This window comes from Chroicocephalus ridibundus, chromosome 2, assembly GCF_963924245.1.
Source record: "Chroicocephalus ridibundus chromosome 2, bChrRid1.1, whole genome shotgun sequence".
In the NCBI taxonomy this organism is placed as follows: Eukaryota; Metazoa; Chordata; class Aves; order Charadriiformes; family Laridae; genus Chroicocephalus; species Chroicocephalus ridibundus.
The window spans coordinates 142,715,978-142,860,156 of record NC_086285.1 but is presented as its reverse complement, the minus strand read 5'-3'; the positions used below and the strand labels follow the sequence as shown (position 1 = coordinate 142,860,156).

The following is a 144,179-nucleotide window of genomic DNA, read 5'->3' as shown; positions in this document are numbered from 1 at the left end:
CTGCTCAGAGCCGCTGCTGTTCATCACTGCAGCTCTCATTCTTTGAGGCTGTGAGTTTAATTGACAACGCACAGAAATTTTACAGCGATTTTGTCTTAATATTGAGTAGTGTTTTAATTGAAAAACGAGCCCTGTGAGAGAGCAATTGCAAAGGTCTCAGAGGTCTTGAGAAGTTACATATAGAGAAGTCGTGATGTTACGGGTCATTTTGAGTCATCCTGTGCTGCTCAGAGCATTCATAAATAATCTGGGAGGGAATACAAAATGAATGCAAGCATATATAAAATTGCATCTAATCTGTAGGTATGTTTATTTGAAGTTCAGTGCTCATTTTATACTCATGAAGTGACTGCTGGCAACCTTTCCAGATAAGGGAAGAATAGACAGAAAAATAAACACTAACAAGGGCAGGAAAGTCAGACAGAGTGATACATGCAGCTTGGCAACCTGGTCAAGCCAAAGAAAATGCATTTCAATACAGACAAATGCAGAGAGATGAACAGGGAATAAGAACGGTGGCAGACTTTCACAGCGGCGGATCTGGCAAGTGATGGCTCCAAAAGTAATAGCGGTCTTAGGAATAAACAGTTCGAAGTGAGCTCCAAATCCCAAGCTGTTGCAAAATAGCTAATGTAATCACCAAATCACAAAGTAGGAAGCAGCTACAGTGCTGCCTTTATGATGGGCATGTGTCTATGTTTCACAAGAGATGTTGAAAGATTCAAACGGGAATTAAATACATTTGTATGTGTGTGTGTGTACATACACACACACACACACATATTTCTCAAGCTGGAGAGAAAATGCTTTGCATTTGCAAGCTCCCACAGATCTAATTTTTCTGGGGAGAAAGAGACTGAAAGGTTACATGGGCGCTCTAGATTCATCTTCAGGCTGAGAAAAAAATGGGTGCTGATAGACTCTTCAGGAAGGGATCTGGGCTCTCTAAGCTGTGAGAAGAAAAAAAGTAAGGTAAAAATTATCACTGGAATTAAAGGAAAATTGTGAATTTTCTGTGGCTTGACATATTTTCAGCTATTACCACTGTTCAGTAAAACATCTGAGCAAAGTGATTCTGCTGTAATCCCAGGTAAATTACTGAAGTCAGAGGAGGAGTAACTGGAGGTGGGGCAGGGGAAGCACAGGGAGGTGAGCCAGGGTGACTGACTGTCTTTGATCAGAGTCTGTAGCAGATGAGACAAGTTCAATGGGGGTTACTTCTTCCTTTGGGGTAAGGTGTGGGCCTACAGAGGAAGGACAAAAAGAGGGAACAAGCAGGCTGTTACCACCATTAACACAGATAAATGCAGCGTGTGCAGTTTGACGTGGTGTAGTTGGGACTGCAGGGCCTCCACCTGCGTGCCACCAGATCCGGCCCCACGAACCCATCTGAGAAAGGAACAAGAGTTCATAAAAAGGCGGACAGGAGGGTGCTCCTGTCATAGATACAGAAACAGCTGGACTAAAATGGGGAGGCATGGCCCCTTAGCCCCTGTGTACACGTGGGGGAAAAGAAGTTCCTTTCTACTTTGACTCTCCCCAGTTGCGAGAAGGGAGTTACAACCGAACAGAAAACCCTGGCTGTGGAAAACAGTGCTGCCTTTAAAGGCAGGGAGTCTCTCACGCAGGCAAAGAGGAGGCAAGAGGAGACTCATAGAGGGCTAGTGCTAAAATCAAATTTCAGACAGCGGGCATGAGTTATGTTCAGAGCAGGGTCTGTAATGCCCTCCCACAGGACCTGCCCAGAGGTGTTGAGGTGGGGGCACCACACCATCCAAAGAGGAGTACAACCAGCATTCAGCAAACACCATGTCACGTTTCCTTCATTTCATGTTGAAATTCGTTTGGTTCACTTCTTTTCATGTGTGAGTGTGACTGTCAAAGAAATACCACGGGTAAAGCTCACATTGTGCTTCCACACCCTGTGCATCTCTGAAACCATCGCAAAGCTGAGCTCAGGAGAGAGACCAGAAGTGTCCTCTGCTTGAACTGAAGCAGGAGCGCTGCGTTAAAACTCTTGTGAGTTGGATTCTGTAAAGTTTGCCACTCACCTTAGGCAGGTGTTTTCAATGTAAAATTGTTGGGTTAGAAGTAGCTGTGTCCTAAGAGGACTAGAGTGGTCTCTTGTTATTTTTGTTCCTAGAATATCTAAATATAATTAATAGGGAAAGTGAATGGTGTTGTATAAATAACTTTTACAGTTGGGAGAAAAATACCTTCTAAGGTTTTCTTTTAACGTAGTGTAAAACCGTGTCATGAGCTTTTCCATCAGTTCTTGTTACAGAGGAACAGGACCAAGTTATGGGGTCTGAGACAGAGAATACAAATTGGTACATATACCAGCAGTTTCCCTGTCTTTCTTTTAAACCATTTCTGGGTGTTAAATTATCTAAAAACTGCTTCACAAATGAAAGACTATGCGATGCCAAGAGCAGGGCACCTTGACTTCTGTTTAAACTTGCACTGGGAATGCACTTCAAGAAATATTATTTAGCATTTTTAAATTCATCTTCTGTTCATTTAAGTGGAAGAACACTCACTAAATTTCTAGCATAACACTGTCTCGTGTGTTAGTTCATAAGCTTTAAAACAGTAAAGTCTTCAAAATGAAAGAATTTAAAACTGTCAGATATTTTCTCTCACCTGTGGAATGAATTAATTTTTGTATTCTCTTATTTATTCTGTGAAGTTCAAACAGCCAGTTTCACTTTGATTTGGAATTATTTTCACGTTTTGATTTTAGCAAAGTTAGTAATATCTGTTTTCCTTACTGAGCGTTTCTTAAGCTGTTAAACCCCAAGCTCACAACAGCTAGAAGGTCGTCCTCGCATTAACATCACTTACTTAATATTGTCTCTGATATCTCTTTTTAGACCTGGAACCCTTAAACACATTTACTTGATTATGTGTAGCTTTCTCTTGAATAAGAAAGAATCACAGGAGATGTTTTGACAGATTTGGGTACCTGGTTCCTTAAATTATAATTTAGCTCTTCAATCTGTCAGTAGAGAAAAAAAGGGCATCTTCTGCTGCTCCAGAGGTTGTGTCACACAGATAATAACCCATTACAGCTACGCAGATAGCTCAGAGAAAAGAAATCTGCGTTATGGAGCTAACCTCATCTGATGGAGCACGCAGGGATCCAGCCGCTGGCGTTTCGGTGGAGATTGATGGGGAAAGGGGGTTGTTGCTTTTCTCCTTTTTAAAGGAAATAAGAAATTTCAGCCAAAGCAACCTACACAAATTCTCACTGCCAACAAAGACAAATAAACTCACCTTTTGGCTGGCTCTGTAGGTCTGTTATTGTGGTGGAACCTTGTAGTTACCGTACGTATTATGCCACTTTCCCTAAACTGTGGTTATGTTTTGGCTTGGGGTCCATGCAGCTTCAGACTCTAATATAAGGTTGCTGTGGGCTTTTTGTGCGTGCGTGTGTGTTTTTGTTTTTCCTCAAGTGAGAGATTTCATTTCTTTTAACGGATACTGTTGTGCTCTTATCAAAAGGTCTGCATGGAAGTGCTGTGATCTGGCCGCCACTGCGTGCCCCAGCCATGAATCAGGGCATAGAGATTTAGGATCACAAAGGCAAGTGGGAGGTAGACTGCTACACAGTAGATGGCACAGAAACTGGTGTAGGGCATTAAAACTGAAGGGAAAAAGTGTTGGCTTAAACCTTCCTAAGGGGAGCTTTTTGACCCTGCTAATTGATAATGATAAAGTGTGAGAGAAAGCAGACGTCGGTTGTTGTGAAACATGCCTCTGGAAAGAAAGCTGGAAAAAAAAGGTTAAGTTTCAAAGCAACTGTTTAAATCTATATTTGCAATGGGTTCAGTCTGCAGCGAAACCAACTACTGCATCATAGCATTTGTGATTTATCGCAGCATCATGAGGCAAGCATGAGCTGACAAAAGACAAATGCTGCAGACTGCATCAATCAGAGGGTTCTTCGGGGTGAAGCAGAGGGGGTTTTTTTCAGAGAAGCTCATTAAGTGACTGAGAGATATTGGCCACTCATGAGTGGTGCAACAAATTTCACAGCGGACCTACAGCAGGAGCTGTTTTTGCAGATGTCTACTGACACCGCTCTGCTCAGAGCCGAGGCAGTGCAGGAAATTTATCGCAAGGTATTCTGAGTCAACAGCGCTGCAGAGACAGGAATGAACATCTCCTGCTTAGGAAGTGCTTTCTGCCTCTGAGAGCAACCAGTCTAAGAAGCGGACTGTGTTTTGAAACACTGGTAGATCAATATATACATATGATATTCAGCCATTAATGACCTGTGTTGGTGCAAGAGAGCAGTGCATTCAGAAGTTTGAGTGTGTGTCCGACATCTGTTCAGGAGATCCTAATGGACTTTATGTTTATCAGCCTAAGAGCTTTTTCAGGAGGTCATACATGTGGTGTGTGACCTGAGTTTTACTGTTATGAGGCAGATTAATATTCTGATTTGCTTTAGGGTCACTTTGGAGCATCTACAATTGCTGAACAAGGCTTTGGGATGCACGTCTGACAGAGGGCAGCTTGCCATGAACATGTTAAACGTGGCCAGAGTCTTCCTGTGTATTTTTAAATTCCAAATGGAAAGGTTTGATACCTGACACTGTGCAAGGGTGTAAAGTGTGTGCTAAGAAATAACTCAAGTAAATGCTGGAGCTTTGTTTGTAAATGAAAATTGTCTCAAGCTTGTTACTGCTCCGAGATACAGGAAGAGCATCCTGCTTCACTTTAACTTGGAGATAGACAAGGCAGCAACAAGAAGTCAGGAAAATTCACTCCGTTCTGAATTACTGATAAATTAGCCCACTGGCAGTATATCTTTAAGTTAATGCTCTTAAGTATTCACTTTGAACCCTCCTGCTATGACTCAGTCTGGGGAGGCTTGCAGAGAAGTGTGAGCTGACATCATCAGATATGATATGTTATACTTTTAATGTTTCAGGCTGGTTCCAGTTGGTCTGAGAAAAGGTCATAATAAACTTCTTTCTTGAAGGCAGACCAAATGTGACTAAAAAGATTGAAATGCTGGGCAGAATAGATGCAGCTACAGAAAGCCAAGATGCCTTTTGTGGGTGCCTGCCTGTTACTCTGACATCTATGAGGTTCTCATCTAGCCAGGCACCATCATGGGTACCACCATCTAGCCAGATGATACCATCATGGGGATGGAGACACTGGAAAAGCACAGAGAAAGTCTGTGCTTGCCTAGCAGATCTTTTGCAGTCAGAAGTTTTCATGGGTTCAACATGCTGCCTTGCCAGATGAAAAAGCCCTTGTTTGCCAATGGAGTGATGTAAGGTGCTTTCGCAGCTTAATTTCTCACCCTCCCCGTGGAAGGTGGAGACCAATTCTCCTGTGGTTAATCGGGAGGCCATGATTTGCCAAGCCTGCCTTTGCTGTGAGTCCAGGCATGGGGCTGAGGGTGCCCTCTCCTTCACCTTGCAAGCTGCAGGGAGCAGCGCATGGTGGAAACCTCTCCCAGGAGCCTCCGCAGCCACTCTGCTCCTCTTTGCTGCTTTGTGACACAAGTTGCTTTTAACAAGGTAAACACTGTTACGTTTCCAGCAACAGATCTGCTCAGGGAGCTAGAAAGCATCAGGGGTCCCTCAGCAACATAACAGTAAAATCCAAGTCTGAATATGGTCTATCTCAAGTCTTCAGCCGCAGTCAATTTCTTTCTGAAGAGTCCCTTCAAATGCTTCAATCGAGGTTTCTACCTCTTTGCTCTAGCAAGCTGGAACAGCAACAGTGATTTGCTGTGCAGAGATGAAGAGGAACACAGGCAGGATGCAGTGAGCTGATCCCCAGCACCACCGGGAGACACCTCTGGTCAAGCTGCTCTTTCATAGCACTTGTCCTTCCCTTCTGTAACTGGACCTCACCGGCAGTCAGTCCCCTCCCCTGATTCCTGGTCCCGCAGTCCCAGAACGCATTTGCAATGCCTTATTTTTCTGGAAAGTGGGTCATTTGTCTTGGCAAGGATGTGATGAGTAATAGAAACCTTGGCCTTGGGGAAGGGAGTCAGCCTTGGGCACTGGGGATGCAGCAAGGTGGAGATTCTTTGGCAGTGGTGTCTGTTGATTTGGGACACACAGCTACACTAAAAATGTAGTGGAATAGATGACTTTGAGCAGCAGAAAGAGCTTGAGAAGGAAGGAGAAGCAGGATGTCTTTTCGGCTGCTCATCTGCGAAGTTTTTTTTAATAATGGCCATTTCCTACTCTTGGGTGGTAATACAATCAAAATCGAGACAAGAGGGATGGATAGTGTAGAGGATAAGTGTTGCAGGAAACTCAGTTAGGAATCCAGCTTTAGGACAACATCATCAGTTTGCACAAGTGACAGGAGACGTGTGAAATCCTGCTTCTTTTTTTTTAATTAAAAAAAAGATAAATCCTGAAAAAAATTAAAAGCCCAAAGGTCTTTAGACTTTAAAACCTTAGACTTATTTGGCTACCTGTGAAGCTCTTTGAGGTTTTGCATTGGTGTTTAGATGCAGTTATTTCCATAAGAGATGGATACTTCTGGGGTCCCTCCTGATCCCAGCACTATGGAGCCCTTCCACGTGCTGGTCCTCCTCGCTGTGACAGGGGGATCTTCTCCAATCCACACCATCTATTCTTGCCTTCCTCAAGAGCAAACACAGTCTCCTTACAGGTTCAAGTGGAGACAGAGTGGTCTTCAAGGGCTGAAAGGAGGTGAATCTGGCGGGAAGGATGCATAGTGTCCTTGGAGGATCTTAGGTGCAAACCATAATACAGCCCAAGGCTGTGTTATGTTTCTCATGTAGCCTCCCACTTTGGGGATTATGCTGGCTGCCATAGCTGGGGGGTGCCCCCAGAGTGTGTTTTGGCGGAGCGGAGCTGCCAAGGAGAAGCATGCGGGCAGTCCTAAAGGCTGGCTGCCGGGCTTGGAGCCAGGCCAGAGACCCGGCTCCCTGTAGATCCTCTCAGAGTGAAAAAAGGCAAGACTTTTAAACAAATTAAGTGCTTTTCTGAGCAAAATAAAATAGTTCCTTCTTCCAAATTTTGTTTTATAATGGCATGTTTCTGATTTTAGGCCAGCATCTCTCATGATCCAAAGGATTGTATTCTTCACTCGTGAGTCCCCTATTCAGACAGGTTTATTTTGCTAGCAATTAAAATTGGAAAATTATTTTGAACAAAGGCAAGGAGAGAGAGAAAATGAATCCATTTCAAACCTTTAGAGATGGAAACTACTTTCTTTTTTTTTTTTTTTTTGCTGCCAGGAGCTCTGCTTGGACTGCACCAGATGTGGGGGCTGGTCCCGGGTGGAGAGCAAACCTCGCCCTTTGATGGGATCCACTGAGGCCTCGAGGAGGGACTGCGGGATTTTCTGCCTCCGAGCTCCAGCTGTCACTTCTTCTGCTGCGAGGACGAGCTGGGCCGACGGCAGCTTTGCTTTCGCTGTGGATTTCGTGTAGGGAGTGTTCCAAAAATCTGCTGATGGTAGCAGTTTTAAAATCCCTGGATCGATGGATGGAAATGACTGCTGGAACAAACCAAGCGCATTACCCATCTCTTCCTTTCTTTCATAGGAGGAAGCCCCTCGCAGTACAATAGTTCTCATTGTTGCCCTGATTATTTACTCAAGACACCATTTTGTTCTATTTTGTGCCTTGTTTATGTTTCATAGTTCAGTTTCCTTTCCTTCCTAAAATTCAAATCTTAGCATTCACATGCTTATTCTGTGACATGGAAAGCTGTATTTCCTTTTTGCAAAAAAAGGTACGCCTTTGAAAGTCCTGCTTGAAATCCCCTCTATGGATTCAATGGCTCTTTATTAATAGCAGAGAAGCAAATCTTTAGCGCTTCTCCCGTGTGGGAAAGGTATCAGCCCTTTGCATTACAGTCCCTCTCCTCTAATTCTTAACACATGTGGAATGTCCTCTGCGAAGTGAGTGAGAAGAAGACTTTTTTTTTTTTTTTTTTAACTTTACTGAGATAAGCAATTTGCAGTGGCACAGACAATCTGCTCTGTTAAGAATCTGGCACCATTTACAGTGGCTGGAGCAAGAGACGCAGCAGTAGATTAGTGCTAATTTCTCTTCACACAAATAATGGCACCGATGACTCTTGACCATGTGACAGGTTTGTGAGTGATGAGCCTTGAGACTCCAGTAGTGACACTTTTCTTTCTCTACACTGGTAAATTATTCATTATTGGTGCAGCCCTGGGAAAACATAAAAAGAGAGAGCGGGAGAGAGGAGGGATTATGTTGCTAATGATAGAAACTGCTGACAAGTCCATTGGGGTTGGGGCTGGGGGCGGAAAAAAAAGAGCTTGCAGTGTATGGGCAGGTTGAGGCATTGTGTTATACCCATTTCAGAATGTAACATCCAAGGTTCATTTCAATAATCTTCCTCAGAAGTGCAAGCAAGGATAAGTGTAAAACTGGCAACTTGGGGGGCCACAGCAAAAATGCAGGTGCTACTGGTTTGCACCTCGGTCTGATGTTGTTCATTCTAAGTTTTTTCACTCTATTTATGTGAAAATCCCACTGTACTTTCATTAGACTCCTTATTTGTCCTGCTTCTGAATGAACACTGTTAAACATTTTCTTCATTCCGGCCCAGGACTGGATATAGCTGAAGCTGGACAAAGAATTTTTCTGATAAAGAGTTTGCGAGACACTCTGAGTTGGGGTTTGCTGAAACCTGTCTGAATGAAAGAGCATCCTACATGTGAGATCCCATGGCTGCTCCTGCCGGTATGTGCTGTGCTGCTTGTGAGTCACCACAGGTTTGAAGTGTGTGTCGCTCCTTCACAGCGTAGCTGCTGAAGCACTGATTAAGCAATACCAGACTTGTCCAAGTAAGACAATGGGGGATTTTCCCTGTCTTTCATTCCTGGCTGCTAATTTTCCATGTTCTTCCTTTTTTTTTTTTTTTTTTCTTTTGAAAAGTACACCACCGGGTGCCATTTTTCTCACCAGCCTGCATGCCGTAATGATTATTTTTAACAAGCCCCTATCTGAAGCATCTCTTCTCCACCTAAGATTACTCTGCTTCCTCTTTGCTCCCAGGGGAGCACAAAACAAACCAGGAGCACAAAAGCAGTGGCAGCCGAAATACGTGGAGCTGCAAAGCTTTGTATGCAGGAAAAGAAAAACCCACACTGCAAATAGACTGGGATGATCTAATGGGAAGAGGATTCATGATCCACTTGTACAGAGCACCACGCTGGTACTCAAGCCCGCAATACTTTAATAAAGTCAACCCTGAACATCCACTTTGATAACTGATTTGGGTGTATTTTAGGGGAAGATGTGTGATGTGCTCCTGCATTCCAAGGAGCAGTGAAGTGGTTCCTCCAAGGCTGGTAGGTAGCAGTACCTGGGGTGCCCTGACAGTACCAATGAAGGACACCCAAATTTGGATGTGGGAAAAGGGTACCAAATTTCCAACTGCCTCAGCTTCTCCATGGCAGCCAAGGAGTTTGGCTAAGCAGCTTTGGGGGCTTCCAGCCTAGAGAAGACACCTCTTTCAGGAGATGCTATGATCTTTTCTCAAGGAAACAGAGTTTCTTCCACGATCCCCACCCCCTCGTGTTGAGCCACGGTGGTTTTTACCCCCATCTCTGTGAAGTGTCCATCTCCAGTGCAGCTCTCTGAATGTCAGGAGCTATTTCGGTCCTCTCTAGGAAGAATTCCTACATCTCCCATCTGTGTCTGCACCTGATGGCTGTCTGTCATGTTGAAGTCTAACCAAGCGAGCGCTTGGAGCCCGGAGAGCAGCCTCGCCAACCCTCCACACTGCATATAAATGCACAGCTTCACTTGCCTGCCTATAGGACTGTTGTCTGGGCACAAGAGCTCCTTTCAGATGAATTTATTCTGTTCCTGTTCTGCATCCCATCCCCACAAGCTGATTCGATGCCAGATCCCACACTGAAGGTGAAACAGTCCCCCCTCCTCTGCGCTTCAGCACGGCAAGATCAGAAGGGAAAGGGTGGTCTCCTTCGCTACCTCCAGAGCATAATCTCTATCAAAGCACCCCGGGGAATATTGCAGTCTCTCAGTATCCCATAGGGTCATCGCTGGCTCTGCCCAGGGATGCAGCGACATTCAAGGCTAGCACAGCTGCTCTCAGACTTGGAAGGGCTCGAAAGCAGAGGCAAAGCAGGCAATGGGCTGATGAAGGGAAAACCTCTATGAAAACAAATTAGAACAGGAAGCCAGACAGTAACAAACAAAACCATCGGCGGGATGCCTTCCCTCCCTGTATTCCCATCCTTTGTCTCCTCAGCACTTCCAATAGTCTTACTGTGCTTGCGAGGGAAAGGAGGAAATAAAACCTCAAAATTAACTCCTTGTTAACTAAAGAACAGAAAATACCTCAACAGTTAAACATGTTCTCATGCTAAATACAGCCCTGGTGGGTTTTTTGCATTCCATCCTCTTTTTTTCTTCTTCTTTTTTTTTTTTTCTTGCAATGAATTTTTGCAAAGAATTATAAAAATCAGGCTGGTGTGCTTGTTTAAATCCTTGTTTCAAGATAGTCACTTCAGAAAAATAAACAACCTCCAATTCCAAACATTGCTTTTTTAATACAATAGATGGTAATGACTCAAAATTAAACCTTTGCCATTACGGTATCTGTAGTAAAAGAGAGATGGAAAGACAAGAGAACAAGGGTTGGCTCCATGTTCAAGGGAGTGGAACTTGGACACGGGAGCCCCCTTTCTGCTGCAGGCTGCCTTTATTGGCAAGAGCAGCACTATATAAACCTGCCAAACAGCCCACAACATGATGGGGGCAGCTAGGAAGGAATCTTGTCTGTCTACTCCAACTGAGTTATCCGTTTCTACCTGGGAAAAGAGTACATGGTACTGCCATAACCCACATTCCCATCCAATTCCAGGAGGCGTGTGAAGAAATGGTCCTTGAATCTTTTCTCAGGGTCCTAGCTAGCAGGTCGCACAGCTCAAAGCAGTATTTTGTAATATACTCTAATGATAAGCACTTGAAAACAGAAGCAGATAAAACAAGCGCTTAGAGCTTGCTACTGTGTCATCATAACTATGCAAATCTGCAAAAGAATTGATTGCTAAGCGGAGTAAAGGACAAGTTATAAGCATGTTATTCTGCTTAATCATGCAGGTGTTTGCGTATACAAATATTTGTCAGCCAAACCCTGGGAAATGCTTATTCCTTAAGTCTATAAACTAGAAGAAGAAGAAGAAAACGATGACACAGTTCTCAGGCAGTGGAAGTCAGAAGGCACTCCATTTTTCATTTTTAGTACAAGAGTAAAGGTTTTTTTTTTCTTTTTTTTTTTAAAGTTCTTCAAGGTGATTCATAGTGTTGGTACTTAAGGAGATATATGAGCTCAAGGCTACCCATTTAAAAAGCCTGAGAAACTAACTTCAAGGAGAGATCTCTGAACAATCCATTTAAGCAGATATGCTGCTGCATCTGTGCGGGTTTGCTTATTTATTTATTTTATGGTCAAAGTGATATGATAATGCTGCGGGATTGGCTGAGTGCTGCTTAAAGTTTGAGCTGATGTCAGAAAGTGCCAGGCAAAATGACAGGGGAAAGTGCATCCCTTATTCATCTCATGCAATGATGGCTGTTTTGTTTGGAGCCACTGAAATGATGCAAATAGAGCTATTTTTTTTTAATGTTTCACAGCAGTCTCTTCCCACGCTCTGATGCTTGAAAGGGCACCCCACAGACAAAATTTGATTTATGCTATTTTTGATTTATATACGTGTTTTTGTTTACTTAGCTTATGAAGTATTTTTTAAAAAATCTTTACGATTCCCTTACCCGTGCAGTATCTTTGTGCTATTAGTATGTATAACAAACAAATATTTGTCTACTACGTGAACATTCTGTTTAATTTCTGAAATGTTTTAAATATATCGAAGTGGTTCAACACAAAGAGCATTTTAAAAAACAACATCAACAAAACATCTTGCTGGTTTGGCCAGGAATACAACAATAGCTGTTTGTTTGCTTTGGATTTGCTTTTTTTTTTTTTGTTTTGGGGTGTGTGTAAGTAGAAAGAGGTGTTGCAGTCACAAAATAGCGGGGAGAAGGCAGGGCTGGGGGTCTTCTTTGTCCCCTTCTACCCGTGACCCAACGTTTACAGCACATGCTTGAGACACTGGAGGGCAATTGCTGCATGAAGCACCAGACTCCAGACCGCCCTTCTCCCAGGACCAGGCGAAGGGCTACCGCAAGCTGTGGGGATTGCTTGATCTGCCCTGCTGGCACTGTGCTACTGTGGATAAGGGACAAAGTATTCACTAGACTGCGCTCTGAAACCCAGGTATCTCATCTCCCCATTGTTTCTCAAACGCCAGGCTTGAATGTCCTTCTTTTTGCGTGGGGCAGGGCGGGGAAGTGGGTTGGTATCTATAGCAGCTGGAACAGCATCAACAGGAAGCGTTAAGCAAAATTCTGCCTAGGAGAATTCAGTAGCCTGTTGACGCTGGTGGTTCCCTGGAACAATGGGTTCAGGTACCCCCCAGGAGAGCAGGGGACTGATCCTGAGCCTGCCAACTCTTGCATGCTGAGATGTCAGGGCTGGAGCAAAAGGAGAAGAGCGGAAGAGGTTGCATTTCTGTGATTCTTTGGTTTCTTTCCTTTCCTCAGAGGCTGGAAAATGAAATGTGCATTTTCTATGGACTTAGAGGAGACTAGAAAAGAAGTAAATCTTACACTCAAGTCAATCTGAAGGGATTCGGTGATAGTTGTATTGAGGATATACGAACTGAATGATCAGACAGTTACCCACCCCGTCATATATCATTGGGGCATCAGAGAGAAAGCAAAGTGAGGAAAAAGACAAATCCAAAAAGTGTTCAAATTGCTGAGCAGACCAGCAGTGCTGTGTCTGAAATTTGCCTTCTAGGGGTAAGAGGTGTTCAAGGATGCACTTACAGCAAGGGGGCAAAGTTGGACCAGACTGACTTCAGGCAAACCCCAGGAAATGAGAAAGCAGAACATGCCCTTGAAAACCTCTTTAAAATGCTTTAAAATGACATTTCCACCGAGTGTGAAGCAAAAGATATAATTTGTTCCTTCTCAACACTCTTCATGCCATTGTCTGTAGCAGATTAATTATTCTATGGCCACAAGATTACAGGAAACTTGGGGTGGTCGATAAAGAAAGTGTTTCAGTTATTGCTCCTTATAGGGTCCTGTTATTTTTCTTTCTTGCCAGCTCGAGGTAATATCTTGATTGCCGCCAGTTTGTTTGATGTCAGGGCTAGCACAGTGCTGGTTTGACATGTGCACTAAACACGCTGACAGCAGCTAGGAAGTTCATTGACGCTGGTATGGCAAGAAATGAATGGACTCCAGAAGCAGTAAAATGCACTCTTAGTACATCACGGCGGAGGCTTCACTTTCCCGTGAGATACTGGGCTATTACTTGTCTGTGAGACACACTTCAACACATCGTGTCAAACAGCAGAATCATGAGAAAACTTGCGAAGTATTCCCATTAAGGCTAATTGATTTTTAAATACTCTATTATCCGAAGTTGGCATCTAATTATTTCTTTCAAGATCCTGACACGTTCCTGGTAGTCGCAAGAAGCAATGATTGTTCAGGACGTAGCACTGCGGTGGGCAGCAGAGCATCCGTCTGAAAGGGAAAGATGAGGCTTTTTATATTTTTTCTTTCTGACATGTCTGAGGCTGCTGCAAGAGGAATTGTGGTGCAGTAAAAGACGTGTGAGATGAACTGATGGGAAGCTTGGGGATGTAGTCAGGCTCCAGCTGGAGTAAGACTTCTATACAGAGATCAAACTGTTCTGGCAGATAATTTATTACCTTTCTCAAACAAATCAGGTTGGCCTTAGGGTCATAAATGTTTATAGTGAAGCCCTAATTAAGCAAATATAAACCTTATGCTCAGCAGAGATCACATTAAAAAAGAAAATAATCACAGACTCTTTCTTGCATTTGCCTCTCCTTCTGATTTCGTGATGACAATATTAATTGACTAACGGCAACAGAAATTAGACCAAATGTTGGAGATATATCAGGGCCAACCAGGGTGGTTGACTACAGCAAGCACAGCTCAAGTACAGCGAGCCGCCTGGCCCGTCTCTCCCCTGACTTGTGTTTTGAGCAGTTGTTTCTGTCTGTACAAGAACGGTGTGAAATGACATTAAATCGAGAGGCTGCATTTCACCTGTTCCACAAATGACTTCCCAAGGTGTCTGCGCTGTGAGACCGGCGACCGGGAGCTCGTGCGCAAACCAGCGCTCGCGTCTCCAGCGGTTTGCCACTGAGACCTCCTTTTGGTGTCAAGAAAGTGATAAAGGAAGGACAAAAGTAAGTAGTCTGTGGGATGATCTGTCTCCCGTTTGACCATATATGTGAACACTGCTCTAAAAAATGACAGCGCACGTGTCATCTGTAGGAAGAAGGGACAGAAAATGGTAGCTTTGTGGCACAGGGAAGACTTCTTACCATTAAAACACACAAAAAAAATCAAAATAAGCCAGCTACTTAGACCACTGCTGTAAAATATGGTCATGTAGCTCATATTTAATTACAGAAAAAAGACAAACAAACCAAAATTGCTCAGATTTTAACAATTTGCTCTTTAAGACACAACAATTTCTTCTCAATATCCTGACTTGCCGTACTTGTTGCTTCATACTTAACGTTCACTCATGCAGGCCAGCCAAAAATAAAGTATTTCTGCAGATTAAAACTGCCTGGAACACATATGGGTTTGGTTTAAAAGAAATAGATGGAGTTTGAAACTATAACTATTTCAGGAAATGAAATACAGTTTTGCGTTTTTGTAGGGTCTTTAAATATTTTATGAAGTACCAATGTTTGCTTGTATTTTTTTAAAAAAACACCCTCTTATGTATTTTATTATGTACTTTAGTTGGAAAGACACCAAAAGGAGGGGGAGGAAGAATCTTACACCTATGTACAGTACTGGATTACCAACCTGTATTACTGTAACAGGAATATAAGGACATAACAGGGCAAATACTGTTAATTTCTTGTGTTTATTTGTTACACACATTTCTTTGATTAAAAATACACAAATATTTGGTAAGGGAACATTGCCCTGGGTAATATGAAGTAACCATGTAGTCTAGGTATGAAATAAATGTTCTGTAAAAGTGTCCTTTAATCTAATTGCCTAATTACCTTTGCTCTTTATCTGGAAAGACTCACAAGACGGCGTTCAGGACAAGCGATTATGCTGGGCTGGTAGGAATCTTTCGGATCACCAGAAGGTAGGTAAATGGGTAAGACCAGACCAGTTTTGGCATCCACATGCAGAGGCACACACTGTAACTACAAAACAGCATGTTCTGAGTCTGTGTTTTCTCTGGGTAGTAGTAGCAGGAACACTGTGTTCATTTAAATTAAACCAGTTCCTTGGATAATAACAAAGTAATTAAAGAAGCCACCGAGGAAAAAGAGCCAATTTATTTGAATCATGTTCATAAAAACTACAACAAGTGCCTGAAGGTAGAAAATAATGTAGTTAAGATGGCAGATTGATGATTTTTAAAAACGCATCTTGATATTAATTTAAATTATTGTCCCTAGTCCGAGAATAATAATGGATGTGAATATTTAATTCTAGGATAGGGATGGTTCCTTCAGTTAAGTCAAACTGAGAGAAAAGGTGGCATATATGTTGTAAGACAACTTGCTCTCCAAAACAATATATTAAAATCTGGTCATTTTAATGTATTCCTATTTCCATAACTCTCACTGTAATTGCAAGAGATGTAGACGCTTCACTACATGACTCCAAATTAATATTGTTTGATGCTGCGACATCTCAAATAACACGAAAAATTGCACTTGAAATTATGGGGAACATTCTATTCTGTATAAGGTCCCCTACATTGAATTTAAGGTTCTCATATCAATCACAACTACAGGCCTAAACAAGGGAAAAAGGAAAGGTTTGACATCTTGCACTTCTCCACAGTCTCATTTACACTCCTCTGGTTTAGTTTTGTAGTTTTGTTGTCCACTCATTGAACCATCGATGATAAGATGATTTTTTTTAGCCAATTGTTATCAGTTTGCCTGAAGAACGGGCCATCTATAATAGCCTAACATCAAAACACAAACCAGGCTGACTTATTTATATTGTCCGTCACCAGGATGAGGTGGTCTTATACGTCTGTTCCTTCTACATATGCTATCTTAACATGGAGGTGAGGTATTTTTATTCAGGGAAAGCTCTTACCTCAGGTATAGCGGGCTCCGTCCCCACCAGAGTTTTATAGACTTCAGTAAAACGTTTCTTTCGTACCCTGTGTTAATGGTGACAAAACACAATCGATGTTTGAGAGAACACTGTGGTGCAAAAGAACAACAGTGTCAACCATTACAAGTGGTAACCTGCGAGTGACCTTGTAACTCTCTCCTACACACCTCTTTGGGGGCTCAGTCTGAATGCCGACACATAACCAGTTTCCATAGATTTTTAAAATTTTCCTAACACACGTTACAGAGGTCTCCTGTGCTCACCTGCCTGTGCAGTAGCCCTCTGTGGAGATTTTCTTGGCTATCCCCATGCTTGGTGGTCCCAGTACAACTGCAGGGATTCCCAGGCTCTAGCAAGTTAGACAGCTTGCTAATTTATACTAACATTACACCCACAGGACAAGGAGTCAAAGACCTGGGGACTCATGTAATCATTATATCTCTGCTTTATCATCTAGGCAGAAATAGGTAATGCTTAATTCAGGGAGGGAATCTCAGTATTTCTAGCGGTACCCATCCTCGTTTTTTTTCTCCTCAGTAATCTGTCCTGAATACATCATTTCAGTTCATCTGCCACCTACCATCAAACCTGGTATTCTAAAGCAAGCTCACAGAGAATCCACTTACAAGTTTATTCATGTTAATCTAGGGTCACGGGCGGTACAGACACAGGCCGGGGCAGGGAGCTGAATCTGTCTCACTGGCACTGATGGATGACTGGCACAGAAGGTCTGTTGCTGTCAATGGATACAAGGGAGAAATCCATTCTTATTCTCCTTAATATCTTCGCAGTATTTGGCACTGTTGACCTTATGTCAAGTCTGACAGGTGGCATGAATCCAAAGTAAGTCTTCAACTAGACAAAGACCCATTCTTTCTCTAGTCCCTTTCAACGTCTACATGCATCCAGCTACTAAGTGAACTGGATTTAAAAGCCAGGGATATACAGATGGCACAGAACGTACTTCTCCTTCCCCACATACAAGTTCTTTGTTATCGCTGAGGTTTCTGAGCACTTGGATATGGTCCAGTGCCTTGCTTTTCTAGAATAATGACAACCTCTGCAGTAAGAATAACTTATTGCCACGCAGGAGACAAAGCTTATCTGCGCAGCAGAAAGTCAGGCACAAATAGTCTTTTAGCTGTGGAAAATTCTTTTAGGGTTCTGGTTATGAAACCGAAAAGGAAAAAAAATAGTTTTGTGTAAAATAGTACAAAGCAGTTATTGGAAGGATACTTTCAGTAATTGTTGAGGATAAAGGAGGACATAGCTCTACTGTCTTGGATATTTAGGGCAGAAATTGATGCTTCACTATCAGTAGGCAAAAATATCACACACGCTCAAACAGAGAATCTAAATACTTTCACCCTATTGCAAATCATACTCTGATGAACTGCTTTATTACACTCCACCGCTAAGCATTGCATACTGATTGATGACAGACAAAAGCTGGCCCCAAAAACTCATCTGGCTGGCCACAAAAAAGGCAGTGAACATTTCATGACAAGGTGCTGCTTTGCATCACACAGGTTTTAAAACAAAATAGCAAGCAAGGGGGAATATGAAACTGAAGAAGTGCTCCGGGTCACTGCTATGCCGTCTTTACCTTCCTGCATTTTAAATCATAGGTGTCCCCCACAGAGCAAAACCCAGTGTCGGACCTGGCTCTGTTCAATCCCAGGATTTGTTTTACGGTTGAACTAGTGTCAAACAGGTGAAGTTCTTTGTCCTTAACCCCAGCACTCGCCAGGTTTCAACCAGCGTCTACAGAGCTTCCAGCACAGGGCATAATGTGTACTTCTGCAAAGTTCTGCTCCTTGGCACATAATTAATTCTGGGTTAATTTTGACCTATAAGGCCCACCCTGCTTTGAATCCTGTACATATTAATAAGCTCATTGCATTTCAACTTGGCAGATACAGAATGTAAAGAGACAAGACTTGATGTGTACATCTGGCTGGGGGTGAATGCACATGGGATGAGCTTGCAACTGTGCAACTGCCAGCTAACCATCTGGTGTGATCTGTAAGGGAGGGTGATGTCAAAGTGCACCCTCCTTGCCGGGTCCTCTGGCAATTCACACCTGCGTCTCGGTACAGGACAACTTCAAGAAAAATAGTTCCATTATCTAGAACTGGTTTCTCACCCTTTGCTTAAGAGAGCCCAGGTCTGCTTTTTCTCAAGACCAGTTTTAAGACTCATTTTCTTTACCTCGGGTGTTATTTTTCCTTTTTTTTTCAGTGGAGGTTCTTGTGAGGGACAAATGCTCTCTGGCGTTGATGAAGCAGGTTGGGCTACACTGGCTAACACGGGATTAGCGTCTGTCTAGCAACAGGGATGCACTGTGACATGTCTCAAGGGCAGCTGTAGAAAGAGGACTTTGTACAGAGATTTTATACATCTCTGTTAAAGAGTGTAACCCTCTGTATGTGCAGTCCATATACACGCAGGGTGAATAGTGTCCCTTTGTAAAGTGTTTCTGTAACTCTCTTTCTCTCACCTCTGCTACCTAACGGTTCTGCTGTTTTTCAGGCTCTCTATATCCATCCAAGTGAGACAGGATTTCCTGTAAAACTAACACCTCTGGAGCTGTCTTTTATATATACATATATATATATATATATATATTTCAGTGGGGCAATTTATTTACTTATTTTAAAATATTCCCTTTGCGAAGCCCTTACACAGGGACTATCATTAAAGTTCCTGCTACCTTTGGCAGGAGGTGGGTTTTACAAGTATGAAGAACCCCATGAAAAGACAGTCTCTTTTCCAAAAATTGCATCTAACTGAGGATTCCAAGTTTTCTGAAAGCCTTGCTGTTCCCTCATGCTCTGTGAGCCTTTTCTTCATTGCCAGTATCATTCATTCACTTTTAAGAGAATGATAAGGGTGATGTGCTAGCCGAGGCATCTGTGCCCTAGGGGCACCCACAGCCCTTCCTGGCCCTGCCCAGCCTCCCCTGGGGTCTTCCCCCATGCCTGACCATGGCCCAGGACCCTGTTGCAGCTCATCCAGGGCCACCAGCCCCTGCCCTGTGCCGTGTTGTAGCTGTGTCCTGCCCAGCCCTGCCTCCCGTTGTTTTGCCTTACAGTCCATTTTTGTAAGATACCCCTCAGAAATGAATTCAGTTTTAACCTTGCTGATGCAACGCCAAATGTTCTCATTATTCATAAATATTTCCACTTCTCTTCTAGATGGAAAAAAAATCATGCTACTATATACTTGGTTTTGTACTACTTCTGATTACATTATTTGTAGACTAACTCTGTCATAGGTAATATCAGGTAAAACACAATGAAGCCTTCAATTTCACGTGCATTTATTGGGATGTTCAAAACAGGATGGAGAATTATATGGATAATATACTGTAATACAAATCAATGTTTCTTTCAGAATGCTTCTTCCCTATATGAGCTTTCTTTTCTTATACGGGGTGCAACATCCCTAGCATGGCTATAGAAAACACAGACAATAGAGACACCACAGCTATCTCAATCTCCAGTGTTAACACCTTTCATGCTGTTCTGTTACACTGTACTTCTGAAACAATATAAAATCTCTGGCATTGGTTTTAAGTCATTCTCTCATTTTAGGGTGTTGGATAAGAGTTCTGCAGAACAGAGTTTTGCATTCACCTTTTGCAGAGGTTGTCTCACCTTCTTTGCCACATGTGGGATACTGAATACCGCAATTGCACACTTGATTCCTTGACACTCGCTGCAATCTCATCCCTGGAAATACACGTGTAGTGATTTCTTTGTTTCTTTGTTAACAGGAGTACACGGCTTTTCAGGACAGGAGAAATAAACAGCAACCATACCAGGTGATCACAAGGAAAATTACCTTAACCTTTGATTTGCAAGCCTGTACTAGTAACGTTATTTCCACTTAACTACTGTCCAGCTCTGGTCTTAAATTAAGAATGTTTAGATTATTTACTTATAATAATTTATCACTTAAACCTCATAGAAACCTTTTTGTTTCTATTACTGCATACGTTTTTGTCATTTTCCTTGCCACAATTCAGACTATTCAGATTACAAAGCAGCCATCAATAGCAGACAAAATAATGAATTGAACATATCATTGCATGCAGTAAATAAATCATAGTTGATAACAACTAATACAAATAACAATATAATAAATTATTAGCCCAGAGTTTATGTGGAGCAAACTCACATTTCAGGTCCAAAAGCTTTGAATTTCTCTTTGATAGTTCAGCAACTTTATTTGGCAGTGACCATAATTAAAAATCAGGAATTGTATTGGGGTGGGACGCAGTTGTGCCCATACTGTGATGCGCAGACAGCGTTGCGCGGTATTGAACAGGCTGTCAGTTTCTGGGACAAAGTAGTGGAGCGATGTAACAGGTAACCTCATCGATAGGAGAGTGCCATGGGGTTAAATGCTACCAAACCGCTTCAGACTCCCAGCTATTACCAATCCCACCTGGAAATACAGCAGATACAATGCTTCTCCCTCTGCAGAGGGTCTCAGAAGACTGATAATTGTATTTGATAAGTTCTGAAACACGGGTTAAGTGAGAATGCACGCCTTTCTGTGCCTTTCAGGAGCAAGTGCCTGGGACCTAGACCCGTTGCTAACATTACCAATATGCATGACTGAGAGACACACAGGTTATTTATAGATGCAAGAAAGCAGAATTTTCAGCTTGAAGGTAATTCATACACTTCAAAGCATGTTTCAGAACTAAATATTTAAATTCTCTTTTCCTTAGAGAAAAAGAAAAGAAACTCGATAAATTTTCCCTGTGGAAATTTTGATTTTGCAGAAACTGCTTTTCTGTCACAAAGCATTTTATTGAAAAAACTCTTGAACTGCTCTGGGTGCTCACATGAAAGTAAGGAAGAGAATATATATCTGTTTAAGTATTTCATACAAATGGACACAAAGCTTTTGATTCTTTTTCAAGAATAGAACAATTCGCTTTCAGGGGCACTTATATCTTTGCATATAAAGTTTTAAAACAATCCAATCCTCTCTATTTTTTTCACAGAATATGAATTTTTTTCAACTTTAAGTACGAAAGTTTCTTTTAAAAAGCAAACATACTGTGAGATCACCAATTGTTCAGCATTGTTCAGTGTAGTAATGTGGGAATGAGGAATTACCAGGGCATAGCCGACAGATTCTGTTGTTGAGTATTTTGCAATAGGGAAAACATATCAGGTTTCCCTTCACATAGGGTTAACACTGTATGAATGAATCCCTGGGATAAAGTGTAGCTGATTTCACTTTATTGCAACATGTTTTAACTTTTGTCATCTGTTGATTTTTCCATTGGCCATGTGCAGTAAGTTTTTTCAGCTGTTTCACCTCCTTCACCAGAACACAAGTTTTTTAAATGACTGAAAATAGTGGCTTTTCCCTGTGACAGTAAAAACCACATCTATTAACCTACAGCAACTAAATCACTCTTTCAAAGAATGTGGCCAGAATTTAGTAACATGAAGAAGCCCTGCCAAGGAAAATTCAATGGAAATATAATGAAAATATCTGATGTTAACAAATATGGACACTCTCACAGTACTACTATATCTGCTTGGAAAGACTATGTAAGGCAACTGTCTGCCTTGACTTTACCATTGACTTGATGAACAACCTTGAACCAGGTGCCTTGACCTCTCTCCACCGTTTCCTCTGCCAGTCTTTGTCTGTTTGGCTTGTTAAAATTATGCCCATTTTGTCTCACGTGCTTGTATAACATCTTTGACACAGTCAAGTTCTGCTGTGTTTAGACCTGGTAAAGCCAATCTATACTTAATAAGGGTAACAATTGCTCCACACAGATGCCAAAAATTTAGTTCCTCCTCTGAAGAGATGCAGCCTGAGCAATGAAGGTGACCCTTACAAATGGAGATTGCCATTATTAAAATGTTAATCTTCCCTTTGGGTGGGAAATCATTGAGAGGAGAAACAACCCTGTGGAAATTGCTCTGAAGTCTACAGGCATTATAGCTTGTTGGTACAGTCTGTGCTATGGACTGTGCCTCAGTTTGAGTCTAACTTTGCCCACTAATTCACCTTCCATGCACATAATCGATCTCCTAAGGCCAGGCTGCGCATCCTGAAGTTCAAAGTTTGCAGCCCTTTGTGGAAGGAGAGCCTGAGCAGATGTGGTTCACCACTGTGCTCTGATTTATTTGAATGGGATATTGAGTCATAGCTGACTGGATGCTTTTGCGGTTTATTGCAATGCCCTGTTGGCTGTTTTCACCTGTTCCTGGAGAGCAGCCTAGGAAAGAGGAATGGGTACCTCCCACCTGTCAGGAGGGAAGGCAAGGCAGAGCACACAGACAGTAGGCTTCAGTCTTCGGTGAGATGTGGGGCTGTTCATCGCCACCTCCCAGCTGAGACTGGCACTGGCTGTGGAGGGCATTTCTTCTGCTCCATCTGTATCTGTCTGCCCTGGAAGAATGGAGCCCACCTTGCCCAGCTCTGCCTGAACAGAGAGGCAATCACAGCCTCTCACCTTTACTGCATCCTGCCTGAGTGAGTCATTCTCGATTTAAGATGAACTGTTTGACTGATAGCAGCAGTTTTGATGGTGGTCTGGTGACTGCTAGGGCATGATGCCTCTCAGAGGATACCAGCGGAGCGTATTAGGGCTGTCCAAACACAGAGACCCTGGACTTGGTTGAGGGGTGGTTATTTTGAGTGGTTCCTGCTCTGGTGATACCCATGTTTGAAAATTTATAGAGTGTGAAACTTTTACAGACTGAAGAATCTGCAGCGCAGCATATGCAGAGGGCACAAACTGCTCTTGTTGTGGCCATAAACTTGCAGAGCATGGGTCCAGTTTTCCCTGTCTTGCCCTCACAGATTCAAATTAAAGATTGACTCCTCAAGCCTTCTGTCAATCCTGCTTCAATCCAGCACACAGAATAAACCACCTCCATGCTCTGTGGCTTGTTCATGATCTCAGCCTTTCTCCCATCTGAGATGGGTTCCTTGAGTCCCTTTCAACAGCACATCACGTTATAATGGAATGGACTTTTTTTTTCAAACTTTTTTTTTAATTGGACATACTATGAAATAGATTTGTATTTGCTTTTGAATTATGGCTTTCTCAAGCCTAAATATATGAAAATTAAAGCAGCGCTTATCAAAAAAAAGGTATCATTTCAATGAAATGTAAATACTCTGAGTTCATCTGCAACAGAATTGTGCAGCAAGAAAACTTGGATATTGTTTTTTCAGGCCTGTAACCCAGGCCACAGGCACAAGGTGACAGAAAATTTACTAATCAGCTGCACAGTAAGTCCTCTGCAGTGTTTCCATGTGGCTGCTAGCACATATAAAAATCAACTGGGCCAAATGAGACAGGTTAGAGCAAGACTTACTGGATGTTTAGTGAGTCAGTGTACCTCTTGGGAATGCTGTCCATGGGATACCCAGGGCTGAAAAGCCATTTGCACTTGTGCAGTTGCCCTGGAGTGATAGCAGGATAAACACGATAACTCAGTTTGCCAACTTGTTACTGGGTGAAGCTTCAAGCTGCTCTCAATTCTTGCCTTCCCTTCAGTTTTGGTTACTCTGATGTCTATGGGAAGTGTCACAGCTGACATCTGGAAGTGCTGAGTGAACAAACTAGGCAGAAAAAGCAGCAAAATGGGAGCAGTGGTAGGACTCTGTCCTGAACAAGCCCTCTAAGAGCTTCCTTTGAGCTCATCAGGTGTACAGCCTGAAGGGACATTAGATAATCTCACTGGATGTTCCATAGAACATAGTCTGTTAACACTTACCCAGTTACCCTTATACTGAAGGTTGACTAACATTTACGAAAGGATGGCTAATTGGGCACCTTCCAGGCATCCAGTGTTGACTAAGTTTCCAAGAGACAGAGGTTCTACCCCAGTAGTTTGATCATTCACAGTGTTAAATGTTAGTTAATTTATATTACCAACATATGTGACTTCAGATATTATTTTCTGTTAGATGAAATGGGGACTTAAAGGTTCTTTGGGGTTCACCATCCACTCATTTCTCTACTCACCATGCCATTTCTCAATCTTATGTCAGAACCTGAATCAGTCACATTTCCTTGTGACACATCTTCTCTAGCCTTCACATAAAGTTTAAGACTTTTTTCAAACTCTAAGTTTCCAATTTAAAACTGCATGCACAGAACCTGAACACATTGTCCTACTGTTAATCTTTTCAGTGTCCTGAGAGATATCACCTCTTTAGCCCATCTAGTTATAAAGCTGAAAGTAGCTTCCTCATGGCATTGCACTGGAAGCTCTTGTTCAATTTCTTGTCCTTTCTTACTCTTGAATCCTCTTCAGAGTCCCTAGTTTCCAAGGTATCACCTCTTACCCTGCAGACGCATCCTTCTTGCTTCTTAAGTGTAAAGAGGCTGTAAAACAGTGGATCCAAATAAGTAAGCAGACCAGATCAATTTGAGTGATTTATTCTCATCATCAAATGACCTACGTAAGAAATGCTTACTTTGGAGCATCAGAGAAGAGAAAAATCTTCATCACATAAGTCCACATGGGGTCGAAACACTGAAACACAATGTAGATAATGGTACAGGGATGACATCCCCAGCCGGCATCTTATCTCTGGATTTCCATGGAGGTGTGGAGGTGGTCCATAGGTATGTGGAACGTTGCAAAGGCTGAATAATTAGAAATTTGAAGGACTCTCTGCCTAAAGCATAACCTCTTTTGTATTTATTGCACAGCTTATGGATGAAAAATAGATAAGATTTTGTTGATTTTCAAACTGTAAATCTTCTTCCCACTTCTCCCCCCCATCAATTTGATCAAATTTACTGAAGTGACACATGAACATTTCCCCATTGTGACAGCCACAGTTGAAACATGCAAATCCAAGGAGTTGTTGCAGAGAAAGAGAAATGGAACATTACTTTAAAAAAAAACAACCCAGACATCCCAGAAAGCAGTCAAATATTTATGCAAAATAAGTGTAGCTTTATACACTGGCACTGAACAACACAATGCTCTGTCTCACACAATACTGTCATTCATGTGTGTACATACTGCCACAGGCAAGAAGTCCTACACAATGTATTTTTATACAATTGCTAGCATATTTCATTACAAGTTGTTTTTTTAATTCCCTTATGCAGGGGATTCTCTTGATAGAGACATTCTGTCTCCCCAGATTTTCCTAAAAGGAAGAAGAGTCACAATATAGAATCTAGAGAAAATTATGGAATAAAACATTAAATTTCAGTTGTGAATAGCGTTAGCAAAGAATATTGTTATAGCAATAACAAAGGAGACAGAAAGAAACTTTTTCTTCCCTTAAGAGAATTCAGAGCACACTGTTCTGATTTGTGTTCTCACAGCTATCATGTAAGCAATTAGAAATACAATGCAAAGTAGACAGAATGGCTGGTATTAAATTTATGATACACAGCACATTAGGACCCTGAAATCTGTTAGTGTAAGAACTGGAGCAGACCTGTGCAAGTGAAGCATGGGGCAGAATGACCATTGACCTCTCTACCTCAAGAAGCAAATACCTGATATCGTCCTATCTACCCATGTAGCGAGTGATAGGATGGGAAGAAACGGCCTCAAGTTGCACCAGGGGAGGTTTAGATTGGATATTAGGAAAAATTTCTTCACGGAAAGGGTTGTCAAGCATTGGAACAGGCTGCCCAGGGAAGTGTCTGAGTCACCATCCCTGGAGGTGTTTAAAAGACAGGTAGACATGGTGCTTAGGGACATGGTTTAGTGGTGAACTTGGCAGTGCTAGGTTAATGGTTGGACTCCATGATCTCAAGGGTTTTTTCCAACCTAAACGATTCTATGATTCTACCTCAAAAGAATGTCAAAAGGCAAATTTCCAAAGACTGAAAATTTGGGGAAGGATAAAGAAAAACATATGAGATACTTCACTTTATTTATCTTGCATGTAATTGTGATGCAGAAGCCATGGCTGAACACACAGCAACGATACACACAGGTTGAGTCCTGGAGCATGGACTTTCTGTTAAGCTGCAGCCCTGTGCACATCATGGGCAGCCTTTTGAGGGCAGTGGTTGTGCCTGATCTCACTGCTCCTCACTCCAGCACTTGGAAGGCCTGTGAGTGAGGAAGGACTCAGGTACGCCAGAAAATTATATGGCTCTTCCCGTTCTACTCTCCCGAACCGGACTGACCCGCTTCACTCAACATGGGTAAGAAATGGGAACTATGGAAGCATTGCCTGGTGCTTTCCTGCACAAATAGATCAGTATTTTCCTATGCAAAAAAAAAAAAGAAATAAAATAAAATAAATCCTCTATGGAAGCATCTAGCGAGGACCCAGCTGTTTGTTCTTCTTCGAGATACCAAAGACAATGAAATGATGAAATCTGCACACAAGACAGAGTCTGTATCATAAATGAATAAAACATTTTTTTAATTCCTCTGTGGGGCTTTTCTGTGAAATCCAGGTGTCCTTTCCATTGAAACTCTCAGAAGAGCAAAAAAATTATACTATTCATTATCCCAGGCACAGCATTTGCATAGAACGCTCTTCACACAGTGGCTCCTGTCAAAACACCCGTCACTCTGCAACGTCAGGTCTCTGGCCACCATGCACCACTTGTGACACCTTGATGACACGCGTTTCCTACGTCCACTACACTCCAGCATGCTAAACGTCCTATACCACGCTTCCCCTTCCCTTTTGCAGGATGGTTAAGATTTTCCTTCCTTCCTCTCCCTGGCGAGCAGCCCTCTCATCCTGCTTAAAACCCATAAATCTCTATGAAAACTTCAGGCCTTTATTAGAAGGGACACTCTGAATGATTTTAAAGTGGGTTCGCCTTATAGGTGTTTTTGTCAGATCGTTTTTCTGTGACATTTTCCCAGTGGTTCACAGACACCCCTTTTTGGGGGAGACGTTTTGTTAAATTACAGGGGCTTCACATAGATTTCGGTTTCATTATGAAGCATGGAGTATGTAGTGTTTAAACAAGCCTGCTCCTGTAACTTCATGCCATTTAAATGCACTCTTCCACTTTCATATCCTCTTAAATCATTTATGTATACATCACTATTGAACATACCATACTTTACATTCCACATGTAGCGGCACAGGACAATTACAACAATGCAAGCTAATTAAAGCTACAGGGTAAAACTCTGACCCCGTTGAAGTCAAAGGGAGTTCTGCATCTTACTTCAATAGAGTAAGCCTTTCACCCCGAGGCCTTTTCTGTCCCCCTGTTTCCCCGGCTGTTTGTGCAAAGAGTCCTGGAGAATATCAGGTCTCAGAGAGCCAATTAGCCAGAGACAGCAGTACAACAAACCTTCCCCCCGCCGATGCGGAGCGGGCAGCCCTTTGCCTTCAGGAAACAGGTCCAAGCTGGGGTGGAGCTGTGGCTCCAAGCGGCAGCCCCCCATCATGGGTGTGTGGAATAATTACTAAATTGGCCAAGAATACCAAAGTACAGCATTGTTCACACATTAAGGAAAGTCATAAAATCAAGAGGATTCTGAGATAGAATACCTCAGATGGAGGTAGAATAGGGTGTAAGGTAAAGGCGGAGGAGCTGCTCTGCGGACACAAGGACGCAACTGAGGGCAAAGCTACATGAAAGTAACTGAAGGTGAGGGGAAAGGGCCTGAAGCTGTGTTGCAAGGGCAAGTGATCTGAGCGCTTCAAAGCCGAATGTTTCCCTAATTGCTATTTAAAATGACTGCTCCTGAGGAGGGGTGCCCAACCTTCCCCACTGGGTGGGCCACACAGCTCCCTCCAGTTGCTGCCAAAGGGCGGTACGTGGTGGCGCGTCCCCTGGGAAGGACCAGATGTCCTGCACATGCAGAGCACACGTAGGCTTTCCATTTTATTTTCTACTTTCCCAGGGACTCCTCAGCACAGGACAGAGAGTATGTTGCTGACTGGAGGAATTACTCCAGCAGTGGCAACCCATTCCCAGTTGCTCTGTGTCCCGTGGGGTCCCTCGGCCTCTCCTGTGACATTTAAACAGATGTGCACATTCCACCTAACAGGAAACAGCATCTCAGGCAGGGCTGGAGTAATGGGCTGACTCATCTCCATCTCTGCCTGCCAGAAATGAAATGCCATGTGAGATCTCTAATCACCAACACCACTGGCCCGTAGTCTGTGAAGTTTTAAAATGTGACCTGATGAGACAGGTGCTCATATGTTCAAAATGTTCTCAGTGATTTCTTCTCAGAGGACTGTGGCGTGGTCTTAGTAACCCAGGGGCGTTAGTTATTCCAAGTATAAAATTAGTTTTCAAAGAATGGAAGTCCATTCTCGATGTGAAATATTGAGTGCAGACTAGACTTTTCCTTGACACATTATGTTTCAATGGAAAACAAATTTTGGCATGATCTGGCCTTAATATTAGACGGTGCATTACAAATCATGGAAATATGGAAAAAATGGAAGGATCATAAGATAATTACAAGCTGTTGAAAGGTGCTTTCTGGGTGTAGATACTCATACTCATAGAATCGTGCGCCGGGACTACTGTTTTGGACCAGGGTAACACTTACTGTGAAACTGAACCCAGACAAGAAAAAGGATCCTTGAATTTGGTATTAGATCAAGGCTTTTTGAAGATTTTTGAGGTTCTTAAGCCTTATGAAAACCTGAATCAGACATTGTTCACCTTCCAAATGACAATGCCATTGCCTGAAGGCCTCCTTGGTGTCTGAAGTTCCTTGCTATTATAATACTTCACTTTTCTCTGTGGGAATTGAATGTGAACAAACAGTGTTCATTTTGGGATTCTTGTGTTGCAAAAGGTCAGGTCCAATTCTATAACTCTATGTAGTCATCTTCACAAAGAAGGGTTTTGTTGAATCTGGACACAGAAAGATAATGAAAGCTCTTTAAACTGGTTAAAGGAATACATGGATTCATTTATCCAGTCAATTTTGTTGTTTTATGAAGAACAGTGAAGCACTGCCTTTGAAAAATCTTTGCTGAATTGCCTTGAGGAACCTTAGTGAAATCAAAATCAACGTACTGGTGAATACTTAAAAGAGCTGCCCATGCCATGATGGCACATATTTTTTTTTCTCTGTACTGCAATCATTGAAGAGGATGACACAGAAAAGGAGCTCCACTGTATTCTTATCAAACACACATTTGGCTTTTTTTTTTTTCTGAAAGGCTTTAGTGACATAGGGATATGTTAGTCAGAAAGAAGTTCATATTCAGAAAAATAAAATTATCAAAATTAATGACCATGAACTTCTCTGGCCCTGACAGTGTTATTGGTGAAATGCTCGATCATGCAGGAGTGTTGGATAAACTAGAAAGAAATGACTGCATTCTAATTCATATCAAGTATGGAACAGTTGTTTAATGATCACCTTACAAGTACAGACCAAATCATGAGATTACATAAGCATACCGTCTATTAATTTCCTTTCTAGTGACTTATTAGCTAGAAACAATAATGCCCCCCCCTTTTTTTTTTATGGTGATCTGTTTTGGGACACAATAAACATCTATAAAAAGTAAGAATTAGTTTTTCTTCTAGACAAGTACAACTGGGACATCACCAGGAGACCATGACAGATGGGCAGAGGTCTCTTCCAGGTACTTCAACCTGGTTTGTACATGGAATAAGGCTTTATAAAAGGGATTTCACTTGTATGCTGGTGAAGAGATTTTTACCCAACAGGGAAAAGTATGTCATCTTTTTTCCTGTCAAAGTTACTGATTAGCTCTTGATATTCTTGGGCATCTGAGGTGTAGGGCTCAGTGAACTTGCAATCATCATCAGCAGCAATGGGTTCAAGTGAGCCTAAGTGTAGGCGGAAACTGTTAGGCCAGACTCAGTGTCACAGAATCATAGAATGATAGAATCACCTAGGTTGAAAGGGACCTTTCAGATCATTGAGTCCAACCATCAACCTAACTCTGACAAAAACCATCACTAAACCATATTGCTAAGCACTATATCTACCCATCTTTTAAATACCTCCAGGGATGGTGATTCCACCACTTCCCTGGGCAGCCTGTTCCAATGCTTGATAACCCTTTCAGTGTAAAATTTTTCCTAATATCCAATCTAAACCTCCCCTGAAGCAACTTGAGGCTGTTTCCTCTTGTCCTATCACTTGTTACTTCGGCGAAGAGACTGACACCCACCTCTCTACAACCTCCTTTCAGATAGTTGTAGGGAGAGCGATAAGGTCTCCGCTCAGCTGCTCCTCACAAGACGTGTTCTCCAGACCCCTCATCAGCTTTGTTGCCCTTCTCTGGACATGCTCCAGCACCTCAATGTCTTCCTTGTAGTGAGGGTCCCAAAAGTGGACGCAGCACTCAAGGTGGAGCCTCACCAGTGCTGAGTACAGAGCGACGATCGCTTCCCATTCCTTCTCACCACACTATTCCTGATACAGGCCAGGCTGCTATTGGCCGCCTTGGCCACCTGGGCACACCACTGGCTCATATTCAGCTGTCAGTCAATCAACACCCCCAGGTCCTTTTCTGCCAGGCAGCTTTCCAGACACTCTTCCCCAAGCCTGTAGCATTGCATAGGGTTGCTGTGACCCAAGTGCAGGACATACCATTGGCCTTGGCCCATCGATCCAGCCTGTCCAGATCCCTCTGTAAAGCCTTTCTATCCTCAAGCAGGTCAACACTCACACCTGACTTGGTATCATCTGCAAACTTAGTGAGGGTGCACTCGATCCCCTTGTCCAGATCATTGATAAAGATATTAAAGAGAACCATCCCCAATACTGAGCCCTGGGGAACACCACTCTGGATTATGTCCTTCCACAAAATATCAGGGCCATGCAATATACCTCATGGAACGGTCTTTTATAAAAACAAAGTGCGACACATTGAACTGCATGATTTCTTGACAATCTTGTTTTCTGTCATGTGGGTGCTCTACTTTACAGGAGGGACCTGCTGGGCACAAGCCTGGTCAAACGGAGTATCTTCTGAATTGCTGAGACCACTGCAGTCAATAAGCCCATGACAACCAATGTAAATGTGGACCATATTTTACAGCAGCTCCAGTCAAGAGGAATTTGGAGGTGTTCATGGATTCAGCATGGCAGCAGCTAGAGGTATTCTGGAAGAAGAGGACCTTTGACTGAAACGCTCATGCTGGGAGTGCGACTTTCCTAAAGTCTCTCCCTCTGTGGTGTCTCTCAGGTTTTTATTCATGGCATTTTGGACTGATGTAAGAAAAAATGAGTTACTGCCCACGCTGTAAGCATTATCCCTTCTGCTGTCAGTGGCATGGCAGGCAACTTCAGTCTGGGACTGTTCTGCGACTGTCTATCTTCTGGCAAATAAGGGTAAGTAGTACAAGGAGGTGTCTCACATGCTAACCAGGAAGAGGGGAGCCTGAGGATGGGGGCACGGACTGTGCTAAACAGGTACCCATTAGTGTCTGCTGTACATTTTTAAGTGTCTAAGGTAGGAGGGATGTATGCGCTGGATTATAGGGACCAATAAAGAAAATCTGGTGGATTGGCCAAAACCCAAGTCCCTTTATAGAGTCTTTCAAAGTCAGTGGGTCGGTCTGCTGGAAGCATATGGCGAATGTACAGTGCAAACATTCACTGCTTATAGCCTGTGATTGCTCTTTCCCCGTGTAATCTCACTACTATCATCAGTTGTGTTCTGCCCTTGCTAAAGTTACCTTCAAATAAGAGTTAATATACCATATTGCATTAAAGAATTGTCTTGTTAAATGGTATATGTCGTATTTATCTCTTCGGTGGCTGTTGTGAAGTATTGACCTCTTAAGTTTAAATATGATCATACTCTGTTCTGATGTAAGCATGGAAACCACTGCTGTTGTAAGGCTGTAAAGCCTTCAAACATGTGACTACATTTTGTCCCCGTAAGATGACAGTTATACCAACATGTGTTTTTTGATGAAACAATGCTAGCAGCATCTCATTTTGCATACCTCGTTCGTGGCTTTTTTATTGAATGGCTTAAATATAATAGATAGAGGTATGTCCTTGGAGATGTAAAACTGTATTTCCTTTCTCTCATATTTTACACCTTTCTGATAAACACCATCCAAACCCTAGTTTCCTTGACTGCTGAAAGGGTTGATTTGCATCATCAGCTAAGGATGGTTCTGATGCTCAGACAGCCAGCTCCGAAAGGCTTGTTCTTTCCACTCTTTTTAAGTATTATAACAAAGTGCTCTGGAGTAATCTAAATTATGTAAATACTCTTTCCTATCAACTATGCTTCTCGTATATTCCCTTAGAGCAAGATTAAAACAGTGTAGGAAGTGTGCTTGATATTCCCTATAAAATGCTATGCACTTAAACTGTACTTTTTCATGGCTTTTCTACTGGAATGAATTAGGCAAAGCAGAATTAACCTTGTCAGTCACCAAGTCAGCTTCTATGACACTGAGTGCTGTAACTAAGAATACAGAAATAACAAGAGAGCCCCAATGCAGTCACCCTCCACTGATTCCTGCATAGAGTATGTAAAGTGATTTGGGGTGCGCTGAGAAGATAGACCCAATATAAATGTAAAGTAACAGTTAGCAAAGAAAAGCCTTCTTGCCTGGAAGTCAAGGGCAAGGAAAAGCGTTCTCAGGCAAACAAAAGACTTCATGCCCAAAACCATGGATGGTGGGGGAAGCCCAGCACAGACCTCAGACACAGAAGCAAAGCACTGAGCTGCTAACTGGGGCACGTGCCCCGAGCAGGAGTTTGGAGGAAGGACCGAAGCTGTTTTCGTATGAGGGAGAAGAAAAGTGGGTGATCAAAAAAAAAAAAAAAAAAAGAATGAATTGGAAGGGAGAGACCATGTCCAGAACGATGCGAACATTGAGTCCATGTGGTGGTAAACTAGCATGAACCCCAGAGAATGGTTGCCAGATCTTCCTGTTCTGGCTAATTTAATCTGGTAAAGGCAGACGATAAATGGGAGCAAGGCAACTATGTGCTTCTGAAAGTATGACATCTGCATTTCTGCTGATGTAAGGCTGTAGGAACATCCTCTGGGCTAGAAAAGGAAGTAATTCTAATTTTACATGTACCTTACCTCTCTCTCTCGGATGTCTCAAAATCCTGAGTATTTACCTGCTCCCCAGGCCCCAATCCTTTATTCCAATGGACTGCTCCCAGGAAGCGGGCAGGACGGATGCAGGGCAAAGCACTTGGGCTCCTTCTGCCAGTGCTCTTGGAGCAGGGGAAGGTGGGGCAGGACTCACTTCTACTCAGACTGAGGAAATCAGAAAAAAGGGAAGCATCAAGAAAGAGGAAGCTGAACAACACTGTTAGGTATGAGTATGTCATGAGTGCGAGGGACACTGTGTTAGAGACACCCTAGCAGCCTGGTCCATGCTGCTACTGGATGGTCTGCACAGATACCAGCTGAGATAACAAATCAGAAATGCCATCTCATGGTTGGCTTGGGAACACTGCCATGGTCCCAGGTCTACCTGGTACTGGTATCAGGTAGACCTGGTACCAGTACTGGTACTACTGCATCTGGTACTAGTTCAGGAACCTCTGCATCACACCCTGTTGCACGGTGAAGACAGGACTATGGCACACTGGTGGGTCTACCAGTACAGTTCAGTGATACATTTGCTATAGAAACCCAGATGAGTTCCTCATTAGTCAGGCTGTTCCTGGAGTAACTTGCTGAAAACTACTCCTGCAGCATACTTAAGAGAGAAGACAGATTCTCCGAAGCAAGAGCTGAGGGCTTTGCATTTTTTAAAGGCAAACAATAATTTCCAAAACTGTGGGGGTTTTAACAATATCCAACTTTCTTCTCCATCCCAGACTTAGTGTTTCCAATTGACTGTGTTCCTGCTTGGTAACTCTAAAAAAAATGATGCCCCTAGTATAGAACTCTGTTGTGACAAAATGTCCCCCAAATTGGAGATAAAGTGCGACGCTATATCCATTAAGTTATCATTAGTAACTAGCCATTTCAGTTTTGTGGTGTTGTTTCCTTGCCACATCTGGTTAATGGAAAAAGGAAGTCCAGAACACTCTGAATGGGAGCTGTGGGGGCAATATCATTTTTTTTTCAGAGCTTTATCTTGCGAACACTTCAGCGCAACTCAAACGAACATCTAATTGTAAATGCACAGAGCTGACTGGCATAAACAAAAGTGCCTATAGTCAGATGGAGTATCCAACAAGGTTCCATGTATAATTGCTTCCAAAGAAATAACAGATGACCAGAAGATCTATGCTATAAAATTTACAAATTAAGTAGATATAACTTTTGTTTCAGAAACAAAGTACTCCCCGCTAACGCTGGAGCGCATGATGAATCCAAATTTTTCTGGCAAGCTCTTCTCAATTCTGTCTTTCTGATAATGACTAAAGCAATGAAAAACTCCTTTGTGTGGCAGGAAAGGAGATAAACTTGAGCAAAGTGGAAGCTTGAAGAAGAATATGTAATTTCAAAGGGCTTGCCTTCCTGGGCTTTAACAGAATAACCTAATTTTCATGATATAATGTTGCCAAATAAGAAGAAAAACATATCTCAAAATACTCTTTGTTCTGTGAACGCCCGTTTGTGTAACAGCATCAGCATTGTTATTCTGTGTCATGCCTGTTGACAAGCCTGTTTGAGTTCTAATAATGGAAAACTATCATGTTGATTTGCTTCAGATTAACCTCATCTTCTTGTCATACTACAGGTATTTTGCATTACAAGAAACAAATATATGGTGATAGGTAAATGATTTTGATAAAGTCTGACAAAGACTTTAAAACAGCTGCATAGCTGCTTATTTTATTTTAGAAAAAACAATAGCATCAGAAAGATGGCATCTGTCAGATGTCTTCGGTAATTTTATCATTAGGTGTTGTCATGACTTTCTACATCTGGCTATAAGCAGCAAATGTTTTTCTTCTGTGTTATAAATATTATTTTAAGTAACTTAGAACTTCTAAACCAATCCATGAGAAGCGCTGAAAATAGTGAAATCACCAGCCAAACTAACATTAACGACTGTAAATCATTGCTCTAACAAATTCTGATATGTTACCTTCAGACTACAATGATTTTGTATCCCAGGCACAGAGCTGCTGATTGCTTCTTTTATATTTTTCCCTTCAGACATAGGTCTTGGGAAAAGTGAATTTTTCTGATCCTGTAATGACAGTACTAGTGTCAGGATGCAGAAAGTATCAAAGCATACAGAGGTATACACTTGTTCTATGCTGAGAATGGTGTTTACTTTACTGTTAGCAATTGCCAGAAGCGACTCAAAGTCAGCGTGATTTCTGGCTATAACAAGACTTGCCACTTCAGTCCCTTCCAACACAACAATAACTTGTGCAATTGAAACTTTAGAATTCTGTTTCAGAAGGTAAGGTCTGTGCTTACTTAAAATGTATAGATGTTGCAAGTCTGGATTTAACAACATACAGGTACTGCGGTGTGCAGAGTAACAGCCTGTTAGGCAAATAAAATACAAGAACACTTCTGTTAAATGCTACCAACACAGGGCTACAACATGAAGGCAGTCTCTGCTCTTTTTCTAAAAATTTGGCCTTTTCTTTATCAAATGATGGAGAATGTTCAACTGGCAACAAACTCTTGTGCTTCCACCCCTCTGGAGTGCAGTGTGTAGCGGAGTGTTGTGTTGTGTTTGTCTACGTTGGAGTCAAGTCACTGGGGAAAGACCCTGAACAAAACCAGGACTATGTGTCAAGCCATGAGATGGCCTCTACACTTCATAATAATACTAACTTCAGAGATGATTTTGGAATTACCAGGAAAACTTGCCAGGGAACCTGAAGGTCCTAGTCTGGTATGTAAAAAAACACGTGCCCAAATGAAAAAACCACGTCTCCACTACAGACTTAGAAGGAGCTGGTGGTTCTGTCTGGTGGTTTAATGCACAGCCTATTAAACCTGAAACCCATTGCTACCTGATGCCTACTTGGTCCATATGAAATCATTTGCTGGTCTCTCTCCAGCTGTGATCAGAGAAATGATCCAGCTACAAACTCCAGCAACATGATTACCACTAATGGGCCAACCTCAGAAGCCGGAGAAGGGCTGAACAGCCAGCAAGACAAAACTGAGCCCTCTGCCGTGATACTTCTGCATTAGGATCTCCCTCCCTTGACAGCCCACAGGAGGAAAATTTACCTTGTCTCTATCTTCTCTGTAAGTATCATCATCTAGACCATGACTATCCAGCTCACGGGACACAAGACTCTGTCAGAGACCTATTACAGACCACAGTAGCTGAGAATGGGGCTCTTGTTCCTGCTGTATCTGCAAGCTCCAGGCAATGGACCAAGCTTACTCCTTCAGCTCATGAGTGTCCTCTCACACATCCACAGTCCCACTCTGCCATCCAGTTTCTTTGTCCTACCTGTGTGAGGGAAGCGCTTGGAACCAAATGAGGGCTTCTATCATCTCCTCCTAGGAAGATTTAGTGCATTTTTAGTGGCATTATCTGACAGTCCAGGCACGAAAGTAAGGTCAGATCTATTCCTAGGGCCCTGTTGGCATCTATAACTGCCTGAGTTGTACTCTAACTGCATGTGACACCCACCGAGTGAATTTATTGTAGCAATCACTTTGAGCATATCTCAAGGATTTCATCATGATATTCTGCTGCTTGCAACGCCAGAGAGAGAACAACGGCATGAAATAAAATGTGCAGAACTTCCCCTCTTATGAAAGAGAAATGGAAGAGCAGAAAACAGGCTGAATTTCTCCAGGGTAATTTTATGTAAAAGAAAGACCAGCAACATCCTTTAAGGCCTGAAATGTCAAGCTTGTAAAAATAGTATTCTTGGGAGTTGTATTTGATCATTTGTTAAATACTGTGATACAAAATGTAGAAATCCATGTGTAATGCTTCAAATCCCTAATCTGGTTTAAAAGGTCAGTTGAAGCCTAAAAGGACTTGACATTTTCCCTTTAAAAATCTGACTTTTTGACTCAGAGCTAACAACATTTGAGCCTGAATGACCTGAAGGATAAATACAAAAGCTGATTTCAATTGAACTATTTAGAAAGCAGGGGATCTTCTAATTTGTAAGATAGCATTCAGGGAGGTTTTTCCATTAAGAACTCAATCGACTGAAAAATGATTTCCTTGGGTATTCCACAATCTTTCAATGCTTGTGTAAATTTTACACAGGAGGGGGCAGCGAGTGAGGCTGAAGATGTATAACACAAAGCCAGGAGAGCAGAAAGCCGTTTATGAAACAGAGGTAACTGGTATTTGCCTCCAAAAAAAATGTACCCTTTCCACCTCCTCCTTCACTGCCTTGGAAGACTGGGTCTGCTCCAAAATCTTCACTGTCCAGTGCAGATGAGGCTTGCTGGCAAGTACTAATGTCTGGATAAGCATGATGATAATCCCTTCCGGCAACACGCCTTCCCATGCCTCAGACCTCATTCGGCTCGCCGTCAGTACTACATGGGGGTTTGATGGCTGCTTTCATGGGGGTGTGGACTAACCACCTGCCTGGTTGTACGGGTGTGCTCTGCGGGTGTGCTTCCTCACACAGCCTCAGCATCTTCTCCTGCCCAGCTCCAGCTCCACCAGAAGGTCACTGTGGCAACAAAAGCATGGCTCTTTTTTCCTCCACTGCTCCCTTACTGCCTCCTTCTCCTGGGACCTCCAGTGCCAGACCTCCTCCTAGTCACTTTGCACCCTCCCATGTGTTTTTCCCAAAGCAATGTTGGAGAAACTAGGACCGCCTCATGGCGGGTGAGCCTCACCCCTCAGGCCTCTCGTGACTCCTGGCCCTGCTACGCACACTCTTCCAAGAGGCTCATGAGGCTTGAGGCAAGCGTGGGCCCATGCCAGGGGTGAGGCTCCGATCTCCCTGTTCAGCACCATCTCTCGAGGGGCTGTGCTGAGCCCTCGGCCATGGGTGTCCCCAGGCCAGGGGTGGGAGGCAGACCGGGTAATCTGCGCTTGGTCCTCCCCGCTAGCGCCGGCAGCGGGACAAGCAACAGGGCTGGAAACCACCACCCGGAGGTTGGGAGTGAGGTGGGGAGTGACAGAGGGATGACATGGTGCAACACCTCACAAAGGCCCTGCAGAAGCTCTCCTCTGACTGGGCACCCCATGCGGGCGCCTGCTCCCCCTGGCCATTCACCACGCGGGGACCGTTGTGCCATACCGACACCCATCAGACTGAGTGGTTGCATCCCCATCGGTCACTCGCTGGAACAGAAAAACGGCTGATCGAACAGAGTGCTGCCCCAGGATCAATGTCTCCCAGCTTCCCCCGGTGTTTATTTTTGATAAATGCCTCAGTTTCGGCTCACATCCACCCAGCAGCTGGGGACTATTATACCGTGACAACCTTCTATTCCATTGTCACGGTGTCAGATGCCTGAAAAGGATAATAGGTAGATATTTCTGCTCTTCGCATGTTAAGTAATAAGTGGCATTCCTATTCCTTATTTAGTTACTTCTTAATTTTAATGAATAGCTTTAGTGATAATTACCAGATTCCTATATTGATAAAAACTGGCACATTCTGCATGTTAATAATAGCACAAATTTGATATTTATGAACTGCTGTTCTTTTGCAAATATAGACATTTGGTAATCATCATTATGATGATAAAATTCATTAAAATTTGAGAAACAACCTATTATCCCTTCTGCCCATCATCTTTTAATTAAGTAACACAGAGAGATTTTATAAGACTTTCCTAGTCACACTGCAGAGTATTGTTTCTGTAAGGGAGTCTCTATGTATCAAAATACCTCCATTTCAGTTTTGACAGATTTAATGTAAAAGAACAAAAAATGATTGACAGTAGATTTATTCCAAAATATATTTCAGACATTTCAAAAATTTTAGCCACATTTACTTCAGCACATACTTGAACCTTGTTTGGATGTAGACTGGAGTTTGGGGGTAGACTTGAGGCTACAACAATTTCAGTCTATATTAAGATTTAGTAGCTTGCAGTAGGAGAAAACTTTTCTGATAACTTATTCTTCAGAAATTTCTAGCAGCGTGAATGCTGGAAAATTTGTGAGGTCAGTTGCTTACATAAAAAGTTCAGTTGTATCTAAAATGATAAGTAAGTCCCTTTTTTAATCTGGATTTGGCCAAGAATCAAAAATGTATGGGGATGAGTTAGATTCAGACACGTTCAAACAGTTCAGGCATTTGAAGAGGTTCAGTCAGAGCTTTCAGTCCTTTTCTACTCCTGGTTTGCATTATAATTAAAAATTTTAAGCTATATTTTGAATGACAAAAATATAAGCAGTATTAAAATTAGTTTTTACTGTGGATCTCTTAGATATTGATATCTAAGTTTTCTTAAGTAATAGGAGTATTTTGTTATTACAACCATCACCTTTAGGACTACATCCGCAATAAGCACATTTTGTATTATTTGATAACATCCTAAATTGAAATCTCATCTTGTTGACACACACCTGATCTTGTTTCATTTTTAAATGCATTTATTTACCTGACTTAACTAAACATTTATACTAATTTCCTTTGATGCTACCTTTGTATTCAGTAGAACTGTCAAAAATACTGCTGAGAACTTACTTTAAGAGTTCTTACATATTTCCTTTTTATTCCTGTTTAGTTTGGTGCTGGAGAATATTCATGTAGGCAGCACTTACAGCAGCAGCAAATGTTTCAGGGATAGATGCAGCCTGTGCATATCCTATCTTTGCCTTTCGGTCTTAACTAGGGCCTAATATACTAACAAATCCGGGCAGATTCTCATGCATACTGTGATATATCATCACTGTGTTCAACCAACAGTGAAGGAAGCAATTTTGTGAGGTCGCAGGATGGTCAATGCTCTTCTATTTGAGTTTTTCTTGGGTTCATCCAGGCAATTTTCATCTCAAAAGGTTGTTCCCCTTCTTTACATCGTTAATTCCTTCCTCTACAAATCTGACATAACTCATTTGAGGAAAGCTACACAGGAGTTTCTTCTTCCAGACACAGCCTCGTGTCATGCAGAGGCTATGATGACACAATCACAGGGAAATTCATGAAAAAAGCCTGTATGACACAGAGGAAGAAAATATTTTCTCCTATTTAGCCCAAACTTTGCTCTCACGTTCAATTGGAAATTACTGGAGCTAGCTGGGGAAGTAAAACTCCCATCAAAACCAAACCAAACCAAACCAAACAAAACCAAAAAACAAACCCCACACACCGCTATTTTAATAAAAAAATAAGTAAAAACTCAAAAAATGAAATACTTTGTCCTAAGTGCAAAGATGTAGAGTTGAATATGATGCTGCACTGCTACCCACAATTTGCTTCCCCTCTGCTCCCACCATTTGAGGGTTGACTTTCTCCGGCAAACTGGAGTCTCCAGTGATGCATGAGAACCACTTCTATTCTTGAAGAGTGATGGTATTTCAAGCAAAATACCGCCCTGTCCACCCATGCACCAGAATGAGGAAGCTGGACCACACCATCCAAGATGTACTACAATTGTACTGCAGAATCAGGGGAAAAAACAAAGCAAAACAGTTTGATCCCCAAATTGAAATCTCTTCTGGAACATTTGCTTTATGAATAAACAAATCAAACCACAGTTTGAGATTTCTCAGCCTTTCTCTAAAAATCATGTAGAAACACAAATTTTAGATAAATTCTGTGATAATCTGCAAATCAATAAAAACCTGCTGGGGAGGGGAGAAGAAGTGAAAATATTCCCCTTTCTAAGGTTCAGAGTCTAAATTGAAGTTACCTGGAAAAATGCTGAATTTCTTTGCAAACTTTTTACACAATTCTTGGTAAAGATACCATTTTGTTGCTTTGAAATGACAGATAAAACAAGCTATTTCAGCACAGACAATCTGCCAGTCCTCTGCTCAAGTACTGTCTTTCACTAATAAGAATAAAAAAGGTGATGGAAATATGATTTGTGTCTCCAGAAATTTCCACGGGACTGCCAAATGTTGTCTTGAAGCACCCTGCTCTTAGGCAGCCACTATAGCGAAAATGTTCCCAACATCTTTCCAACGCAGCAAGCAGGAATAATGTAATATTCTTCCTCCAGATGCATTACATTGTTAAGCACTTAATCTCAAGGACCTTTTTGAAGTTCAGATAGTCCTACTTTATTCATCATCTAGTGTTTAGTTTAAAGTAACAAATGATTGAGCTGAAAGTCTTTCAGGAACAAAATTCCTTTTTTCCCCATACATAAACAGAGTTGCAGCCTTTGCATTTTTCGCCATCTGGCCCGCAGTGTGAAATGACATTAGTAGCATGTCAGGTTTATTCCCTTTTCAGAAAAAAAAGAAAAAAGTAAGAAAAAGAAAGAAAAAACATAATCCTAATCTACAGTATGAAGAGTATTAAAATGAAACATCTGCCTCACTGAAATGAGTGGATGAACTGAAGTCTACAAGCTGCTGGAGTTTGTCAAGTACATGTTTACATTGCTGACTGTTGTAAATTTGCAGGATGATGACAAGAAGTCTACAAACTAAAATATCTTATTCAAATGTTTTTAAACATCTGTTTCAAACAGAAAAGGCCAGAACAATGAAGTGGCACAGTGATCACAGGCAGACCGGGGACGCAATAACGTTATAACTTGGGTTACATAATAAAAGACGATGGCAACAGAGGTTTGTAATTGCCGTCACTGGCTTGGGGCTGAAGCCGATAGACTGGAGCGCTGAGAGGGTTGCGTCTGCCGTCTACCTACGTGACTCTATCCAGAGTAAGGACAAAATATGGTCAAATGCCCCTTAAAAAGTTTGATTTTACTACACGTACTGATTGCAAAGCCAAATAAATTCTGTGCTCCGGAGAACAGCTTTGAACACCTCTAGGAATGAAAGATGGCAGATTTCTCAAGAGCTTTGTAGAACCAAGAAGCGCTTGACCAATGAGACTGTATTGTTTCGCAAACAGAGTTTGTCCTCACTATCAAGGGTTTTTTGCTTTGCAGGACTTCAGATTCAAGTCCTAGGATATAGATCTTTTTTTAATCACCAATGTGAACTTGAGATGTTGCCACGTACTGAATAGAAACCTTTATTCTCACCCTAAAAAAAATAATCCAGAGATGATTAATAAAAAGGTGGTAGATTTTTTTGCCTGCACTTTTTTGAGAGGCGGCCAAGACTGAAACGTAAAAACCCAGTATCTTCCCGGTCAGTACTCTTTTAGAAAATATTTTAATTAAAAAAAAAATAATTTATTATTACTTCTAAATTGACTTTGTGATATGATATAACATTCTTCAGAAAATCACCAAACTCCTGTGGAGTCTTCTGGGACCCAAGCAGTTTTGCAATAAAGCAGGGAGAATTCTGGGATTTATTTAAGTCCTCAGCTCAAGCAAAACTAAAATATTCCATTGCCTTCAAAATGTCTTTGAGCTGATGAAGCACAGTGCCAGGAAGTTAAGCAGGGTGACCATGGCAAAAATAGGGCCATGGCATAATTATGGCCAGGGCTGTCCGTACTGTTTATTGGTAGCACACTCTCCAGTCCAGTTTCGGCAGACGCCAGTCAGCAGCTAATACACAGGCACAATGAGGAAGACTGAACAGGACTAGGATTGCTCCCAGTAAAGATTAAGTAGGACAAACCCACTTTTTTTTTTAATTATTATTTTTGGGGAATAGAAGGAGATACAAATTAAATTTAATGATATGGATATGAGATGTGCCACTTGCTTTGAAAGATGGAAAATAGTCCTTGGCCCATTTTATTTCTTTGTCTCAGTATGATAATTTATTTCAGCTAGCATTATCACAAGCAACAGAATTTTACTGTGTATTTGATTAATCTGAATGATGCAATAATATATTTGCACCGCTGCTTCACCACGTTATCTTGGGAGGATTAATTCCCAGTGACTTAACTTCATGTTTATGCACCCAGGGTAACAACACTTGCTTATGTTTGTAAATGAACGCCACTATTAATGACTGGAGCAGGAGGAACTGTCTACCTGTAAAGGATTTGCGTGTCCCAGGAGTACCGTCCGGGCTGCTCCACCAGGAATGTCCGGTCTAGGTGCTAATGCACGGACATACATGAAGTTTCTCAGGGCAGTCACACAGCAGCACAACCTAAATTAATGCTGGATTTTCAAGGAGAGGAAATAAGAGGAAAGCATGAAAGGGAAGAAGGGTGATTTATAAGCTAATGATAAAGGAATGAATAAGGCCCCCTCATCCATCGCCCACTTCAGGGCAGTTCGGGTCTTTGTTCTGGAGACATAACTCAAGATACAGTTTATACCAAAGAATGCAGTTAAGCTTCATAGTTGCATTCATATTCATCTTTAACATAGTTATCTGATGGGTTTGAGATAGCTTTTAGTATCCTCCTTTTAATATTAGTGCTGAATATCTGCATAGCATCTCAGCCTTGCTGAACTCATAGTCAGTATTACTGACTACAAGTCTTATTCTTTATTTTCATGGTGGTTGCCCTAGAATTCCTTCCAAGGGGAGGATCCCAGTGGTAAGTCTTCATCAGATATATCTATGTCAAAGATATGATTTTCTCAGAGACTGCATGACTGAAACACGAACCTGGCTGTCCCTTTAAAGTACATCTTCAGCTTCTTTGTGCATAGTTAGATCCAAGACTAAGGATCCGGCTTCTGTAGCATTTCAGTTAATCTTTTAGAGTCCCTACACAAACCTTGGCTATATCACATTAAGACAGCATATTAAAATAACAGCCCATAAAGGAAAGAACACAAGTCTTATGAGAGTGGTTTAGCTAAGGTATATTTAAAGTAACTTAAATGAAGAGATTACTTACCCAAATAATAATAATTGCTTCTGTAATGCACCTTTTTCTCTAGGAGGTTCTTAAAGTCTCCATAGACTTTATACTATTGTTTGTTCCTGTAAATATTTTTAGCTCTGAGGTTGAACAGAGAGGTGGTGGTCCTGCATTTTAACAAGGAATTTTGGTGGAAAGCGAGGTAGGATCTGACAGAGATGCTGCAGTGGGTTGTTTATAAAGGTGTCATGGTCCAGCAGTCAGTTAGGCAACTTGTCTCCAGCAGCACTAAGAACCACTGGTTAGTACTTACTGAAATAAAGGAGTGCCATTTTCAACACTTTTGGTTAGCTGCCCCAGGCTCCAGTCTGTTTCTGTTGTAACGTCTGATGAGATCATCGCTCTTGAGTACACAGTCCCAAGTTAATGTGTAAATAAATTTTCTCCATCAACGTGAAATTTTCTCCATCTCTTTTTTATTAATGTTTTTAATTTCACTTGAGCGTACTACCCTCTTTTATCTAATTGTTCATTTATTAGGAAAAAGATTGCTATCGCAACCTTACGTACTGGATTTTCCGACTCCTTGGTTGTCAGTGAGTAGTGTTCCTAATTTAGCCTGGGGTCCAGTTCAGCTAAAAGCACTGGAGTGAAATCTTTCAGTCTGAAAATTTAAGAGCTTAAGGGGTATATGGAGGCCTCATTCACTTAGTAAATCTATTCCTACCAAAACCACAAAGCTTACACAATTACCAAATGTGCAGGCATGTCTGATGATAGAAGTGCATCTCTTAAACTTAGAAACAAATAATCGCACCTTAGTTAATGCTTTAAATTCTATTTAGATGGGAAAGAGAAGCTAAATACCCACAAAGAATTTTCATTTTCTAACTGCTTCTCGCTGCTAATGCAGTCATATAAACACAAAGCAGCCTTTACACATGGAGCACAACTTTCTTTAACATGTCTTTTGGGTTCTCAGCTCATCAGATTGAAGTTCAAACAGAAGGCCAGCACAATTCAGGAAGTGTAGAAAACGCACAATCACAGAATCTTCTTCTGTGGCCATAATTCCAAGCAGCGGTAATGTACTGCCTCATTCTGTATAGGGATATAATACATATATGAAATACATCTTGTGGATATATGTGAATATGCCACGTGCAGAATAGGCTTAAGAAAAGGTCATTTATTGGACTGTATTTACCCTGAGGGGCAAATCCACAGGGAAAGAACGAACAACCCATCTCACTAAAAACATGCCGCCAGCACGCTGCCTAGGAGAGGGGTATGACAAGCCCCAACGATGCTGGTACACAAAACTGCATTTTGTGGAAGGGCTTTCCGCAGAGCTGCAGTGATGCTAACAAACGGAGGCAGATCTGTCATTCTGAGCACTCGGGAGCTGTGTCAGCTCCACACAAACACAAGCGCAGCACAAAGCCCGCTAGATCCTCTGTTGGAGGCAGTGGAGTTATACAAATATATAATTTATTAAAATCTTCATCTAGACACATGGTTTCTGTTGCAGTGAGGATGCCAGAAGCATTGTTACCTTCTCCACTTCACTCTCTGATGAAGTAACAGGATCAAATATATCACATGCTGTACTGCGTGGTTACAAAAGAAAGAAAGAAAAAACATTAATGAGAAGATAATGTTGTTGGAGAGTTTTTGCTTCCCCTGTGAACAGAAAATTGTTCCTCGCCTATGTTAAAATAATTAAACTGATATTTAACGTTAGAGCTGTATTTTGTGTATGTGTACAATAGTCTTCTATCACGATTTGAATCAATAGCAATAAGTATTAACACTAAGGTTTTTCACTGCAAATGAAACAGAGAAAACCTCCGTCCATGAAAAAAATAGTGGACGGAACTGTGATCATCAAGATGAATTAAGTGGAGAAATCTTTCTTTCCTATTCACTGTTTTGGTTGGGAACAGGGAAGGCTGAGGAAGGTGTGTATGAAACCCAAACTCCAGACTGCAATTTAAAATCCACAGACTTTTCATTTCTTCTACTGAATTTTTACTGAAAGCAAGCAAGCAAGCTGGTGATAGGGCAGCCTTTCAAAAGCATGAATACTTGCAAAGAACTGGAAAAGTATGGCGTTACTAAGGCTTTTGTAAATTACAGTTTTCTGAATGAACTAGAATTTCATACAATGGAAAAAATATATAAAAATATTTACAGTATAGTAAAAAAAATGATAACTGACTTAAGGCTAAATATTTTGGCAAAGACTTCATTCTATATAAAAATATGGCAAAAGTTGAATAATATAGCGTACCTCAGTAACTACAGTGCTGTTGTGAAGGAAAATATCCAATTTGCCAAGCACCTTTCACTGATCATGGGATCCTTCAGCTTGACCGTAACTTGATAAAACTCTCTGAGTTATCCTACAGAGCGCTTAATACTTCCCCGGTGGATTCCTGAGGTCCTCTCAAATGTAAAATATTTCATGAAGGGCCAGGCTTTTCTAATCAGGCTGCTTCTGCTTTCCCGTTTATCTAAAAGACATATTATTGAAAACCTTTTCCTTTCGCGGGAATTTTGTCTATTGTTTATGTAGGTATCACAGAGAGATATGTTTGATACAAATTGTTTCAGTTGGAAAGAGCTCTGCCAAAGAAAACAGACAGGCAGCTGTTTGCATTGCATATAAAAATTTTGTTAAATATGGCTGCACCTGTGTAAACACAAATTTATTTCCAAGAAGTACCCCTGCAGCTGCAAAAGCTTTCAGACGTTGCCAGACAAGTTCTTTTTATTAAACCATGTAACATACTAAATAGCTCTTTCGATGGTTGTCATGCCTTAAGAACATGTAACATAAAAAACCTTGTCCAGTTTTAGGGAAGGTATTTTATTTTTTTTTAATTTTTCAAAATCTAACAGAGCAATGGGCCCACTTTATGCTATATTAGCATAAAAATTTAAAGCAATGCATAGGTGTATATACCGTATGAACACTGTGTGTGTGTGCGCACATATGTAGCGTTTTAGGTTTCGTTAATGCCTCGCTATCTGCCTGATCCAGAGTCTATCAGAGGTGACAGAGAGGTTTTTACTGCCTGCAGCAGACTATGAATCAGAGTTAACTTGAAATGCCTGGATCTGGCGTGGTATTGTATTTTCCATGCTTCACCTCCAAAAAGCATAAACAAACAAGACTATTTAAAGACTGGGAGAAGCTGGGAAAAAATCCAGGGCAGTGCACTGCTTTTTCACAGATTAGGAGCTCTGTGTTTCCTGCCAGGGGATGCGGATGCAGAGCAGGCGCTGCACGGCCACCGCCGTCCTCTTCCCGAGGCAGGCAGAGATGGAAGCCGGGGAAGGCGCTGGGTCCCTCCTTCCCGGCATCTGACAACATGCTTACGCTCAGGCTTTGGCGAGAAGGGAGTAGAGGGGTAAAATGTCTCCTGGGCGTGCTGGAAATCTGCTCGGACTGTTGGGAATCTGTAACCAAATAAAATGGCTAAAGTAAGCAGCACGTCTAGGCAGGACGGACCCAAGTCTGGCTGTAAGGCAGAATTTTTTCCCCCGCTCTGGTCACCCTGGAAGGCACAAAACCACCTTGCCAAGGCGGGTGCAAACGGGTCTCCGGGGACTGCCTGTGTGACCAGGGGACACAGTCCACATTTACGAGTGTGCATTCTCCAACCTTTAGGAGCCTCTGGGGTGGGATTAATGGAGCCAGTGCGCCCGGGCTGCGGGTTTCCCTGTGCAGATGCACATTACGTAAGTCGCGGGGTGTATTTGCACTCGCTCTGAGGTCCGTTCCTGCCCCTCTGCCAGAGTTGGACTGAAAATACATGTATCATTATTTAAATCTATACGCATACACATTCAGTCTATGTGCAACACATCAAGAGGTCTGCCTCTTCTTAATAAGTTCACAGATCTCCCACTGACGTTTATTTTAGTTATTTATATTAAATCATTTTCCAGGAGAATAGAAGCTCTTTTATACACCGTAGGCTGTATGAATGGCTTCTCTAGAAAGCTGAAATCAATAGTGCTTAGTGATTCAATCAGCGTTAGGTGCAGCGCCGTTCCAAGGGTTAGGGAGCCTTGTTGGATGGGGTAATAGCGGTGCCAATGAGCCTATCTGAGCTTAGCACTCCTTCCCGTCTCTCCATGAGGATGCGGAGGGCAGGCTGCTAGGGGCACTGCTTGAATTACAAGGATAAACCGAAGTAATAGCCTGTGTTTTAATTTGGAAAGCGATCTAGTCATACATAATGCTTTTTTAAGGCGTATTTCTTGTGATTAATATGTAAACGCAAACACACACAGTCACACATATATAAATATACTTTTTAAAGACGTTTCTCAACCACGTCGCTGTGCTCCCAATTCAAGCAGAAGCGAATGGATCTTCAGAAAATGCCACAGTACCTGTTTTCAGCAGCCTCAATCCCACTTCCCTGTGATGCTCTCGAAGACAAAACTAATTGGTAGGTAGGATATCGTGGAGCTGCCACCGCAGCACTCAGTGAGAAATGTAAGCATCAGAGCAGGTTCTTACTCACTTTAACAAGAAGGCGACCTGAATCAGCAGCACTATTCTTCATCTTTGCAGGAAGAACAAGCCTGAAATACCGAGCGAAGCATTCTAGATATAGCTGGCATGTACCTGCTTGGCATAAAGCAGCCAGATTTCACATGCTGCTCCAATTCTGACCTGCAACTCTGAAATTGTGGGGATGATAGTAAGCCGAGTTAGGAGAAGGGAAAAAATGAAGCCTACAAATGCAGGAAAGAGAAAAAAAAAACAAAGCAAGTATGAGAAAAAGTGATCACCAATGTTTGCTTGAATTCCAAAGGGATGCTGTTTCTGTTCTTCACAAGCAAGTTGCCTTTGGCTCCCACAAACCTTTGGAGAATGATTTCTTTGAACGTGTGTGTGTTTCTGCAGTGACAAGCACTTGGATCTGCCATGCTAGACCAGGCAACCGCTGGCGCGTAGCTAGCACCAGATACACGAGAAAAATGTATATGGAGCCTACAGGAGGCAAAGTTAAAAATAATTTGACCTTTAAAATATCTCAGGCAAGTCAAAAAGCAGAGATTCTGACAAATTTTGTGAGATGAACTTTTGGGTGCATGCAAGAATGAAGTATTGAAGAATGGTGATCCTGGGGAACCTTGCTGTTAAAGTGAGTTTCATCATATGCATAAGAACAAGTGAAATTTGTTGTTCACTACTGAGGAAATTTTTATTGCTGTTTCTTAATTTCAACAGTTGGTCAAGGAGAAGAAACTGTATGGAAAAGGCAATAAAAACAATTTTCAAATAAATAAATGTTGAAACATGTTTATGAATTCAGCCACAATTGAGAAGTGAATATATAAAAATGGTGCATCACACACACACACACACACGCACAAATCAGAGCACAAAAAGAGCAGGGGAGCAGGGAAGGGCGAAAAAAGATCTTATCCAAAGAAACACCCTCCCACATTCACATTTCTGCTGGTGGGGTGAAAATATGAACCTCATTGTATGTGCAACTCACCTACCTTGTAACAAATCATTTTATGCAGTAAGTGTCCATCCCAGAGTCAGACTGTAAATACAGAAGCACAAAACTGGATTATATTGTGACCATGATGACTGAGAAGTAACTGCTTTCCCTGCCATTTTTGTATGAGTGAAACTTTGACCCGTGGTCTGGAAGTGGTTTACTCCATACCCATGCCGATGGCTATGATTTCTGATGTATGGACTTGGCTTTTGTGACCAGCATATTTTTATTAGTTTGTATGAGAGCTGGCTAGTTGTGGAAAAAAAAAAAAAAGAAACCACAACACAACAAAGAACAGAAAAATAAAAAGACAAGGTCAGTCTGTCTCCAGTATTCTCGGTAATTAAGACTTTCGTATTCAGAAGGAGGGAGGTTTGTCTCCACTCAATGGCAAAACATTCTCCTTCAGCAATAAGGATGCAGTCCCATGTGCGAAGGCAGCAGTAGGGTACTATGCGGGATGTACAGTTTCCGCGGTGGGAGACATGCTGGCATCTGCGATGGAAAAAACATGGCCATCAGTCTTCCTGCTGAACGGGTAAGGAAACTGATGACAGCGAACAATTAGTGCTTTTTCCATCCAGACAAGAAAGACCATTTTCGTAACTGTCTGCTGTGTCCAGGATGTACAAGCGTCATTTTGGGGTCCTTATTTCTGGGAGAAAGCGCAGTGGAATTGCATATCCAGCACTGTACTGAGCAATCATGAAAAGCATTGTCCATGTGGTAATTCATATTTTATTGAAGAAAGCCCTAAAATATAAAGTGTTGGTTGATTATGGGTAACCAAATCATGTTAGATGTCCATAAGCAATTACAATAAAATATTAAGAGTTTTATAGTCTAGCAAAAAAAGATAAAAATATAGAGCCACATACTTTTGATTTAGTTGCTTCAATTTCCTTTTTCGTACATTAAAAATGTATATAGGAGTTGCCATCTCAGTTGCATAGGATATCAAGCCACTTTATTTTTTGAGAAACACCAACCTAAGTACAGTTGATTTGCCAGGTCCCAAAGATTCACCCCAAGTAAGCTACACGTAACTGAGTTACGCTCGTGATCCCTCCTTAAATAATAAATTTAGAATCCTTATTAGAAAAAGCGTTGCTGTCTAGCACTTGGAGATAAACTATGTTGTAGAAGTCTCTCGAAAAAGATAGAAATAAGTCGCTTAATAAAGTCTAAATCATTCCTTAGGTTAGCTAATAGAAGCACCCGTGGTTATAAAATTAATCAGTCTCTGCTATTACAGCAAATTGGTGAAGATTGTATTGACACATCTTCATCTGCATGTCTCATCAGAGGTGTCCGTGCCATTTAGCTACAAAACCCTGGAGGCTTTACTCTGCACAGAATCTTATAATACTTCAATTAAGGGACACCAAGCTGCCAGCCAGACAGCAGAGCATTTATTTCTTGATGACTCCTTAAGTTGTGCCACAGGCCTATCATTAAGAGAATATTTTTCACAGCATGTTGCAAAGATCCTCATGCCATTAAAAGGAATTGAAAAAGCATCAATTTGTTGTTTCCACCTAACACAGATATTTTTCATTGCTGGAACAGCCATTAAAAACAATCTGTTTTATTGCGTTCTGAAAAGATCACAGGAAGTACACATTGTGATTTATTTTAAGTGTGACATTAGTATTAAAAGCACAGTGAATCTGAAGTATTTGAAATAAATACTTAAGAAAACAAAGTATTAAATATGCTTTCTTAAAAATTTTGCTGAAAAATCCTTTGCTACGTTTTCATATGAGACCTTCAAACAGAGATTTTTAAATGCCCTTGAGGTGATATTTGCTTTTTGCGAGAGACCAAGACCCGCTTTGGCCATGTGATATTCAGAACTAATGAACAAACCCATATAATGGATACAAAACCGAAAACTGATTTTTTGCCCTCATATTCCTCCTATGGCTGTGATATTTCCTCAAGGTGAGGATAATACAACCTCCAGGCCAGGGCATGGGAAGCTTTACATGGAATATAATATATATATTGAATAAATTACGCTTGCTTTAACAATTTAGGACTAATCTGCAAAGGGACTCAGGCATTGCTCAGTCCCCTGAAGTACTTAACTTCAATAGTAGGAAAAATTGAGGTCCTCAAAAGCAACTAAATCCCCAGGTGCCTGCAATTCCTTAGACGCCAAGGAATTGCCCATGTGACAGTCCAAGCTAACCTTACTGACCCCTTGTGTGCCCCACCCCGTGGTTAACCTGATACCAGCAAGTCCACATTGATAACTTCTTCAAACCCTCATCTAGGGCTCATTTCCTGACCTGCCTCCTCACTGGACGCGACTCAAGATGTTAGGGTCTAGCTGAGTGATATGCTCAATTTTACTGAACTGGAAGGTGAATGGGATTCTCCTCTTTTTTCTCATTATCGTTCTGCCTGCTCTAGAGCAAGAATATAAGCCCTGGTCTCATACCAGCCGTCGTGCTACCAATGACCATGCTGCATCTCTTTTTTCATCTCCCCGCTTTACCAGCCAGTCTCTTAAATTCTTTTTTTAGCCCTGACTGTCCCATATAGAGAGGGGTGGATAAAAGCTTCTCAAAAGCCCACACAACCCTTACATTGCCATTTTCTCCTGAATACCACCACTCCTACCTCTGTGGGCTAGAATATCTTTCCAAGGTACTTAACTCTATTCCTGCCTGAAGGAAAACCAACTTGAGTTGCCACTGAGTGTTAAGCCTTTCCAATGTTCAGGTCCCTGGTGACCTCAGCCCTTGCGCACTAACGCTATAGTTTCAAGGGCAATTTTGAAGGAAGTGGTTCCACCATTTTACAGTTTAGGAGGAGCATCACTCTCTCCCTGGTTCCGGTGCAGCTATTTGTGCAGTCATGGATTTCAGCTGGGCAAATAGTAAGGGTTAACGCTAAACTGGCCAAAAAATAGTTGGTTATTTTTCAGCCAAATCAGTCCTTGACCTGATCAATGTACGGTTGCACAACTACTTGGGTGGACATAGGCCAGGGTGGGCTGGGAATGCAGGAACAAGCAATGTGGAGCGGAGCAGAGCAAGAATCCTTTTACAAGGAATAGTGCCAAATTAAATTATCCTCTCATGGAATTTTACTGCTAGTATGATGTTGAGTTAGAGCTGGTCAAGTAAAAAATAACATATCCCGAATCTTGCAAAAAAATTGCCTCCTGAGCATCTCTAACACACAGAAATGAAAAGGAGCACTGAAAACCAAGTATTTGTCACCCAAATCTGATTCCTCAAGTGGCTGTTTCAGAGTAAAATGTTTATTTAATATAGACCAAAAGCAATCAATTATATTAGCCACTGGTTTATCTGGCCTTAATCTTGATCCTGGAATCATAACTCACATGACTAATCCCACTGAACGACATAAGATTCTTAACATGATTAAAATCTGCTTCCTTAAATAAAAATTTCTAGGGTTAAGCCCCTTATTTGTAGTAAGTTGTTTTGGGATGAGCCATTAACAAGAGAAATCTTAATTTTAAATCAGCACTAAACTACCATGTTAATATACGAGAGAGAGACACAGAGAGAGAGAGATATTAAATTATTTGGCCTCCTACCCTTATTCATAAATGTGAATTTCTGAAAATATATTGAAATGAGCAGCATTAGCAATTTCATCTCCTCTCCAATTAATTTATTTAAAACTAACATGTATGGCGAGTGTCAATTTTGTGGAGAAAAAAATACATTATAGAACGAGGGCCAGACTCTATAGCTCTAATTCATGTGAATAGTCTTGCTTGTGTGAATAGTCCCATTGGTTTCAATGGACTATTCACACCAGTTCAATGGGATTATTCACATACATAATACCCTACGCTATTTGGGATGAAAGGCGTTATATAAATGTAAACTATTATAAAAATATTAATAATATGCATTTTTACTTACAGAAAAATATGCATTTATCCTGGTAGTCATTATAGCCGATAGGGTAAATCATGCTTGAGCTAAGAAACTCCTACTACACATCCAAAACACTTATTTAACTGTGCTACTAATAAGTAGGTTTTTTGTAAAAATACAAATACACATTTACATGAACGGAAATACAACACGTATTTATGAAAAAGCTTTTGAGAGCTTTCAGGTAAATACTATGTATGTTTTCTTATTCCATAAAGGCAATTTTTTTTCTTTTTTCTTTTTGAGAATAAACAAAATACAAAGGTCCAAATTCATCTCTGCAGTAGTTCTATTGACTTCAGTAGGGTTTTACCAAAACCAGGAAGGCAATTTCACACAAAGGGTACTGCAAAAAACTCTACTGCCAATGATTCAAAGGGCCAATTTGCACTGTGTTGTGTGCAAGCAGTCCCTGCAAACCAGCATGCAGCCCTTTAGCAGCCTCGGAGGAGCTGAACTGCACATTAGGCAATATTCACATTTCTAATGCCAAAACCTAGAAATCCATAGTTTTCATAGATCCACAGAAATTCATAGATATCATTCATAGATTGCAGTAATAATAATAATTAGAGAAACATTGAGAGACAAGTTACATCTGAAGAACCTTTCCCCAGTAAAATAGTGTATTAAAAAAACTCTGTGGGGGCACATCCACAGCCACTGTGACTCTGTGGTCTTCAATTCAAAGTCAGCCAACTCCTAAAGAATAAAAAAGGGGAGAGAAAGCGTGCGAGTGGTGTACAGTTTTGTGCCTCCCAAACCAATAGCTGTGCAGTGAATTAACACCACACAATCTAGGAAATCAGTCACTGTCAGGGAAACAGTCTGCTAATGTATTAGTTTGTTATTACTCTACTTTCTTATTTATTTATTTCTTACCAGTTCTTCAGGACGCCCAGTAATGCAGTGAGTATAATGCAAGCCCCAGTGGTGTCCTGTTGGGTTGAGAGGCATCCCTTTTTACGCAACCTGCACGACAACCCAGTGTAATGGAACCCTAAGTCTGTGCTACATGCGGCAGCTTCACAGCCCTTCCGCCCCCTCTTCCCACTTCTTGTTCACTGCATGGGAGACAAAATTGGTCAGAGATGATGGGGATGGTGGCTGGATCTTCAAACCTGTTCTCCAGGCAGAGCGCTGTGCACTGTTATTTCCACTTGGGCTCAACACTTCTCCCAGTGTATTTCAATGATGTGTTTTTTCTGTTCCTCTATGTTGTGTTTTGGGTCATCTGGATTTACAAAGACAAGAAAGGAGGGGACACTATGGGCAGGTCTATATTACCAACTGGTACAACACAAAGAAGGAAGAACAGGGGTTTGATTTGCTGGGACCTTGTATGGGTCCAGTACTGCAAGTCCACATTATGACTTCACTGTTGAGGAGGTTTGGATGAGGTACCAGTCCCAGGCACACACCACCTATGCACAGAGGACAAACTGGTGGAGGATCCTGCAGCCACACTGTAGGTGGACCACCCAGAGGGGACCTCAGTGTGTGCCTTCAACTTTCTTTCCAGTAAGAGGGAAACAACTTGAAGTGCAATGGTGTGTCTGAGTGTATGCTGCATTACTCCACGTACAGGCATAAGGCAAATTTGGAACCAAAAAAAGCCCTCCTATTCACTAAATTGACACACTCAATGGAGACTTTAACCTTCTCCCTTTTCTTTTCCCCGCTCCCAATATTACGGTGATGGCACCAGATGAACTTCACATGTTGCACTGCTCTGCTTTTTTCCGAATCCTCCATCCCATATGTCAGACTTGAGAAGACAAAGAGAATGTACAAGGGTGAGTAGAGAAAAGGTGAAGCTTCTCCCTGACAGAAGCCCTGCCATGTAGCCCAGTCCCTGTCACATACCTCTCTCTACAGTTTTCTGTCACTAAATTTCCAAACTCATCCAAACTATGCTGGGCTTCCCAAACTGAATAATAAATTGATGTTGACCTGAATCAGAACCACACTGGAATGACTTCATTCGCAGCTGAATCTGAACCAGTAACATGCTGATTCACTTTGCTTGATTTGTCTCCTTTCCTTGGCTGGCCTTTGCTTTCTCCTTCGTCAGATGAAGCTCTTATCTGATCTCTACACATTTTCTTTCACCTTTCCATCCCATCTCTTCATCTCAGGAAAAAAAACACAAAGAAGTGGATTATTCTAGCAAGTATTCCGCAGCAAAATTTAGTGGTCCTTGGGACTCTTCTTTCTTCCCCTTCCCCATTTGATTGATCAACTGAAAAGAACAAAGTTAACGTGAGGACCAAAAATGAATGGAGATGACAAGCAAGAGCTGCCCAGCCTAGGGAAGAGAAAGGAGGTCTAATGTAGAGGTCTGGATCTCATGCAGTTTCACCCCTGGGCTTAGTGACTGGGGAAAGGCAGCTGGATCCCCAAGCCCCATTAGGCCATGGGAAGATATGAGAGGTTAAAAAGGAACTGTGCTTTGTACTCAAAGACTGGGCACGCTTCATTCTCTCAGAAAGATCAGGCAGACCCATTCCAATGGTTTCAAAAAGGCGCACGGAAGTCTGGTATTTCCATCAGCATCGTATAAAGACTGGTATGTTCATCATCTTTAGTGACTCTTTGTTCGGGACTTGGTGTCTTATATCTGAAAGCAAAGTAATAAGCAGGTGCTAAGGAAAAGAAACTAAAACTCACCATTGTTCAGTGACTTCTTAAGTCCAAGGTTCCTTTGGGTCAGATGTTTAATAGGTGCTAATGAACCTATCTTACACAAAAGTCTAATCTCTTTTGGAAAAAAAAATAATCAATTTTTATCTCCACAATATCTTGTTGCAATGAGTTCCACAGTTTAAATATGTATTTTGTTTTAAGTCTGCTGCCTGATGTCCCCTGAGCCCCCTCAAGACAGTGGCTTAAGAGTCACTCTCTTACTCTCTGTTTTTGGTTAATCTCATCTTGCTCCTTCCTCTCACTACAAAAACAATTATTTTCCCATCTTAAAAAAGACTGCCCTTCAACTGCCACCTAATTTCTTGTCTTGTCTCTTCCACTTCGAAAATCTAGTTCTTTCTGTTCCAAACTGACTCTGAATCCTCTTCAATCTGACTTCCACACCACTAAGGCTGGCAAATTGCACTTGAGTCTCCCACGAGGCTATTCTGACCACTGAGGCACTGCATGAAACAGAAGCAGTGGCAATAACCCCTCTTCCAGATGTGTTTTCTCTGGGAACAGCGAATTTTCACAAAGCTGCACCTTATTATTCTCTTCACAGCCAGCCTAGAGTTCTCCTTTTCTGTGAAACCTACAGCAAACAATGCTGAGACTGCTGCTTGTTTTAACATTCCCCTTAACTTCCTTACCTCCATCTGCTGTATCTTCTTTTATCCTCTGAAACTTACTGAAACATGTCTTTTTATCCTGTGCTTGTGCCTCTCCTTCTACACAGGACTCTGCTGTGCAGCCGAGATTCCCAGATGCCACCAAGCTGCAAGCAGTACTAATAACTCCACGTCCTGCGCCCATTTGTTTGAATGTGGAACATGTACACATTTTGTCGCAGGCAGAATGACACACTTCAAAAAAACCCCAGGTACTTATTGGTAGGAGGCCAGGTATAAATGTCAGCATTTTATCCCATTCAATCACTCCTTTTTACAATATTTTAGCACTCCATTCGTGAAAGGGATGAAGCTGAGATTTTTTCCCCCCTGTAATAATAGTTTTGCAACTATTTGGCAACTCTGCAAGTTAAGGACATGGTCATTATGACTGCTTGACTGGGGTTACCACCAAACAAGAGACTGAATTAGTGCACGTTGAGGTGCTCATTATTCAGCTACTTGTTACCTCTCCATCACAGAACTGCTGTCCCCTACCATGTGCTATTTCTGCTCCAGCGTGACTGAAGAAAAATAAGGGTGCTTAAGCCAACAGTGGGCCTCCAGTCCTTCAGCAACTCTTTTCCACTGTTCTGTGGGCAAATATCTTAGTCTCTAGAATATCTCAGTTTTGTTTTTTTGTCTGATGCCTAGTTTTGAGACAAAAGGATATCTGCCTATCTGTCCATGTCAGCTGTGATTGTGACAAACCTTTCTACTTGTAATGCCTTTTTTAGACTTCTGTGAATTTGGGAAAGATCCAAACACAACAGCAATGATCAGCCTTGCCCCCAAACATAGAAATAAATCTTATAAACTATTAAGCTTAAATTATTTACACACATAAAATGAAACACATATATTAATCTCTGAAACTCAAATTCTACCTAAGCACAGAACAAGAGTAATAAAATTATACAATTAATAAATTGAGGGAAAGAAAGACATAAATACAGGTGAGTGTGTGGGAATTTTTGATGCCAAAAGGACAAAAAACTATGAAGACTGACCCTGACCCTGCAGACATTGATTTGAATAACTTAGGTCCTCGGTGCAGAGATTTGTTTCAGCATCTGAGGTTCAGAAACCAGAAATGTGTGAATTTTCAGCTGATTCTTTCCCTTTAAGACGCCACTATGATTGAGTCATGAAAACTTTTTAATCTCTGCAAAAATGTGCTTCTAAGTAGAGTAATACCATAAACATAGATGAATGCTCATTCATGCTGGACCTTTAGTAATACACTTGCAAGTCACTGTCAGATGATTTGTTTCCATAAGATGCCTCATTTTTCTTACATAATTTAGGCAGCTCGAGACACGAGCATTATCTTGACCTAAAAGAAAAAAAAATCTCCATATACAGAGTTTTGTCTTATTCTGGCAAAACTCTCCCATGAAAGAACTGATGTGCTTCAAACACCCCACTAATGGTACAGTAAATTACATTTTCTCATTTGGAACATTGTAATAGATTTCTCTACAGAGTGATTTATCATGCAACAATTAGGAACCCTAGGGAATTAGATGACCATTTTAAATTTTATCAGCTTGTTTCAATAAACTGTTAATGTGACCCTAATGTTTGGGAAGCACTTTAATATAATCAGATTTCAGTTGTTCAATCTACTGACATTAATGGCTACCTCATTAATCATAGGATTCTCACTGAGACCTCAGAGGCTGTGCTAAGTTCAGTGGACCAGTTCTTACAATAATAAAAACAACAGGCAATTTTCAACAGGGAAAAATTCTCACTTTAACTGCAAAACATTGGTTTTTGTTATCCTCCAGGAGTTGACAAGGTCATTTAATAATCCCTCAAAGCCTGGAAAAACAACATTTTTGTGTAGTTCAGCTTTATTCATAAATCGGTCAATTAAAAATGATACAGTCAGAAGAACTGCAATCTTTTGCTGTAAACAAACAGTGGCAGCCTAAGATGTAAAATATGAGAGGAACAGTATGTGATATCCTGTGTACAAGTGATGTTTCCTTCCTGAAAACACTTGTATTCCATGGTGATGGCTCTCACCTTGCTGAATAATTACTAATAAAGCTTACTAATCTGTAAGGCATTGCAAGAATACTGCAGTGGCTTCCTTGCCATCACCACAAATATTCTATTCTTTCAAAATATCTTGTTTTCCTGAGTAGTTTAATGGAAGACGACATGAATAATACCAAAGGCTTTATCACCTTATCCTTTGAAAAATCAGCGGCAATTCTGTTATCACATGCCCTTTTAGAGAGTGAAGAGATATGGTGTTAGAATTTGTGTCTCAAGGTCTAGGGAAATTTTTATGGCTGTCCTTATAAAGGCCTTCACCTTAGGTGTCCTTATAGAATATGTTAAGGGAACATATGGTCATATCTCAGTGCAAATCTTGAAAAGGTGTAGGTATGGTTTGAAGAAAAGTTGAGTCCTTTGTGTGGGCGCAACCAATCACTTGAATATTTCTTTTCTTCATTCAGAAAGTTAGTAAGAAGAAAGGTGTGGGCACGGGATGTGAGGAGATATTAAAACAATTTCTGAGAAACTGAAACAGCAGCAAAAATTACTAGTATCTTAAAAAGCTGTAAATCGAATTCGGCAGAAGGAGCTTTTCCCTTCTAGTTGCACAAGTTGGTTCAGCAGCTGGAGACCTGCTTGCCGCCTTTAATGGACAGCAGAATGGTGGAAACTTCCATTGCCTCCAAAAGAAAGCACTTCTTGTAATAAAATATATTCTGTAAATGAAGGAGCCAATAATTGCTCATAGCTCTGATACACAGCCTGAGGATGCCAAACACCAGTAAGCACTGAAATAGTTAATTTTCAAAGTTGATTTTAATAGGTCTTGGTTCCTTTATTGATAATGCAATTCAACTCAGGGATATATAATTGATAAGTTATTCACCTGACAGTCAATACAGTTAATGTGTACTTAGTTTATTTGCTGAGTTAATCTGTCCTAAACAGGAAAATGGTAGCAAGCCAAAGAGGATATGTACGGTATTGACATAATTATCCAGTAGGTTGTTGGGGCTTCGATAAAATTAGGTTTACCGAGTTAGAGAGTCGGTTCTTTAAGACACTAGCAAGAATCATGCATTTTGATCGCTACTTTGTTTAGTAATGAAGATAACAAAGACCACTAAATTAAGTCTGGTTTTCTAACACATTTAAAATGCAAAAAGATGACTTTGATCTTATCAGATAGACGTGTTCAGAGGAGGAAATGTTGGCAGCATTTTCTATAGACTGGAAGGCAGCAATATGAAGCCACACAGCAGAGGTGACTGCTTATATAGCACCCGAGAAAGGGATATAGCATTCCCCGATATGTTTTCAAGGTCAGTGAAAAGAAGCAAGGAACAGTAAAGACGCCTGGTTCACTAAGTCTACATCCTGGCTATCCCAAGAACCCCACCAGGTACTCTCCTTAATGTCTGTCTTAAAAAGGGTTGGATTTCTTGCTACCAATACTTCAGTTGAAAGCTACTTCAGTCCTTCTACTCTCAAGTGGTTAGAAATCTTCTTAATAATTGAACCACCAAACTCCAAGTCTTCTAAACCACTGCTGTACAAAATATTTCTTATTTACCTGAGCATCCAAAGCTTTTCATTGTCTGTTGCAGATTCACTTAATTCTTCTGCAATATGGCTGATGAGCCTTGCACAAGTGGTCTTGTCAGAAAAGAACCTAATATTGGGGTGCAGAGAGCTATGATAAACACTTAATGGAATGGTGGAGTTATAATTAGTATAGAAAAGAGGATTCTGATATTAAAAGATGGAGAGCTGCTGTTCTAAACGAGCCAGATGCACATAATGTGGCTATAGCAGAAATAGTACGAGGATGGCAATTAGAGAAAGCAAACTCACAAAATAAGCTACCATATGACAAGTTCTCAAAAGCTTATCTTCTAGTCCTGTATAGATTTCTTATGCATAAAAAAAAAAAATCATACTGAAAAAAAATGCTGATATAATACAAAAGGGCCAATGTGAGGGAGTCAGCGAAAGGGCAGAAGTACTGCAGTGACAGCTATCGTTAGAAGCTAACTAAAAAAGCTTGAAAGGTTCTGTAATACAGGACCTCTCTATAATATGCAAGTGCAGGAACAAAAGGGAGGGAAAGAGCCTCATGGAGGTGACTGAGGTGGGAAAAAAGAACTAGCAGAGAACGTAGCACAACTGGGGGCACGGGAGATCAGAATGAAGGTATAGGAAAATGAACATCACTACAAAATTTGCAGAGACTGAGTCGTTTTGACTAAAATCCTTTAAAAAAATACTCAAGCCATAATCTGCTAGTGGTTATATATGTGGCCTTGGCAGACGGTCCAGTGCAGGAGTTATCTGAGGTATGGCTTTAGTGTGAAATGTGACATTTTTAGTGTGTGCTATCGGCAGCGATCCATCACGGTGTAATATGTAAGATTACCCACTGGAACCCAGTCTCTTTGCTTCAGGTGATTTTATTTGTAGTTCGTGCAGGTGCAGATGAGGCAGTGAATCTAGGCTAGCATATGAGGAGTCGAACAAACGAAGCACCTTCCTTCTGGACCGTGCTTTGAGACAGACGGGGAACTGTCTCAGTTGAGCATCTCACGTTGAAAGGCTACCACAGGCTTTAAAGGGACACTTAGCTCCAGGACACAGATCTGGCTCTTTGCTCTGGGTTTTGGGAGGGAGGGAGAACAGTAAGGGCTGGTGTTTCAAGGGAGGATGGGGTTGTTTGGACTTCATTTATTTTGCTCTTTCTGATCGCCGTTTGGCAAGGAATGGCTTTGAACTCTTAATTGTATATTTTGTTTTTATCAGACCACAGACCCGGCCTGTCCTTTCTCACTCCCTCCCCCCTTTTTCTACTGCAGTCCTCACTTTACTGCTTTCTTCCTTCTCTCTTTCCTTTCATCTTCCACCCTGACAATAAACAGTCTGGAGCTGAATCCAGAGAGCAGAAACGGCTCTGATTCCCTCCCCACCCAATAAGGATCCCAATAAAACTTTAAAATGGCATCAAGATCTTAGCCATGTGGTATCGGGTCTGTCTCTAGTGAAGAAGAAAGCAACACGGCACGATTAATCAAGGAGGAGGATTTTCCTCGAGCAACCTTCCACACTAAAGAAGGTGCTCCCACATTAGCTGGAATGTTTTTGTATGAGGAAATGAGCACTAGGAATGGAAGAAGCAGAAGCCTGGGAAGAGGTGGAGCCTCTGCGGAAAGGATGAAGATGCTAAGGATTAAGAGCCTGGTTGCCTCTTGATGCACCAGGTATTTATGTCAGTAATTCTCATTAGGTTTAATGTGAATAACAGTCACAAATCCCCTGGGGGCTGAGAGAAGAACAGATTCCTTAATGTTTCCATGAGGAATACTTTGAAACCTTCATAAAACATTCATATTTGATAGAAAGGAAAACCTACTTTAATAAAACATGTTTACCACTATTATACAATCAGCAGTTGGTATTTTATCTACTTGAGTATCATGAATAACATACTTGCATTGGCAGTATATATTACAAGACTAAGATCACTTTATTTCATATTATTGGTTTGTTTATCTAACATTAACAGTTCATTTTACTGTAACCTCAAAATGGAGTATTTCAACTAAGTAAGCCCGAATGAACCCAAATTTACAGAATGGTTTCTTTTTTCTCTCTCTTAAGACCCTATTTCTGAATGCGGCTTCAAAGGCAGACCTCTGTACCACAAAACTGCTGAGTTTGAAGTGATTGTTATTTAAAGTTTATTTTACTGCCTTAAAGAAGGCCAGAGTTAGGTTGGGGTCCCTTGTGCTGGGCACTGAATAAATGCAGCAGACTTTCAGATGGGTGGTTTGCTGACTAAAAAGGGGTGTCATGAGACACCTTACGTGCCCTAAGGTATCTCACCTGTCTCTTTCAGAAGGAAAAAATGTCCGGCAGGCTCTGTGCCTTATGTGCCAGTCCTCTTACTACACCACGGCATGCAAAATGGCATTAGATGCCCATGTTCAGGCAACTTAATCCCACCTTTAAAACATCTGCTGGTTCCAGAACATATCTAGGGGCATTTTGCTTGTGACCGCACACCCTTAATGTCCTTTTGACTACGGAACGGCACAAGACGTTCATGAAACAAGGCACACAGCTACTGAAAATACCCAGGGTTGCATATACGCTGGTACTGGAATAGATACAAACAATTCAGAGGAGAGCAAGAAAAGCAAGCTCTGCTCCATAAAAGCCATTCTCTGTCCTGGTGTAATTATCTTCATATAATAAGAATATTCCAAGTCGAACTAATGAGTATCTGTTGCTGATGAAATTTTACTTATCATAGGTTATTTTTAATTCATGTGCATACATTTTAGAAATCAAGGATAAAATTTGTCCATCTTCCAGTGCAGCTGGAAAGTAAGTACAGGTGTGTGATCTCCAGTGTTTTATATACCCTTTAATGGTTGCTGGCATTTCAACCATTGTGAAACTAAGAGTAGTACGCACTTAAAGCTCACATATCATGAGTAAAATCTGCCACACTTCTTGAGGAAATGTTAAAATGTTCAACATCCGTGTTCTCAACAAGTAAATAACACATTATAGGGCTACATTATGACCAGATTATATCTATTAGTTACTGCTGTGCACCATGTAAATCTCCAGATTCCCCTGGGAAATGAGAAAATCATTTCAGACTTCAATAACTAACAATCAGTTATTGCTCTGGGCAATAATAAAGCTGAATGCAATTACCTAAAGTGAAGTTAGCAGTGTAACAAATGAAATACAGATTTCTTTCTCTCCTAAAATAAATGTAGCATCTCCTCATCACACACTACTGCATGGTATAATAGGGTCTCCTGAACACTGTATTGTCTGAACAGCCTATTTGAGATTTGAAATATATGTGATTAAAACTTATAAAAGTTACTTTTTATGACATCACTTGCATGATTAGTGCTGGAAAAAGACTAACAGCTACGAAACTGCAAAAGTAAAGCACTCATTCTAGGAAAACAGATTTCAAAACAAGATTCTCTGCTCCCAGTAGTACTCCTCTTCGCACAGTAAAGACAATTTACCCCAAAAGGGAAATAGAAAATTTCTGTTCATAAAATGCCTTTGATCAGATTTTTCTCAAAACACATTAGAGCTGTAAATGTAGCATTTCTGTCTTCATACTTATCCTACCTCCTGCACGTTAATTTATTATTTATTCTGCTAACATGAAAATGTACAGCCTGTTAAGGAGGAAAAAATCTTTTTATTTTAAGCTGATTTTTAAATGAAGTGTTTGAGAACTGAAGTCCCTAGAAGCTAGAACTTTTCTTAACTTGGAACTGGATTGTATAATATAAAGCAAACACATAAATGTTTGCAGAATGAGGATTTTTGCATATAACTCTGGAAAGAATAATATTTTCAGTAAGAAAGAAGAGATTAGATACTGTATGAAAGAAAAATACATACAAAATATTAATAACTAAGAATAATGATGATTTTCAGCTATGCTACCTTTTGCCTTGTTATGTAGGGTAAGTATTAATTCGCCATGCTGAATTATTGCTAATTAATTATTTGCATGTACTTCCTCTTTGTCACTAGAGAATTCAATTACCCTGGAATAGATATCCCAGTAGAAAGTTAATCCTAATTCCTGATCTTCTGAGAAACCGACTTTTTATTTATAAATACAGGTTGGGCTTGAACCAAGAACACTACAGTTATTTCCAGCTACTCAAATGGTTTTTTACGCTTGACGTTGAAGAAATAGCTTCTTTTTATGTCATTGGGTATTTTATTGTACCTCATCCTAAACTAGTGTTGACATTTTTTAACAGTTCCTTGGAAGCTAATGACCCCCCCTTTCAAACTGTGTGCACTATTTTGTTGTTGCAGGGTAGCTCATTAGGGTTACATGAAGCTCATTTTCAGAAATTTTCAGGCAAAGAATATCTTTTTATTGTATATTTATATGGTCCATAGTTCAACATATCATTACCAGTATTAGTAATAATATATTTACAAAATGTATCGAAGCAATTCCAGTCAGATCTGTCTGCCCTTCATTTGGGTAAATGTTTTATTGGAATAAAGATACTGAGTCAGTGGATGCTCTAAGGAGATGAAAATGAAAAGATGTCTCCCTTTGGCTATACTAACCTTGAAAATATCCTTTTTAGGTAGTTTTAGCTTATATTTAGATCATTCTGATATAAATCTCACTTTAAAAAATAGAATAGAAATAAAGAAATAGAAAAAAAAAAAAGGAAAAAAAATAGAATCCATGCAGCCATGAAAGCAGGGCAGCTTCAAGAAGAGCCATGATATGCAGCAGCTAGGGTAAAACATTACAGCGCGAAGCTGCATCATTTTGGTTCGGTACTTTCTCAGTTAACTGGAGCAGTGCCTGGCAATTATTTGTAAGGCTTGAGGAGTTCCAGCTTGTTACTGCTCTACTCTTATTCCACCCCTGCAAAACAAGGAGGAGAACAGGGATGCTCTCCATGAAAGCTGTCCACCATTATGAGCTTCAGATTAAGCGTCCAAACTCTTGGTCTGATAACACTGAAATCGAGCTTTCATAGGGGAGAATGAATCTCACAAAGCCACACTGCAGTCAAGGGGAATTAAGGAACTAATTACCTTATGTCTTTGGACTTGTGGCCAGCCAGGAAATACAGGTTATGTCTGTACTTACTTAAGTGGTTTGAAGTGCTGACAGAGAAAGCATCCACATTATCCTTGAATTCAGGCTGTATAAAAATCCCATCTGCTTTTCCTAGCAGGTGATGCCAGGATCTTTCTAGGAAGGATCCTTCTGCCTTGTCTCAATCATTACCGAAGGGAAAAGGTGTTGGGGGGGGCAGCCCCACTAGGCAAAGCGTGCCAGCCCTGCGGTGAGAGAGCCGCCCTCGTCTTCCCTCCTGACAGCAAAAAAGGACCAGCAGCAAATGTGGTCCCGAGGACAGCCTTGAGGTTGCTCCCACACTTCAGTGGCCTGTAGCCACGACGCATCCCGTCAATTAGGCAAAAGCTGTCAAACTAAAAGACCCGTTTTCTAATTGTGAATTTGTTATTAAGCTAATTAGGAAATTTTGGCAGTCCACTTGTGTTTGTGGGAAGAAATGGTGAAGCGTGACTTTCCTAATAACAAAACAATAGAGCATGCATTAAAGGTATTAAGAAATAGTTGGTGAACTAAAAAAACAGCGCTTATTGAAGATAAACTTCTCATGAGGTTTTGCAGGGAATGACAGCAAGCCACACACGCGCTAAGATTTTTGCCAAAGCTCCAGCTAGAAATACAAATTCATTTTGATAAAAAATGAGAACAGAAAGGTTGGCAGATTGTACATCACATTGAAGATGGAATTACTATAGAGTGATAAGAATCTGTTGCTAATCTGAAACCATTAAACCATTTTTTAATGAAGACAAACAAAGAATTACAAATATTACCTACAAAGGTGGGAGGCTTTATCCTGAAGAACAATGATTTGAAACTATTTTGGTCACTCATTCCAAATGATTCAATGCAGTTTGCCAAAACAAAGCTTTGATAAAAGACATACTCAGTTGTTGGATAGTAAAGTAATAAATAATAAAGTAATGGTCAGGGTTAATGAGATGCTTTAATTCTGAATTTGTCACTGATGGGATAATTTTTTGAAAAACTCATGCACTTCTATCATCTGTATTTTTAAAAGCATTGTGAAAAATTAGATAGACTGCAGCAGACAGCTGTAAAAATTATGTGGGAGCTGAAGGAAATTCCTAACAGTAAGAAGTCTCAGTAAAACTTCCAAATCTCAGTAAGAACAGTTATTAAAAGGAGGGTTAGACTGTGGTCTGATCACAGTGTATAAGCACCTTCACAGTGAAAAGATGCTGAAGACTTCTCTGACAGATAAAGACAGCGAGAATCAACAGCTGAAAGAAGGGATCAAACAGATTCAAATGAGAAAATAGGAAGAACTTTCTTTGGCTGCTATTTGTTGTTTTTTGATCTTGACTATGAAGGTGATTAACTGTGGGAATAAATCACAGCAGAAAAATTACATTCTCCATCTCTGGATTTCTATAACTCCTTTGCAGAGTGCACAACACGTACAGCAAACTTCAGCACAACAGTAAGTGGGCAAGTTTTAATTGCATAGGATATACAGACAGTGAGAGCAGATGATCTAATCTTCTCTTCTGACTGTAAACTACGAATCTGGGGAATGTAGGCACCCATGATGAACTATACTTTCTCCGAAATACATGTAACCTGTCACGATGAGTGAGACAAAACTCTGCAGGAGCCATACTTACTTCGTTCTGAATCATGTACTCATTTAATTGAATAATCTTGTTGCCCATCCATAAAATATATGAAATATACAAAAGTCTAACACTGCCCACATAAAACAAACATTAACCGACAAGAAATATTTCTAAGCAGCCTTAGCCACTAACTATAATATAAATGCTACTCTGATGGTAGTAACCTTTGAAATATTTTTTAAAAAAGAGATGAATGTCATATTTATCCACTTGAGATGCAAATCTATACATATACAGAGTGTTAACATACAGTAAGGTATGGAATTTCTGGCTAAAATACAAATTTACTGGCAGGAAGGAGCAAAAGCAGGGCTCCTCCACAGGGCAGGTTGGTCCGGAGCCGCCGGTGGCCACAGGGCAGGCATTGCCCTCACTGGCAGGACCCAAACACAGAGCATCTATATGTGATGGGCAGAGCAGGGAGATAACTGGGTCCACTGATCATCCCGGACAAGGCAAAGCAAAGAAGCAGGTCCACGGTCCAGCAAGGACCTCTGTTTTAAACCCGCTCCCTGAATTTTTTATTTGGTGACCTCTTCCGTTTTATTTTTGGGAAGCAGCAAATAATCATTCCTTATTGACACTCTCTCTGCAAGCAATGCTTTGTATTCCTTTCTCATGTTCTCTCTTTTCCAGGATGAAGAGCTTTAATCAATTTCATCTTCTCTTGTTCAGTAGCCAAATCTGATCATCCTTGTTACCCACCTCCATAATGTTTTCCGCTTTTATGTGTCTTTCCTGAGACACGGTGACAAGGAGCAAACATGTTGTTGCATACTGTGATATAATAATGACTTCTGTTCTGTTCCCTGTTCGTTTCTAAACAACTCTGATTACTCTTCTTTGATTTTTGGACTTCTGCTAAACACTGAGTTGATATTTTCAGAGAACTCTCTACAGTGACTCTGGGATTTCCTTCTTCACCAGTAACAGCTCCCTAAGGCTGTGTCTATAGCAGTACATTGAACCCTGATCCTGAGCACTCGCATTTGATCACCTGTGCTACTAAATAGCTACAACAGTCCCCAACACAGTATTGGCCCATGCCCGCTAGCTCTCTCCCAAACTGCTCCCAACCATGGTTCAAGATTCCTGAAGCACAAGTCATCATCCACCAGGAATGACTGCTAGCAGATAGCCTGTTTGTAGTCACGCTGTTCTAGAAGGTTAGAAGGAATATAACATTATGGGTATGTGCCATGACCTCAGCGTCAAAGAACAGTTCTGAGTAAACCTAACATACAAGTATGTTTAGGAGACAAAAGGAAGACTAGGGAAAATGTGGGCCCATTGCTCAATGAGACAGGGGCCCTGGCTGCAAAGGACATGGTAAAGGCTGAGGTACTGATGGCCTTCTTTGCCTCAGTCTTTGTTAAAAAGGTCGGCCTTCATGAATCCCAGGTCCCAGAGACCTGGTACAAAGGCTGGAGCAAGGAATATGTACTCTTGGTGGAAAAGGATAAGGTCAGGGAATACTTAAGCAAACTGGATGTACATAAGTCCGTGGGCCCTGATGGGGTGCACCCATGAGTGCTGAGGGAGATGTCATTGTGAGGCCACTCTCAATAATCTTTGATTGACCATGGTGACTGGGAGAAGTGCCTGAAGATTTGAGGAAGGCAAATGTGTCTCCTATCTTCAAGAGGGACAAGAAGGAAGACCCAGGGGATTACAGGCCAATCTGCCTCACCTCAATGCCAAGGGAGGTGATGGAGCAGGTAATCCTGGAAAGCACTTCCAGGCACATTAATAACAAGAAAACCATCAGGAATAGTCAGCATGGCTTCACCAAGGGGAAGACACAGTTAAGAAACTGCTACGATGAAATGACTGGCCTGGTAGACAAGGGGAGAGAAGTGGATATTGTCAACTGGACTTCAGTAGGGTCTTTGACACAATCTCCCAGAAGATCCTCATAGACAAGCTGTTGATGTATGAGCTGGATGAGCAGTGAGGTGGGTTGAAAACTGGCTGAATGACTGGGCCCAGAGGGTGGTGATCAGAGGCACAAAGTCTAGTTGAGGCCAGTAACTAGCAGTGTACCCAAGGGGTCAATACTGGGTCCAGTCCTCTTTAGCATCTTTATTAACGATCTGGATGATGGGGCACAGCGTACCCTCAGCACGTCTACTGATGACAGTGTTATTGTCCATCATTTGTACACACAGTTCTTTTTCCCATGGTGTCTGTGTAGCTCCTATTGCTGGATTTCATCAGCCATTTTAAAATGCAATCCCTGAATTTCATGGTATGTTTCTGCTAATCCTTGAATTTTTACTTTTGATCCCTTTTAATGATTTTGTATAATCAGAAAATTTTGTTGCTTTACTATTGAGTCATTTAGGACTGTATTGAACAGCATGCATCTCAGACAGATCATTGTGAATATGCCATGGCTAAACCACGACATGCCTCCATCACACTGGTACAAAACCAGTTATTATTTCTATTTACATTTTTCCTAGGCTTTAAACAAGAGGAGTAACTTTCCTTTTATCCCATAGCAACTTAGCTGTTTTGGCTATCCAGTTATAATATTCTGACCAGTCATCTTTAGCCACATTTTTAGGTGACTCTTTCAAAGAACTCTAATAGATACAGGAGGCATGACCCTCACCTACAAAAATTATGGGGTATCTCCCTCCATATGTCACATCCACCCAGTTCTATTTGCTAGTGTAGTTTTAACCATTTTCCTTGGTAGAGAAGTCAGATGTGCTGGCCTGTAGTTTCCAAGCTGCTCTTTTTGCCTCACTTCCCCATCTGTAAAACCGTGATGCTGCTACTCCTTTATCTTATAGGCCTGCAACGAAGGTGAATTAATTTTTGCTTCTGAATCACTCAAATATCAGTGATATGAATGACTATAAGGCATTTAACTATTGAGAGAAATCTACTAAGTAGCAGATAAAAAAGGGAGACCACACAATAAACAGCAATAAAAAATAAAATACTGAACTACCTATTATTTGTGGTGTGCTGAGTAGAAGCATGGAGTGTAAAACTGAAAGGGATGATTACCACCCCTTAGTTTGCTTTACAGCTTCTCCAAAGCCACAACACATCCTCACAGAAAAAGGTCTCTTCTAGGAGGGAAAAAAAAAACTATTCAGTAAAACAATGGAGAATCCAGTATAAAGCTTAGAAAAAGCGTATGCCTTATTTCCAGTCTCACTTTGTCTAGCTTGAACTCTCAGCTATTAGCTCTTTACATACATATTCTTTCTATCTGTATATAAAGTTGTTCCCAGATTTTGATTGCTTAGATAGCTTTTCATAGATAGTGATCAAAGCATACAGTAAATTTCCACTGTTACATTAAGCAGATTGAGGTTCATGAGGCTGGGGTCTTAGAGTCCCTTTGGCTGGATATGCGAAGGGACTTAGGCATCTGCCGGCTACTTTAGGTTACATTCACATAAAGTCCAACATTTAGTCATCCCTTAGTCACTAGACTCTCAGAGTGTTGCTGCATCAGATCACATCATATAAAAAGTTTTCCAAGGACAGGACTCTTCATGGAGAAGAAATTCCTGTTTTACCTCGCATTCCAAAGGAAAGAGTATTCACCTGGTGGGAACTGTTTTCAATCCCTCTTTCTACTTGATTCAAAATAAAGAGTAGATTTCAGGTGCCACACTTGCTAGGAGAGGGCCCTAAGGATTCTGCTGTTGAGTAACTGGGTGTAGGAGGAAAAGCTCTGTTTCTGATGTGATGAGTTTCAGAGATGAACTGATGCATTCAACTCTGTATTAGCTAAGGCAGTAGTAGTACAGAAAGGGGGATAGTGCTAAGGCACACATCCGGGGTGGGAGAGGAGTAAGCTAAAGTCCAGATGTAATGGAATATTTTATTATTTGTACAAAATAGAGGAGATTTCTGAGGGAAACTGAGGAGAACTGTATCAACCTAGTAATTTGGGGCGCTACCCTGCCACATGGAGAACGTGGCTCCCTGAACTATATTACAAATAATTTATAAAATTTTAAATAGGTATTTGTTTCCTGGATGACCACACTAATATTAGGCGGCAGAGAATTTCTTTGGTCAATTTTGGCATGGCAAAACCCACATGCATTCTTGGAAGCTGCGCTTTTTTTTTTAATGCTGTAGTAGGTAACTGTTATGTTGATACTTAATGGGTTAGCTTTTTCACCGAAGTAGCACCACAGTAATTTTCAAAACGTGCTTTTTCACAATATGAAATTCATCATTGTAATTATCAAATTAAAACAGTAAATATGAAAATCCCCTCCCTCAACTCAGACGGCAGTTGTTCAGGTCTAAGAACTGTATGTATTACATAGAATCATATTTCCAAGGACTGTATTGGAAAAAACATCATATATTATGATGTTATTAATCTTCATTTGGAATTGGGACACACACATACATATATAAAATTATTATTGAGGTGTGTGTGGATGTTAGAGTGCCCAAATTCAGTTCATAAGAACAGACAATCTCTACCATACAAGAAATCTGTTAATATTGTATAATATAAATAAGTTTGGGGGTTTTATTCTGCAAGGTCCCCAAACAAATCACAGCTTACCTGTCTTGTAATAGGGCCTGTTCCAAAGACCTTTGAAGTTTTCAACAGATCTGGCCTTAAAGTAGCAAAACCTTTGTTGAATATTTATAGATAACCACTTATTCAGTGCTGGCTTAAGAAAAGAAAAAGGAAATAAATTAAATGCATCTTCCAGTGACATAAGCCTCATGAAGAATTAACTAGGATAAGCACTTATTCTAGTTGGTGCACTGTCGATCTGAACAATGCAGACAAAAATAATAATTAAAACATAGCTTCATGCTGAGATGAAACTTTCAAGAGTCTCTACTGTGTTAAGCTTATGATTTTTCTGGTTTTGTATTTGCAAGCATAATTATGTCCCAGAGGCAACAGGAGCTAGTGCTTGTCAGTCCCCATTTCCCCCTCCGATAGGAGATTAATTTCTTTATACAGAAATCCAAAAGTTGATGCCAGAGCAATAATAATAATGTAAACAAGTCTTTTATTCTTTTAATCTGGAATGCATAATTTAATGGCATAGTTGTATAAATAATGAAAATACCACATCTACTTTAGACAATTAAGGGTAAACTGAAGGTAACGTTTAATGTAGTATTGATTGACTGTATCAACTGAATGACGGCAGACATCTGTATGGATGATAGCAGTTAGGAAAATGCTACCAAGTCTATCAATACAGATTAAGTCGGGGTGGGATGGCGCAGACTTGATGGCTCAGAGTACTGGTAATGGAATAGGGAGCCCTTCACCTCCAGCACACTGACTAGAGCCAGCCTAGGTCAGTCTGTGACTGAAAGTCATTACCATCAGATGGCTCTTCAGTGAAATGAGTTTGTCCTAATGGCAGGCTGGCTGTGTCACAAAATGCACCATCTATCATGACTGACACCGTGTTGAGATTTTTGGCTGGAAGGAGAGAGGATGGGCTCCGCATCCCTTCTACCCCTGTGGGTAGCAGGGGTAAGGACAGCTGTGCGGGGTTGCTCTGCCCACGCTGCAGAGGTTTTCAGAATGTCTGATTTTAGGGACCATGTGCTGGGGACCATTTAGTGCTAGACACTAAAGTAGGAGCAAGACAAAAGTACCTGTGCTGAAGAGGTTGCAATTGAAATGTAAGACATGACATGAACTAAGGGGCAGAAATGGTAAATACGGGAGAAGCATGATTGGAGCAGGCTCAGCATACCAGTGGCCTCAAGTGACAGCATGTACTCTGCTCTGCTTCTGGTTTTGGTTGGATTTGAGAGTAACGTAGTTTCATGGGGGAAAGCACAACAGGGTTTGTTAGAAAAAAATCCCATGAATAAAAGCACAGTGGAAGACAGTATCCTAGGTTAGTCAGAGGCGAAAAGCATCATACTAAAGCTAAGTGAAAACAAGACAGGATAGGAGTAAGGGAGATGTGCATACAGAGCCGGTGCGGCGGTGGGAGACGCTGGAGAGATGGAAAGTGGGAAGTGACATGGACAAAGGCATGAGCTGAGGGGATTATTCCTTACAGCAGCAGTTCTGGTTGGATACGAGCAGAGAAAGACTGTATCTGTCAAAGCCACCAGAAATGACATTGTTAGGAAGTGACAGGAGCACAAAGAGAGTTTTAGTTTCCTGCTTGGATGGGGAATACTGTACCTTTCAGAAGTACTGGAGAAAGGTATTACCTGAAAGATTTAATGATAGCCTGAATAGCAGCACCAATTAAATAGCTGCTTTATTGGCAACATTCAGACTACAGTCCTGGATGAGGGAAGGGGGCAGAACTCTTACTTATAGTAATGGCAAAAGGAATGGAACAAAAATAAATAAGAACATTCTTTCACATCTTTGAGCTTAACCTGGCGGTTAGACATACACGAGAAGACATCAGGTTAGACAGCAGACAAGTTGTTGCATTTGGGGGAGTTAGTTTTCTGTATGTTAATTTAATGTGCCTTGTCAACTTGGAACAAAGACGTTGAGCATCATTTTCCAAACTTTCATCTACTGAACTCTAAAAGCTTAGGGACTGCTTCTAGGAGCTCTGCAAAAGACAAATACGAAAAGGAAGCCTTAACTTCTATTCAGAAATCTTTCACAAATCTTAAAGTTGAAAACCACTGCATAGAAGGAGAGCAAAAAGGGACAGATTCTTGTCAAATTGTCAAGAGTAAGCTGAAGATCTTGTGAAGAAATGAAAACTAGGAGGAAAACCAGGAAAAGACAGTCATTAAAAACAATGGCCCATACATTTGCTTCTAAATTTTTGTGAAATAAGACCATGCAAGTTTAAAAAACACTTTGGATTTTTCAATTCATCTTCTCAAGCGACATGGCACCAAATTGATGGGTGTGGCAAGATCAATAAAATATTCCTCTCTGATTCATTCAGATACACATTTCGGTTATAGTTACGTATTTAGTAATTATATCCCTTGTGTATTTAATACCTGCAAGAGACCGATTATAAATATCCTATGACACATATACTCCACCCAGGCTGCTTCTTATCCTAGAAGACACAGCAAGCCTGTCAGTAGTACTTTTTAGCATCTAAATGTCAACCGCCCTCCTGACCATTCCACCAATACACATGCCTTCTCTGCAGATGAAACCTCGCAATGGGAAACAAACATTTGTTCCGATAAAAGAATTCCTCTAAAGAATGAAGAAATTAAAGACAGTGAAACTAAAAATGGTGACAATTTCTCAGTGGCTGTAGAGCGCTTTTTCATTAAGTCATAATTCCTTATGACTTCTTCTTTATGGATTCAGTATCGAGGCTGCTGGGCATATACAGGTTTATTACTTAGAACAACCTGGTGGTGAAATGAGTATCACGATGAGATGAAATTAGGTGAAATTGAACTAGGACTAAATGTATTTTGCTACCAGGACTCACAAGGAGAAATTCCTCAGCGGTTGTTCAGATAATGCAAAATCATGTAGCTGGAAACACCGACTCTGATATTCCTTTTTTTGGTTGTGATTACACAGTCAAAAATCACATGTAACAGCTATTTGAATGTGATTGTTGTTTTGCACATAACACTATATTCAAATGTCCATGAGCATAATAATGAATTGGGTTTAACTGAGTCATACTAAAATAATCAAGGAATCAAAATAAATTATTAAAAACTACAGTCATAGAATGGTTTAGGTTGGAAGTGATCTTAAAAATCACCTAGTTCCAACCTCCCTGCCACGGTGAGAGACACCTCCCACTAGATCAGGTGGACGTATTTTACACATACATGGTTCTTGTCTTACCATTAACAGTATGAATGAAATACTGTTGAAAATTCTGAACATGCAGAAGTTACAAAAATCAAGAGGTGGTGCCTAAAGTGGGTGTGACACTCCCTGTTCCACAGGGGACAAGATACCCCGGGAAGAAAACATAAGGTTGCGTCAGAGAACTGCCATGTCCAAAGCAGTTAAATACCCCTATTATGAGATTTCTTGGCAGAAAAGGTACAAAAAAAGCTTTGGGTCTCATTACTCGAAATCAGGATTGGCTGTATTTCTAAGAAAGCTGTTTCATTTCAGCCATCCATTAAGCTTGCTACAGAAATGACTGGAGACAACCCTGCGGTTTGGTACACACGCCAGACAGAAACTCCGATTAATCAAGTTTTCTGTAGGCTCATTCTCCACTCCGTATGCGTGTCATCGACAGAGATGGGGAAGTTCAGCTGGGTACGGCTTTCACCTCCTAAGTTGCAGAGGTAAACAAATGCAAATATTTCTTTTTCGTGTATCTTTCCTTACCGGGGAGTGTTACACTTGGTTATCAACTGCCATTTTGCAGGAGGCAAAGCGTGCACTTGCAATACTAATCAGAAAGCTGTTCCCAGGGTCTGTGGCTTGCTTCTTGTGCCCAAGTGAATGACTCATCTGTTGCAAGGAGCCTAGAATCATCTCGAGGTGGTGAAAAACTACCTGGCATGGTTAATAACTTCTCATACGTATGATTTTAGGATCTTAAATGTAAGTTCCCTCACAAGCAGGCTTGTGATGATGTGAAGGTGGCTAATTGCTTTTCATTCTGTTTGGAGAAACAATTCAGACACGGGTAGGCAAAAACGGAGCAGAGGGTGTGAAGAGTGCAAGAGTGAACGTCCAGCCTCCCTCAAAGCATCTCCCCTGGAAAACCCTTAGAGACACCCACCGAGAGGCGCGGGCAGCCGGCAGCGGGGCCGAGGCCGCCTCTGCCCCAGGGTCTTCCCCGAGGCGCCTGCGGGCGCGGCGGGAGGGCGGAGGCCGGGTCAGCCCCCACCCCGGCGGGCCGGGCGCCGGGGCTCCGCTGCAGGCCGCGGCCCAGCGAGGCGGGCGGGAGCGGGAAGGCGGGGCGGGGGGGAGGCCGTTCGGGCAGGAGGCGGTGGCGACGGCCCCGCCAGCACAGGAAGTCGCCCCGCCGAGAGAGGAGGGAGGAGGCGGAGCTCCGCCGCTCGGCCCCAGGTACCGCGCCGCTTCCCCGGGGTGGGCGAGGGGCCGCGGGCGCCAGGGCCGGCCGGCACCGCCGGGCCTGTGGTTGTCACGGCAACCGCTCCCCCCCCGCGCGCTGCCCCGCCGCTCCTCCGGCGCCGCCATTGGCCTGGGGGCAGGCAGTGCCCGCACTGGCGGCGCGCTCGGCCGGCCCGCTGTCCGCCGCGGGGCCACGCTGCCATTGGCCGGGAGAAAGCGCTCCCCTCCGCGATTGGCCGGAGTGCGCTGCCAATCGGGGCGGTGCCGGCGGTGGCCGGGTGCCGCCCTCGGGAGGTGGGCTGAGGGGCCGGCGGGGGTCAGCGGCCGCCGCCGCGGCCATTTTGGGTGTGGGCGGGAAAAGCCCCGTCTCTTCCCGCCCGGCGGGAGAGCTCTGCCCGAGGCGGGAGCGGGCGGATCCCCTCAGGGCCGGGCCTGGCCGTGCCACCTCACGCAGCCCCCAGGGCTCCTCGGCTGCCTGGCCTGTTTGCTCCATGCCTGCAGGCGGCTGGTGCCAGGCAGGGTCCTCCGTCAGGCTGTCAGTAGCCGAGTTGTAGGGAAAGAAACCCCTTACCGGGAGCCTCCTCGGCGAGGGCAGTGTTTGGGGCCTGGCCCGGGGGCCGTCAGGCTGGCTGAACTGACTGGAGCCTGTGAGGGTGCCCGCGGCTTTCCCTCATGAGGTCAACTCATGCACTGCCCACCAGGCAGCATAGTGCGTGGCTGGGGGGCGTAAGTGTGTAACCCCATCTCTGGGGTTTCTGGGTGCCTGGGAGCTGGACAAACAGCTGCTCTGTGTGTGTAGGCTGACCCCCCACACGCAGTGAGACCAGGACGTGTTAGAGCCGCTGCACGTGCCGTATGTATGTGGTTAGCCGGCTCTGCATATGTAGTAAATCTGGTACAACCTGGACTTGTTGAGCTGGCTGTTGTTTACCTTGCAGGCGTGATGCGTTCCGGGTACATTGGACTCCTTTGTGTTTTCTTCTGCAGAGTGTGCTGGTCAGGCTTCTGCTCAGAAAATTCTGGGCAGAAATATGGGAGCGGCAATATTTCTAAATGTGAAGTGTTGGCAGGGATTTCTGCCAGCGTATTCGTGTGGCTCAAACTGCTCTGCCTTACGTCAGCCTACATAGTTACGAGGATAGAGCGTAGTACCAGCAGGCCCCTTTAAAAGAACTCGTGGTGTAACTGGACTGTATGTATGGCACACACATTCACTCAGGGTAATTCAGTTGCATGTTATACAGGGATCAAGTTCTTTGCTGTTGAGGACCAGGCTCATTCCTAAAGAGATGGATCAGAATGGAAGGGTACCTCTTGATAAAGACATGTTGACTTTCTTCCAGCCTTTGCTACTGGTGTGTGACTTACACAGTGGAAACCTTTAAAAGTAATGTTTAAGGGATACACAAAAATCTACAAGTATGGTGAAAATGGAACCATTTCTTAATCACTTCACCTCTTGGTACAAAACGGGCTTAGGGGCAAAGTTTGTTATTCAGAAAATAGCTTGTCAGCTCACGAAGGAAAAATTGGCAGATGCTGTTGTTGGCATAATTATCCTTGATCATGAATTAGTATCATTTACCCTTTTAGGACTTGTTTTCTGTCTTCATGGAAGCTGTGAAGATGTAAGCCTACTTCAGGTCAGTACTCTGCGTGAACATAGAGAAAACGAAGTGTTGACTTTGAAATAAATTAATCACACCAATACAAACAGTTGACACATTTGTTTTAGGAAAGGGCAGTTGCTCACTTTTTTCTCTTGTTCTCGCTTCAATCTGTAAATCCTTTTTGTAATTTATTTTATAATTTATAGTTCTATAACTTATGTATAGTCTGCCAGCTGAACCTGTTTGAGTAGATGAGCCCAAGTAGATGACCTCAAGAGGTCCCTTCCAGCATCAACAATCCTGTAATTGTGTGAATTTGATTTGTTAATTTAGCCAAGTAGAGATTACAACAGCATTCTACAATTAGCTTCTTAGTCTGTCCAAAATAGTTATTTCGTATCTGCAAAAGCGATATAGAAAAATACTTAGTTATTTCAACATAGAAGTGGGAGCTCTTCAAATATCAAGTTTATATGCACTGGAAGATTACACATGCACTTCTGCCAGCTCCCGAACTTCATAGCTCTTGCCATTACACTCTGCAGCCCCTTCAGAAAAGGAAGCCAGTTTTGTCTGTGAGTTTTATAGCAGGTACGGGAAAATCCTCTAATTCCCTATTGGTCATAAATCCAGAACAAAGGCTAGTCATGTAAGCTAATATATTAACCTGTGATACGGCCCAGTGTATATCTAGGATCTACCTTGTTCAAATATTTCAGCCAGATCCTACAGCCCAATCTTAAAGGATGACTTAAACTCTACTTTATGGTAGTAGCTCCAGGAACCATCCAATTTTAGATTCTACCTAGAAAACAAGATGAGGGGGGGTTCTTTGCAATGCAATGAAGACATATCCCTTGGATTTTTCTGTGAAATTCATTTCTTGATACCATAAATTAGTTTTTGTTTCTTACATAGTTTTAAAAATCTTTCAAAAGAAACCAAATACCATCAAGATTAGTTACAGTTAATCACAGTTGGAATTTTAGAGTTTCCATAAGATTTTTCTCATAACTAGGAAGGTCTTGGTTTTGTTTTCCTTTGGGATATTTCCATATTAATCTAAATTTTTCATTAGGCAAGACAAGCTGTGAATTACAGACAAGGATAGGATAGTTTGGAAAGTCTTTATATGTGTCTAAAGCAGGCTCATGTTACAAAATGGGGTCATGTTAAAAAACCCTAAAACAGTTTAATACCATCTTGGAGAGACAAGTCACTCTATTAAGTACTTATTCTTCATAAGTAAATTGTTATGTTTATGTGTTATGAGATACATAAAGAGAACGAAACATAGATGATTGTAAGGTGTAGACAAAGAAGCTAATGATTTTCATTTACAGTAGAAGTCTCCCTCAATCCTCTGACCCTCTCGTGATACTACCGTTGTAATACAGTTACTCCTGGGAAACAGGATAGCAAAAGTCTATGCTTTCTGACACAAACTCTGCTTTCAATTTTTCTGCTCTTGTAGATTTTTTCATTTGCTTGCAGGTTGACTTTTTATTGAGGAAAAAATGTGAAGAGATTTACAGAATGCATACAAGCTGATCATTTTTTTAAATAAAAAATGAAGTGCTTTTCAGTGAATGGCTATCCTCATTTCAAATGAAGTCTGCAGTGATTAAATATTAAAATGATCGATGGTTTAAATTAATATAAAAACTTTTCAGGAGATTATTACAAAGATTAACATTTTTAATGTTTTAATACTTCCATAGTTTATCAATCACAGGCACAGTGAAACTGCTTTTAGTTACCAAGCTGATGATCTCGTATATCATTGCAGTGTTATGCACAACATAAACATCATGGTGTCGTTGGTAGAGGAGATGAAGAAACGTAATTTATGTTATGGCTCTTTAATAATCGGTTTTAGTCTTTTTGACACACAGAATAAGCAGGTAAGACTTTTTTTCCCTTTGGAAAGAAGATAAGAAGGAAAGATAGTTCCAGAAAAACAGTGGTCGTTGTCATTTAAGAAGGAACTCTGTTTCAGGTAATGGCAAACAGAGGTGGTCACCGGTGCTGCTACAGAAGAAGAAAAAGCACTTGCATGTGTTTTTGCAAGTAATACTTAATGCAGCTTTATTATCCCCAAATTATCTGTAACAGCCTATGATTCCTGATACATTTTTATTCATTAGAATTACGTTTGAAGGTCATGGGAAAATGTCAAGGCACCCCAGGTGCTTTTGTATCACTAGCTGTGCATAGATACCCCTGTAATTCAGTGGGCTGAGTAAACACTTACTCCAGGCATTCTTAACGTGGACAGCGCTAATCCCTTTGTTTCCCATTTCTTCTGCATTTTTTAGCAGCAAGGCTAAAAGTCAGTGTTAGTAATTTTGAGTTTGATTGTGCCTCTCTAACCACATATTGCAATGATACAATGGAGCTTTATATAATACAGTTTATTGTGTTCGAGGACTTTTTGCAATGTTAAATATGATAATTCGTACATCAACAAAATATTGCTTATTCATGTGTTGTGATTGTTCTTGGCATCATCCTTCATCTGGTATGTTTTGCCATCAAAAACATGACAGAATCAGAAAGACACGGTGTGACGAATTAGGCAATGTAAACCCAATAGCAGGTGTGAAGAAGGATGGGAGATAGGAGAGGAAGGGTGAAATAGAAATCCAGGAATACATGTTGAACTGGTGAAGTGAATAAATGCGGAAAGACTGTTCTGACGGCAGAAGCTGATGGTGGAGAAGTCACTTATACCAGAAAGGGCAAATATGAGAGAGGTAAAGAGCAAAGGTTAGCACTGGATTAATGTTGAGAATGGTACTGGGAAGTTAAAATCCAGAGGGCAAACTGAAGCGCACTGTTTTGTACAGAAGTTTGTTGTCAGCTACTAATGCTGTTATTTCTATTCTTAAGTAAGACAACAAAATAAAGGATGGGGTTAAATCGCCTGTAGTTGGTTGCCTCTAGCCAGAAAGCCAAACCTATCCTCATGTATTTCCATTCAAATAAAATAAATAATGGAACAAAATAACCTTTCATGTTATGAACTGTTTTTTATAGTGGGAAACAGATTGGGTTGGAAATGCAGTAGATTTCAAAGTTTCAATTGTTTTCTCTCCGGCTGTGCTCTGTGGTGTAAATGAAGAAAAGGTTAAGTTTACCCATGATAATTCCCTCTCACATTTACATTATCAATCAGCCTTTGTAGCTTTTTGTGCTTTTATCTATTGTGTTTTCATTGTAATCTTTACATATGAAGTTCTCAATTCTACAAACTCTTATGCTCAAATTTATTCACGCATGGCTCTGACAGATGTGCTCTGGAAGCCTTAGATGCTGTGGTTTAAGATGCTGCCAGCTGGTCGTCTTCTCCCCACCCCTCAGATCGCAGTCTGTACAGAAAAGCCAGCGATATCCGCAGCTCAGTTTGCTTCCCTCACCTCAACTCACATTTCTTTTTGGGTGGCTTGCACTGAGTGTAGGCTAAGAATGGGGTCCTGGGGGCAGAATGTACCCCCTTCTGTTGCCCTTTCTTACAGGCTGCTCATCCCTGGCAGAGAGGTGATTACACGCCCTGGGGTCAGCAACATCTCAAAGCCTCTCAGATACCCAGAGCTTGTTCATGAGACTCCCTTATAGTTTCAACTTGAACATGTTTTAAACTTTCTATTTTAAATTACCTTGTTTTCAACTTGTTACTGTACCGAGTCAATGTGGACATTTCAGTACTTGGCTTTAGCATATCACCATCTCTAGTTAAACTCTCACCTCGTGGTTTTGTCTGCCCTTAAAAGTGATCAGGCCTAAAAGCTCATATTAAAAAAACATAGGTGTTTCTTTCACGTAGTAGGTATGCCATAGAAATTGTCCGGTAGGCGCTTTCAGTGTTGCACTCCTATGTGGAGCTGATCATGCTGCCGCCAATTGAGATTACATCACTTTACTGCTAGACCAGTTTTGTATTACTTAGTTCTTGCCAAAAGGAAACACTTAACCTGAAGCAGTGTATTACTTGTTTTGTTTTGGTGTCTTGGCTGTCAAACTGAAAGTACACTACTTGTATAGCTGACATTTAAATTTGATTACGTCTTTGATTTACTGTTACTCAACTAAAATTAATTTAAAAATTAGGACTGTACAGTAACAATAAAACGGATAAAGAGCTGGTGAGCTGCCAGCCAGCACTCAGAAGTAATGGCTGGAGGCGACTGTCAACAGATGAGAGCTTGTGAGGACTCTCCCCAGCGTTCGTGTTGGGTGTGATGCTTTTTGCTGTTTTAGTCAATTGTCTGGGTGTAAACATAAAAGCAATAGTGACAAACTATGGATGGCTCAGTGATTGCTGGATTGATGAAGAGGGGATGAAGTTTAAAGCACGGCTGTGATCATGGCAATAGAAGTTTGTTTAAGTGCAGTTTGTCTACAAATGTGTCAAGGAAGAAGGAATGCTGGATGTGTGTGCAGAGTGGAAGATTTTATCTTGTTAAAGGCGTGACTGCGGGAAGAATTGGGGTTTGTGAGGAAGCAGCTGTAGCCGAAAGGGATTCAAGTGCAGGGCAGTGGCAAGAAGGCCTGGTGCAGCCTAGTAGAGGTGGGGGGAGAGGGAGAAGGGTGGTTTAAATCCCTTTAATAAGACCAGTGCTGGAATGTTGCATCTAGGTCTAATTTCTATGAAAAACACATCCTGAAAGATTTGAAAGCATGATGAAGGTCCTGGCAGACAGAGGCTTACTTCTATTAATGGTATTACCTTTGGTAGGTGTGCCTGAGAGTGGGCTTACGCTTGCTGTGATGTTTCTGACCACACGTCTACCTTCACCCATGTTGGACCTCAGCAAGCTCTTATTCGCTCTCTCTCCCACGTGGCTGCTGCAGAGGCCCTCCTGCACAGGCAGTGTTGGGTGTCCTAGGCAAGGCTATGCCATATCTGTGTGAATTTGTCGTTTCCTCCTGTTACAGAGGGCATGGAAAGCATTGATTCTTTTTTGTCTTATGTATGCATTGTGGAAAGCTCTCTATAAGATGTTTTTTCAGCCTTAGACTTTGGTGTGATTAAACTCTAGTATGATTTTAATGGAACCACAAAGAATTGCAGCAGTTAAAAATTTGGGGTTTTCTTTTTTTGATTCTGCAATCATAAAATGGTCAGATGGATGTTGCTTTCTTTGGATTTTTTTGATATTTGCTGTTTAATTTATGAATCAATCTTTCCATAATTTGGAGTGAAACGGTTAATAAAACATTATTAGATTGCTGTTTACCTTTTTATTCTAAAAGATAGGATAATTTGAAAGCCTGGGTATACGAAGCAGCAGACCAACAGGCTAAATAATTTAGGAAGAGGGTATTCTGGAAAAATGATTATTATAGAGACAAAACCTATTTAAAAAAGCTTGAAACGATTTTCATTTTAAGTACACCAGTGGGGTTAAATAATATTAGTAACTTCTGTTAAAGTAACAGATCATAATTTAAAACAAAAGGTCCCAGCGCACTTGCTAATATCCTTTATGACTTCAGTAAAATACATCTGAAATGATTTACAAAGCAAAGCTTCTGGATGAATTCTTCCAGTTCTACATGGGAAGAGAGCCTGTTTGTCTTCATGCATGTTTATATAGACTCATGGAAATTATGATCTAAATGTGGGTACCGTACTAAAACATAGCCATATATGCAGAGTAAAGAATTCAAAGCACTTGCATTTTGTCATTTATTGCACACAAGTAATGTATATTGTGTAGGCTTGGTTCAATTCTGTATCGTGACCATAGAAGGACTCTAGAATATGTACCATACCTTGAGGAGACCTTCAAGGGAAGGGAATGGTGTGTGTAGAAAAAATCTCAGGGCAATGGCTCCGTGACCAAACTTGTCTGGTTTTGAGCCTTCAGACTTAAGCACCGTCAGTGCTGGAAATAATGAAGAAAGATGTTTCCCCTGTACTATATTGGTATAGATTTTCATTAATCACCTCATTAAAAATAATTAAAAAAAAAAAGAGTATGGAAACAACTGGGACAGCTGTAAAGCTGAGTGCATGGGATAGAGTATTTTGGAAGTTAAAAGCAGAAGCAACTTAGCTAAAGTTGTTTTCAGAGTTGACCCAGCTCTCCCTAGACTTCTTAAGCTTGGTTACAAGGTTGTACAGCTTTTGGTACAGTAGTGGCTGGACTGAGCAATTGTAGCGGGAACAGAACAGACCTGCACTTTCTTGTGGCGTTGGTGTTGAATCTTTGTCCTTCGGGAAGCCAGGCTGAACTCATGTTACTGTATGCTCTGGCAGGTTTGGGTTTTTTTGTTGTATGCAGTCTACAAGGCTATATTGGAGGCATTATATCCCCCTCCTCCTAGTAAGACCTTATGGTAATGCTGAAGTACACAGTCTCCTTTTACTCTAGCCAGGGGCATGTGCAAACCCCTAGTTTTTAGAGAGATGCACTCAGGAAATCAGAGCGAATGGAGTGGATTGTCATCTGCCATTTTGTCTTAGGCTAGGGTTTATGAAGAGATGCTCTCCCAGAAAATCTGGGACCTTCAGATTTTCATATGACTTTCTGATATTTCAGCTGATACTTTTCTGCTGGTTGTTGATTTTTCTTTTTGCTGCCTTTTCTTCCCAGCTGCACTCCACACTTCCCTCCTCTACCTTAATATGAGGCAAGTAAACAGTTTACCACATTTTCTGATGGCTATCAAAGCTTATTTTTTCATTTGGCGCATATGACGGTTTTAGTCTGTTTTTGATCCACTCCTTTAATTCAATTTTTCGTTCAAGATTCAGATTTTTGATAGATATCAATGATCTTACGTTCCTTGTTTGCCCAAATAGAACATAAAGCTCCTCCAGAGATGGTATCATGTAAGCTATTACTTAAGTCTTTATCTTAAAAAATCACTGCCTTTAATGGGATCTCTAGGTAGGTTTCAGGAGAGCCGAGTCTTGAGCAATTTAGATATAATCTGCAGTGAGCGTGCTTGGCCTATTGTTTTGAACTACTTTGGAAACTACTGAGCTGATGTTATTTAAGCCGTATTAAACTCTTCACCCAATTATGGCCTAATCCTTCAAAACCAATAGAGTAGGACTTGGTTTTGAAAATGCTGCTGCTAACTTCTATGGGTCTGATCACTCAGCCTGGCTATTAAGCGCATTATTAAGTGCTGTAGGTCTGGGCTTTACATTTGATATGTTAACACAAAGTTATCTACTGGTTTATCTACTGGTTCTCACCTCAGACAATTTTAAGAAAAAATACAAAAAATGATGTATTGCATTAAGGTTACAGAAATGTATGTCAGTTTTATCTTCTGCTCTTTATGGAGAGGATTTACAGGTTATTCTGTCTTTAATCAGTTACTGAAAAGTAGAAGAAAACATAAATGCCCAAATGACCAAATTCAAACTCTTTACACTTAATGTTTGTTTTGCCTTGTGACTAGAGTAGGTTTATTTTTTTTAAAGCTGAGTTGCTTTCCAGAATGCCTAATACAGCATGTGAGACAACAAAAGTGGCATAAAAGTATTTTTCTTCATTCATAGATCAGTGTATTTAATACTTACTGAGCTGCAGTAGTTTCAGAGAAAGGAAAAAACCCACATTCGTTCTGAGTGCTGGATGGAAAGATTACCTTTTAAGTCCTTTTGAACACCAGGTTTAGTAATGGAACTAATAATTCAGTTTTGCTGAAGTGTTACGATGAGGTCTGCGTGTACTGAAGTGCTATTTGCTGCTGTCATTTGTAGCCTGCTTTCAGCTTTTGCATGCTTGCTCAAGGTAAGAAGTGAGGGCGATCATTAGGTTATAAACATGGTGACCAGTTTTAGCAATTACTGTGACTTGAACTCATGTGTGATGGGGCATCGTATTATAGTACAGTGAAATATAGAACAGAAGGGCACATTTGTCTGCCTCCCGGTTTTGTGCTTGTGGGGCTTGTTTGTGGCTGTTTTCTCTTCTGGTTTTCAGTTATTAGGTTGATTGTCAAGCAGGAATGGACTATTTGCTGAGAGCTGACTTTCTTCTGGAATGATAGACAAAATAGATGGGATATCGATATTAGAATTAATGGGGGAAAAAATAAGGTGAAACTTAGCTTTAAAATAGTTTAAAAAGCATTTTTTTTAAAAATAGCGTGAGAGCAAAAGAAAAATTCCAGCAGTTGTCTTGTTTTGATATATTTCTTCAAAGGAACTAGTTCAACTTTTAAATAATTCACTCAGAAATTTTGGATTTTTAATGGTCCGAGATAATGCAAGTGGGAGAAAACGGCACAGTAGAAACAAAGAAGAAATCAATATGGAATTACTTATTGTTCCAAATTTTTTTGCACGTGAATAACTTCAAAAGTTACAAGATTTATTCTCACTGAAGGTCGTTATCCCATTTTTCAGTATTGAAAACATCGTGAAACAGACTTTCTGTCCTCTGGATGGTTGTGAACTGTAGTGTAAGATGGATATGCTAAAGGGAAGTATAATTACTGCCTAAATATTTCTTCTCACTGAAGGAAGAAATAAGAATTTCATTTCCGTCAAAAATGAGCCTAAGCTTAAAATCTACAAATGAGGAATTGACAAGTGTATATAATTAAAGCACCCAAGCTCATAGCAAGCTATGACTTGTGGCAGTCCCAGGAATGGAGTAACATCTGGAAAAAATGGACTTTTTGTCACTTCTCAAAACTAAAGAGAGAGGAGAGGGGAGGAGAGGGCTATTTTCCGGTTTAAAGAAGGGAAAGAAGTCACTCCTCCCCTGCTGTAACACCTAGCAGGGCAAAACAAAGTTCCTGAGGTTTTGGAATAAGACATCATAGAACACGTGGTGCTCTATTAAATCTCAGAATTGTAACTTCATAACATATTAGCAGTGAAGTGCTTCGGCAGACTTAGCTGATATTGAAATTTAAGGTCTATGACCTCTAGCTTTATACCTGTTATTTAAATTATTCCCTACTTCATCAAAGGAAATGAGTGCTGAAGGGGGGTGTGGTGGGGATCAAAGAGGGAATAAAACTGCCTGGATTTGACCGAACCGCAAAACGTTGGCTGCTGCCGCTTCAATTACCGAGACGGAGCAAGTAATTGTTTCTTATCGTTGCTCTTGACTCGATGAAGTTTTAACTGGTGAGGCGGAGAGCGCATGCTTTGTTTCCATCTTGTGCAGGCGTGGTGGTGGTGTGTCGTCTGTACTTACCCTCAGACCACAGAAGTGTCTGTACAGCATCTGTGGTTGCTCCCACCGGAGGCTGTATCCATCCTTGGTGGATGTGCCTCTGGGAACTGGGGTGGTGTGGATGCCCGTTCTCTTACCACCCTTTTTACCTCTGATTTCTACCATAGTCCCCCCCCCCAAAACCCACCCAACTTTAAACGGATTCTGTTATTTTGAAGAATCTTAATCTGAAATACTGCATATGGTGTCATTTATCGTGTAATTTTCCCTTTAGCAGAGATTACTCTCTCCTCTGGGAAATACTGCATTTTGAACTGTCTGGCAAGGCAGAATCGAACCACATGTATGCTTTTTTCCTTCATGAACTTCTTTAAGGATATTTTCTTGACACACCAGTGCCGTCCTATATTCATAAAAAATGAAAAAAAAAGTTCATCTTTGAACGTTTGGAATTTTAAATTTGTTCAGATGAAGATCTGTCTTCATATTAAAATGAATATATGTTTCACAGATGGTATAGCTCTACTCGGCTTTGAAGTGAGTGGGGAATTTGGTTCTGGAGACAAATAACAAATCCTAATAATGAAAAGTAAATGTAAGGTGCATAGAATCTCTACAAATAGAAATATTCTTCTGAGAAATGTCATATTGTTTTTATAACAAGTGTAACACCAATTGCCAAACAGATATCTTCTATATAAGTAATTTTTTATAAGTGAGTTTTGGCCTAGTACATTTTGATTCTTCTTTCTATAGAAGCTGTGACAAATTGTACTCTACTGGGAATGGAAGGAACCTTTGACATTTTTAATATCATCTTTCTGCTTAAAAACCCCAAATTTACATAATTACGAAGTCTTTTAAAAAAAATTTAGTCAGGTTTACAATCCTTGAAATTTTCGCTTTTTTCTTGGCTGTCATGGATACATTTAATGATAATCTTTTCAATTTTTCAGATATTTAAAAACGTTTTACGCCTAGTACAAGGAAGTAGACTTTTTGCTAGAGGAGCGAATGCAAATATTTGGTCTTAAATAATCCCACCAAATTTTAGGTCCTTAGGGGAGGTTTAGGAGCGTGGCAAGAAAGCTATGCTTTCCAAATCCAAATTGCCAGAGGCAATTTGGATTCCTTGCCATTGCATCTCCATTCACGGTAAAGGGAGCAGAGGTGGCCTCCTGCATAACTTGGGCGTCTCACTTACCTTCCTGGAATTAGGTGGAACTAATCTGGGTTGTTGATGAAATTTATTTTTTGTAATATATTGCCTCAGGATTTTGAAACAACCTGGAGAATATGCTGAATATTCATATGGACTATTACCTGTGTACTACTTTTGTGAAATAAATTTGGAGCTAATTTTGTGGTTTTCGTAGGTGTTGTATAACTAGCAAACAACAGAGCAGCTCCTTTCCCTGGAGCGCAAAGGGGATTTACTGGAAGTAACAATGTGCATTTTGCTCCTCCTGCTTATATGAAGCTATGAAACAGCCTGATCCATGTCAGAATAAAAGTCGTACTTCCTAGGTGGTTTTAATCTTGGGATATGGTACAGCATTTTTTGTTCTGTAGAATGTTACGATTATTTTAGCAATATTCATTCAACTGGAGTTATGGATCATTTGATTCATTTTCCCAGATTTAACTGAATTTTAATCACCTCTGTTCTTTCAAGGTTAAATTAAGTAAATAAATGTTAAATTCCTTTTATTAAAAGAAAATGAAATAAATGCCCAAAGTAGCGCTACATTCTGCAGGAAGCACCCTGGGCAGGTACTCTTTCCTTTGAAATAATAATCTCATCCTTTGAGACAGACTTTGCAGAGGAATGGTGAAGACTACTGTAAGACTTACAGGACGTGAATGGACTTTTTTTGCTTGTTTGTTTGTATATTTTTTTTTAAGTAATAGTAGTAAAGGTTTTTAGATTCTTTCTCTTGGCTGAAGTATGGTTAAAGTACGCAGCTGCATTATTCTTGCAATTTTGTCTGCAGGTTACTTCAACTACATTTCTTCCACTGCTGTACAGACAGACCTTAGTTACTGTACTTCAGCAGTACACCATAAAAAAAGCCAATTAAAATAACTAACAGCAGCGATTTCCAAAATGCAGACGGCTTCCCACTTGAAATGCATTGTCACCAGTTCTTTGGAATAACTTGATGTTTGCAGAGGATCTGATGTGCTCCTTGGATTTTACCCGAGGAGGATAAAAGGCTATTTTTGCTCTCTTGTAACTTGTAAGGGTTTTGATATCCATTATTTATTAAACTGTGAGCTATGGAATTGACTGGTAAAAGACCAGTTCTTTCACTGACATCAGTAAGCTTTGAATCCTATTAAAAAATGATTTGTGTTATTAATTCACATTATCAACCTGCATTGCATTCAACAACGAAGAAAAAAAGAAAAGGGGGGGGTTTCAGGTTAGATATGCATTTGCGATTAAGTATAAAGTACTTCTACATATATGCAGGTATTCACTGTGCGTTCACCTGCATTTTCAATTAGAGCTGAAGACCTGGCCCAGTACTTTCACATTCTCTAGTGGATTTTTTCTGTCCTGAATTTATACTTGCTTTTTTCTCAACTGACTAGCTATATGTCAGCTACAAAACCAGTCATTTCATTGATTATTTTTATTTCTTTAATGTGCTCTCTATTAATATTTAGTCATCTTATTGCTGAAGAATACAGACATGCTATCAAATATCACCTCCAAGAAAGTTTGTACACGTGCACATAATGGGGATCTTTGAGTGTTCACTGGCTCACACTTTAAGCCTTATCACTGTTATTAATCATTCATATTGCACCGTAAATGCACAAAGTGCAATCTTTTGCTGTATAGACCCTGTGTTTGTTTTTTATTAGTATTTCTGAAGCCATTCATGGTATATTTCTAGTTCATTAAAGTAATTGCTTTAATTTTTTTTTGGTTGATACAGGCTGTGTATGCATCAAGAATAGTGAGTTGGGATTTAAATGCTCCTGTGGGTCAGGCCTTGAATGGACATTCAGAAGTGGTTTTTATCTCACAGAATACTATTGACGGTTATAGGTTATAACAGGCAATTTATTGTGTGTATTAATTATTATCAGTCACTGCTTATGAATAAAAGAGGAGGAAAAGAAAAATTATGTGTTCTTCTGAGGGTGTAAACCTTCAAAGGTGAATTACTAGAAGGGAAGAGAAAGAGGGTGAAAAAACAGTGAAGGGTGCCACAAGAACAAAAATGTCTTTTGACCTTGTAGTATCTCTGAAGTAGCAGTAAACAAAAAATCATTCCATTGGGCCTTGCGTCATTTTCTTAAAACCATCTTTTGTAAAATCTTGAAAGTTGAGGAGGGCTCACGTTGCCTTCAAATGATCTGAAATTACTCTTGAAGTATTTTCAGTAGCCTGTAAAAAGAGCAGTGACAAGCTCCTTTATGTGTTTTTTTTTAAATGGTTATGTAGTCATTAAAATTCCAGGGACCCGAAGGCTGCCGGGGGTGCAGGGGGCATGGCGCGCTGCCCATCCCTTCCGTTCGGCAAGGAAACGGAGGAAGGGCCAGATCCTCCACTTGCTGACAGCGGAGGCGGTGGAGCAGCCAGAGATGTCTGGGAAAGACTGGAGTGCAAATTTCATTTACAGTAAAGTCAAGATGACCATTTACTGCAGGATGACCATTGCTATTTTACATGGGGAAAATGCGCTTTTCACATCACTTTGTGACTCATAAAGGTTACAGGCTTTTCTGTTATGGAAATCTGATCAGAAAGTTATGTTGGAAACCACTCGTACAGCAAGGTTCATAAATAATAAATATTATCTCTTATTAATCCATATTTTAGTTTAACTCTGGCTCGTGGCAAGTTGCTTCCTCAGGGAATGCAGGATTCTTTACAAGAGAAGGTGATGAGCCACAGTCCCCGAGGAATTAAATTGTGAAAACAATCTTGGTTTCGTACATGCTAATATAGATCTGTTATTCCCTTTCCACATCTATCACAACACATTCTAAATTGTGGCTGATCTTTTATGCAAATAGCTGTCTTATTAGACATTGCGGCTGTATGTGCTAATGTCTCCATGGGTTTCTCGGGCGTTTGCTATCTAACCATCAAAGCGGTGGAAATGAATGATGATTACTGCATCCCTTTGAAGAACAAAGAGGAGTCGAGGTTCTAGATGTGGGAGTCGGTGACACCGAGCCACACGGGCAAATGTGAGTGTCTCTGTGGCTCGTATTAATTCAGGAAATAATTTTTGTCTGCATTTTCTTCTCCTGTTTTATTGGCACTGCTAAAACTGCAAACGTCTTTCACAGCTGATGTTTTGTTACAAAACATTAGTAGGCTATTGAAATTGCAAAAAGGCAAGTCAAAACAGTCTCTGACAGTGGCATAAAAAAGCCAAGAACTAGTTTTGCAGTGTAAAATGTATCTGTTATCTCCTCAACTAGCTGAAAGTTCAAATGTTAGTTTTATTTTCCACTCTTGTTATTATGATGTGAACGCTATGTGAGAATTCTAACTCGGTTGAGAAAATAGCTGGAAAGCATAATAGAGGGGAAAAAAACCCCAGTGGATTGCGGTTCACTGCTTAGTGTTTTCCATAAAATGGGAGTGTTCTCTGAATTAAACCAAAATAATGTATGGAGACCTTAGAACACTATAATTGAGTTTTCTGTTCAGACTAAAAAAAAATAATGGTATTCTTTTGTACCTTATTACTACTTCTAAATACATTTTTAAAAAATTGCTGGTTTTTGAGAATCGAAGTTCATTTTATGGCCTGTGTCCTGCACTTTAAATTAAGGAGCCTGGTTCCATCTGTGGTGTTCTGCTTTTGTCACCTGGCATTAAATGCCAATAATTCTTATAGAATAAATGCAAAAAAAATGAACGTTGTGGGTTTTAAACACGAATCACTGATGGCATCATTCCTGCACCTACACTTTGAACCTCTTGTTTGGTGTTACGAAGGAAATAACGGCAGATGTTTAAGGTTGTGATGCTGATGGTAGCACATTCAGCAGTGCCGTGGCATGTTTTTGTGCCCATGGTTTGGCATCGCAGTGCCAAGGGCTGCGCTTCTTGGCAGAGCCCGGGGAAGCTCATCTTGCTGTAACACAGCTGGTTGTGCCTAACCGAAAAGTAAAACTCTTGCAGATACTCCAAGGCCACACATGCACAATCTGCAGATAGTTTGTGGCCATCCGGGACGGTTCAGCCAAAGTTTGCCCTTGGCGCTGTGCTCGCCAAGGCTGCTTGGCAAAAGGTTGTTGTGTTGGCTGTTGTGCGTTTTCTGCGCTCGAACCACGAATCTGACACTTCTGGAAAATGTCCATCCTTTTGTGAGCGCAGGGTTGATGTTGGGATGCCTGTGTCATAATCATGGTGAAACGATGGGGCTTATCATCGCCGTGATGAGTGTTGACTTCAGCCTAGACAAAATGGTTGAAAACCAGTGTTTTGAGCAACAAGTGTAACTGTAAAAGCCAGGCATTTCTTGACTATGGAAAAAGAGGTGAAATGAGCATGTTTGTGGAATCTTACTGTATCTTTTGAGTGGCAGCCCTGCGCAGGGATGAATAAGAGACCATAAAGTTTTGCACATTAAATGGGTATATTGGGAGTTTACTAGAACACTACTCAAATGACGCTTATTCAGTTACGCGGATGGTAACTGGATAGGAGCACCAAAGTACCAAAAAGAGCACCTTTGGAGGAATGAGAGTGCAGTTCCCTGTGCAGTCCTAGTGTCACCTGCTTGTGCTGTGCAACCCGAGAAGCCCATTCAAGAGCCAGGATGATTGTTACCTAAATGCATTGAAGGTGGGTTAAACTCTCAGTACTTCGTTTGAGAGGTGTAAAACGGGCACAGTCCCAGCTCTCACCTTTATTCTCCACTTTTTCATTCACAGATCTCTAGAGCCCGTGTCAGGAAGGTAGGAGAGTGGAGACTCACATGCCTAGTCCTGCCTCAGATTCCCAGGCATAATGTGAATGTGTTTCCCAACAATACAAGCAGCTCAATACTACATTCACTCCTTCGTTTACTAAAGAAAAAAGTTATATAGGAATTTAATTCAGTGGTACCAAGTGCTGAATTACAATGCAATCAGTTTAAATCCTTTTTTTTTTCTTTTTTTTTTTTGTTCAAACTAATAGGCATTCTGTAATGTTAGTAACCCATGCAATGGGGAAGAAGGTATGTTTAGAATGTATCTAATAGTCTTCAGGATAGTATGATTAACTCCAGCGTCTCATTGTACTCTGGGAAGGCTTGTATCTTTGTGTATAATCATGTAAATGTTGCTTGTTACAGGTTTTTCTGATGTTAGAAGTCATTGATTTCTTTAGTAACTTATTTAGGAATAATGCATTATTTTTTTTTCTGATACCGACAGTGATTTTCGGATTGAAAACGATGGGTAGAAAAGATGCCTCTACAGCAAGGACTCCTGTTGACCAATACAGGAAACAAATAGGTAAGAGATGTAAAGAAAAGTTTGTGTGCTTAAAAAAAAAAAACCTCTGGGTTTTTTTTGCAGCCAGACCAGCTTGTTTAACAAAATGTATTGTTCCTCTTAAAAAAGTTCATGTTGCTTGTGAGTGGTACAAAATAATGCATGCTCCGGGAAAACATTTTTTGTGTGTTGTTGACTAGTGCATTCAGCAAAACCTTTCCTGCCGCCAGTGTCTCACGTAAGTTGAAAAAAGACCATGTTCTGTCTTTGGAAATGCTAGTGAAATACTGCACTGCAGCGGCTCCATGATGTTTCTGAACTGTTGGAACTTCCCTGATTTTGCTGTTGGTCTCCAGTGGCCATTTCTGACAAAGCACTGTTCCAGCTTCATAACAATTTTTGGTAGCTGAATGATACAGACCTTTACATTGTGTAATTACATATATTCTGACATTAATGGAATACTTTTGACACTTTAATCCTTTATTTTCCTAGGTTTTTTTCTGTTCTTACTCATTGTAAATGTAGGTAACTTGTATACAATGTATGCACATGTGCATGCATGAACGTATACACATATACTCACACAGTTGCATACATCACAGACACAAATCCCTATTTCTTTGCTTAAATTCAAAGGTAAGTGACTTATTTGTGGAATCCATATATGAGGATTCTGTCTCTCTAGGTGTTAAATAATATTATAAAACAGACACAATATTTAAAAAGTACATATATAAAATGAAGTACCTTAATCCATACTCAGTTATTTAAGTAAATGACTTTGTTTTACAGTTGCTAAACACCCACATCTGTGTTTAAATATGCAGAAAAATAGCAAGTGTCTGGGAAAAAGGCTGTTTATAATGTACATTCTCATAGTGAAAGAGCTAGGGTATGTGAACGACCTTATTTTTATCGTCTCTTAATATTTTTTAGTGGTACCTTACTAATTCAGTATAGGTGTTTTAATGGTCTTTTCCACATTTAAATTTGAAAGTAAGGAAGTATTTTATATTTTATTTATTTTAGATAGCTGTGGAATCATAGAATCATAGAATGGTTTATGTTGGAAGGGACCTTAAAAACCATCTAGTTCCAACCCCCCTGCCATGGGCAGGGACACCTCCCACTAGACCAGGTTGCTCAAATGCTCTGTATTTCCTAATCTTGGGCAGTTTGTATGGCTGGCCTTGGTTAATTCTCTGAGATAGTTGGAAACATGGCTGAAAACCTCCAAGTACCTTTAGAAATGGGAAGCAGATACGCCACAAAAATGTTTAAATAGATGGGCTCTCCGCATTTTCTTGATTTAGGTTTCATGTAGAAATCCTTGCAAGGAAACTAGTACCCAGCAGAAGATGTCACCACAAATATTTCACCCAAATGGGTTTGGTGAGAAGTGGGAGCCCTGCAGCTCGTCTTCGGGACAACTCGTCCTGCATAACTGGGTGTTTCGAGAGAGGATGATTGCATCAGCTTCGCTGGCATTTTCTCCGCATGTTTTTCATCGCGGTTACTTCTTTTTCATCTGCCTCCTTTAGGGCTGCTTTTCATCCCTTTGTGAACACCTTCAGGTGACCATGGTTGGAGTCAATTTTTGAAGTCCTCCATAGAGCAAAAGAAACTGCTGATCTCCAGTGGGATCCCTGGAGAGGAGACTGGGCTGCTGGAGGACCAGAGGGGTGTAAATCTGAGTATGAGACTCACAAAATTACCTCCTGCTCTTCCAGAACTTGAGCTAGTTCTTGCATGTTACCACCGCACAGCACCATGGTTGCACGTCTCACACCTGTGAGATGCCAGGACTGATCAGCTGTGCCTTGAGCAGGGGAGAGGACACTGCTGTACCAGGTGGGCGAGAGGATTTGTACTGGGGCCCAGCACTCAGAGGGATCCTGTTAGGTAGCTGACTCTCTGGTTTCAGGCTATCATGTTGTCTGAACAATTTGGCACCTTCCCTGTTATGTGATGCAGCACCGTAATCCATTGCGTACTGCAAAATAACGTGTCTGTATTTTGAGTCTATATATTACAAGCTCATTTTCCTTAGATGCGATGCATTGCTCTTAACTTGGCAAAAGCAAGTGTTAAAAATTATCGTAGGGAAGAATCTCACACTGGCAGGCAAATAAACTATATAACCTAGGAGGTGTTTCTGTGATTGTAGTATTCCTTAGAGGACAGAGAGCAGAAACTAAAATAGATTATCCACTGGCTTTTGCTCTGACGATGGTTGTTTCAGCTCACAGTCTGGTCATTAACTGATACAGCCATAGAGTTTGCCAGTGGAAATTGGTTCTCTGGTCTCACCGGTGAACTTAATGAGAGGGGGGAGTTGAAAATTTATGGATATGGTCTTATACTGTAATGTTGTGGGCATGTTTGAGTTTTACGTATAAGCATTTTGGGCTAGCTTTAGTCCTGGTAGCTGAGCACAGCGGAGCTATCCCTCTAGTCTCATTATGCCTTTAGGTGTATTGTAGGACAAATAAGTGTATTATTGACAAATAGTGTCCAATAAAGAACTTTTCTTGCCATAATGAATATGGAAATCTTTCCCTTTTTTTGCCATTACTTCTTGATTATTTTTTTTCTTCTTACATAGTTTTGCGTAAATGATGGTAATTCATCTCTTTACCACAGAATCACAGGATGGTTGAGCTTGGCAGGGATCTGTGGAGGTCATCTGGTCCAACCCGCCTGCTCAAGCAGGGCCACCTAGAGTTAGTTGCCCAGGAACATGTCCAGACAGCTTTTGAATATCTCCAAGGAGGGGAACTCCACAACCTCTCTGGACAACCTGTTTCTGTGTTTGACCACCCTCAACGTAAAAAAAATATTTTCTTTGTGCGTTTCAGTGTGTGCCCAGTGCCTCTGGTCCTGTCACTGGGCACCACTGGGAAGAGCCTGTCTCTGTTCTCTTTGCATCCTCCTTTCAGGTATTTACCAGGTATCAATGAGGTCTTTTCTCCTGGGTCAACAGCCTCAGGTCTCAGCCTTTCCTCACAGGAGAGGTGCTCCAGATGCTTACTTTTAACTCTTCTTTGATGTCGTTCTTCATAATCTCATTCAAATACTTATTGAAAATTATACAGGAAGAATTTCAATTCTGTCTTAAAATCTGTTCATCAGATAAGACCTACACTTGGCAGCTTACGTACTTTTGCAAGGATGCTTTAGTGTGAGGCTGTTCAGTAGAAGACCTCCCAGAATACAGAATGCCGACGTGCTCCAGGACCGTGTAGCTTATGGGAGGGTCATTCGTGTTTGTAGGAGAACAGAGGCAGACAGCTCATCTATTTTGGAGATGGATGTTTGATCACCCCATTCCAGATAGGTTTTATCTAGAAAAAATGACCAAAGGGGAGGCTGCATGGGGCCTGTCTTAAAAAAAAATAATTTATCAAACCCATTTGAAGTTTTAAATCCATGCTTGCAGTGATTACCATCCTTCCGTTCCAGACGGTCGGTATCTGTGGATTCTTGAAAATATTATGATGGATGCTGGCTGAACAGCTATCTCTTGCTGACTAATGGTGTGGCGTTATTTTTTAGCTCACAGTTTGATGTTTTCTAGCCTTGCTGGGTAGAAGGTAACCAGATTGAATCGTTTTTAATACCTTTTTTTTTGATGCGAAATGGCAGTCTTCAAGGAACAACATGTCACAAAGTCATGTCAACTTCAACACAATTTTCAGTTAGATGTTTAGCGGAGTAATTTGAAATAAAAGCAGATTTTTAATTTCGTTTTGTTCCAAGCTTTCTGTTTTGTTCTGAGTTTCCATACGGCACGCCACATGTTTGCCCTGTGCCATGGTTCAAGTTCATGTTGATCACTTCGGTTCAGCCGTTTGCCTTTTTCTCTCCTCTGTGAGTGCCGGATCACTCGTGTGTTGTTTGCCACTGTGCCGTTAGCGGTTGCTGTTTGCTTCAGTAGCATTTTTCAGAGGATTCCCCCAGCACAGAGATTGATATTGCTCTTCTCTGTCAACTGGCTTTCAGCCATCTCTCCTGCCACCAGCCAAAATTTGTCTGTAGTGCCTCTCGTTCGGCAAGCGCTCCAGTATCCGACAGCGGCACTGCCTTTTCTGTGGGAGCAGAGGCAGCTTTTTAGTGATCAGACCAAACTGGCGCTGGCTTCATGAAGATTGTCCCCAGGTGGGGCAGGGAACAACAGCAGCAGCAACCTTTTCAAACTGGCTTAGCCTGTGCCTGGAGGAGGGGGGACGGTGCCGAGGGAATCTCTCCCCGTTCAGTTCCCCGTGAGCAGCCGAGGCTCTGAAAGAGGCATGAGGAAAAGTAATTTTAACGCTGTTTATTCAGCGCTCTCTCACATAGCCAAACATATACCTGTCGTGCAGCAGCAAAAGGGGCAGCTCTTCTGCATAGTGTTTCCTTCTCACTGCTGCTGTTTGTGCTGCTGTGCCTAATTTGCTGGGATCAGAGGAAAGGTGTGAGGCAGTATGCATCTTTCTGCATTTATGCAGCTTTGCTCTGCAAATGCTGTGAAAGTAGCAACAGGTTTTGCACCATATTTGCTTTGTTTACTGTTATGTGTGCTTTAAGTTCCCAGAACAATTCCACATGTATATTTTCCATCCTCCTTCATCTGGTGTGTCGCTTGCTCGGCATGGAAGCCGCAGGATTTGTGGGTAGTGTTCATGACTCGTGTGATTGCGGGATCCTAAGCAGGCATACTGAGAGGATTATAGCATAACTAAAACCTGGTCTACAAATCAGGAATAGACATACTTTTGGCTCCCATTACTATTGTGTTGCTGTAGCATAATTTTTCATGAGGAGAGGTTGTTTGCCAATCGTTCAACCTCCAATTTGTAGACTCAAGGGTCTGCTTATTGTCTGCTCTGTATCTTCTGGCTTGCTGGTTTGATCTTTTAAAGGCTGAAGCTTATATAGGCATAGCCCAGGGAATCTCTAGAGTAAACAAGGCTCCTCACAGCCCCTGGGAAAAGAGTAGAAGTTATGAATGAAAATAATTTTTTTTTTTTTTTTTTTTTTTTTGGAAAGCACATGTTGCTAGGCTGAGCATGGTGGCTCGATGGTGGAGGCATCCACCTATGGCTTGGTGGTGGAGGCATCCACAGTATGTGTTGGCATAGTACTTGCAGAGCAGTGGGGCGGTGAAAGGGACTGGTTGGGAGTCCTGAGACCCTGGCTGTAGCAGCGCAGGAGGGGAGAGAGAACTGCCCACCTGAACTAACAGATAAAACTCTGTGGGTAAAGTCACCCCTTTTTTAAAACTCCCCAGTGTGGGGAACTGGTGATTCATCCAGAAGAAAAGAAAGGCACCTCATCCTAGTGCCAAGGGTTATGGTCCCACTGTAGCCCCGATGAGATGGAGAAGAGCTTGTCTCTCAGCATGAGCATGATGGGCAGATCTGGGCTCTGTTGCTTCCCAACCTCCTGGGCAGAGCAGCTCAGCTGTCAGCTGGGTGATTGTGAAGGAAAGCAATCCCAGTTTCCCAAACCAGGAGTTGTTTGTGGTAATACAGTTGCACTGACAATATCACAGACTCGCAGAATAGTAGGGGTTGGAGGGGACATCTGGAGATCATCTAGTCCAACCCCCCTGCCAGAGCAGGGTCACCTACAGCAGGTTGCACAGGAACGCGTCCAGGCAGGTTTTGAATGTCTCCAGAGTTAGAGACTCCACCACCTCTCTGGGCAGCCTGTTCCAGTGCTCTGCCACCCTCAAAGTAAAGAAGTTCCTCCTCATGTTGAGATGGAACTTCCTGTGATCAAGTTTGTGCCCGTTACCTCTTGTCCTGTCGCTGGGCACCTCTGAAAAGAGACTGGAATATGAAGGAATAGACCTTGATGGGATGGATGGATGGATGGATGGATGGATGGATGGATGGATGGGAACTAATGGCAGCAAGAATGTCTCTGAGGTTCCCACCTCCAGCTACCAGCTGAGTCATGAGCATGGACCTGTTGCCTCCCTGTCTCCAGAGGGAAGCTCTTCTTGTGTCAGATTGCCATCTCCACTTGCCCTGATTATAAAAGAGGTGTCTGTCTACCACCTCACCTCTCTGCTCTCTACCACCTCACCTTTTCCTCGGTTTTCCATTATTGTTCACCTTCTCTGTTCTTTTTCAGAGTTAACATCCCTCCACCTTCCTTATCTTGGGTAGTGCCGTTACATACTCAAATCAAACTGGCTGCTGACAGTCTTCCTTTTCATCTTAAAAAAAAATAGGAAAAATGTTAGATTATGATACTTTCTTCTGAAATATATTATATACTTTGAAGTGAAATGTGATTGTTTTGTTTTGGATCAGGAAATGTTTGTTATCAGCATCAAAATTTTAGATTTCATTTCTGAAACAACAGCAACAGCAGCAACCGCAAAAAATGTTTGGACTGAATTTGTGCTGAAAATTTCAAAATCGCACCATTTGTCACAAAACAGGAATTCTTGAATCTTTTGTCTCTTAACAAAAGGCACAGGACCAGAAGGCAACATTTGCATCATTGAGATTGCTCTTCACTATCACAAGTGAAGATGTAGCAATGGATAATTCGCCAGCCTATTTTTTTAATTAGTCATCTTTTTTTTCCCCCCATGTCTGATGTCAGTCACCTTTTTATTGGGGGAAAGGTAGGGAGGGGAAAAGTACAGAAACAAATACTTGCTCTTCAAAGTTCAGACAAAAATGGAAGCGACATCTCCTACTATTTATTTAGAGTGCAAAACAACCCAAGAAATAAGCAGTTCCAATGCACAGTGTGCCTTTTTTTTTTTTTTGCATATGGAACATTACATTTACTCTCTTGAATTTTTCTAATAAAAATGTGTTATTAAGCACATAATAAAGAGAAGTAGGAAAAAAACCCCCTCCTTTGGCTATTATGTGTGACTGTTGACAAGTTTTGGAATCTTTTCCTGTGCTGAGTTTTGTACTTCACAGTGATATGTCACGGGTACCACGTGTAGTCCCATCCCTTTTGTTTGGGAGGAGGTTTTACGAAGAATGAATTTCTTTATTGCAAAAATTGAACTAGGTCTTTTGGTCAGTGATTGCCGTTTTAATTTCAGTTTTGTGCCAGTGGCATCACTTCTTGGAAACTAAAGCAGGAGCAGCTGAGGAAAACACTGCTGTGAAGTGAAGCCTAGTCTGGCTGTACTAATTTAATCCACATTTTGTGACGATTGGGATGTTTTTAAATATGTTCTGTGAAGGCTGATGATGGATTTTAAGCACATACAGTATGCGAGCACTTATTTTTTAAAGTCCAGAGCGGTAAAGCTATATTTTATTGCCTTGGCTTAGAGCATGAAAGGTGATGGTAGATCTGGGTATGTACTCGTGTTTGCGTGGATGTTATTTCGTTTTCATTTGCCAGGCAGACGCAGCCCCATCCTGAGCAGGGACGGGAGGGGTGGCTGCGGAGCCGGGGGCTGCGGGAGCCTGTCCACACACCGTGCAGAGAGGCTGAGGAGGAGGGCCGTCTATCTAACCCTTGGCCCCCGCCGCCTCTCCACAGCAAAAGCCCAGAGTTTCTTCGAACTTGTTTGGTTACACTGCTTTTATTATACGTTTATACTATGCTTGTACAGTACTTTTATACAGATGGAGGCTCACAGCCAGCTCTTATTTTAATCTCACCGACAATATCACCATTTCAGTCGGTGGAGTCACTACGAACTTTTTTGTAGGTGTAAATTAGAGTGAAATTTGACACGCTCTTTCCGATTGCGTGTTGTTATTTCAAGCAGTTGCAATTCCTGTGAAGTATCTGGTGTCTACAGGGCTCTTGCAATGATACATATTTGTGCTTGTACTTACTCTCAGCTTCTGATCCATTCTTCAATGGATTCATTTCTACAGCCAAAAAAATCACCCTAAAACAACCTCTTTGCATCCTCTCCAGGATACATAAAAATTTCACTACAGACACATAAGCATGTATGTATTACATTCAGAGGCAGAGCAGTTTAACATTTTTAGAAATACTTTCACCAGGTTTCGAAAATCTTAGCTTGTACGTGTGAAGGGTGGACTTCGAAGTACTCATATCTCCATGTGAATCTGTAAATCTTACTTTAGACACCCATTTCTAAAAAATCTCAGACATAATTTTTCTACGTATACGGTGTTCATATATATGCATTCTCTGCATGTGGCGCGTGCACTTGCATTTGTAGGTAATATTATGTCAATATAAATGCAAGGAGAGCTAGGCAGTGAACTACAAATCTGATTTCCTCTTCTTTCATCATAAGGCAGCAGTGCAGAAGGTATAAGAATGAAAAGCACAGTGCACACGCATCTACCAAGATGCGCTTGACAGACGTTTAAGGTGGACATAACGCGTAGTTGTAACTGCATTTCTTCAGTTACAGTGCTATGAGATGTAGTGCTATTTTTTTATTTTTTTTTTTTTTTTGAGCAGTTAAGTTTTGTCCAGCCATTATCCTGCAATGGAGGGTGGCAATCTGTTAAGCCTCCGCTGCCCCTCCACTCTCTGGACTAGCAGAAATGAAGGCAGCAAGGAGCCTGGCGAGCATTGCAGGGGGCACTGGTCTAAGAAGAAAGACACAGAGTCCCCTTGGCTCAATTCAAGAGCTTTAACTGAAGGGACTTTTGTATTTCATGCTTCAGGATGTGGCCATTATGTACTTTAGCAGGTATTGCACTTATTTATGGCCTTAAAAAATGTGTTAGATGTCTGTGTTCAGGGTAAGCATGACCATAGAACAGTCATCTGGCTTTTGTAATGAATTTGTTCACATTGGTGATTGCTATCATGCGGTCCATTAATTGCACATTGTCAGGGATTTCTGTAACTGGTTTGTATTAAAAATATTTTTTCAGTGGAAGGTTTTGCTTCTATTATGCCTTATTTTGGAAGAAAGTTAGGAACTGGCTACATTGTGGTTTTCAAGGTCTTGAACTATTTATGGGATTGTCTGCTAGGCTCTACGTATTACTTGCAGGCTTTAAGTGTTGGATGGGAAATGAAGTAACAGGGCAGCAGGAGAATGATCTTAGTGAGCTCAAACTGTTCGAATGAAAATATAAAAAGGCAGTTGCTTAATTTGAATTACAGAAATCGCAAACATCATGTGGCTAGCTTTTGCTTTTACTCGATGGTAAAGGCTGATTAAAAATAAGCACTATTGAAAGTATTCACACATTCAAAGTTATTTTGAGATTTTTTATTTGTGTAGCAGTTGGATCAGTACAGCAAAGCACCATGAAGTGAACAAAGAGCTCTACAATAAGAAGTGGAATGTGGGAAATCAAATACTGTGCCCTGATTGAGTGCTCTGGTTGCAGTTAATATATTTACAGATAATACAAGGCAAGTCACTGATCTGTTGTTTAATCTCTGAAATACTTCACTTCAAACCTGGTCCTTGTCATCATTCCAGACACAGATACTCTATTTACCATAGGACCAACAGAGTGAGTTTTGCTCTCCTAAGCTATTGATACTAGTCTAAAATAACTCATATATATAATAATATTTTCAAGAGTTTTGACTGCCTGTTAAATAGGAAAGGTGGAAAAAGACTGCCTTTTCCGGAGTTTATTTTCTGTGAATATCTTATCATTATCGCCATACCTGCATCGGTGCTATAAGATTTGTAGCAATACCGATATCCTTGATTGTGATATTTGATTTTTTGTTAACAAAGTAAGAGTAATCTTAGAATGCATGGGGGGTTTTGTTAGAATTAATTTTTCTATGGTATTTTAACCAAATACCCGTGGGCTTTCTTGTTCATAAGAATTGGAGTTTGGATGATCTAGGGTGTGATCGGTAAGAGTATGTGACACAGCTCATCACTAAATCACTTGCTCAGGTTCAGCCTGGGTGATAGTCATGGGAAGATGGTAACTGCCTGGCAGATGTTGGGTGGCATTTATGATGCGATGTTTGTGCATTCAGTTCCTAGTGGAGAAGTGTTGAAAAACATCATTATTTGTTGGCAGTCAAAACAGAGAGGAGCTGGATAATGAACTAGCATATGGAGTGAAACAGTGTCTCAGCATTAGACATGGTCCCTTCAGCTCAAGGTTACAGCATACTGATGAGAGCGTGGCCCAGATTCACTCAAGCTGTTGTGGGTAAGTCTGAACTCAGAGGGTACGTTAAATCCCTCGGCTTTGAACCTCTCGAGCGCTCTGCTCGTGCTGACCTGCCTCTTAGCAGCGCTAATTAACTTGGCCACAATGCTGCGTATTATGGCAGTGCATCTCCTGGTTTGAAGTTGGCTTGCACCTAACCACGTCACAGGCAGAATGAGGGTGCGACTATTTGTGTAGACCTGGCCTGAGAGGCCTTCAGTCACTGCCGCTGAAGAGCTGGAAGAAGTTTTAACTTAAAGTAGAATGCAGATGGGGTCTCCTAGGAGTTTTGCAGGCGTCGAGTGGAGATCATCTCTGTAGGCTTCTATTCTAAAAGGTGAAAGGTCTGAGTTTGGGCTGGTGATTCATGTCTGCACTTGTAGGTTAAACCAGCCTGGTACTGCTTTCTGGCACAGAGGCCAGCTGGCATCGAACGACCCCGACCGTACTGTTAAACCCTTTTATCCCTAAAACAGAGCGGCTGCTTGCAAACTGCTTATTGAAAATTGCTCCAGGCCCATGTTAACTCTTGAGCCATATGTAGGAATTGCTTGGGAGAGTGCTACTCTGGGCACAAACTGTGCCAGGGACTGTTGTAGCAATTGGAATGTGAAGACCAGTGAATTCCAGTTCCTGTTGGCATTGTATAATATATTGGTACACCTGTAACCAGATAGCCAGAGGGCACAGTTTGACATTACAAAGTGACCTTTAGCAACACCTACCTCTCTCTACTTGTTCCTGTCCCCATGTCACAGTGTATACTATACCGTCCTCTGGGATGGCACAGCTGTTTGTGTGCCATTTTGATCCAGCCTGAAGAAAAAGATGTGCTGGGCAGTTTTTCAGCTGAATCAATTCCCTGATCTACTTCATCATCTGGCTGCATGCACGAACTGAGGCAATATGCATCGAAGAGCAGGACGGCACACTGCAGGGACTCAAGTGTGTGGCAAAACTCAGGCCAACAAGTGCCATAAGCCAGTATTGCTGTTAAACATATTGCAAAGCCAAGCCACACCTCGAGTGAGTCCAGGAAGAGTCTTTATTCCGTATAACATGTAGGTTCAACAGATTAGAAAGCATAAGAAGGATTCGCTTCCTGTGTAGGCTTCCCCTGCCTTCTTAGAATCACTTTTTATTTCAGTCCAGTGGCTCGTGTGGGTCAGAACAGTCCTACTGGCTGAATTACTTTAGGAATAATATCTATGATAGTTTAAATCCATGTATTTTTAGAGGTATTTCACACTGTCTGCAGTGAACAATTATGATGTCTTCCACACGTGTGGAAGGCACAGCAAAACCTGAACGCAGTTCTTTTTTTGGCATAACCTTTTCCATAATGTTCAGGTATAGTACAGTGTATTTTGCCTACTGAGCATTAGAAAGAAACAGAGTCAAGTGACTAGCGGGATTATCTCTGAAGAAATACTTTTCCAGAAAGGATAGGCTGCAGTCTGCTGTGTCTTTTCTGGAATAGATGGGGACTGTGCAAACTAGAATGAACTGCACAGGGAGAAACATTGAATAAATTGCAAATCAAATAGAACTGAAGGTACGATCCTTAACATACTTCATAGTGTGAAGTGTCTCAGAAAATCAACCTGTTAAGTACAATACCAGATGGAAACGATTGGTAAAGTTACAAGAAAATCAGACCTATGTCTGTAACACAGGAGGCTCAGTGTGTCTTGATAGGCAGCTTGGAAAACCACAGACCCCATCGCATATATTCCGTGGTAGCGTTTCTGTCCAAATGGCTTAATGGAAAAAGCAAATATGACCTGTTGTGTTCGTGTAGAGAAAACTATCAAATTCTAGTGAATAATCGTCATGAAAAAGACAAAGAGGGAAGTGCTTTCATGTACTCTTCAGAGAGGGAGAATAAAATATTCTGGATGTGGCAAAAGCAGAAAAAATGTAGTCCACAGAGCATCTTCCCACACACTCTTCCCCATCTTACTTCTATCACTGATGCAAAAAGAGAAATTAAAAAGCATAGTTCAGTGTTAACATTTTTGCTTTATCCAGCTACTTTTCAGGTAATTTTTAGTCTGAAGAAAAACACTTCCTACAGTCAAGAGGCCGTAAGTAGGAAGGTTGGATTTTATGGTGGTGGAGATTTGGGACAGGTATCACACTACCAAATTTAGCAAAGTTATTTCAGATGCTTCATCCTTGTAATTGGGAGCAAAATCCAATCCGTAAATGGGAAGATAAAATGAATAACATTTAGATACTGGAAAGGCTTATTATGTTTCTTCACAGTTTGTTTGTTGTCTGTTGTCAAAATGCTAAGAACTGTGCATGTTGCTAACTTAGTAATAATTCTTGAAAAGTTTCATGATAAAGGAGGCTAAGGATCAGTACATGTTTCCCAGAGAAGTTGTGGAATTTCCATCTCTTTTGGAGATGAAGATTTTTTTTGAAACTGAGTTGTACAGAGACCTGAGCCACATGATCTAACTTTGAGGTTAGCCTGGGCTGGCTTCTGGTTAGAGTAGGTAACTTCTAGAGGTCTCTTCCATCCTGAATTATTCTGACATTCTCCGCCATTATTCTCATTTGTTTCTGAAATGATGGAAATTTGCTTAGAGTGGTACCAGTGTAGAGTCCTACCACAGAAAAGGTTTGCAGAGCTTCTCAGTACACTCCTGTGCATGGGCAGATGAGGAAATAGAAAACTAGTGATATGGTACTTGTCATACATCACCCTATGGGAATGTCAGCAAGAGTTGCATCAGGATCTTAAAACATGGCTTATATCTTTACTTTGATGACCAGCTAGCTTGCTACCAATGCTGTAAATTCATCAGCCAGAAATCTTAAACGAAAGGTCCCCTTGTGTCCGATGATCACCCATGGTCATGAAAAAAAGTGTGTTTTATCCTTGTATGTATTTAAAGGAAAGATAAGAAATACTAAAGCCATTAAATAGGGTGCTGGAGATACTGTGTTTGATGTACTGAAGATGTACTTAAGAAAGACGAATCGAAAGCAAAAGAATTGCTGAAGGAACTACTGGAATGACCAAGGAGAGCCTTGTTTAGCCCAGCTGAACACAAACTAAGGCAAATATGGTTCCTCTCACTGAATGTTTTGGGAGTAAACACTTGGGAAAGACAACAGTCCGTATATATGCAGTCTGTAACTGTGTATAAATCGTCCATAAAGAAACGTAGCTGGAAAGTAGAAGGCCGTTTCTTGCCAATAGGATATTGAGCTTCTTGAGTAATATTCTAGTGGTAGGGCTAAAGACAAAAAACCCCTCAAAGCTCTACCTTGTTTTCCAACTGATCATTTTCTATGCTCAGCTTTGAACAAAACTGAATGATATGGGTGCCTTCACTAGCAGAGTACTGGATTTCAGCAGTTCACCAAGTCCTTCCTAGTCATATGTTCCATATGGACAAAGTTTCACTGTGAAGTGGAGCAGCTTTCTGAGATATTTATAGAATTAGAAAATGCATTTGGAAGGATTACCATAACTTTCTGACTGTAGTTTTACTTGTGGAAAAATTAATACTGAGTATTTTCACCAAAATCAAGATTTCAGCAGAACTGAAAACATAGTCTTGAATTTCACAGGCTTTTTCCTTGTTATTGAACAGAATATGAAATTCAGGCTGAAAGTCCTGGCTAAAAGGAGAGCGATGAGGGAAAAGGGGAACATTTCAATTGTAACATTAGTTTTTCAGTGCCTGTGCTCTCAACATAATGTGGTGAAACTATCAAAATGTTTCCACAGCATCATCTTTTCCCATTTGCTTGGGGTTTTCTTAATGAACTGCTGGGTGTACCTTTGGTGTTGCTGCTCTTTTTGTTCTTTATATTGTAGAAGTGCAGTATTTAACAGTCTAGTAGTAAGTACGGTATGCAGTTTGATGGAGGATCCCCAGTTGTACGGCTTTGACAGGACTTTCTTCTGTCACCCCTTGGCCCTAGCTGTTGCAGCATGTCCCACTGGTAGGAACAGGATGTGACTCCGGCATTCTTGTCATCAAAAAATATCAATGGGAAACTAAAAAATGGTTCATACCAAATACTTCTAGCAATTAGCTCATCTCCAGGGGGACAGAAAAGAGAAACACATAGTATTTGTAGGTTGTCAAGGAACCTGGGAACATATTTCATTCATTCAGTAAGTAAGAAGAGTTTGGAAACAGTTCGCACCAGGTGCCAAAGGCTGTGGAATAAGGGCATGGTAAATAAGGGCATGGTAAATATGGGCTGTCTCCACCGCATAGACTGCTGACTGAAGTGCTTTCATTAGGTGGAGTTTGCCTTCACCTTCTATTTATTTATTGAACAGCATATGCAAAATCAGTCATTTCCCAAGAATTATTTTAACCTAGCTTAGCACATTTTGAAAGAAATTCATGGGGGTGTGCAGCACTAAGCATTACCGAAATCTTTGGCATAAAATTGCTTGGATCTTGGAAGTGCATGTCAGTATGGGGGACACTGAAAGAGCTTCGTTCCCAGTAAATCTTGGAATAGGTCAATATATTGGCTAGAGTGGGTTATAGTTGGGTAAAAACCTGGAGCAGAAAGGGATCAAGACACATGTGTTTATGTGGACTGTTGGTGCCTAACATGTCACAGGGACATATCAACTAAGGCTGATCGTGATGTGGGATGCTGGCCTCAGAGAAGAATGAGGTAGGACTCTAGCCGTGTGTTACCTCATCAAATTTCTGCACTTTTCCTAACCCATAAGAAGGAAGACTGTTAGCTAGGACTGCCTGCACATTTAATGAATCAAAACGTGAATGTCTTGTCCAAGGTCATACCCAAAACATGTGGCTGAGAGAGGAAAAGATATTCTGGTCCTCGTCTATTACCCTCACCGTAAATGCATTTGTCATCTTCCGTTGATCCTTTGGCTCATTTACTGCACTTCATACAACTTGATCGATGAGTCTTATCATCCATATTTACTTAGCTACTGAAAGAGGAAGGGGCTCCTGAAGAGCATACATTATCATAAAATGATAAAAATTCATAAAATTCTGTATTCTGGTATATATGTTAGGAGCAGACATCTTTATATTTATTCCTTGACTTTTCAATGCCCGCCTTTGAACTTGCTAGTATCCGTATCTCTATTAAAAATACAGGTGGGTGCCTAAAGATTTTTCCTGAGATATTTCTGTGGAGAAAAACGATAAAAAATAAAGCACTAGCCCACCACGGAGTGAAATGTCAGTGAGTGCTTTTACCACACTCTGTAGCTCTTTTATCATAAGAAAAAAAAAAAAAATTACCAATTAGAACATGAATGTTAAATTAGCATTGTATTTCTGCCACACCTTTGGATTCTGCACCAAAAGAACTTAGTAACTCAATGTAAGTCTTCATTTCATGTATGTTTCATTCAAATGTTAGTTGCAGTAATTTTGTTTTAATAATTTAGTGTCCTCTATTCTGCATATGCAAAATCCCTTTGCTAAGTTCTTAGAAGTTGACATAATCAGATCCACTGGCTTTTTCTTGGATCTAGGAAAAGTATGTCTGTCATAAGGACTGCATTGTTACTGAAAATGAAGTTGTGTCTCTTTTCTTCTGAGGAAATGAACTGTTGAAAAACAGGCAATGGGGAGGGTATGTGGCTTTGTTTTGCTCTATGTTTCTGTATCTATCTATCTACAAAATGACACATTCAGAAAAACAATACGCTCCAAACGTGAGACAAACCTCTAGGTTGTGAGGAACTGAAAAATGACTCTGAAAAGGAAATGCATTGACTGGTTTTCACTCTGCATGCTGTGTATAATAAATGTGTCCTTTCTGGTATATTTAAAGAACGGAATCAATCAGAGCGAGAACTGTTCAGGTAGTTTACAAATAACCTCTCTCATCTGTCCTGAGCAATGCCCGTCCTGTCAGCGGGGAGCCCACCCCCACAGGAGGTGGGGGATTCTCTCTGCTGATGCCGCACGTCAGGACTCTCCCCCAGGAGATGCACTTGAACTAGGACCAAGTCACTGGTCACCTAATGGTCCATGGCTGCAGTTGTGTGTCCTGTATCACATGCTAGACAACACTAGGTGACTCTACACGATGGGGCTTCTTCAGCAAGGGAAGAGAGGAGGGAGCATGGGGTTACGTAGGACCTTTGTGATCAGAGCAGTGGCCTTATAAACAGTTTGAGAGGAAGCAGGCATAGCTAAAAGTTAGTTTTCTGTTTGAATCTGTTTAATTTTGTATGGTTTTAATTCCAGAAATGTAAATTGCTTTGTGCATGGGTTTATAAATATTTAACACACATTTTTAATGAATAAGAAATTGACTTTAAGGGTCAGTAGCAGATTCGGTTACTTTTTCAGGTACTTTTTTTAATTGTTTCTCATTATATTTGTAGATGTAATTTTAAAATCTTTAAAAATAAATTAATATAGGCCATCAGAGAATCATTTCTAATAGATAACACTCATGAGTGTTTTTCACTTCTATTACACCATTAGACCAGGATCTCAGGGTTTTTGATGAGTACCAAAGTCTTGCAAGGAAAAGAGATTTCCCAAGGTCATACAGTAATTTTTATGGAAGATTCAGGAATAGAAAACACCTCCATGCTTTATCTACTCTAATCAAATAGTTTTCCAGATGGTAGACTATTTTCCTCAGCAGTCTCTCCAGCTTTTTTGTATGTTTCCTACAAAAGGCAGCGTACTTAAAAGATCATCCTGTGGAATAAAGTTTAGGAAAAAATGATGCTGGGATCAATCTTTGTTTCTTTGACAAAATTAGCCTAATATATGTCTTTCACTATTTAAGTTGTTTATAATACCGTCATGTTCAAAATAAGACTGTTACTGAAACCAACTGACTTTATTCATTAAAATACAACAGAGCACTGATGCTGGTGCGAATGATGAAACAAAAAATAAACTCATTTTCAGATAAACTCATTATCATCACTCTGATAGCAAAATGATTAGAAAAATACAGCATTTAAGTTACTTGATAAATTTATATGCCTAAAGAGGTGGTGTGAAATAAAACCTAGCTATTCTTCATTGTATATTGAAGATTGCAGTATTTGTGAATGATAGCAGACATTCACCTGTAAGGCAGCAAGTCCAGTCGTGAAGTCAGGAGTAAAATGCCAGTATTTTACATGTTTTAATACACTACATGCATACACGCATAGTTCCTTTTCTATGAGCCTTCAGAAAGGGAAAAGGATGGAGTAATACGTCTGGAAAAATAAAGATAAATTTTAAAGTTAACCACCATCCTCTGTCCTACTATCTTAACACAAACAAGGATCTCATCCCTGGCTGTAGCCCAGTTCGGCTTTTGAAGGTAAAATCCTCCTAAAAAGTCTTCTAATATAATATGCCTTCAAGACATTATTACACCTTTAGTTCTGAGGTCCATAAACCATTACTCTGGGAGTTCATAAATATGCATTTCCTTTACACTTTTGAGTAAGCTGCTACTGCTGTCATTCACTTTTAGTTAAGACCTGTCAGGTGGTGTTTCTGTTGAAGGAAAGAAGTTTAAATTATGAGCGAACTGAAGATATGTGGTTCTTAGGAGTGCTAAAATTATGAGTGAGTTGGAGAGATTATTCCTCACAAGTAATTTTAGGATCCCAAGGGATAATGGTGATGTGTACAAGAGATGCTCCCTTCTCCGCTAATTCCATTAAAAGCCTCTGATTTCGGCATTGCTGGAGTGAGACTCCGAAAACCTGTTTTTCCATCTTACATAATCACTTTCACAGTATCCTGTAACATCCACCTCTGCTAAGACTGTCAGTGCATTGACTCCTCGAGTGACAGTGATATATAGGTCTGACAAAGCATCCTTCGCAATATGCTTCATTGAAGTGCGAACTGCAAATGCTGACGGTATTACTGGAAACCTTTTACTTAGGCAGAATTAATAAATTACAAGTTGTATTTTGGGATGGTCTTGTAATACACAGCTGGTCCAGAATGATATGACTTACTAGTAAGGAATTACTGCATCTTGGCAGACAGCATCCAATTTATTTTCAATTCTGAGAAAAGTATTATCCACTGGATAAGGCACTGGATCAGGAGTTAAGGCATTCAGGACCACAGTTGTGCCGTTCTTCTCGTACCTGACCTCATGCAAGTCTCTTCACCCAGATGTCTTTTCTTCCTTCTCCTACTCTTTCCCTTTTTAAACGTGGCTGTGATCGTTCACAGGGTATTCCCCTCAGCTCTTTCGGCTTCTCCGCTCTTAGGTGAACACCATGAATCCCATACTTGGACTAAATCCATAAATTCAGTCCATTACCCACAAGTTCTAGCTCCAGTCCAGGCTTTTTTTTATTCTGATTTGGGAAGCTTTTCTTTAGCAAGTTGTGACCAGTGGTGAATTAATGGTGAATCAGTCTGAAGCAAAGAATGTTTTTAATCTTGGCAGCAAGGACGCAAGCTAACGTTAAAAGGGATTTCAGCTTAACAAGGCAGGTGTTAGAGAGAAGTGACCCTAGCTTCTCCCGAGCTGCATGCTCTGAGGCTCTGTCCCTGGTTCATCATGGGACTTTGTCAATGTTCTTTGTTTACTGCAAGGCTTTTTTGGTTTTTCATAAAATCAGATATGTGATTTAATGCTGGGTGATGTACTAATCACGTTCAAACACTGCCATCCTATCATGTATGTGAACAGAAAACTGTGAAACTGTTAGAAACAGATGCGATGTGGTGTCTGTGGTGGAAGTCTGGTTCTTTCATATGGCTTCGTCCGTTCTCTGAGTTGCTCAGGTTTTCCATGCCACCCGCAAGACCTCCCTGTTGCAGCTGAGGAAAGGGGACCTGTGGGTGACAAGTTGTGTCCTTCCCTTCCTGGGCTACCTGTCACCATCCCTCCTCTAAGCAAAGTCCCGCAGCAGAATGGCTGGTCACGTTTGGCTGGGGAGGTCTGTGGCTCCTGGGAGGGTGCTTGTTGGAGGAGCAGGGGCACAGGAGAAGGGATGACTCCAGATCCCTGTGGTGCCACAGTCCCACTGCGACATCCTCCAGTGACAGGCCCCAGTCACCTAACAAGGTTGGACACATCAGGTAGTGTGGGGTTAACTACAGCAGAGGGAGAGAGATCCTCCTCTCCTGAAACACCGCTGACCCTTTATCCAGAAGGTTTAATATTATTATTACAGTAGTTGGTGATGTTGTGGTGCTTATTTGGCAACCGCTGTTGTGAATGGCTCAGTGATATTGGCTGGCAGTAGCATGATATACACCAGAGTAATTTGGAATAAATTTAAAATTACTGGTATTGAAAAATCTTCAGGCAGTGGTTGGTTGGGTCCTGTTCACGTACTCAAGAGGTTAAATTTATTGCCAGAGATGTGGTCTAGAAGAGTTTCTTGCTGGTTCAGATAGGTGAGGGCTATTGAAGGGGTTCACTTCAGTGGGGAATGAGGGAAGGGGCTATTGCTTTCCTTTTGATCATGGTGTTAGAATCATTTACATGTGTGTTGGTTTTTTTCCTGAAAAAAATACCCCAGTAGGGAATCTTTCACTTCTGCGACCTCCGTTGCTCCTGTTCTGTTTAAGGTCAAAATAAAGTAATTTATGTAAGACAACAGGAGAAATTTCTGGCGATGTGGTTGCAGAGGTAAGAAGAACAGAGATGTTTTGTGGATCATCTGTTACGTGGATATGCTTTATTGTGGGCAACTGAATTGGATGACCTGGTCATCAGTTTCTATATTTTCCTTTATTGTCTTTAAGTGCTCTCAGTGGAGAACTATTAGTAGTATTTTCCTACTTTCCTGCCTAAGCAGAGGCTAGCTTTTATTGGAGCTAACCTCTAGTAATTATAAAGCCAACATCACAATAACAAGCAAACAGATGGGACATGTAATATTCATAAATTATTGAATGCGGCTTCCTCATCCTTCACAGTAAGCTCTTCAGGACAGGGACAGGCAGTGTCTTGTAAGCACCTACAGTACAACAAGGAGGTAAGCAACAGCCAACGTGATTTGTCAAATCAATTCAATTTTCTCCTCTGACAGAGTAGCAAACCTTATCGATGGGGAAGAGGAAGAGGTGCCATATGCCTTGACCTTGTCAAGGCTTTTTGACAGTGTATTCTGGTAAACAAGCTAGAGATGCATGAATATGAAGCTACTGCAAGATGGGTACCAAACTGGTATGAAAGCTGTTCTCGGTAGTTGTTAATGGTTTATTGTCTATTTGTACAGGTGTAATGAGGGATCCATAGTGGTCTGTCCTGCACCCAATATTTTAATTGCAAGTGGGATAATGAGTTTAGTTTGCAAATTATACCAGTATGGGAGGCAGTAAAGAGATAAGAGTTTAAGATTAAAATTCAAACTAAATTTAAGAAATCGATGAAATGGCTTGGAAAAATAGAATATAATCCAACAAGGAAAAGGGCAAGATTCTTAACTTTGGTATAAATAATCAACCCACAGACTGAATATGGTTAAGAAATGCTTAGGCAATAATTTTGGAGAAAGGGTTTGTAACAGTGAGCAGAGTCACAGGCAGACTGTGATTGAATGAGTAAGGGGAGTTTATACATGAAAGATACCAATAAGGCCTCAGATGAAATGCTGTGTTCAATTTGCTACAAAGATCAGAAAAAACATCCAGAGGAGAGCAAGAGGAGCCCGGAAAACAAAGACAATGTATAAAAACCTTAATGTAAAGAAGAAAGGAATGAATCAACTGTCCTCCAAGTCTGTGGTGGATATGACAAAAAGTAATGTGCTAAGAGTTCAATACGGGAGATTTGAGTTAGATATTAAACATGAGGACACTTGTCATGATAAACCGAGTGGAGCACCATGGGAAAGCTAGTGAGGATGTGCAGTCTCCGTTTTTAAGGACTTGTTTTTCAGTGACTGTGTAGTCCCTGTGTGGAGCATTGTTGGTGGATGAGTCCTCCAGGTTGGCATCTGTGACAACAATGTAATCATCTCTCTTTCTCTTGTCTTTGCTACTTAGCTTCTGCTATACTGGCAGATCCCCTCCTGTTCAGCGTTTCTCCCCTATTAAGTGCGCTATGAGTACACCTTCAGACGGGATATATTAAGAGTCTGAGGCCTCAAAGGGACAGAGATGGCAAAGACTTTGCAGCTTTGGAACGATGGCACTGCATGCTACCTCTGTCTTCCTAGAAAGCTCTGACCATAAGTCTGTTACCACTTATTTTGAGGTATATCATATTTTCCTCTATTTGCAGCCAACAAAGTTAATAAAATCAGTGTAAGCCAAATTGAAGGTGGGCGCAGTCCGTCTCAGGCAGAAAGACTCTTTATTTGCTGTGTGTCCCTCTTACCATGCCTTACGATGCCTTTTTCACACCCCTCGTCATCAAAGATAGTTTGATAGTTCAAAGTATGATAGTTTCCATTGTCCAAAAATCATCTAATCAAATATTTGATAAAAATAGGGCTTTTAATTGCATTAACGGTAGGTACTTCGCTCCTAAGCAGTAGTGGTTTTGTTTTACTTTTCTCATTTTCAGAATTCATATTCAAACATGGTTGATTATATGAAAATGCATCTGTTTGTTAGCAGTTGTTCCATAGCAGAGTAGTAAAAATGTGCTCAAAACTACACGTGCACATCAATGCATCTATATATTATATAGGTGGAGAAGAAAAGAAGCAAAATACCTACCCAGTGATCTGTTTCAAATTAATTGTGTTAATTTATTTTTAAGAAAGGTATTTAATGTTTTCGTAGTTGCCTGTTTGAGTAGGAAACGTTAAGGAGATTGCTGGAAAGGTTAATTGAAGAACTGCCATCGTGTGTGTTAAGATACTCCTTTTACATGGAGCTATTACTTTTTAATAGCTGTAGGCATGCACCTGTTGGGCTTCAGCAAAAGACTATAAAAGATGATTTAGCACTGAAAGGCTTGAAAAAGGACTGCCCATCAAATAGTATCTAGTAAGCATCAATATTTTTAGGGCTGTTCTTCAGATCTTTTATTACGGTCTTGCAGTTAATTGAGTATATACTACAGCTATTGAAAACCATGAAATCAGCAGACAAACTGGCTGATTTAAAGTATGGATGTTATTTTTTGTTTCATGCATTATTGATAACCAGTTTTCTGAATTTCTTTTCTTAGTTGCTTATATAGATTTTTAAAATATTCCTTAAAAGAAGTATCAGAAAAGGTGCTAATTTAAATATGTTCCTAATTACTCATTACAATCAGCGTATGTCTAATACAAATTTTAGACGTAAAGCATTTCTGTAATGAAATGTTGCTTTTCATGGCAACTCATAGCAAATTCTGAGGGATTTTCTAAGGGATTCTAAGGGGTATTACCAGATTTCCATTTTGGAATCAGGGAAAGATAGCAATAATTATATGGGTATATTTTGGTATACTCAAGAATGCTTTATATTTTTATTTTTTTTTTTAAATCTTGCATGCAGCATAAAAGGAACTTATTCATTTTAATGCATCCTTCTTGTTGGCTTAAAGCTGAAATATAGTTGCTTGAAAATTAATTTACCCCTCATGAATGACTGGTTGGATTATCTTCGTAGCATTAAATGTCAACCCTGAGCTCAGAGCACATTGTGTCTACGGTAAAAAGTTGTCCCTGAGCACTTAATGTTGTGTTAAATGATGATGTGTCCTTTGCAAATGTATTATTAGTGTCAAGCTGTTCCGTCTCTCAAGATTGAAAAATGGTCAGTGATTTGAGCTGCCATTAAACCTGAATAAAATAGAGGCAGGCTGTGGGGGGGTTTCATGCCTTTTCTGAGTACAGACATACTCTTGAGTAGGTATAAGACATACCAAAATGTTTCTGTTAACCTAAGAGTCCAAAAACTCCATTTGGAATCACAGCAATTAAAAATAAGAAAATCTCACTTCTGCTTTTCAGGAAAGCAGTGGTCATTGAATACATCTGTGTGATGCTGAGAGCACGAGAAACAATAATAAATACTTGAGAGCTTGGTCTTGTTTCCGTAGATGTGAGCTACAGTTGTCACCGATTCTCAAACATAGATTCTAATGCTGTTAATGATGTGTGATTTGCTGTCCGATTTTAACTGAGGTTAGGCCCAAAATTCCTGTGGAATTTTGTTTTTGTGAGGTTCCTCTAGCATCTTAAATAGTTATTTCCAGTTTTAAGAGTTACAGCGTTATGGAGGGGGCATGCATGCTTAAGATGTGTCGTCTGTGAGTAGAGTTTCACAGAGTTTCACTGGATTGAAATTCTGTTACTCAATGAATATACGATGACTGGTTTAGAATCTCTCAAAGATATTTAATCATCTACTTCTGTATATGCACCTTAGAAGCTAGGTGCCTAGGTACCTTTATAGATCTGGGTGATGTTACAAAGCACTTGCGAAAACACCTCTTTCCCCATGCCAGACATCTAACTTGCTGGCATTAATAAAGGCACTTAAAGGAAAATTCCCCTACTGCATATAAGATGATAGAGCCCAGTTTTGAGGAATCCCAGGGCATGCAGGAAAAAAAATAATTATATTTCGTATTAAAAAACAAACTACTGTAAAGTTAAGGAATTGTTGAACGTACAAACTGTTTTGAACTATTTAGTGCATTGACTTGCTGTTTACAGACCCGACTGAATTCCTTTGGTGCACTTTGGTTACATTAAGGTATTTCAGACAATGCGATTTTATGGCCAAATTCTCCCTGAGGTGTCAGCCACTTAACTGGTTCCAGGGAAATGTTCCCTGATGACTGGAAAAGGGCAAATGCCATGCCCAACTTCAAGAAAACTAGGAGGACATGGATGTACTAGAGTGAATCCAGTAAAAGGCTATGATGACCATCTGGAGCACAGGGTGTACAAGGAGAGAAGAGAAGGGTCAACTGAGATGTTATTGCTGTCTACAAATATTCAATAGGAGGCTACAGACAGGGTGAACCCTAACTTTTGTCAGAGGTGCGCAATGGTAGGACAAGAGGCAAGTTAGAACATGGAAATTCCAATTAGGTAGGAGAAAAATGTTTTTACCAGAAGGATGGTCAAATGTTGAGAAAGGTTGCTCAGAGAGATTGTGTAATCTCCACCTTTGGAAATACTCAAAATTCAGCTAGACAAGCTCAGCTAGACTAGCCGCTTGAGCAACTGGAGCTAAATTTCAGGTCGGATCTGGTTTAGAAGTTGGCTCTGTTCTAAGTGAAGCGTTGGATCAGATGACCTCCGGAAATCCCTTCTAACCTAAATTGTCCTATGAGACTGTAGCTTAAAGCCCCAGGGACTGTAGCTGGTACACAGGAACAGTTCTGAAGAAGCAGCATGATAATTATGCTACACCTTCACAACAGTGCGCCTGTAGTACAGACATAGCTAGCTGGCTTGGGAAACACCGCAGCATAGCTGAGCAAGGGTGGAATTAAAGCTGTGATTTTAGATGCATTTTGCAGTCCCTTCATGGGTCTGTGATGTTCCCTGTGTAGTACTAGTAATACTTAAGATTATTACTTTGAAGGTAATTTGGCCATGTCTGCAAACGCACCGAGAGTCCACATAAAATAATGTAGGAAACCAGTTCTCCTTCTCCACTTGTCCTTTAGATGTAGCTTCCTTGGCTCAGATTAATTTTGCTTAACCTTAGAGGTGAAACCAACCCACCTGACTTGGGTGCTGGACATCTCTAGGCTCTCTCTGTTGGTGGTGACAGTAAAATAAGCGCTGCCAGGGAGCACTTTCACAGAATCACAGAATGGAATGGGTTGGAAGGAACCTTCAGAGATCATCTAATCCACCCCCTCTGCCAATGCAGGTTCACCTAGAGCAGACGGGACCCGAACGCGTCCAGGCGGGTTTTGAGTATCTCCAGAGAAGGAGACTCCACAACCAACTTTAGGCTGTCTTAGACTGCTGTCACTCAGTCTTTGGAAAAGTCTCTCTATGGGAAGTAAAGGGAGACCTAAACAAGCAATCACCTAAAACTGAAGTCAGTTGCAATGGTTGTGACCTTCTGTGCCTTGCATGTAAGGAGGTTGTGGAGGATCGTGTGACTGAGCCTTCCTCCATCTTGGACCTTCGCCTCTGCCAGTGAGATCTAACGTTTCCTTTCCCCCTGTTACAGCAGGGAAGAGGAGGGGATGCTCAAAGTCGGACTGTGGAAACCCTGAAAAGACTAGAAGACCGTTTTCTTGTTCTGTGTTTCTTCTGTGGGGTTTTGTGGAGGGTTCCTGGAACCTTCGCTAATTCAGATCAATAACGATAATAAGAACATTGATTTTAGCTTAACTAGGTGGGTGATTTCACACTTCCAGTTTGACAGTGAAGCTTGCCACAGTCTGTCTCTAGTTTCCAATTAGCTATGTATACATTTCAGTATGGGTTTCAGCATCAATTACGTTAATGTACTTTATTTAAACTACAACTGGTAACTAAAATTTATCCAGTACTTGTAGTTTTATTACACCTTAAACAGTGCTTTAACACATGAAGTGGATTGCTACTGTATGGAAAATGTCTTACTAAGTTTTGATTATGACTATAATACCAGCACAGAAAGATTCAGGACAGCAGTTTGTTGGTTGTTACGAATTATAGTTAAAGTGTTGAAAGGAATTTTAAACCTGTAATGTTGATTAGCAAATTTTACTATCTGTCAGGTTTTTTGGCATGCTGTAAATAACTCATCTTCAAATAATTTGTCTGAGTAATTAAATTTAGATTGCACATTTCTCGTTTCAAATATTTTGACTCTTATCTATTTGCTTTTCCATTGTGGCTTAATTGGTGTGGTCTATATAAACGGACAATAAATTTATATACCTTTGTTATAAAGATCAGTCAGTGAATAGAACTTGGTATTCATCCCAGACAGAATTATGATTGAATGTATTTGCAAGATTAAAGCACTGAATTTACTTTTTTCTAATTAAAGGCAATTAAAGATTTGCAGACACAAATAAAAGACAATGAATTGAGGAATAAGTGTAGGAGCAAGTCCATTTGCAGGTGAAAAGAAGTGCCTTTGAAGCAGAACCAGCTGTATTTTCATTGAAAGAATAACAGTTTAGGAAGCTTTTCTGCATGTGCTTGCTTGATAGCATAATGTACTCATAAGCAGCTTACGCAGTACAGTATTCAGAAAATAGCAGTGCATTAATTTTTAAAGTAGCAAATGCAGGCGAAGAGCAATGCTGCCACATGATGATAATGAAGGTGGATATTGTAAAGTCTACTGAGAGAAAAGAAAGCAGGGAGCTTCCGAAATGTGAACATTTATAAAACAATAACTAGATATTCATATGATAATAAGCTTGGACAGCAGCATCAACAAAGGCCAAAGATGCGGTCCTGTTTCTGCTTAAGCCTGATGAATTGAAAAGCAGAGAGGCAGTCTTTAGTCTGGTATTCAATTCCAGTAATGAGCTATTGTTAGAATGAAAGAGTAAATATCTAGAAGAGTTGTGAATCTTAATTTTTTTTTGTCGCGAAGTTATTCTGTAGATTTGTTCAGGCTGTATCCTAAACGGCAGCATCTTTAAACACAATCTTAAATGTAGACAGTTTTCTTAAATATAGTGCTCAGCATGTTACATTCTCAGTTACATGTGTAATGGAGCTCGGTATGTATGCAAAAGTACAGTGTTATGCATACTACCTGCTAATGTCACAGTATTTCTTTCTGTAGACTGTAAAAAAAAATGGTCACCCAGAACTTAATGAACTTGTCTAGCTCATATGTATTATTTAGTTTAAGTTTTGCACGGATCATGGTGTCATTGGAGGTATAGTTAAAAAGAATACTGAATATACAAGATCAGGTCATCTCTAATCTATTAAAATTATCAAATAGAAGATACATGGGACCTCAGTTTCCCTTGTGAGTAGAGATGAATCACAAAAATTCCTGTGAAATCCATAGATTTTTAATCCTAGTTACATGAGGAGAAACAAACTCCTGTTGCATATTGTACAAATCCCTGATATTTGCTCTGAGGGAGACACTTTGGCATTTTTCACAATGTAGTTGTGGTTAGTAGCTCAAAAAGTCCCTATACTTCACCCTTATCTACCCTTTTCTAATCCTACAGCTAGTAGAATAGTCTTCATTTCTACCTGTGGAAAGTTTTCCAAGCAGGATCTAGAAAGAGGGCACAACTCAGCTGCTACTGAGGTCACTTTGCTATCAAAAAAGTGGCAAAAACTGCGCAAGAAGGATGGAAGGAAGGGACGGGATGAAAGGTAAGCTCTGGAGAGCTTCTGAAGGGCAAAGGCAACTTCAAGCACTGAAATGGAAAGGTGGATGATCTTCACACCTGGTTTTGGGAGGGACTGGCAGGAGGCAGGACAAGCGGAGGGATAATGGCTGTAGTCAGTAAGAAAAGTTGCCATATCGTGGACTAGTTCTTTGGCCTTAAAAATGGAAAGAAAGTGATGGGCTTGGGAAAAGTTGTAAAGAAAGAAGTGGAAAATTTGAAAAAAAAAAAAAGGAATTTGTGGTAGTTATAAAAAAAGTTAAGGAAAGCTGACACTGGAGTTTGAGAGAAAAGATGAGATGACGAATTGATAACATTAATGAGGAGTAGAAGAGGAAAGGATTTTGCTTAAGTAATACAAAAAGTAAGATTTGGTCTGGAAATTTTACAGTTCTATCTTTTTGGCTTCTTCTTCTTCCCTTTGTATGTTCCCTTAGGAAAACTCAGTGTCTTGAATAGACATTGGGTAAAGCAGACAAATAGGGCTTTGTCTGATAAGTTCATCTTAACTGGCTTTGATGGTCACTTCCTGGGAAGGAGAAACAGCTTAAGCTGATGACTCTGACAGATAAGTGTATAAGAAAACTTGCAGGATAAGTGAGATAAAACTAGAAGGCATTGGAAGTGTGAATATACATATTCCAACTGGTTGAATTTGCAGGCCCAAAAGAACGTTTGGAGCCTGTATTATTTATTTCTGCTTGTTTTCCAGGTGGTAATGATCAGTATTCACGTGGTAGGGGCTTTGCGTTTCATAGTTCTTTATAGTCCTGTAGTGCAGATGTCTTTCCCAAGGCCTCAGAAAGTTCAGATGTTTTAAGAGTCTTTTAGTACAATTGCTGAATCTGGTTTTCATTACAAGGAACTCCGCAGATGCCCTTTTTAAACTTTTGCACTTGGTGGACTCAGACCGTTTCCCTACCATTTTTTTTTTCCTTTTGGCTATCACATTTAAGCAAGGAGAGTGGTAAATTAGTGGCAGGTGCATAGATTTGGAGAACTACCAGCTCTAGAGTCATTATTAAAATAGCCTATTTGTTATATAGGGGGGTTAGTTGTTCATATCAGATTTAATATAAATCTGGAAGTATTTTCTAGATAAGTAGAATCCAATCTTAGCCATAGCCACCATACTGGAATGAACAGTAGCAGAGTGCTTGAAACCAAGGGAAAGAACACCGATAAGCCTTCCCTTTTCTTTGATAGACTTGGTCCTGCTGATAGATGACATTCACAGAGTGGGTCCCCTGTGCAATATTTACCCCTGCTTGTGTCATCTTCACAGTTGAGCCTCAGAGAGGAAGAGGGAGAATGGGCAATGGGAGGAAGGAGAGGTGTGTTTCAGTAACTGACTTTTTTACTATTCCTAATGGGCCTTAAAAAGCTTTCTAGTTTTCATTACCTAATGCCGTTGCATCACTGGAAGGGAAACCTCTGACTGTCCTGCTTTACTTACCCGAGATGGGAGAGCAGCAGAACTGAATTATGAGAACTGAAACTGAACTTAGCCCTTGCCAGTTGTATACTTCTAAACGAAGGTATTTTTCATGCTTAAACATCTCAGATGGATAAATTTCTGTAGCATGTTCGCAAGTAAGTAAGAACAGCTGCATCACTTTATTGAAAGTTGGCTCCCAACAAACAAACAAAACAATTCAAGGCTGGGGTACGTCTATGCCAGCTTTCAGCCTGGAGTGAATTTTTATGAGTTATAAACTAACTCCTGCCATTTATAATGGAAATTCTGACAGCTCTTAACTATTTCTTAGCAAAAGTATGACTGCAGTACTTCAGGGAGAAGAAACAACGTTCGCTTTCTGGCTGGCTTTGTCTCGTGACTTAGGCATTTTGGTGGTTCCTGCAATTCTTCCCCTAACTGTTCAAAAAGATGACTGTACTCCTGATGTGTCCTATTATCAGATATCATTGACTTCTGAGGAATAATGCTGCAGTGGTCCTGTCCTGAAAATGGGATACATTGACCGGATGAATATATTGGAGCATCAGACATAAATAGTCATTTTGTCATCTTTTCTTCACTCTGTCCTCTAAGAAGGTTCCTTAGATATATGGCTTGTTTGGCTGTTTGGTTTTTTTTTTCCAATAAATATGGTTTCAGTTATTTTTCCTTTTGTCATTGGGTATCTTCTGAGTTATTTCAGGTCTTTTATGAAAAATACCTAACCAAAGGATAATACAGAGACCTTCACAATATATAATTCCTAGGGCTGAGGAGAGAATATACAGTGAAAGCAAATTTGTAATGCAAGTTCAGCATCCACAATATGCTACAGAGAGGAGCTCTGCTTTGAATATGAGCAGAGTGATAGAAAGAGTAGGCAAAGGCAGAGGTGTGTTTTCATGAATCTGGTATATCACTGGAAAAGACCTTTCTTTTCCACTTCATGCTTCAGAATTTCACCACTGCACTATAATATCCCAGTTTTGAAGGTGCCCATAAAATGAGAAGATTGCACTGTTGACTATGAATGTAGGCTCACTCCTGGTTGAGCAAATGGGAGTGTTGCATACACAGTTTTAGAGGAAAAGTTAAATTATTTGAATATAACAATAATGAAAGCTAATGTACAACTAGGTAAAATTAGTGGTTTAAAAATGGCCAAAGACTTCTGCTTTGGGCATTGTAGCTCAGTTTTGGAAACAGGCAAGAAGGCATGTATGCATTAGGGGGGAAACGGAAAGGACTTTTTGAAAAGCCAACGTGGTTGTGCTGAGGCTCTGCCCCTTTGAAACTGCCCAGTTTCTTCACAGATTCCTCTTTTCTTTCTCCTCCTTTTGTGACTGTATCTGTACCATGACTTCTGTTGACTTAACGAAGCTATGGTTAGTAGTACATAGCACAGCAGTAACAGGCCCTTCGGACAGCAAAAATATCCCATGTGTTTTATGCTTTATTATTAAGTTGAGATAAATGATGTATGCCATTTCTAAGTACTTGCATGTCCTCCTCTGAACTCAATTCGTATGGACTCACAGTAACCAAGCACTTGGCTGCACTCTGTGGCTGCAAGACATAGTCCCCATAAGTCCAAGGCACTTCTAGAAGATTCTGTGTAACATGTTTCCACAAGCAGATGATGTGAAGCAATGGTTTTATTAGCACTTACTTGGGCTGACCTGCATGTCTCTGAGTTCTGATGCTTGCAAATAATGTTCCAGTTCAGCATGATGAAACATTTACACTCAACATAATGTCCTGTATTATACATTTATACGTGCATTAGAGATGACTAACCAACAAGAATTATAATGAAAATTTTGTTTTGATTGAAATGTGAGGGGAAAACGGCATCCATCTCTAATCTACTTACTTGCTGTCTGATGCTTACTGAACACTTTAATAAACATTGTACTTGTGGATGGCTGTCCGTACGTGTATTTTGATGTCCCTCTGGAGTAATAGGTTCTACGCTGATTTGTCGGCTCTTGTTTGTTGCTGTCATTGTCTGTGTTAAAGGCTGTTGTTCCACGGATTGAGCCCCTGTCTTACAGAGTAGCTCCTGTTTGAAGTGCTGGACTGTGAGGTGTTTTCAAATGTTAGATCTGACTTTTCAACTGAAATAATTGCTGACAGTCTCTATATCCTTTTTGCATCATTTTCATTAAATGTGCTTTTCTACTCTAGGAAAACAAGATTATAAGAAAACCAGGCCTATGTTAAGAGCTACAAGATTAAAAGCAGAGGCCAAGAAAACTGCACTAGGCGTAAAGGTAGAGATCTATTTGATAGCTTATACCACCTTTCTGTATGTGCTGTATCTTTTCCCCATAGATGTACTATGTGAATATTGATTTCTGAGAGATATTGTTTATGACACTTCAAAATCTAAGTGGAATGCCAGAATCTAAAATATTTATGACGGATTGCTTTTACTTAACCCTAAAATAACTAGAATAGTTGAAATGCTAAAAGATTTTAAGTAGTCCATGTCCTTGTTATGATGCGTACATACTTACTAATAAAGTACTGTATGCTTAGAAAATTGATCTTTTCAGAGAGCCTCTCAACGCACAGAACAAATGCTTTCACAATTTCATATAAAAATTACAATAAACATCTTCCTTCTTCCTCTTCCTATCCTGTACCCAGGAGTAATTTAAAGACTGGGTTTGTTAAGTATTATAAATTCTCAGCATCATTATCTCAGACTACATCCTTGTTTATTGCCTCAGACTTGGGAAAAGAAGGCTTAACTAACAGCAAAACACATGGAAAGGTACTGAACTTTATTTTGGAAATGTCCCTTTTTCAGGCATGTATGAAGTCTAATAATGACTATTTGATCACGGCTGTGAATGTGAGCAAGGAAAATATTTTGTGCTATCTACTATCCAGTGTGTCATCAAAATGGGATGTATCTGAATTCACATTATTGAAGTTGCATCCAGTATTTTTCCCTCACACTTATTTTGGAATCAAATTGGCAGCAAGGGTAAAAACTGAGCAAAATAAAATGTGGATCAAATACCTAGGTATTTTAGTGAAAGAAACTTCAGAAACGTTAAAAGGAGAACATTTTCTTGTTTCTGGCAGATGAGAAATCAATTTTTTCAAGTTATAGCTTATAGCAAATGCCAAGGTATTACTACCAAGCTGTAACAGCTGTTGAGCTGCCAGATGATGTATTTGGTTGTCTTCCAGAATTTGCTATTATAATCACGAAACAGTGCTTTCTTTTTGCTCCTGATTGCTGATCTCGATCAAGCATTACCGTGCGATGCAGTATGTTTTCACAACATAATCTCCTCAGTTAGTGCTGTGTGTCAGGTTTTAATGAGAAAAAGTAGATTGCCTTTTTTGTTTAAAGGATAGATTATTAACCTTTTGAGTTCAATGTTTTTTCCTTCTTTTCTTATTAAATTTTACTATTTCTTTTCATTTTACTTTCAATGACATGACCTTTTAAACGTGATGTTCTACTTGGAGACTTTTACTGTACAGCCTAGTTTTTTTAATATGTGCAAGTTTTTTGCATGCCTTTCACAAGTGAGGAAAATATGAACCTCGGTCCTTCAAAACCTGGGGTTTTTTCATTATTTTCTTAAGTAATGCTTCCTTAAAAATGAGGGAGGATAGGAAAGCATACGTGTAATCGTATGTATAATCAAGAATCAAGTATTAGTGAGTAAGGAAATCAAGAAGAGTTCATTTTATACAAATATGTTCCTGCATGTTATAGCAGAGCACCAGCTGACTTCCAGGTAAGAATGAGTTTTGCCATTAGGGCTCACACGTGCTGCCCAGGCCGTGGGATGTTGGGTTTCTGGGGTTCTGCTGGTTGCAGGATGCACTGTCTCAGGTCTGCAATTCTGCCTCCGCCTTTAAAAAGAAAAAGGAAAGAAATTCTTTAAAATATTGTCTTCCGGCTGTAGCATTTTTTGCACGCCTGGACCTTAAATTAGGACTGTGGATCATCCCCAAACAGATCGCAGTCATTTGCTTTGCTTTCTAATTGCTGGGGAAAGCTGACACAGCTGAAGTAAAAGGGAAGGTAAGTTGGGCACTTAAGTTGGTAAGTTAGGTAAGTTAGGCTTTCGGGGGAAGGAGAGCAGGGCCTTTGTGTGCATCCTTCTCCCTGAGCCTGCTTAATGCCAGCAACCTCAGGCTTACTCAGCGTTACACCAGAATAGGGGCGATCCCTGTAGAATAAAGTTCTGCACTTCTGCTGACAGACCCCGCAGCGCTCGGCAGGGAAGCGAGGCATATTTAATGTCTCGGGGTAAACTTGCACCTCTTCCCGTCTCGCAGTGACAATTCTTCACCCTGCTCTATCCCTCCAGCTCAGCGGAGCTTCCCCGTGGGCAGTGGATGTGCCTGGAGTGTCGGCAGGGAAATCATCCTCCCTACCCCAGGGGTCGCGAAGCCCCGTAACCTCTTCCTCCTCTCTCAGGCAGGGCTTGTTTTGCTCAGTCCATTGTTAAGTTCCTCCAGCTGTCCCGGAGCAATCTTCTTCCCTTCCTCCTCCACACCTATCCCAGATACTCCTCTGTTGTCTTCTGGATAAATTTTGAAATAAGAAGTTCTTGAAGTCTCCTGCTGAGTGTGGCAGCAGTGTGTTAAACCGCTCCTCATGTCTGTGGCCGTCAGAAGACTCAGCAGAGTCAGGTCCCATCAGGTTATGTACCTTCCTGAAGCTGTTTTGAGGCTTGAGTGTGCGTTCCTTTAATTGTTTCCTAATATTCAGAGCTTTTGAGCATGCCTGAGCTCTTCCTTCGGGAAGGTATCGTCACAGTTGTCACTTCTTATTAACAAAGTTTTCTGAAGGTGATGAGCGACATGGTTCACCTTCCAAAGCCTGGGATTTTAGGCTTTTTAATATGATGTAGGCCCCGGTTCTGTGCTGTGACAGTTGATTAACTTCAATCCCTGTTGAGGGAAAAAAAGCGGTGTAACTACAGTGCAATGAAATAAGTAGGCAGCACTTTAAATAGAAAGGTCCAAAGTTCTTGTAAGTCTTTGAGAAAACACATACATATATGTAGTTACCATACATTTTATTTGTTTATCCAGGTTTCAGTACATGATGCAGTATAAAGCATTTCAAAATATATTAACATTTCCTTATAAAAAACTAAGTTGCAGTTAATAAAAATATTGTAGGAGAAGGATATCCTTATCATACATGTAAAAGTACAAGCTCTCTGGGAAAGAGGAATATTTTTATAATTCTGTGAAATACCTGCCTCTAGAGCTGTTTTGCACTAGTGTCCCGAAGAGCTTATATTCCTGGCTGTAACCTTGAGGTAGTATTTAGGGGGAAAAGCAAAAGAGGACTGGAAAATAGTGAAGGATTTTAGTCCTTAATTTCTATGAAGGTAATGAAATTCAACTGTTGTGTATTTCACCATGAGAGCTGACAACATTCCCTTAAAAAAAAGGCCCTATAAATGACATAAAACTTTTCCGAACCAATCCCCCGGAGATCCTTCACATTTCATTGCTGGCATACTAATTAGCTTGTCTTGTCAAACTTTGATTGCCTTGTCATTTTAATGCAAGGTTTAAAGTAACAAAGTTTCTTTCAGTCACTGGCATTTAGTATTTTTTAATTTCCCCAATGAGAGATTTTATCCACGTTGATAATGTCAGAGAAGCAGCTAAGCACTAATAACTATCAAAAGTTAATTCAAGCAGGGTGACCATGCTAGTATTTGGTGTGTAATATTTGCTCTTTAAACATGTTTTAAAATTAAATATTGTAGCAGAGCTATTGTGCTGGCTCTGTTTTTATATGTGGCACCAATGCAGACAGTGCCAAAATACATGGTATCTCTTGGAAAAGCAGGACCCCTCTCTCGAGGAACAAGTCGTAGAGAAAGTAGTAAGCTGTACGTCTCACGGTGTTTGGATAAGACAAAATTCTTCGTAGCAGTACCAAAAAGGGAGCCTCTGAACCTTCTCTGTGTGGTTGTTTTGTTGTCCCCCCGTGGGGGGCTCGCACTGGTGGAAGCCCACCTGCTCGCCCTGGCCAGGTGGAGCAGCAAGGGTTCTGCACCATCGGGGCTAACGCTGCTCTCGGTGGGAGAGGAAGAGGTGCCGGCAGGAGGGCGGCAAGCAGAAAATGTTTTGAGGAATGTGGAAACTCAGCCCCAGATAGCTGGGGTTTGGTACGCCGAGGCTGAAAGTAATGGGAGTTCTTGGGAAAAGATTTTTTTCACAGGCTGCAAGAATGAATCAGTGGTCCGTGGGCTAGATGATGAAGATTTCTCTCTTGTTGAAAGGTAGACACAAGTCTGAACAGTAGTATTTTACACCCACTTGCAAAGACATAATTGACTGCAGAATACCACTCCATAGAGATTAGCAACGTAGTACATTGATTGAGCTAAGGAAAAAATGTTTCCTAAAAAAGTGAGATTTTACAGTCTGTCATTCTTTTGCATATCTCCTTAATCTATTGTGTAGCTGGCTAGCTCACTATTAAGAGTTTATCTCATCTGGAACAAGTTATGTTTGAATAGATAACAAGACATTCCTAGTGTATTTTGGCAAAGGGTTTTCTCTGATTTCATGCTGCTCGTAATCTGCTAAGTTAGTGAACTACTTTGCCAAGATAATTTGGGAATATAGTTTCATAGCTTTGCAGAAATTAAGGCCACAAGGGACTATTAGATCATTAGATCTGGTCTTCTATGTGTTACAGATCATAAAATTTCAGCCAAATACTTTCTAGGAAGTCCAAGCACTTTATAATGGCCAAAACACGGGGTCTTCAAACCAGTTTATGTGACTCACATAAAGAGCGGGGCAGCTTAATGTGCCACCAGTGAACAGAGTGTGGATTCCCAGTGATCCCAGTAGTCAGACCTTGATAACTACCTTGAAATGGGAGGGGAAAAAACCCATACAAAGAGAAAAACAAAATCAGATTGCTCCCATCTGACCCTGGCCTGACCTGTCCACATAAGTACAGTAATTGTGGTGGTTTGAGCATGTGAACAAGAGGCACCAAGCAGGAGCATTTTCTGTACCATCTTGGAGCAGTAGTCCGTCTTTCTCAGGCTTTGTCCTCTATTTATGACCAATCTTTAACACTTCAAAGGATAATTGGCAACAACTGAACCTCAAATACCAGAAATTAAATCAATACAATTGGAGGAAAATTTCCTGAAAAAGAAGGAAACTGCTTTTGATCCTATACGGAAAAGTCTGAAGCATGAGGTGCCATTATTTTTAACAATCTGGTTCTTGAGGGGTTCGGAATATAGCACTGACCGTGTAAGTAATCCCAGTCTTCCTAAGGTCGTGAAGGAGGGGAGCAGCCCAGAGGGCTGAGTTCACCCACTCCAAGGCTGGCAGCCAGGACCTCCTTTTCACACAAGCCCAAGTTGAAGTATTCTTCCCAACAGCTAAATAAAAATGCACTTTTTTTGAGAGATCTGACCAGAAAAGCCTCCCAGCCATGGAAATCCATATTTTCCCCAAGAGGTAACTGGAATGTTCAATCATTCTTGCTCCTGGGAAGTGGCATCTTATTTCAAGACTGAGCTTATCTAACCGCAGCTGGACCGTGAGAGGTTCTTATAAATAAGATAGAAGGACCCCACACTGTGAAGCGCCTTGCTTAAATACAGGTGTATGGTGTATATAGTTATATGCTGTAACCAAACTACCTCTCATTCTTCTCCGTGATAAAATAAATACCAGTCATCACCCTACTGGAAATCCCTCTGCCTTTGTACATGCAGAGATCACACTGAGGGAGCGGTTACCCCTTACATGCAAAGACCTTTTTAGAATCACAGTTTTTCAAGGCAGAGTCCTCCACTTTGTAAGTACTAACTACATATTTGATACCTGTATATATTACCTTGCATTTATCTGCATTAAAATGAATCCTGTTGCTTTGGGATCACATAGCCAGACCTCTTAGATGACTCTGTAATAGTACCTTGTTCTCATTATTTGATACAATTATGATCTTTGTTCCATCTGAAATTTTTACAATTAAAAATTTATAACATAAAAATTACTGATAAAAGTTAATAATTACTTTTGTTACGTTGTATTAGATGTAGAATGTGCTGCATTAAGGAAGTATACATCCATTTTTAAATATGATTTTGTTGAAACTCTAAAAAATGGTGCCAGTGAATATGGAGATAAAGTCTTCCAGTTAGAAATTATACGGGATAAAAAGGTTGGTTGTCAAGTCCATGTGTGTTTGTTTTATTTCTACAGGTATCCTTGGTCAGCAAGATTTTCTTTTCATCTCTTTTCAGAAATAGCTAGGGATAGTTTAGCATTTCAAAGACAGCAATTTGTAGTACACTTTCACCTGGTTTTAAGCTGCTTTCAGATAAAAAAAGGTACAGTTCTCTTTGGAGGACAATTAAAAATACGTTAAAAATCCAAAATTTCCCAAAAGTGTGATATTTCTCTGTATGTGTAAGATATGATGCTGTCATACACAGTGTCCAGATTTGTGTTATTATAACCAACACTTTTTCCTCAGCCCTATTTTTTCATCTCCTGATTAATCTTGTTTAGATCCCAACTCTGCAACTTGCTCTATTAGGGTGAATCTGAGGACATTATCCAAGTATTTTTGCATGAGAGACCTAAAACTGACAAAAATGATAGGAGAATTAAATGTACGTTATGATGTAATGGCGTGTGTTTCCTTTATGGAAAAGTTTTTGAAAAACTTAACCAAGGTAAAATCAGTAGGGTTCTACAGACATTATTCTAAGTATAAGAGAATATAATAGAAAATTCTGTTCCTTTTAAAGGCTTCTTTGACTGTACTTGGGGATTTGAGAGCAGGGATGTTATTTCCTAGTGTTCTGTACCGTGTCATAAAAGAGAACAAAAAGGAGAAGCAGCCCTGTGATCATTTTAAGTTTATTTCTATAGGACTTTTTCTATATTGGTTAATTATTCATGGTGAAATCTTCTGAGTAAATGGATTTCGCAGAGGGATGATGGGGCTGATCCATAAAGCGCAAGAGAAAGGGAGCTGTACATTCAGAGCGGGGAGTATTTTAACATTTCATTTCTATGCATGGCTTAAAATACAAATAGCAAAGCCTGATAAGTATAAAACAAATTAAAATGACAATATATACTGTTGTTGCAAACACAGTGTAGTGGTGTAGCATCTCATTTGCTATCTACATTGCAAAATTTATGTTTATAAAAGTTCATAAACTGGATACAATTCTTAAGAGACTACAGATCCCTAGCTGAGGGCCAGGTGTCCCTCGTTAGGCTGTTTATTTTAGATTTTTGTTACTCTGCCTTCTTCAGTAACTCAAAATTAAGGTTCTTGCATAATTCACAAACCTGGAATTTCAATAACCTTTTCATTCCCGGTATTAATAAATATTGACCCACCCAGTTCCTAATGCCTGTGTAAGGAAAGCGGTATTGTTATCTCAGTGTTATTCGCTGTAAAACTTAGGCGGAGGAATTAAAGAACTACTCCTGTCAAAGCAGTTACTGGGCAGCCTGAGAATAAAACCCAGGATTTTCACAGTTCCGCTTCCTAGAAAACAAATCTTTAATGCAAACATCCCCCCAGATTTTGCTGCTGCTACCACAGCGTTTCATGGGGAGACTGGGGAGAACGAACAGAAAGGTGAACCTATTGTAAAGCAGAAAGGGTGGCAAGCGTGGCATCCAAACAAGGGAAGAAAACTTTTTAATACTGGAATGAATTTGCTCTCTGTGTCAAGTGTGAACGGTGCCTGCATTGTACGGTTTTGTTGTCCACTCTCCTGAGCAGATGGAGCTTGCAGTTGTATGTCACTTGTTTATTACATCCTCTTAAGATTAGTAGCTGTGTGGCCAGATGGGTCTGGGAGCACAGCTGTGGATACAAGGAAATAAATGAAACCTGTCTGATGCTGCCATGCCCTTTTGTGAGATACTGACGTGTTGCAACTGCAACAAAGCAAAAATCACTTTCCTTTAATATATTAGTGAATTAGATGTACTTTCTTTTTTTTTTTTAATCAAATCATAAGAAATCAGGAGGATGAGATTCAGAGGATGATATAATTCTAAGAGGAAAATGTAGTTGAAATCTGTAGCAAACAGCCTCAGCAAATTTACAGGAGCAATTTTAATGTGGTAAAATAAATTTAAAGTACATCTCAATTAATCATCCATATAAAATGTAAAGCGAAGGTTTCTATAGAACAAAGACTCCTATAGAGCATATGCCAACTAGGCAGTAGTATTTCAAAGTTTATTAGATGGCATATGTTGAATTATTGATCCAACATTCTGATAAACTATATAATGCATTCATGTAAATGCAAATGAAATGCTGTTCTATAGAAGAATGCCAGATTATGGGCTAGACTTTAAAAAATGAAGCTAGCACAGTTTTAACTCCTTCATGGCAGTGGACACACAAAGTTGGTCACAAAGCCACCACCGATCTAGAGATACTGGATGGAATTCATCCTACACTGCAGGTCTCCACACCAGAGATATCATCTCCATTCCCCTTCTAGTCTAAGGGGAGAAATAGGCATTTTTAGGAAGAATTCATCTGACATCTTTAGAGGACATGATGAATCTTACACCAAAGAGGGTGAGATGCTCCCCTTGGGTGGTAAAGGATGTCTGATTGTCTAGATGTGGTGTAGGCATCTCCTTTCAGTCCCACTGGCAGAGTAGATTTGACGTGACATCTTCTGTACCAATTCAGATTAGTTGTTATAAAGTCGCTGAACTGTTTTTTTCTCTCCTTTTAAGTATTCAGCTGGATTCTTCTGATGCGGATGGCTTGTAGGTTAATATGAAGCTGAGATTTGGAGGGGAGGTTGTTGCTTCTTTTTGTAGAGGGAAAAGGGTTTTGGGGGCTACAAACTAACCTGTTCCTTTTGAGCATGATTTTAAAAATACATCATGATGATAAGGAATGAAGGAGTGCGTGTTTTTAGCTGTGGAAGTGGCACTTTCTGTGAGCTGAAGGAACATAAGGATTTTTCTCAAGTTTATATTTCTTCTTTCATTGTCTAGCAAAATGAGAGTCAACACTATAGGAAGTGTGCTGTGCCTTCCAGGAAAATAAAAACTTAAAAATGTGAAATACTGTGACTTTGAAAGAAGTAGTGTTATAAAGAGGGTGATCATACTATGATTTATTGTATCTGAGATCTAAAGTTGGAGCTTAACAGAGTCCAGCCTTAAGATAGAACATGATGATAGGCAGTCACATAATGAGTGTGACGTGTAGTACAAAAACATTTTTCTGCTTCTGAAAGCTGCTATAAATCATGTATACTTTGGAAGACTCTTTTATGTTAATTAAGGAAGATGCAGCAAGTTGCAATATTTTATGGGAAGAGAGGCAAGTGCAAATTGTTGTGCTTTTTGCCTTATTGCAGAGGGGAAGGAAGAAAACTTTCATCCAATTCTGAAGGATTTTGTAGCTCTATATTGTAATGCATGCCAGGAGGTTGGGAGGTAGAGGTAGCAATTTTCATTGACTTCCACCATACTGTGTTTGCTTCATTAAAAAATTACAAATTTGTTGGCAAAAAGCAGTAACATATTGCTAGAAAACATCAAAATTCACAGTGTAAATTCATAACTTAAATTTGTGTTCAAAACTGTGGTTTGTGAATTCTGTCTTTTCTTTTAAAAAGGAAGGAATAGCATAATAAAAGGATGTAAAGCTCCTATTTCTAGGTCAGACCAAAGATCTTTAAGCCAAATATCCTGTATCTGGCAGTATATCAGACTTATGAGAATCTTTATTAAGTGGATGGGTTTTATAACATTCTGAAATGGTAATCGCAAAGAAGAAATCATTAAAGTGTCAGTGCCTTATGCAATTATATATGTCTGATGTTATTTTGATGTGCATTATAGAATGGAAATAATATTTATTCCTGATTTATCTGAAAATATGCTACTATTTCTAACAGGCTTTGTGTTGTTGTTTTTTTTCTCTTATTTCTACAGGAAGTTGCCCTTGTCCTTGCAGCCATACTGGTATTTTTGTTGGCTTTCTATGCTTTCTTTTATCTTAACATTTCCAATGAAGTTGACCTTGATCTGGATCCAGATGAAAACTAGCAGATGCAATGAATCTATCATCAGGATTTCTTCAGCTTGAACAAGACTACGTAGGAACACACAGTCCCTTCACTGTGAGACAGTAAACGATGCCATTTCTTGCAGTCCAAATTCATAAGAAAGTTTTGCAATATGTCCGTCACTTTTACATTCCAGATCTCCAAAATAAGAGAACACTCATGGCCAGCAAGTGGGTTTGGTTAACACCAAAGCCAGGAGCAGCAGTACAGTACATGAAGTTTATTGTTTACATTATTTTTTTCTCAGGCAGAGAACTTTGATGTCAAAAGACAGGTGCTATTATTATCATGGGTATTGATGCTGACTTCACAGGAGGAGAATCTGCCTTGACTAAATTTAGGAATCAAAGCTTCCTAATAGCCAAATTAGGTTCCTTTTCCTTTCCCAAAAGAAAACAGAAATACCAAATAAAAAAAAAAAAATCTTTTCTTGATTTGTATTTAAAATATATCAAAAAAAACCCTCATCCTTTCTCTCCCTTTTAATCTTTCTTGTGCATGTGTGCACGCGCGCACGCATGAAGATGGAAGAAATTGTAGGAAAAAAAAAACCTTTTTAGAAGCAGTCTGTCACCTCCTATATGGACTTAATTTTATGTCATCCCAGATTCTGTGTGCCCATATATCTGCAGTAATCTTTTTCATTCTTTTGCCAACTGTTCGGCACACATGTGTTCTGTCAGAAATGGCACCTGGATGACAGAAGCTCTAACATTCACATATGCCTCTGAAACACAGTTCTTTGCCTCCTGTGCTGTCTGAACTAGTGTAAATAGAAAGTTCAGTCGATGTTGGTTTTAATTAGTGTATTGCTCTTATTATTAATATAAAGTCAAAATCGTATTTTAATTATACTCTTCCTGCTGGCTGTGGTATCAGCTTGCACTACCTGTTAGGGGGATGTTGTAAAAAAATTGCTTTCCAGTTATACAATCATTTTAATCATCAAACTAATGTGAGAATCTGTACGTAATAAGAAACCTTTTTGTTTTTTCCTGTGTAGTAATAATTGGGAAAATCTTGGCTCCATGACATCTTTCAGTTCTCGCAAAGTACCTTTCAGAGTATGCACTGTAGATAACATTTGTGATCCCTTTGATAACCACAAGCCACTTGAAGAAGTCGGTATGTCATAGCAGCTGCAGGGAGCTGTAGAATCCTGGCTTTATCCTGTTCTGCTTTGGCTTTGGCATATAACTGAGCTTTGCGGTTGTAAAGGTTCATTTTTGATCGCTCTACAAATGTGGTCAGTCTTTCTCTAGTTCAGATTCACTTTGATACCAAAAAAAGCATAGAGCCATTGGTGCCGAATGTGGCAAGGGAGTTAGGCAGGTTGACTTCTAGAAAAGTTATAATAATTCTGAAATTCTATTAGCAAACTAGCTTTATCTTTGATACCAATTTCAGGGCTGAATGTTAGGTTTAGTTGCAATTGAGATATTTACTGACTTGTTCCAGAAATGCCTGACTAATATTTCTTACAATGATTTTGAAGACAAAGGGATACAAATCATAGCAAGTATTATAATGGAAAATATATTTATTTTAAATTGACACGGTCCCATTATCACCACTTAAGGAACTTAGATCAATACAGTTAATTTTTAAACCATACAGTAACTATGACCATATACATTATGAGTCTCTAAGGGTCCACTTCTTATCTGTCGTACTCCTCATTCACTTTATGCAATGCAAAACACCTCCTCTAGAAATTCAGAGTACAAGTCTTCCAAGAAGGATATGAAAAAGAAGCATAGACATATAAGTGCAAATTTTTCTCATTTTCTAATTATGACTGTTACGGACACAAAATCCTAAGAGTTTCGCATTCATATGACCTATAGTCTGCTAATCCAAAACACATGACCAAACGCTTAGCAACATGTTGCGTTTATGGCGAAGCATTATCTGACACATGGCCCGACTTTCAGTGGAGAGAAAAGCGTATCACAAGCTGTCTCCTTGGATGTGACATGCCTTTCACTTCGCCAGTGCCACACCACATGTCACAGAAGCTGCAGACCTCTCCCGTTACTTTGCATGAGCAATTTTCTTATTCCATAAAATACTGGAAGGATTGCCTTCTTAATGTCTGCACGTAGGCTCTCGGGGTGATGCGTGTCCTGAGGATGATGTGTCGTTATCCGCTTCGTGCGGGTTGTCTTGTAACTTGCTTTCTGAATCAGTTACCTGAAGAAGCGAGGTGTTCTTACTGTCAAATTTGTGAACATGAAAATCCTAGAATAGGAGGATTACATTTCCCATAATTATGACTCATAGACAAAATCTGAAGTGCATATTTGTGTGATTGAAGCAGCTTCCCTGATTTGTGGCTTATCAGTCTATATTGCCCACAAGCATCATAGTTTGCAGTTTGTTGGCTGTCTTTAGGTTAGGCCTTTTCATTCACATGAAAGATATTCTCATGTAACAAGAAAATTTCCTTTTGCTTAGATAAACTGGATAGACTTTTGTTCAGTGTACATAGAAATACATGGCAAATATTGCAGCAAATACACTTTTTCCCTTATCAGTGCAATAATTTTTAATGGGACTATCTCAATAGTATTTTTAAGCTAAAAGCTCCCACTTCTCATCAAATTATTCATCCTTGGTTTTCTAGAAGGCACAAACACAACGATACTAGCAGTGAGGTCTGTTTCTGAGCGTACTAATTTATGATTCCCCTGAGTTCACTGAAATTACAACTGATTTACTCCAAGGGAAAATCAGAAACTGACCTGAAGTTATTTCTGCTTTCTGGAGCACAACATTGTCCATGCCTGGTATTTTAAAGTAGAGACTGATTTCAGTCTTGCAAACGTGTGACTTATTTTGCCCTCAATTGTATCTCAGATTGAATGCCTCTTGGTTTTTGGACCATCTATCTTTGTATGAGCTGCTTAGTGTCTATTTTAATAATAAATGTATTTTTACTATTTTTGTGCTCTTATTAATGTTGGACGTGTCACACTGAATTATATATACACTTGAAAGGACATTAAAGCAATCTAAACAGCATGATGTTCAAACGTGAGCAGTGATACTCAACAGTTTTAGAATACCTGGATTATTCTAGGCAGTTCTAGCCCCTAAGTTCATATTAAAACTAAGCGTAGCCTATGAATACTTAAAAGACAATAGAGAGAACTTACCTGATACCAGTAGAACAGATGTCTTTCTGCAAACTTGTTCCGTGTAGCTCCCATCAACTTCAGACAGATTGACTTTATTATAAAAGTAATAATTTTATACACCTGTTTCAAAGAAAGATTGCTGATCAAGCTGTTCACACAGCAGCCCTGGCTTAACAGGGCAGATTTTTTCAAGGATATTCACCTCTGGGGAAAGGGTAGATGTCAGTATCATTGTTTCCCTCTGCTTGTGGGGGGAATTTCTTTCCAGCAGAGGTTGTGGAGGAGATGCCTATACCGAGTCCTCACGCTGTGGGTGGGAGCGGATGTCCCATCTGGAAGAGTCTCTGGCTAGGAAGGCACAACAGTCTTCCAGCAGTGATTTTGCTCAGTAAATCTTTCCTCAGCAGTTTTCATTTTCCCCTTTGATCCTACAAAAGCAGAACCAGCAAGTAGAGCATCTCAGGACAGAAGCCTCGATATAGTAGTTTTACTAGTGCCACTGATGAAAGGGCTTTAACTCTATTTCCTAGAGTCCATAAATATATTTTACTGGAAGCTTAGGAGGCATGTTAAGCATTTCCCTAATGGACCCTAGAGATATATTTAAACTTTTCTTGAAGAACGCTTTATTTAAAGTTCACTGTTGCGTATCATATAGACATCATGTGATTCAGTATCTGTCATAGCTCCTTCCATGCATCAGACCAGTGGCAGCAGGGACGACACATAGACTGTGAGAGCCTGGTCTGGTCGGGGGTGTCCCTGCCCATGGCAGAGGGGTTGGAACTAGATGATCTTTAAGGTTCCTTCCAACCCAAACCATTCTATGATTACGTTGTGACACATAACTGCGAACATACGCAACATGAGCAAACTCATCTGTTTAGGTGTCATCTAGAGTAGTTGACCTAACAAGTAGTGTTTGAAAACAAATGTTTTTTTAAACAACCCTATGAAACGAAGGCACAGTGAAAGCCTTGCAAAACCGCTCATCCCATTTCCATGAAAATTGCTACCATGGAAGAGGCTTATCTGCTGACTTAGGGCCAAGTTTTGAATGCTGCCCTTTCAGGGAGGAAAATGTTGCTAGCAGCTACCGGCGGAGCGATGATTCATTTTGCTCTGATATGGGATTGTGCCTGTAAGGCACAACTGAGCCAGCTGGTGAAGGTCAAATGGATTCAGGACAATTCTCAGTAAAGGACTGTACTTGAAATGCAGACGAGGCAAGTTAGAGTGCCAACAAACAGGATACTACAGATCTTGATCGCATTTCAAGTTTTACTTACAGTAGCGTAATAATTAGTGGTGCTTATGACTAAGAAAATAACAATATGGCACATCAATAAGACAGCAGAAATGTGATGTTGGAACCGCTTCTTAAAAGATTTTGTAGTGGATTATGCCTGCACTTTGGGAAATGAATCCATGAGATGAATAAACTGGCAAAGATTGTCTGTGATCTTATGCTTACAATATTTTTCCCTGAAAGAGCCGACGGAGATATTTTGCAACACTTTTCCCCATCATCCTCTTGGTTTGCAGTAATACATTCTTTTGGAGATGTATTTTTACACTTTTCCAAAAGTCAGACAGTATTTTTTGTAGTTCATCAATGCATTTAATTGACAGAATCCTCTACTCTTCCTTTCATCCCCCCCTTAATCATAATCAAATTGGTGGGGAGACAGCCAAAATGTTAGGTACTAGTGTCTCTCAAGCAGATGTCACACCACTATTTTTTAGCTTGTTTAAGTGAATAAACATGTTAAACTGTGAAGTATTACATTTTAGATTTTTTCATTAAAAAAAAAAAGGGACAATCTGTTTACTGTCCTTAATTGAGACAACAATCCTGGTGGTTGCCAGTTTTGGCAGTTGTAATGATGAACTATAAATATTGGGAGAAATCAACTAACTGGTGATTGTGGAGGATAGTTCAAGTAGAAGCCTCATTCTGCATGAATACTTCTTTCAGTGCTATATTTTTTCTAACTTCTATAATTGTTATACTGGTTTTGCATGTTAAAACCGCAAATAAATACATGACTAGTCAAACAATAGGCTTGATTCTGTTGTCTTATTCTGAATCACTAAAAAAACCAGATAAAAGCTGACAGCCCTGCAGCACAGTTCGTGCCTTGCCCGAATTCTCCCTAAAAGGTGTTTGTTCAGGTGAGTTATAAATGTGAGCTACAAAGAGCTTCGTTTCGCTGAACCTTGGAAAAACTAAGCAGCATATAGAGTCTGCCATTTCACAAAGAGATTGGAGGAATTTTAAAGAACGAAGCCGCAGGAGGTGAGTGTGGAGTTTGGTGACAAACTGATGTCATTCTGCTGTTGCACTTCTCCTTGCAGAACGAGAATGGAAGAAAATCAAAATGGAATGTCCAGTTCTTCCAGGAGACAACCACCTCACAGCTCACCGTGTTGCTCAAGAAGAAGAGGCTGAAAGAAAAGCTAGTTCTGATACCAAAGCAGAGCTATCTCAGCTTTTTATTTTTCACAGGGCAAAAAAATGGCCAGGAGGAGATAAAGATGTCCGGAACGAAGCAGCTTCTCAATGGATCAATGGTTCATTTATTGAAGTAAGGAATAAACAGGGTTTGGAGGATTTACACAAAGCATTAGTCAGGCTAATTGCTGTTGCCTTCATGTATAAAAAAAGTTACGTGCCAAGGCAGAGTAGCTTTGTATGTCTGTTACTGGGTTAAATAAAAATGTACTGGTGCTGGCACTGTCCCCATTTCTCTAGAGACACCGTCTCCCCCTGTGATACTGTCAGCAGAGAGGAGGGACAGGGAGGGAAATGACAGGGGAGCCCTTTCGCTGATTCTGCACTCCTAGAGCATCACCCCCGCTCGGTGGGGAGCTGCTGGTGTTTAGAGTAGGAGTGCGGTCCTGGGTTGCTTTGGACAGGCTACAAAAAAAGAACAGAGCAGAGCTTAACCTACAGGGTGAGTCTCCTACCATCACTGGTGCCTGATTTGTTACCACAAATAAATAGAAACTGAGATGTTCAGGCTTTTTACTTTAATTTATTAGGTTCTCGGGGAGGTGCCAGTAAAATTGTCTTTTGTTGTCCTTTTGAAACTTGTCTCTGCGTAGTTGTTTCCCGTGGTGTCTGTGGGAGTGCTTTGCAGTCGAAGAATGCCAAGCTCATGCCTTCTGCTTTTGGTGGGAAAGCTGTAGACGTTCTCCTTTTGCACGGAGGGGCTGGGGAGTGACCTGCCACCTCCCCAGCTCTCGCCTGGCTGAAGCTGGAGCTGTATTACTGCATAATGTAGTAAGACTTGCTCTGGACAGCAAATTCTGAATTCAGGGCACCTTTATTTAGCCTTTGCTGCCGGAGGAGCCTTTGGAGCAGCCCGAACAGTGAAAGTCATGTTTTTACTTTCTTCCCTTTTGATGGCTTCCCTCAGCTTCTCATTTAAGAGAGGAGCTAAGGTGCTATGGTTGTCTACTTAAAGCAGGGCTGTTGTAGCAACAGTATCATGGGTTCTTCCTGCCCTAATGAGCTCGTGACTGTTCTTTCTTAACAGGCAGACAGTCATATTTGTGTTTATCTGTTCATTAATCGTAGCCGTTCCCGAGCTGCTCTTCTCAGGCAGTACTTTACCTTTGTGCCACTGTGTCTCTGCTGCTCCAGTAATAACGGGATGTACTGAACAGGGAAGGGAGGAGAACAGCTTCTTCAGCTCATTACCAAAGCCACAAATTCATTTAAAGTTAGGCAGTATATGTGGGGGAAATTTTCCCGGTGCGCCATACAGGTTTTTATTTTGAAGAGCAGCCTGTAAAACCTGCTCTGTTCTTGTGAATGCCATTTGACAGTCCTTGCCCTAATAGGTGAAGGCTTCTGAGTTCACATTAAAATAGGACAAGTTATAAACACGATTGTGTTATTCATGAGAATACGTCAGAATTTATTTTTCTCATAAACCAGTCATCAGCATGTTGTTAATTAATACAAAAGTGGCTTTGTTTGTGGGTGATAGAGTTTGGTCAAATGTAGCTTCTCATCTGAAATGTTAGAGATTGATAATTACCTTCCTTTGGTTAATGGTTGCCTCAAAATAGGAATTACTTGTAATATGTATGACTTTTTCCGAAGACTGTGATGCTGAAATTTGGTAAATTCGTCACAGAAATATCACCTCTATGACTCCAACAAGACCAGTGGTTTTGAAATTTTTCCTTGTCAATGAGTTTTACCTTCTGTATTAGGAAATTTTCAAGTCAATATCGTGATGGAGTGGGTAATCACAGAATCACAGAGTCACAGAATCGTAGGGTTGGAAGGGACCTCTGGAGATCATCTAGTCCAACCCCCCTGCCAGAGCAGGGTCACCTGGAGCAGGTTACACAGGAACGCGTCCAGGTGGGGTTTGAATGTCTCCAGAGACGGAGACTCCACCACCTCTCTGGGCAGCCTCTTCCAGTGCTCTGCCACCCTCAAAGTAAAGTTCCTTCTCATGTTTAGGTGGAACTTCCTATGCTCAAGTGCCCATTACCTCTTGTCCTGTCCCCAGGCACCACTGAAAAGAGCCTGGCCCCATCCTCCTGACACCCACCCTTTAAGTATTTATAAGCATTGATAAGGTCCCCCCTCAGTCATCTTTTTTTCCAGACTGAAGAGACCCAAATCCCTCAGCCTTTCTTCATAAGAGAGGTGTTCCAGTCCCCTAATCATCTTGGTAGCCCTTTGCTGCACCCTCTCCAGCAGTTCCAAGTCCTTCTTGAACCGGGGAGCCCAGACCTGGACACAGTACTCCAGGTGCAGCCTCACCAAGGCAGAGTAGAGGGGGAGGATGACCTCCCTCGATGTGCTGGCCCCACTCTTCTTGATGCACCCCAGGATGCCATTGCCCTTCTTGGCCACAAGGGCACATTGCTGGCTCATGGTCATCCCGTTGTCCACCAGGACTCCCAGGTCTCTTTCCACAGAGCGGCTCTCCAGCAGAAGAGCCTGAAGGACAACTGAAAAGAACAAAATAAGTGCTTAAGAAACTCCTCACATGCATTGTTCAGCCTCTGATATACACGCTGCTGTGACTGGACTACGTCGGTGTTACGGGGTGATGGAGAGGCAACACATCTGAGACAATCTACTTTGTGATTGTTGCACCCTCAAACTCACGGGGGCCAGTGTTTCTGCTAGCCTAAGTTATGCTCTTATACACAGGAGAGATGTCTCTTACTAAATGGATTACTGCATACAGAAGAAGATAACTTCTGTTTTGTACCTATTCATGTAAAATACACAGATAGAAGAAAGAAAAAATGCTCCCTGTGAGCAAGGGCGTTTGGAAACAAGAATCATTCCTGCAGCACAGGAGTTGTGCATAGGCATAAAGCATGTTAAATTTAAAAGTTAATACACATACAGAAAGGAGGTTTTCATTACACTGCACATTTATAAAGGATGAAAGTAGGCCTCACTCCTCTGTCATATATTCATCATTCCTTACAGTGCAGATCTCTAGAGCAGTTTCCACAAAGCTGGTATTCCCCCTATTCCACCATTAGTTTGGGGATTGTCATTGCCAACTCAGAATGAGAAAAGATCTTGTATTTCCCAGAACTTAAACAAGAAAATTAAAGTATCCTTGTTAAGCGTTGAGTTATTCGGTTGCTTTGAAAGGGTCTACCGGAGGGTATGTACAATAACGTATAATGCAAAGTGATGTAGAATAACAGAAAAAAATTATAACTGACTTCCAACCGATCAGCTAACTACGGAGCTGGCCTGGGGGCCTTCAGTGCTTTCTCGCTGCTTCCTTGCAAAGCCTTGAGGAGCAGATCTGTCACATCCACTCATCAACATTTATCTCAGTTACCATCTTACTTTTCATGTCCTTTGTAAAGAATTAAAACTTCAGGGTCATTGGTCTGGAGAAGGCTGGTTTTGATCTTTGCACCTAGAACGGGCCTTCGTGCTTGCTCAGATCAAGGCTCTTCAGCAGATTCCTTCCAGAGTGCTGTGAGCAGTTTGAAAGGAGACTGCATACTCTTCTGTCACATTAGCAATGAGATAACACAAGATGAAGGCGCTGAAAAAGTACCTCAGCCTCCCTTGGAGAGAGAAGTATTTGCTGAGGTTGTCTGGCAGTGGGGTACCAGACATGTCAAGCTCCGTACGAAGTGAGCCCGGGCAGACGGATCTCAGGATGTCAGCAGGGAGTGGATGCAGATGTGCTGCCAGATGCTTCTTCTTATGCACTCCCTTCTCCAATGGCACAAACCCAAGAAAACTTATGAGAGGACTCCAGTGCAATCTTGCTCTTCAGGAGTAAGAGTTGATATCATGAGAGGTATCTCTCATGCTAAGGATGATGAAAAGTTGGTCAATTCATTAACAACTCAGGATTGTAGGAGCTAAAAGTGCTAAAATAAACCTTCCTTATTCTAACAGCAGGGGTTCATTTGTAAATGAACCTTCACGAAAGTCTATGCACATTACAGATAACCAAGCAGTTTAATACTTGTAACAGGAAAATCTATGTGTCTGAATATGAGAGAAAAAAAAAAAAAAAAAACATTTCAATGAGAAATATATTAATTCTGTTCCAGAGGAACTACAGAGGCCCTAGCTCTGATGGGGTCTGAGGAAGGGTCCATGTACACTAATGATGTCTTCCTCTTTTCATCATGTGCTAGTAACAGGGTAACACGTCTTTCCACCCAACCAACAGGAATACTTTAATTAAGTAAAACAGGATTACAAAACACCAGGCTACCCAACTGCCCCAGTTTAGAGAGCTGCAGAAATAAAGCTCTCAATTCATTAAATTATGGCTTATATAGGTACCCCACTATTACCTGCCTCACAACCAAATATCAAAACCAGATCCACGAGCAACATGTTCCTGCGCTGTCAAGTTCTCCTGTGTCTCAGAAGTCTTGAGGAATACAGAGAC

General features: G+C 40.7%; 1 protein-coding gene across 2 annotated transcripts; it reads left to right on the top strand.

Annotated features, from left to right (window-relative positions):
- Positions 1-75,912: 75,912 nt before the first annotated feature.
- On the top strand, positions 75,913-139,453 carry TRIQK (triple QxxK/R motif containing). 2 transcript variants are annotated; one of them, XM_063327188.1, is made up of 5 exons: positions 75,913-76,018; positions 77,618-77,667; positions 93,189-93,269; positions 124,188-124,273; positions 133,986-139,453. In XM_063327188.1, exons 3-5 carry the CDS (start codon positions 93,209-93,211, stop codon positions 134,097-134,099), a joined length of 261 nt encoding a protein of 86 aa, XP_063183258.1. In that variant the 5' UTR covers positions 75,913-76,018; positions 77,618-77,667; positions 93,189-93,208; the 3' UTR covers positions 134,100-139,453. The 2 variants fall into 2 exon arrangements, with proteins under 2 accessions (XP_063183258.1, XP_063183259.1); XM_063327189.1 differs by lacking the exon at positions 77,618-77,667 and having other exon boundaries at positions 75,915-76,018.
- Positions 139,454-144,179: the final 4,726 nt, after the last annotated feature.

Excerpts from the sequence above, each read along its gene's own strand:
- TRIQK (XM_063327188.1), top strand. The coding sequence starts at position 93,209 with ATGGGTAGAAAAGATGCCTCTACAGCAAGGACTCCTGTTGACCAATAC. Across the intron at positions 93,270-124,187 it reads CCAATACAGGAAACAAATAG|GAAAACAAGATTATAAGAAA; the intron begins GTAAGAGATGTA and ends TTTCTACTCTAG. Across the intron at positions 124,274-133,985 it reads AAACTGCACTAGGCGTAAAG|GAAGTTGCCCTTGTCCTTGC; the intron begins GTAGAGATCTAT and ends TTATTTCTACAG.